Below are 144,179 nucleotides of genomic sequence, written 5' to 3' on the forward strand. Positions count from 1 at the left end.
GAGGAAAGGAGGGGGGGGGAGGGAAACAAACATCAAAATGAGAGAGACACATCAATTGGTTGCCTCCCGCACAACCCTGACCAGGGTCAGGGATTGAACCCACAACTCAGGTGCGTGCCCTTGACCAGGAATCGAACCTGAGACCTTTTGGTCCACAGGTCAAGCTCACATCAGTGCCCAAGGCTGTAATTGGTGGTACTCTTGACATGCAAATTATGTCTCCCTCCCTTACTCCCTTCTCCCCTCTCTTCCTTCCAACTCATTCTTTTTTGTCTTTTCTCTGTAATTTTGAGCCTTATAAAGGTGGCATCCCTTGTGCTGGAGCTAAAGAGGTTGCTCACTCTGGCAGAAGGTGGGCCCAATCCAGCATTTGTTTAGAAATTGAGTATCCCAGAGTTGCTTCATAGCAGTAGAACAAGTTAATGGTAAAATAATTCATATATTATTCTAGTTAGCTTGTAGAGCACATGGAAACCGTTTTAGATAGCCTTTATAAAATTTGACTTTTACCTGTTCTTTTAAGTACTCATATCTGTAGCTCTAAAATCCTTTGAAACATCTCATTTTTATTTTATTTTATTTTATTTTATTTTTTCTTTATTGATTTTTAGAAAGAGAGGAAGGGAGAGAGAGAAAAAGAGAAACATCGATGAGAAAACATCAGTTGGCCACCTCCTGCATGCCCTCTACTGGGGATGGGACCCACAACCTGGGCTTGTGCCCTGACCGGGAATCAAACCTGCAACCTCTTGGTGCATGGGTCGATGCTCAGACCCTGAGCCACACCAGCCAGGCGACACATCTCATTTTTAAAAGAATATTTTACATTTTTGAGGGACTAATGAGCAAACATGTTGACATTTTTAGAACCCTAAATATTCTTTAGTTTCTCACTACATCTCTGTCTATACAAAAAAAAAAAAAAAAAAGCACAGTAAATAGTATTTAATGGTTTCCAGTCTGATTTTTCCTTCCCCCTTATTCACTTAGGTGTGGTATGTTGGAGCTAACTCATACAGGCTGACTGATTATTAAATTTTCAAGAATTTTGCAAACTGGTTGTTAAGCACAGCCGTTATTAAAAATTAGAAGACACGTACTCACAATTAAATAAGTTATGTTAAAAACAAAAGTAATATTCAAAAATACATTTTACTATTTCCTGTGCTCTTAAGTCTATTGCATCTGTTGCTGTCTCTGTGGCAGACATACTGTATAATATTGTGCTATTTACATCTCTTCTGAACTCAGAAATTCAGTACTTTTTTTTGGTACATGCCCCTACCAGGAACTGAATCCAGGACTCTCTGGTCTGCAGGCTGATGCTCCAACCACTGAGCCAAACCAGCCAAGGCAGTTCAGTACTTCTAGTAGGTAATTTGAAATTGTCCATGGTGGGAGTATTTATACCAAGGAAATTAGCAAATTTTACAAATCAGGGTTCCCCCCTCTAGGTTACTGGATTATAAACATTCATCAGCAATGTATACAACTTATATTCATATGTTTTGGTTACCATGATGCCAAAGGGAAAAACATTTCTCTTCAGTGTCTTCCAGTCCTATCACTTTATAGTTGTTGCAGATAGAGTTAAGTATTGAGTCACTCGCTTGCCCCTCCAAGTGAGGCTTTTTCCTTTCTTTTTTCTTTCACACTCTTTTTTACCTTCACGTCTAAGAAATCTTGGATTCTACAGTGTTATCTGCAGCCCCAAGGTACTGTAGACTAGGGACGAAAGCAGTTTCTGACAAACCCTGGCAGAAAGCAAGGAAAAAACATCAGAATTGGATAGTGACTGTGCTACAGTTGTTGATAGTATTAAAGCAAGGTAATGGAGTATTATCAAAATTTAGACTGTTTTAGCTTATAAAATAGTTGGGTCACATATAATAGAGTCTATGAAATCAAATATTTATTACTAATCATTTTATCTTAGTATTACCTATGTTTTAAAAGTAGCCCGAAAGGTGACATTTTCATGAATATTTACACATTAAGGATAACTATTAGAGGATAAACTTATATTTGGGAGCCTGTAAATCATTTAATTGGCCAGGACTTCATCTCTCCATCTGCCCACTGTGCACAAGGAGTTCTTTGATGATCATGAGTGTGATGAATCCCTGACCTTTCATCATCGTGGTGCATAATGTATATAAAATATTTTTATATGTATGCATTTTGCCAAATATTATGTTGAGATATTTGGCAACATCTGGACAACTGACTGAAGGGAGATGATCTCTCCCCAGACCACTTCCTTCCCTCTTTAGACTTGCACAGACCCACGTTAAGTGCAGAATCACTCGCCTGGACCTGCAGGCTCATATCACAACGTGGCTCCTAAAAGATGACTTTTAGACAAATTTTGGAAGTCTGGAGATCACATCATTAGTCCAGCACTCCATCTCCCCGGCTTACAGAAGTGTGTAATGGAAGCTGTTTCATTGTCATCGGCATGCTTAATTCCCTTCCTTTCGTCTTGGTAGGGCCTAATGTAAATAAATGTGTGTGTGCATGTGTGTATCGCCAAATACCTGAACATCTAAGTAGTATTTGGCTACATCTGGACCACTGATTGAAGGGGATGCTCTCTTCCCAGCTTCCATGTTCCTTGCCCTTTTTAAAGTTGCCGCAGGCCCAGGTTAGAGTAAAATCACTCCCTGCAGTTTGCATTTTAGGTCACCAACCTCCAAATTTCACAGCATGTGTGGACAGTAACTTTAGGGAATAAATATTAGAAACCTCGAAATCATTTCATTGTTTCGGCACCAAATCTTTCCACGTGCCTAAAGTGTATAATTAGAAGCTATTTCATCCTCATCACACGATTCAGCCCCTTCCTTCCATCTGTGTAGGGTATACTATATATAAATATTTGTACCTAAAGATCACTGAATACTGTAAGGCTGAAGCCGGACAGCTCTTTGGCTAAAGCTGCACAGCTGATTGAAGGGAGATGCCATCTCCCAGCCTCCCTTCCCTTTCCCTCTCAGAGTTGCTGCAGGCCTAGGTTAGCCAGAGAATGACTAACCTGGAGAGCACACAGTTCATCGTACAACAAAAGCCCATCTCCATTTCAAAATTCAAAAATCCCAAATGCCTATACTCCTCAAAACAATTTCCCTAAGGGAAGCCTGGCGCACCCAATCAAAACGACAGCAGCGTCTCCTCCAGACAGAAGCGTGGCTCTGGCAGGGCAGCGTTAGGGAGAACAGGTGCTCTGAGTAACTGCCGTGAGATCCGCTCAGACACTCAAACTTGAAACCGGCAACCGGCGTTAAGCATCAGCAGGCTTTACCTGTAAGCTAGCCCTTTAAATTCACAGACGAGTTTGCAAATATTTCCTTTTTCATGGATATGATGTACTTAGCCCTTTCGTAGGCACCGTGAAGGAGACAGGGAGTACAAGAACTCTGGATTGATAAACTTGATATGTGTTTCTTGAGTTTTGAGGGTAGAGTACCTTTTTGCAAAGTGCGGGTATTTATGGCATCAGCAAAAATGGGCAGGGACAGCAAGTTGTGAATGCTGGGTTCTGCGGTACGTTACCTGTACTCCGTGGAGCTGATTCTGGAATCAGGTTTTAAGTTATGATCCTGAAGCTTCCTTCTTCACGTACAGTAATGATGCAGTAATAGCTACTTTCATTTTAATGAGCAGAGCACTGAGATGAAATGTTTTAGCTCTGTCTTCCAGTAGCAGTTTTTCCTTATTACTCCCCATTTCAAATCTCCCACCACATACCGTGCCATCCTCAAAGCTAAAGGATTGAGACACATGCAAAGAAAAGGTGTGAGGATAATTGGAAGCGTCAGGCTGAGCCCTCGGGATGAAAAATCACATGATCAGCACCTTCTTACCCCCAATAAGCTAGAAAGAAGAAAGTGCCCAGAACCCAGGATGGATTCATTGTTTTCTTGCTACCAACCCTGGATTAGATTGGATTTTGTTTTGTGGTTCAGGTTTAGTAGAGTGGAGAGGCTGAGTGAGGTGGAGAAGGAAGATGGAAATTAAAGGTTTCGATTTGTGTAATGGCAGAAGTAAGCTCTGCTCAGCTTACCTCTTTCCCATCTGCCCATAACATCAATGATTGAACATTCAGTAGATGGATGGCGCCGGAGTTCCACGGTTTAAATTTGGAACCTACCTTTGGTACTGTTCTAGAAAGACCATACCAGAGGATATCCCATTTTTGTGATGCATCATTGATTTGGGGGAGGGTGAAGGAGACTAGACATTTCTCTGATATCTTCCATGGTACATTCTGAGCACATCAGCTTTGCTTGTTGGTATGGTGGAAGGGCACCATATTGACAAATTTAGAGATGGATTCCTAATCCCATCACCAACACTTAGCAGGTGTATGATCATGGGCAATTCATTTCATTGCCTGCCAATTGTAGACTATCTAGGGGGGAGAGCAATGGATTTGGAGTCAAGAACCCTGGACACTTGGCTCCACACTTTCTTAGCCGGGTCACTTTGGGGCAAGCCACTTAGTCTCTCAAGCCTAAGGTTCCTCAGCTATATTATAATGGGAACAATATCTTCACTAACTACCTCACAGAGTTGTGATGAGAATATAATCAGATAGCGAGATGAAAATTCTATACCAGAAAGGACTGTACCGAAGTGGGAGATTATTTTTATTGTCTATTCACTGATGTTTTCCACTGCCTCTTGAATCTGTTGTATTTTCTTCTGACCAGCAATTACATCTTCCACATCTTTATGAGTATGGAAACTGGAATTACTTTATTTTCCACGTAGACGTGGGAGAGGTGGTGGGCGGGGCGGTGGGTGTTATATGCCAGTGATGTGTGTGGTGGGGAGTTTTCCGGAGTCGCTTTGACAGTTCCTTGGGACCTGGTCACGACCCTTGCAGAGAGCCTAAGGCTGGACACAAGAGGGAAGCAAGCAGTGGTGAGGGTCTGGGGCACTGCTGCCCCCTGCCAGCTCTGTCACCACCTGGGGGTGGGGCAGGCTAGGGCCTGAGGTGTGACTCGATGTCTAGGAGAAAAGACTGTCCTTGGGGCTCCAGCAGCTGTGTAACGGGCTAAGCTCTGATAGTGAAGGGGAGAAAGTATCACTTGTGAGATCAGCTCTCCTGGGCAGCAGCTGCCTTGTTATCACCAGCAACCTTAGCCCTGGCCAGTATTATTTTCTGCTAAGAAAGATCTTGAAACACGGCCTTCCAGGATTCTCATACGCCCTTGGAGGCAGGGACTGTCTCATCAACCTTTGTACCTTTAGCAGCATCTAGTAAGGTGCCTTGTACGAAATAGGTGCTTAATAAATGTTGCTTGAATTATCCTCCAGCTCCAAAAAATATGCTCCATTTGCCACCATGTGGTATTTTTGGAAAACAGATATTTGGATAACAGCTGTGTTTGACGTTGGGCAAGACTTCCCATCTATCTTGTCTTCGTTTCATCTGGAAAATGAAGTGAGCATATTAGATGCTCTCTGAGGTCCCTTCCAGCTCCTGAATGTCACGATCTGGAGAGTCTGACTTGTTCCCATTGCAGTTTCATCTCTCTTCACAGGCTTTGTTCAGAGGAAGAGGTCTGAACTTGCCACCAACAGACACAGTTGTCTGTTCCTCCTCAGCAGCTCTTATGTATTCAGAATAGTTCTTGAGGCACGGCCTTTTCTGAAAGGATATTTTAAAATATAGGATATTTTCTCCTCAAAATTGGGGGAGGGAAAGGGAAATGCAAAGAAGAAAAGTGAGCACAGTAAACAGCACGTTTTTTGTAGGCTTTTATTTAAAGTGTATGAGCATGCATGCGTGCGTGTGTGTGTGTGTGTGTATATGTGTATGTGTGTCTGAGCACATGTTGACTGGATAACAGAAAAGCTGATCAGAAGTACATTGTGCAATTGAGAGAAGCTGGCCCAGGACTGAAAATTTCCCATGGATAATCTAAATGAAGGTAGATAGGAATTGGCCATATGGTGAAATGAGATGGATAGAATAATGTGCATTTTAAGACATTTTATTTTAGTAGCAAATGTTGCCAGTGACAATCTTTAGTTAAGAAATAAATTGTTCTGACCTAAAATTTTTATCTCTGCCACTTTGTTATGTTTTTTAAATACAGTTCCACATGGAATAATATTTATAATTTAATTAAACTTTTATCTTAATTCTGGTTCATCTATTCAAGGGGAAAAAATAAGCATTTTTCATTGCACTTAAAAATGTAAAATACTTGCATGCCACCAATCTGTAATATTTTACCAGTTTAGATGCGTATAATGTGTGAGCTTATGTGTACCTGTATTGTTTTAAAGCGAACAAAGGAAAGAATACTTTGTAATCTGTTTAAATTTATATTGGCAACATATATTTGGCTAAGCAGTTATTGGAAAATCTACATTGTTTCTTTTTTCATTCTGAAACTTTTTAATCAAAGGTAGACATTTGATATATTTATTAAGGAATTAATGACTAATTTGCTTTTTAAATGTGAAATTGAACATTGTGAGGGAATTAAATGTGTGATAAAGCAAAATGTATAAAGCGTCAAATACTTTTACCCTGATCCCAATTTGCACAAGTAGATGCCATGTTTGACCCTTTGAAATTCGCCAGCAAGACTTAATGCTAAAGTAAATGTATACTGTTTTAGTTAATCAAAATCTTTTTGCTTTGAAATATATAATCTATTCATTTGTGTCTGAAATGAAATTTCCAAGTGAAAATGTGTACAGACATTAGAAGTGAATAAATTTTCCTTTAAAAATGAAAGTAAAGACATTTAATCTGATTAATTTTTACACACATTGTCTCTGTAAAAATAAATGATTGGCACCATGTTAGATGAATCCACTTGCAGAAAAAACTATGAAGTGCCCTTATTATGAAGATAAGGAGTAGACAGACAATCAAAAGTAGCCAGAGGGAGAAATGAGAACTCATTGTAACAAAAATGCACATATTCAGCTAAACAGTTAAAATTTATAAGAAAAAAATAGAGCAAGAACACAGATACCCAGATGGGTTCAGTGTTTCACCTTGAATTTTTAATATTAATTTTGGATTTAACTTTTTAAAGCTATGCTGGGATAAAAAACCATAAAGATATATTGTAAAGGTTTGCCCTGGAAAAACAAGAAAACACTCTTCCTGCCCTCCTGCTGAACTCTGCTTAACTCTGTGTCACTTAAACTGATGACAAGGTCCAAGAAGGAGCATGTAAGACTATTCTAATTTCTGTTTGCTGTTTGACACCTTATCATGGACAAGGAAGTATAGTAATTATTTTATTTAAAGTATTCTCTTTCAGCCCTGGCCAGTTTGGCTCAGCAGCTGGAGTATCAGTCCTCGGACTGAAGGGTCTCAGGTTTGATTTTTGATCAAGGGCATGTGCCTGGGTTGCAGGTTTGATCCCCAGCCCCAGTCGGGTCATGCAGGGTTATGCAACCGATTGATTTGTCTCTCTTCTCCTTCCTCCCTTCCACTCTATCTAAAATTCCTCATGTGAGTATGGAAAAGTATCCTTAGGTGAGGATTAACAACAACAACAACAAAAAGGGTTTTCTTTCAGTTTATGGAGCTGTAATGAATAGGAATTATAAGTATGAACTTTGGGGTCATGCTTGCCTAGTTCCATTCTCACTTCTGTTAGTTGTGTGAATTTCTGCAAATTACCTAGCCTTGGTTTCTTCATCTGTAAAATGGGAATCATGATCATACTTCACGGTGGTACTGTATGAGGATGAATGTATAAAACACTTAGAACAGTGCTTGGTGTACAGAAGGCACTTAGGTATTACTATCTTAAATTCTAACCTAAATAAGTATCCATGGATCTTAATGCCAACAAAGTTCTCCATTTTATGCTGACAATGTTCGGAATTTAAGCAGGACTGAAGCTTACTCGTTTTTGTGTTTCCTTCTGGCAGACAGGCCCTCCCCTGTGACTCCAAGAATTGAATATAAACAATACAGGCTGACTCAGGAGTTACTCCTGACCCACCCTCTCTTTCACCTCTGCTCCTCATGGCTTCCCCCATGTTTCCACGTGTTTGTACTTGCTCTGCTTCTGGGTGCCTTCCTTTGGATTTGGCAGTCTGGGTTGGATCTGCTGTGGGTTAGACTTGACTCTGCTATGGACCACCCCCTCTCAGTTTGATCATTCAGCCTTTCTCTATGCTATATGAAATGGTGCCCCAGCTGCTAACCCATTTCCCTGGCTTACTGCTCAAGGAGCATGGTCTGATGGTCACAACCTCTAGCAAGTGTCCCACACGTCACAGGACCTCAGCAGGAACTAGATGTATGCGTGCTCGAATGAGGTTGGACTATGCTTTGGGCCCAACCAACCTAAGGAGGGAGATGATATACGAAAATCAGGCAGATGCATGGCTCAAAAGGTGTGTGTCTTAAAGAGTGTTTTTAGATCCTAGACCACTGAATTAAACAATCCTGAGCAAAATTTTAGAAAAGCATATTACCCACTTCAGTGGTTATAAGCACTTAGAAGTGAAGCAGTGATCCCTAAGAGGCAGCACAGATTAACTTAGAATAAGTGATAAGAAATCATGAGAGTTTGGTCAAAACATACTGTATTTGGATTTTAGCAAGATATTTGACAAAGTCTCAAAGCACCCTTGAGACATGTGGGCTGCACAGCAGTGCAGCTAAACAGTAAAATGGCTGATTTACACAGTCTTTTTTGACTCTTGATTATAAGTAAATGAACAGACGAATTTCAACCAGAAGGGCTTAGTAACCACTGCAGGGCTCTTTCTAGGGTGTGTTTTGATTAGCAGTTTACCAGTAATTTGGATGTGATAGTGATAAAATATCTACGAGGTCTCTAGCTGATGGGCACTGCGAGGCCAAAGTATAAGCCTGTATCTACTCAGATAAATTCAATACAAGTAACAATACAGTTGTCTACTTTTAATCCAAAAACTCAACTACTGTGCCCTGGCCAGGTAGTTCAGTTGGTTAGAGTGTTGTTCCCATACACCAAGGTTGTGGGTTTGATCACCAGTCAGAGCACATACAAGAGTCAACCAATGAATGCATAAATAAGTGGAACAACACATCGATGTTTCTCTCTCTCTCTCTTAAAAAAAAATCAACTACAAAAATAGAATGGGAAAAATATGATGTAACTGCCATCTGTATGGATGAGGACTTTGATGTTAACTGAAAGCTAACCGTGAATAAGCAGTAGAATGTGCCTGACTAAAAGCTAAAGTCTTTCTTTCTTTCTTTCTTTCTCTCTCTCTCTTTCTTTCTTTCTTTCTTTCTTTCTTTCTTTCTTTCTTTCTTTCTTTCTTCTTTCTTTCTTTGGCATGGTTAAGTGTAAAGATTATTCTTTAATCAGTAACAGTAAAAGTATGTTATTTAGATTTGTTGTTATTATACAAACATTCATATTCAGATACAGGCAGGCATTCTAGATGTAACCTGAGTGAAAAATCTGATTTATTTGTTGAAATTCTATCAAAGTATAAATGTAATTGGATTAGTAATCATTGTTAATTGTTAAAGATTTATTTTATGTTCAAAATAATTAAAAATTATTAAGAACTTTTAGGTAGATAAATAGGGAAATAAGTTGACAGTTACTGCAAATATAGAGAATGTATTAGCTAGATAACTTAGGAAGAGCATTTTATATATATATATATTAGTTAATAAATATTTATAAAAATTTAAGTAATACAAAGAATAAGCAGAGATTACATCATAACTCTGTTCTTTGTAGAAACCTCTAGTGTACCTAGCATTTACAATTTAAAACCAGAATTTAGCCCGGCCAGTGTGGCTCAGTGGTTGAGTGTCAACCCATGCACCAAGAGGTCACCGGTTCAATTCCTAGTCAGAGTACATGCCCAGGTTGTGGGCCCAATCCCCAGTGAGGGGCATGCAGGAGGCGGCCAGTCGATGTTCTCTCTCATCAATGTTTCTATCTCTCTCTTCCTCTCTCTTCCTCTCTCTCTAAAATCAATAAAAGAAAAAAAAAAGTAATAAAACCCGAATTTAATTCTTATTTAACTCCAAGAACATAGATCTTGTCCATCAACTCATCTCAGTTAAAATTTGACTCTCTATGGTGACTATAGGAGAGCCTAACAGCTGACAGTGTTAGGAAATTATTGTTTGTATACTTGTCCATATTGTAAATATACAATGTTAAACTTTATAATCTTAGCACTAATATTTTAAATAAGGATGTTAAAATAATAATTTAAATTTCGGCATAATACTTTAGATTTATTTGTGGATCCTAGAAGTTTATTTGATAGTGACACTTGTCAGCAACTTCGACATTTGGCGGAAATGTGTATTTAGTGCACCTCCAGTGGAGGCATAATAGGGTATGAAAATATGAGGCATGTCCACATTAATTTCACCTGATGGCATTAGGGAAGTTTGAGTGAGAAACAGGCATTTGAGATGGACAATGAAACATGAGGCTACTAACAGACACAGGTGAGGTGATAGGGAAGGATATTTCAAGCCAGTTTACTCGAATTCTTTTGTATAAAATTGTATGCCCCAGCCACGGTGTTTATCTTCTGATTCCTCCCTCACACGGCTTTTACTAACTTCAATCTTCCAGAATGAAATCCTTACCCTTTCAAGTTTATGTCTTTAGCTTCAGTTTTCTCAGCTCTCCTAATAAAATACATTTTTTAAAAGTACGTAAGTATATCAAGGAAACTATTTCCTAAAGGAAACCTTTGATAACAAGAAAGTTGCTGCTGGCATTAGTTTGCATATGATGAGTTGGTATGACATTGTTTTATGAGTCCCGCTGGCTGTATGTTTAAAGATAACACTAATTAGGGCTTGTAATACATTAAGTAGTTGTTTTATCAATCACTTTCTAACTCAACTCTGAACACTAACAGAGGTGTATTCTGTCCCTTACTCAAATGTTTACCTAATAGTCTCAGATTTGTTCTCTTTGGTATGCTGAATTTAAACTTTTCCATTACTTGAAGTGGGATTAAATGCGTGGGGGAGTGGTGCCATACTGCTTCTATTTCAAAGGATCACCTTTCACTGAATAGGCAATGCAGTATTCAGCTTTTGCTAGGTCAGTCTATAGTCAAAACAAACCTAAATCTCAGTTTACTTCTTGCTCACATTACATGTCAGCACCTGTGTTTGGCTGAGCTCTGATCCATGTGACTTCTCACTCTGGGACCCAAGAGGAAGGTCCAGCCTCTATTTGGGACATGCCCTTCTCTTGGTGAAGGAAGAGAGTAAGCACACAAGTGAGAAACACAATGACTCTGAAAAGCTCCTACTCACGGCTGACATATTGTCACTTACACTCACATTTCATTGGCCTAAGCAAAATTCATGTTTAGTCTTGTGATTACAATATGACAACATTTGTGTGAAGAAAGGACAACCCTGTTACCAGATTATAGCCAAGCCCAAAAATGTCTGCTGGGAGGCACTACAGGTCACATGGCAGTGGGAAGGGCTGTCTTTTCCTTTAGAATTTAGTTAATTTACCTTTTCACTTATTTATGTAAATAGAATGTTCAGGTTTTTCCTTTTATTTTCCTCTTCAAGAATTGTGATTTTCTAACTATAAGCTATTAATGGCGACTCATAAAGTAGAATCCTTTTAAAAGAGAACCATCTCCTCCCAGTCGGTGTGGCTCAGTGGTTGAGCATTGACCCATGCACCAAGAGGTCACCGGTTTGATTCCCAGTCAGGGCACATGCCCAGGTTGTGGGCCCAATCCCCAGTGGGGAACATGCAGGAGGCAGCCAATCGATGTTCTTTCTCATCAATGTTTCTGTCTGTCTCCCTCTCACTTCCTCTCTCTCTAAAATCAATAAAGGAAAAAAAATTTTTTTTAAACAAAAACAAAAAACAACACAAAGTCCTTTTTGAGCTTATGCTAAGTACATAAGCAAGATGATGTTAGATAGTGACAAATGCTAGGAAGCCCAAAAAGTAAGGAAAAGGGAGAAGAATTGGGTAAAGTGATCAGAGAAGGCCTTTCAAAAGTGACATTTGAGCCCTGGCCGGTTTGGCTCAGCGGTTAGAGCGTCCACCTGCGGTCCGGAGAGACCTGGGTTCGGTTCCCACTAAGGGCACGTACCTCGGTTGCAGTTTGTCCCCGGCCCTGATTGGCTGTGCGGGTGGCAGCCACTCGATGTGTCCCTTTCACATCGATGTTTCCTCTCTCTCTCTTCCTATCTCTCCCTCCCACTCTATCTGTACAAAAAATGGAAAAACGTCCTCGGGTGAGGATAAAAAAAAATTTTTTAAAAAGTGACATTTGAGCAGAATCTTCATTAAAATGAGGGCGTGAACCATGAGTATGTGCAAAGAAAGGCATTCTCCTGTGTAGTGCAAAAACCTTGAGGTAGAATACATTGGGCAGGATCGACACACCTCAGGAGCCCAGTGTGGCTGGAGCAGAGTGAGAGAGTGAGGTAGGAAATAAAATAGTCATGTAAGGACTTGTAGGGGTGGTAACTGGGAATTTTATTTGAAATATGATGGGAAGATATGAGTGGTTTGGAGTAGGAGGGTGACATGATCTGATTTGTTTTTATAAGATCATTTTGGCTGCTGGTATAGGGAATAGATTGTAGCAATAGTGAAAGCACCGAGAAAAGTTCTATTTTTTTTTTTTTTACAGTTTTATCAGATACTAGGATATGATTAACACCTCTGGTCCCATATGTGGTATTGAAAGTACATGGGTGTTGGAGATTCATGTTTGTAAGCCTTGTGATTACAGTATGATAACATTTGTGTGAAGAAGGGGGGAAGCACCAAACAACATTATTTTAGAAAAAGGAAATAAAATAAAATTCAAACATTTCTTAAGAAAAACTTAGTATGAATAACTAAAGAAGAATATATATTTAATGTATGCCTTAACCCCATATTGGAAGATTGGGAAGGAAATGTGCAGATTAATTCAATCAGCTACTGACTTGAAAGCCAATTCTGTCTAAAATGCAAAGCAAAAGGAGCCATATTGCAGAGGAAAGTCCTTCTTAAAACAAACCATATCTGGACTCCGGTCAAGATCGCGGTGTAGGTCAACGTGGTATCACCTCCTTCCACAACCACATCAAAATTACAACTAAACTACAGAACAACCATTATTAAGAACCGCCTGAAATCAAGCTGAACTACAACTACGAAATTAAAGAAGCAGCCACATCACTACTGGGAGGAGGGGCGGAGGCTCAGACAGGCTGGTCCCACACCCACGTGTGGCAGATAAAAATCAGGAGGGTACCTCAGCTGTGAAAGTCCTCCATCAGGAGTGAGGGGTTCCTGTCCCACACCAGGCTCCCAGCTCAGGGTTCCAGTACCAGGAAGAGAAGTCCCCATCACTTCTGGCTGTAAAACCAGCGGCTGAGGGAGGCTGAGGCTGTTGGAACCCCAGGCAGTTCCTCTTAAAGGGCCTGTGCATGGACTTACTCGGACTTGCTCCTTCTGGGCTCCAGAATTGGGGAGGTAGCTTGAAAGGCACCAGAGACATGGGGAAGAACTGAATTGTTTGGCACTGGGGTGAGGGCTGGAGGGGCAGCTTTCTCCTGGATAGACTTGCTGTGGAAAGCCATTGTTCCTTTGGTGAGCCCTTCCCTGGGGGAGCAGATGGCCACCATATCTGGGACTCCAGCAACCTGACTCACCCTGGTGATTCCCTGAGGCCCTGCCCCACCCAACCTTGGGGCCCACCCAAGCTTTTTCCAATGTCTTTACCATAGGATTGGCCTGTATTGGATCCTGCTGCAGATTTTCCTAAAATCTCTCAAACAAGCAGCATCTGGTCTCAGTGAGCCCTATACCTCTTGTTAAGTGGCCCCAGGCCTGGCACTAGAAGCAGCCAGCCTTGGTTCACAACTTGGCTTTTCCTGGGCACCTCCAAGCCCAGCACAAGAAGCAGCCACCAGCAGATCACTTTGTAGCTTATGCTAGGTGGCCCTGGGTAGAACACAGGCAGTGGCTAACCTTGCCCCAGAGCCAGCACACCCAGTGGACAACTTCAGACCACATCAAAGCCCCACCACCCAACCACCTCCACAAGTGACACACTCTATGAGTGAATTCAGTGGGTACCAAAGTCCTGCTGAAGTAAATATTGCTCTGTGTGTTGGGCCCCTATACTCCAAGGGAGTCAGAGGCCAGTGGTCAGTTAGCACAGCCAGTCCTTATAGCTGATCAGCCTGAGTAAATCCCTCCCATTGAGGTGCCAACAGCAATCAAGACTCAATTACAACAGAAGGGTGTACAGTCCACACTAGGGGTATACCTTGAGAGCCCAGCTGGGGTGATCAGGGAGGCTGTGCCACTGGACCCTACAGGACACCTACAACAATAGGCCTCCCTACGAAGCCTAGGAGACATAGCAATTCTACCTAATACAAAGAAACACCCACAGGGAAGCAGCCAAAATGAGGAGACAAAGAAATATGTCCCAAGTAAAAGAAGAGAACAAAATTCCAGAAAAAGAACTAAAAACAAAAAAGGAGATAAGCAATCAATCAGATGCAGAGTTCAAAACACTGGTTACAAGGATGCTCAAGGAACTTAGTGAGACCTTCAGGGAACTCAAGGAGAACTCCAAGGAACTTAGTGAGAACATCAACAACATAAAAAAGGACCAGTCATAAATTAAGGATGCACTAACTGAAATAAAGAATAATTTACAGGGAATCAATAGTAGAGTATGTGAAGACATGAAGCAAACCATCGATTTGGAATATAAAGAAGCAAAAAATATCCAATCAGAACAGCAAAAAGAAAAAAGAATCCAAAACAATGAGGACAGAGTAAGGAGCCTCTGGGACAACTTCAAGCATGCCAACATTCACATCATAGGGGTGCCAGAAGGAGAGAAGCGAGAGCAAGAAATTGAAAACCTATTTGAAAAAATGATAGAAAAGTTCCCTAACTTGGTGAAGGAAACAGACATACAAGTCCAGGAAGCACAGAGTCCCAGACAAGATGAACCCAAAGAGCTCCACACCAAGACACATCATCATCAAAATGTCAAAGACAAAGAGAGAATCTTAAAAGCAGCAAGAGAAAAGCGGTAACCTTTTTTACCTACAATGGAGCTCCCATAAGGCTGTCAGCTGATCTCTCAAAAGAAACTTAGCAGGCCAGAAGGGAGTGGCAAGAAATATTTAAAGTGATGAAAAGCAAGGACCTACAACCAAGATTATTCTATCCTACAAAGCTATCTTTGACAATCAATGGACACATAAAGAGTTTCCCAGACAAGAAAAAGCTAAAGGAGTTCATCGCCACCAAACCATTATTATATGAAATGTTGAGGGATCTTCTTAAAGGAGAACAAAAATATGAATAATAAAATGGCAATAAATACATATCTATCAGCCATTGAATCGACAAACAAAATGAGCAAGCAGAACAGAAACAGACTCATGGATATAGAGAACTTTTTGTTGCTTGCCAAATGGGAAAAGGTTGGGGGGATAGGTGAAAAAGATGAAGGAATTAAGAAGAACAAATTGGTTGTTAGACTGATGAACCTCAAAGGGAAGGGGGGAGGGCGGGTGGGAAGAGATAAACCAAAGAACTTCTATGCACATATACATAACCAATGGACACAAACAATAGTGTGGGGAAGGCAGGAGGGGGCAGCATTGGGAAGGAGGGGGTCAATGAGGAGGGACATCTGTAATACATTTAACAATAAAGAGAAGTTTAAAAAAAAAAAGCGAACAAAGCATATATGATGACCATGGTCCCCTGTTTTGCTTGTTCAGGAACTTTATTTTGTCAGTTTCCCTTAGAGTGATGGCCCAGATGTAGCAAGAATTCACAGGAAACTTGCTGGTAAGCCAGAGTACCTATATGTTAAGTTATAAGGCAAAATAGAACTATGAGTCTGGCCAGTGTGTCTCAGTTGGTTGAGTGGCTTCCCACCAGGTCACCCATTGGATTCCAGATCAGGGCACATGCCCAGGTTGTAGGCTCAATCTCCAGTAGGGGGTTGCAGGAGGCAGTCCGTCAGTGTTTCTGTCTCTCCCTCTCCCTTCCTCTCTCTGAAATCAATAAAAACATATGGGGGTGGGTAATTATCAAATGAACGCAGATATTAATTTAATCCAGTCAGAGTACCATCTCCCTGAGCTGCATTAGATAATTTTTTTTCATGTATTTTGGACATGGTCACAGATTATTTTACTTCAAATAATTTGATGAGGTTTAGAAGACACTTGAATCTAATTAACAGTTGAAAGCATACTAGAATTTGAGTCAGGATACCTGTGTTGTATTTCTAGATCTCCAATTACTGGCTGTGTGATCTTGTACAAATTACTTAATTTGCCTGGGTCTTTCTCATCTGTAGACATGGAAGACACTAATACATTTTTTAGGGTTATTTTGAGGATTGGATAGATATTATAAGTGAAGTGCTGGCACACTGGCTGGTGTGGATTAAGTACGCAATAAATATTTGTTGAACCTGAACTCTGTAGGAAGTTGCTCTCAGAAATCTGTTATTTGAGAATAATTCACACTAAGATGCAATGGAAAATAAGACGCAATCGCCACACAACTTAATGGTGATGGTCTTCTAAGAGTATTTGCAATTTAGGAGATTGTTTTTTTTGTTTGTTTTTTGTTTTGCCTTTAAAACTCCAAATCATCAGTTATTTTTGTTGGTAAGATTAGTGAGCACCAGTTGCATGGAATTCCAGGGTGTTTACTTTACTTAGGATACTCCCTGCTCTGAGTGGACGAAGTAGATGCCAGAAGAGGTTTAGCCATTAGTCGTCTCCCACACTGGGTGTAGCTGGAATGTACATCACGAAGGCATTTCAGTTCTCTTCCTGGCTACAATTTTGAAAGAGGCCTGTCAAAGCATTATTCCTAGGAATGGTTTACTCCCGAAGAGCAGGCCAGAAAAATTCCAAGTGAGTGAGAAAATGAATGAATGGAAGTCATCGCTGTTCTCTCGCCTCAGAGCCATGCACAAAAGGCAGCCATGGACGGTCCTCTGAAATATTCCCACTCTCTTCGTCCTCCCCTCCAGACTACCCATCAGGTCCCAGGCCCCTCTTTTGAGCAGCGCCCTCCCACGTTAGCCCAGCTCCACCTCCTGGTGTAGAGCATGAAGCTGTGATGCCAGGAAGGGATGGGGCCGAAACTGCAGGGGAATATAGGTGCCATCGCTGAGACATCATCCCTGGTTTCAGGCCTAAAGAAATCACTAGGGTCATTACACCCTTGAGAGGACATCCTCCTGACTTATGCCTCTCTTGTGCCTTAGCTTTTGTTTACCTATCAGTTTTTCATAACATGTTCAAAGGACTTGATGTCATGTCCTCGCATTAGCTTGTGTGTACTCAAAGGGTACATACAAGTCCTGCCATGAGTGCCTGTTTAGTAAAAGTCAAAGTAAAGACAAAATCTCTACCAAAGAACCTCTAGCTGCTGCTTAGGCCTGGTATCCGCAGCTGCTGCCAATGTCTTGCGGACTGTAAAGACCAGGGTCCTGCGCTAAGTTTCTCCCTCTTCGCTCGGACTACTATTCCCAGCGTGCCCTGCGACCTGGGAGTGCGCAGGCGCGTGGGTGACGGAATGGGAACCAGCCGCACAGACAGCGCGGTCGAGTTGGGGGTGCTGCTGGCGTGCGGATCCGGCAACTCCCTGGGAGGCAGACGTAGGCAGACCAGCGGGTGCTAGGAACCGAGCTGCAGGCAGTCCCCGCGGGTCCGTGAAAGAGTCGGTGGCCTCGGCGGGCGCCGGTCAGGTAAGTCCAGTCTGGTGCTTTCCAGGAAGTCCGTCTGTGGGCGCGGGCAGGGAGTCGCACCGGCCATGGTGGCTGAAGAGGGAGAGGTTGCTGCCTTCCAGCCGCCAGCTCGGGTCTCGTTCCCTATGGGTCCTTTTCAGGGAGCGGGGACGCTGAGGGCTGCTTCGGGGCGACAGGGCCTGGGTGGGGGCCGTGGGGCGCGCTGGGCGTCGCCTGGGGTGGAGGCGCGCGAACCTTAAGTTGATGAATCACTTGGGGGCCCGGCCTCCCCGGGTTTGGGACCGGCCCCCTCCCCTCCGCCGCAGCCCGCGCCCGCTGCGAGCTCGCGGTGTCCCCCGCCTCTTCCACCCCAGCCAGGCGTGTCTCGGGGGACGATCGTCTTAAAAGGGTTTTCTCACCAATACTTCTTCAAAGGCTTTTCTGCTTGTTGCAAGTCGGAAGGAAAAAAAAAAACCCTTAGGGCACACCCTTTCTTTTTTTTTTTTTAATTGAAATCTGGCTTGTCTTGCATTCGCCGTTTTGATCTATCTGCTCTGTCTTAGAATAAATTCCTAGCTCCCGTGCAGCACAGCCGGATACAGCTGTGAAGTTTGTGCATCGGTTTCTTTTGAGTACGTGACTGGATCGTTATATTTTTGCCTCCGGAGGTTGGTTGGTATGTTTCCTCTGCAAGCCTGCATTCTGATTAGAAACAAATGAGAAACAGCCGCAGGTTTTTTGGGTTTTGTTGTTGTTTTATGTTTAGTTAAGACTCGAGTTTCCAACTTGCCCTTGGCTTGTCTTAAAACCAAAAGTCATCTGGTAATGAACACTGCTGTAAAACTTATCGCAGGAGGTCATACTTGAACAGGAAATAAGCCTGTGGAGATTTAAATTAGTTATGTGCAGTCTCCCTTGGTTTGTAACATTTTCATGCAGCTCATGTTTCTTTTTCTGAGAATCCTTTAGATTCTTTTTTTGGCAGATTAAACTGATTAATTAATTGGTTTGTCAAAAAAAAAAAAAAAAAAAAGCTTAGAAAAATAGTTTTGTCCAGCTCATTTACTTGTGCTAGTCTCTTCCTAGTCCCAGGCACGTTTTACCGTATCACTTCTTTGAGAGTCCTCTGTCGTTTTATTATAATACTTAGAATCCCCTTTCTAACACATTCCTACAAAAGGAACAAAAAGGGAATTAAAATGTCAGATCCAATATATTCTGACTCTTTCAGCTTGCTTACTTTTGAACCTCTCAGGATTTCTAGCATGCTCATCTTTAAAATGAGGTTGTTGGACCAGCTCTAAACATTTGATTTTGTAAAAAATATGTCTTTATTGATTTTTTTTTTTTAGAGAGAGAGGAAGGGTGAGAGATATAGAAACATCAATGTGAGAGAGAAACATTGATCAGCTGCTTCTTGCACACCCCCCACTGAAGATTGAGCTTGAAAACGGGCAAATTCCCTGACCCGGAATCCAGCCGGGACCTCGAAGTCCATGGGACGATGCTCAAGCCACTGAGCCACACCAGCTGGGCAAACACACCTCCGATTTTTAAAAATTCTTTATTCATCCAGGAAACATTGGCCACATGTGTCATTGTAACTCCATGCTAGGCATGAAGGAACAAAAATGAGTTCTGGAGGCTGTTACTAACCTGCTCGATTTCTTTTAATCGTATTTTTATGACTAATTCCAAAATTTTGTTACAAACCCTTCAGGCCAAATCACTCTGTAATTAGCTTCACCTGAAGTTAAATATATAAGGGTCAAATCCCATTAAATGATCAGTTTCACTCTAATCAGATTTTTCAAGTCTCAGCTACAGGTTCATTTAAATAAAACAAAGGTTCTGTACAACAGAAAGGACTTGAATGGTGTACGAAGGTGCTTCTCAAACTTTAACATGCACAAATCACCCAGAATCTTGAAGGTTTGAAGTGGGGCCCTAGAACCTGCATGTCAGATAGGGAATGCCATAGTTGCTATCATAGACCACACTGAGGACCAAGTGTTGGGAGATGCTTTAAGGTGTTTATAATGATAGTTTAAAGATAGGTGCTGATAGCTGTGATAATAGATGCATGGTGATGGCTTTTTCCAAGTCTCATTTCAAAAATAATCCTGTTAACTCTAACAAAAATAACTGCTTTCACAAGTTTTTTTGTTTTTGTTTGTTTTTCCCTACTCTTTCTCCTTCCCTTTTTTCTCTGTGCTGAATCCTTTTAGTGTTTTCTCCTCTCTTCCACCCTCAACTGTTTTCATTTACATTAATTGAATAGTTCATTGATTCAACTTGTGTTTTGACTCATCCTGTACAAGGCACTGTCTTAGGCTCATGGTAAATACAGACATTAAGACACAGTTTTTGTCTGGGAACTTACTCTCTTTGAGATTAGGCATGTGTACTTGTTTATAGGTCAGAGCACTGTAAGAGCCATCTGTGGGGAATAAAAACATGCAGTTCATAGAGAGAGATCTTTTACAGTTGTGGGGATGGGAAACAAATGAAGTCATCTTTTTTCCACTCACTGGTCATCTCTGTCTTCCCAGGCTATACTGTGCTGTTTCAGTGTATATGCCATATCTATAATAGAATACAGTACAATTTTGTAAACTTACTTATTTGGAACCTGGGGTGAGATGGGTATATGAGAATTGATTAGATCTGAACAATATCATAGGGAGGGTGAGAGGTGGTAGGGATAAAAAATATATACCTGGATAGAGACCAACAGAGGGAGGGGAAAGATGAAGACGAAGAAAGAGGAGGACCCAGTAAAATAGGAGGAAAGGGCTCAGTAGGTTTTCAGGTGTGGGTCTGATGTACATTGCTCGTTATTTAGGCTGTGTTATCAACTTTTAAAGATCAAATTAACTGGCAGACTTTCTTCATGCTTTTCAGGTCCCCTTAAATTTAAAAATTATGGGCTCGCCCTGGCTGGTTTTGCTCAGTGGTTGGAGTGTTGGCCTGCGGACCAGAGAGTCCTGGGTTCGGTTCCCGCTAGGGGCACGTACCAAAAAAAAAAAAAAAAATTATGGGCTCCCTTAATTAAAATAATTGAGGAGGGCATTGTTCTCTAGGTTATTATAGTGGCTTTCTGTCATAGACCTTTCTTGCTGACATTTGATTTACATGCCTTATTATCATTCAGTTTTATCTCAAACCTCTAAAATCACAACTATAAAATTGTATAGAAAAACAGTAAATTCTACTGGACCTGTAACAGTCCATTGGGTACATATATTGAAATCCTAAAGAATCAGCCCTGGCCGGTTTTCTCAGTGGTTAGAGCGCTGTCCTGTGGACCAGAGAATCCTGGGTTCTGTTCCCGCTAAGGGCACGTACCTTGGTTGCAGTTTGTCCCCAGCCCCGGCTGGGGTTATGTGAGTGGCGACCAGTCGATGTGTCTCTCTCACATTGATATTTCTCTCTCTCTCCATCCCTCTCTCCCTCCCACTCAATCTGAAGATAAATGCAAAAAAAAATGTCCTCAGGTGAGGATAAAAATAAATAAATAAAAGAAAAATCAAACATGGACACATACTTATATCTATCTACTCATATGTGTGTGTAATCCATTACGTAGTTTCTTTGTAATAATGAAGGAATAGAGACGAGAATAATAAAAAATGGCAAAAAATTGAAAATGTATGTGTAGCAATGTAGATTGCATTTGAAACAAAATCATTAACCTATGCCTTGAAGCAGAGTCCAACTTGTATTTTTTATGAGGTGTAATTAACATTCAGTAAAATGCACATATCTTGAGTGTCTAGTTCAAGGAGTTCTGATAATTGTATTCAATGTAACCTACCAAAACAAGCTAGAAAACATTTTTATCACCATAGAAAGTTCCCTCATGTCCCTTTCCAGCCATGTCCCTCACCCACCCTCCTCCAAAGACAACCACTTTGACTCAGTATTTCTGACACCATAGATTTGTTTTGCCTAGTCGTGGACTTCATTCACTTAAGTGGAATCATATAGTAGTTTGTGCTTTTTTGTGTCTGGCTTCTTTCATGTAACATTGTTTTTGAGATTTATATGTGTTTTATGTATCAGTGGTATTTTTTTGTTTGTTTGTTTTGTTAATCCTTATCTAAGGATATTTTTGCCTTGATTTTTTAGATAGAGTATAAGGTGGGGGTGGAGAGAAACATCATGTGAGATATATCAATTGGTTGCCTCCCAAATGACCCTGCCTGGGGACTGAGGCCAGGAATCAAACCTGCAACCCAAGTACATGCCCTTGAGCGGGAATCAAACCCTTGATCCTTCCATCATTGGTCCAATGCTTTAACACTGAGCCAAACCAGCCAGGGCTTGGTTTTTTGGGTTTTTTTTTAATCACTGAATAATACTCTGTTGTATGAATATACTCCAATTTATCTATTTCCTTCTTGACTGATACTTGGGTTATTTCCAAGTTGGGCTCTTATGAATAAGGTTGTTATGAACATTCTCTTACAAGTCTCTTATGGATATATGTTTTCATTTTGTTTGATAAATATCTAGAAGTGGGATTACTGAGTCTTCAGGTAGATGTATGTTTAACTTTATTTAAAAACTGCCAAAGTGGCCTGGCCGGTGTGCCTCAGTGGTTGAGTGTTGACCCATGCACCAAGGGGATCACTGGCTCGATTCCCGGTCAAGGCACATGCCTGGGTTGTGGGCCAAATCCCCTTGAGGGGGCATGTAGGAGGCGGCCAGTCAATGTTCTCTCATCAATGTTTCGATCTCTCCCTCTCCCTTTCCTCTCTCTCTAAAATCAATAAAGAAAAAATATTAAAAAACAAAAACAAAAGCCAGAGTGGCTTATATATGAGTTCCAGTTGCTCCACATTGTTTTTGTGTTTTGTTTTTGTTATTGTTGTTGTTTTTCTCACTTGAGGATATGTTTCCATTGGTTTTAGAGAGGAAGGGAGAGAAAGAAACATCTATTGATTGCCAATTGTATGTGCCACGGCCTGGGATTGAACCTGAAACTTTAGTATGTGCCCTGACTGGGAGTTGAACCTGAAAGAAACCTTTTGGTGTACAGGGCAACGCTTCAACGAACTGAACCACCTGGCCAGGGCTTTTTTTTGCTCCACATTTTTAATGTCACCAGTTTTTAGTGTTGTCAGACATTTTTATTGTAGCCACAATAGAAGATGTAAAATGGTACCTTATTACAGTTTTAATTTGCCTATTCTAGACATTTTATATAAATGAAATCATACAATATGTAGCTTTTTGTGACTGTCTTCTTACGCCCTTATACACTTAACAAAGTTCATTTGAGAATCACTGAAATGCAAGCAAAATTCCTTCACAGGTGTGTACACTTTTTTACCTGTAAAGATACATACTCCCTCGGTACATACACTCAAACACCTACACATACTTACTAAAGAAAGAACACAAACACACCAAGACAAACTTACAAACTAAGGTAACTGATGCACAGAGATAACAGTTTCATATCTGGGTAAATCTAAACACTGCTGTCAGTACATACAAGTGAACACAGTTCCTGAATTGTGTGGGAGAAAATGAGGGATAGGTGGACAAGAGTGAATGAGGGCATGATCGCAAGTTGAAGTTATTTAAAGTGTTTTCTGGTGTTTAAGGCAGTTCATTCCTAGAACTTTTAGTTAACTTTTTTTAACCAGTAGCAGTTGTCTAATAGGTATACATTTAATATGTATATAGACTTTATATATATATATATATATATATATATATATATATATATATATATATAGACTTATAGGTAGTCTTTTAGCCTATTGCATAGAGCAAGCCCTTTGAACAGGATATTATTATTTATTATTATTTTTTATCCTCACCCGAGGACATTTTTGCATTTATCTTCAGATAGAGCGGGAGGGAGAGAGAGAGAAACATCGATATGAGAGAGACACAGCGAGTGGTTGCCACCCACATGCCTTCAACTGGGGCCAGGGCAAACTGCAACCGAGGTATGTGCCCTTAGCTTAGCGGGAACCGAACCCAGGACTCTCCAGTCCGTGGGCCGACACTCTAACCGTTGAGCCAAACTGGCCAGGGCTGAACAGGATATTATTAATCATAATTATAAAGTAAGATATTTTGGAAATTATCACCAAAACATATTTTCTCTCCCTGGGTTATCATTTTAATGAGGAATTGTTAAAGACTATTTACTTGAGCCCTGGCCAGTTTGGCTCAGTGGTTGGAGTGTCCGCCTGAGGGCCGAAGGGTCTTGGGTTGGATTCCTGGTAAAGGGCACATACCTGGGTTGCAGATTCGATCCCCACCCCCTGGTTGGGGTCATGCGGGAGGATATCTCTCTCTCACATCTATATTTCTCTTTTTCTCCCCCTCTCTTCCACTCTATCTAAAAATCAATGGAAAAATATCCTTGGGTGAAGATTAACATCAGCAATAAAAAGAATATTTACTTGATATGCATACCAGTGAAAAGAAGGGAGGCCCCTCAAATGTATACATTTGAGCCTGACATCTGTTCCAGCACCCCTTACCCTGGGGCAAACATGGCAAGATTTGATTAACACTAAGATTTATTTTTGTCCATGGTGGATTCAAGTTAGTATTCTTAAATACTGCCCTTTTTTTCCTCTCTCTTTAATATGGTCACTGGGGTGCTATGGCAGGAAAGTGGGAGTGGGTGGGATGGGTTGGGGATATGAGTAAGGAAGTTTGATTCGATTGGGAAATATCAATAATAATGTGATTGTTTGAAAGTCAAGGCTCTCTACCCAATCCTACCTCCTATTTTTCTGCTGTTTGTCTCTAAGATTTACTATTTCTTAGAGAAAATCACAGAAATATGCACAGAAATGGACCACAACAGATTTGCATATTTTTACCTCTGCAAGGCAGTTGGTGCAGGTTGGCCCTTTTTTTTAGTCATCAACACACCTTCTACACCTGCCTCTAGTTTCTTGAGCCCCCATTGTTACTCCTCCTTATCAAATCATGTCACAACCTACTCTCCTAAGACATAGGAAAGCATCCCAAGTGAACTCCTGGGTATAGTTTGCTCTCCACCAGAGAATAGCACTTGTCCCTGCTTTCAGCCCCTTAGCCTTCCCTCCTGCTAGGGCTCTTCTTTTTCCATGGCCACAACCTTACTTCTAGCCTATCCCTTCTTTTGAGTAGGACACCTCTTCATAGAAATGTTTGAACTTGTCACTGAAAGATTTGAACATGCCGGAGGCAGAAAAGCATGGAGCTGTATTTACGTCCTTGGCTATAATACCAGGTGTGCGAGAATCGCTCCTTCCCCTTCACTTTTCATCTTCTTTCCCTGGCTCCTTTCCCATGTACTTTGATCTGTTTGCTTAGTATATGCTTCTTCCCAACTCTTTCTAGCTAAATGTTTCCTTCCCTGACCACCCACATTGATCTCTGAACTTTTTTTTTTTTTCAATTTTTATTAATTTATTTTTGTTACAGATGTTTCTCCCCACACACACACCCTCCTCCCCATCCTGCCCCTGCAGCATTGTTGTTTATGTCCATTGGTTATGCATACATGCATATGATTTCTGAACTTCTGTAGCACTAATTTCAGTACCATTTAAAAAATATATATGTTCTTATTGATTTTTTATTTTTATTTATTTATTTTTTGTGGTATGTGCCCCTAGCAGGAACCAAACCCGGGACTCTTTGGTCTGCAGGCCAACGCTCAACCGCTGAGCCAAACTGGCTGGGGCTCTTATTGACTTTTTAGAGAGAGAGAAACATTGACGTGAGAAAGAAACATCCATCGGGTACCTCCAGCATGCCCCCTACTTGGGGATCAAGCCCAAAACCCAGGCATGTGCCCTGATGGGGAATCGAACCAAGACCTCTCAGTCCATAGGATGATGCTCAGTCCACTGAACCACACCAGCTGGGCTTTAGTACCATTTTTGTCAGTTAATTATATATTGCCTTGATTTTATTTTTCTTTAAGTTTTATGTGCCTGTCTCATTTTCCCAGATAGAGTGTTTGTCAAGATTCTTAGCTCTCGGAACACAAACCCACTTAGGCTGGCCTGCTGGAAGGGATGGTGCCAGGGCTGGCAGGCACTGGGAAAGTCCCTGTTCTCCTTCCTCCGTCTTTGTCCTGCATGCACTCTCTTCAGCTTCTTTCTGTGCTTCTCTGCTGCCTTGTAGAACATTAATTTGATTATCTTGATTACTGAGTTTTTGTTGCGTTCTCTAATCTTGCACTTGAGACAAGTGCCTCCCTCCCTCATCCCCCCTCCCCCTCCCCCTCGCCCTACTCCTTTCTCTTCTTTACAGACTGGCTTTCTCATGGCTTCTGCTTTCCCCCTTAGCTTCAGCTTAAATGTGACTTTGGCTTGCTGTTATGCTGCCTCCAGACTGGATGATATATGATGTCTCAACTGAGGTTTTGCTTCCCAGCTGTCTAGATTCCTGGAGAATTGAATTTTATCTATCTTGCTTGGGTTGGGGGTAACCCTGTACCAGACATTGTGAGGGAGGGGTCATTATCATTGTGTGGTTGCTTAGGCTGTATACTTCACAGGGCTTGTGGTAAGGGTGGTCTCAGACAAGGGGATTTAGGGTTGGTCATCCCCAAACATGCTTGCTTTGGTACCGGAGGTCGGGTATTGTTTTTGTATCTGCACTGCATCTAGCAGATTAACAGCTAAAAAGTAGGTGTGTGTTCCTTATTTAGTATCTGTTTATTGCTGTGACTCTCTGACCATTTGACCATTAGAATGAACTTTTGGGCATAATAGGCAAGTCAGAGCCATATATATGTGTGTGTGTGTGTGTGTGTATATATATAGTTATTTTATTTTTTTTAATCAGTCCTCACCAGAGGACATGCCCTTCATTTATTTTAAGAGAGACAGAGAAACAGCAATGTGAGAAACATTGATCACCTGCCCCCTGCACACACCCCAACCAGGGATCAAACCTGCTATACTTTGGTGTACAGGAATATGCTGCAACTATGTGAGCCACCCGACCAGGGCAACAATATTTTTAATATTTAAAATAAATTATTAAAATTTGTTTTATCATAATTTGAAAGACTTAAAATTTTAAAGTAAATTAAATATATTTTAAACATATTTTCTAGTTCAGCAAGAAGGGAAGGGTAGCCTGGCTGGTGTGGCTCAGTGGATTGAGCATCGTCCCATGCCGGTTCCATTCCTGGTCAGGGTACATGCCCAGGTTTTGGGCTTGATCCCCAGTGTGGGGTGTGCAGGAGGCAGCTGATCAGTGCTTCTCTCTCATTGATATTTCTGTCTCTTTCTCCTCTCCTTTCCTCTCTATCTAAAAAAATCAATAGTCCAGCCAGTGTGGCTCAGTGGTTGAGCGTCGACCCATGCACCAAGAGGTCGCCGGTTTGATTCCTGGTCAGGGCACATGCCCAGGTTGTGGGCCCAGTCTCCAGTGGGGGGCCAGTTGATGTTCTGTTTCATCGATGTTTCTGTCTCTCTCTCCCTCTCCCTTCCTCTCTCTCTAAAAATCAATAAAGAAAAAAAAATTTTTTTTAATATATTAAAAAAAAAGAATGGGAGTGTAGAATATTAATAATCGATTAAACAAAGAATGATAATAGGTCTTTCCTGATTCTGCCCTTAGTCCAATTAAGATATAGGAAAACCAAGTACTCCCAATATTGATTTCAAACCTTATTAATCCACCCACCCTTGTTATTTTATTATACATTTATTTAGTATCTACTATGTTGCAGGAACTATGTTGGGCTGACAATTTAAAAATAAATGCTTGCTACCTGGCTGGTGTGGTTCAGTGGTTGAACTTCAACCCATACAACAAGAGGTCGCCAGTTCGATTCCTGGTTGGGGCAAATCCCCAGTGTGGAGCATGCAGGAGGCAGCCAGTCGATGTTCTCTCTCATTGATGTTTCTGTCTCTCTCTTCCTCTCCTTTCCTCTCTCTCTAAAATCAATAAAGAAAAAATTTTTTTTTTTTTTTTAGTAAGTGCTTGCCCTCAAAGTCCTCACAACTATGGAGAAGATAGATATTTGCACAATTGATTATACTATGGTGAGATAAATGTTCACGAAGGTATGGGCAAAGTGATTTAACACCTCTTCTATTGTTTTATGTACATTCACCTCTCACTTTTTTGCATTCTCCTTTTTAGTCTTATCTCTCAATCTCTGCCATTAATTGTCTACTATATGAATCACCATATAGTAATATCTCATTTACGTTGCATGAACTAAGGTAGTATTCCTTAAAAATGAACTTTGAAGATAATTAATAATTTATTAGCTAACATTTGTTGAACATTTGCTCTGTGTCAAGAACTGTTCTAAGGGCCCTGGCTGGTTTTGCTCAATGGTTAGAGCATCAGCCCACAGACCAAAGAGTCACGGGTTCAATTTTGGCCAAAGGCATGTACCTCGGTTGTGGTTTGTCCCTGGCCCTGGTCAGGGTTGTGAGGGAGACAATGTGTCTCCCCTCCCCCATTATATTGAAATATAGCATATGGTCTCAGGTTAATGAAAGATACATGTTTCTAAGATGTAACTAAGATATAGACAGTTTTATTCTGTCACATAAAAGTAATACTTTAGCCCTGTCCAGTGTGTCCCCCACCCCCTTTCACTCTCTAAAAATCAATGGAAAAAATATCCCAGGTTGGGATTAACCAAGATAAATAAGAAATAATTATAGTTTACAGTTGGTGTCATAACTGTTAATTTTAGAACTATTATCCTGAACTCCTGTTTTGGGTCAGTATATTATGCTCTCAGCAAACTCCTTTCCTCTGCATTATAATAAGTTGTCTTACTTCTCTGTGGTTCCCTGATTTCCCTTGTTTGCTATTAAAAGAAAAATGCCCTTTAGCCTTTTTGAAAAGAACCTGTGCCAATGCAGATCTTATGACTCTGGTGGTGGTAAACCAAGCTTCTTGGCCAATAGCAACGATTTCTCAGACTTCCCTTCTTTCATTAGTTCTGCTTTTACAGCTGTCACATCTTAAATACTGTTTTTCTTTCTACCTCCAACTCTTCCATTTCTTTTTTTTTTCCCGAAACTATCACCACAAGCTGTATGGTTCTCGTTATTTCAGTAGTTTTATGTATTTGGATTTTATTTATGTGTATATATATTTTGGTAGTTTTTATTATCATTTATAATGAACTCTTATCTTATTATGGAAATTTTCAGTTTTTGTGCCAGAGATTTTGTGCCTTCTATCTTGAAACTCCAATAAAAACCTGTGATACCCTCTCCTTACTGGACTGTTTTGGATGCTTCACCACATGCAAATACTCCAGCTCAAATCACCAAAGTTTTTTGTTTTTTTAACAATTTCCTTAAGGTATAATTTGCATATATAAAATTCATCCATTTTAAGTATACAATTTAGTAATACCAAATAAATTTTCTTACCAAAAACTTACAGTGTTGCCCTGGCCGGTTTGGCTCAGCAGTTAGAGCGTCTGCCGGCATACCAGAGAGCTCCAGGTTCGGTTCCCACTAAGGGCACGTACCTCGGTTGCAGTTTGTCCCCAGCCCCGGTTGGGGTCATGTGGGTGGCAGCCACTCGATGTGTCTGTCTCTCTCTCTCTCTCTTCCTCCCTCTCTCTTTCTCGCTCTATCTGAAGATAAAAATGAAAAAAAACAAAAAACCTTACAGTGTTTTCTTTAGTCTGTAAGGGGTTAGTCATCTTGCCCTTTTCCTTTTGTTTCCAAGATCACTAATGGTGGGTTGTGTGTATGTTGCTCCTGGCTACCACATGGCTGTTTACAAGTACCCCAGCTGTTGGTTATTGCTTCAATAATTCATTCTGGATATGATAGTACCTCATTATGAATGAGGTTCTCTATGGTTGGGACACAGGGTCAAGGTGCTGGGACAGTGCCATTTTTCTGAAGAATGGCATCCCTTTGCCGGATTGACTGAGGGAACTCATTCTCTTTCCGTAGGTTTTCTCTACATGATGAAAATTTATATCGAAACTCCAGGGCATACCAGGTTTCTTTGATTGGTTCTGTATTCCCCATATCCCATGTGAGACATCAAGGCACATTATGCAGATTGTAGACAGTTGCCACTTCAAACATAACTGCTTCTCCATATTAGTCAGAAAATAAATTTAATTGCCAAAACAAAGCTTGGTATGCCCATAGATCCCTGAGATTGTTGAGAGTGAAACCAGTGGTAACCCTAAAAGTCAAAGTGTACTGTTTCTCTGAAGGTGTGCGAAATGCCTTCACTATGTAGGAGTTAGGCATGGTCCATTGAGGAGCATGCAGTCATACCAGTTAGGGCACCAGACACCCGAATCAAGTATTGGGACAAAATGGTGTGGTGCACCCTGAGCATTATTAACCTTCAGAGTAGAAAAGAGAGTAATTAATTAGGGTGGGAGGAACTAGGAAAGGCGGAAAGGCTTTGGAGAGAATGGATTTGAGCTAGTCTGTGAAGGATGTAGAGTTTGGATAGGATAGAGAGGTGGAATTTGGGAATGGAGTAGGGAGGATTGTTGAAGAGAAGTGCACACCATGTTGGGGGGAAAATGAAGCCAAGGCTGAAACTGAACTGAGGATATTTGAGACCCTGAGGAAGTCAGGCTGATTGGAGCAGAAGATTCCTAGTAATTATACTGAAAGTAGGAAGTAGGAGTTTTATTAGGATCACCTGAGAAAATGTCAAACTACAAAAACACCTAACAAATAAGAAAAATGTCTTAAACAAAGGAATGAAATTAAAAGCACTGTTTTAGGAATCATAGTGAGGTGACTATGGTCAAGATCTTTAGAGCAGGAAAACACGAGCTTAGAGTCAGGCCAGGGAGTCTATCCCTTGGGGGAGAGAGCTTGGTAAAGCATTGTTTTTACTTCCTCTCTTTATGAGGCTCCAGAAATTTTAATAGGTATTGGCACCCTTCTGGGGAAGAGGTGGGAGTCCAGAGACACAAGGCTTTGAAGGCCTTCTCAGAACATCAGAAAAATTAGTTATTTCTCTTGATGTCTTCATAGGAAAAAGGAAAAAAACACCCTAAAACTGGCCCCAGTCCCAGTTGCAGTTTCTATTTACTCTTCCCCCAACCAGGAAAAAAACAGTCAACTCAAGTACAAGGGTCCAATATTTAACAAAGTGCAAAGAGGGCCAGAGTTTCAATTATATATGGACTTTGGTCCCAAGCTGTAGAATTTGGGAGAATATATAATCACATATCACTTTAAATGATTTTTGCTATTTGTCTCATAGATTGTTAGTCATTTTTCTTAATGTTCTGAAATTTTTTAAATAGGACTCTTTGATGGCTAATGCTTTTTGTTCTTTTTTATCCTTATCCGAGGTCATTTTTTTTTATTTTTTATTTTTTGCATTTATCTTCAGACAGTGGGAAGGAGAGTGGGAGGGAAAGAGAGAGAGAAACATTGATGTGAGAGAGACACATCGAGTGGTTGCCACCCACACGACCCCAACCAGGGCCGGGGACAAACTGCAACCAAAGTACGTGCCCTTAGCAGGAACTGAACCAGGACTCTCTGGTCCACGGGCCAACTCTAACCACTGATCCAAACCAGCCAGGGTGGCTAATGCTTTTTGTTTTGCTTTTCCTCTAAAGCACTTTTTGCTATTGCTTGCATTTGGCATGCATAATTCAAAAGTCAGAGACAATATTTGTTACTGTTTTTTTCATACCCAGCATCAAAATACAACAAATGATTGAGTTCTTTAAATTAAAAATAAAATAAATGCACATGATACCAACTTCAAAAGGGACCAGTGGATATATAGTGAACACGAGTGAACACTCTCCCTTTATCTCCAGCTCTCCTTTTTGTTTGCAGAATGGGGACCTGGCCCAGTGGGTCTGTCTAGAGCCTGCTAGTAATAGGTGGGTTCTTCCCTGTGGTCTACGGGCCAACGCTCTAACCGCTGAGCCAAGCCGGCCAGGGCCATAGGTGGGTTCCTGACTTGATGCAGAAAAAGTCTGGGTGGGTTTTAGAGGACGTTTATTAAAGCTGGGGACAATGAAACAAGGAAGGGCCTAGGATAACAGGAGGGAGACTAGGTGGGGAAATGAGCCAAGGCTGGACTACTTAGCTCACTAAAGATGTCAGAGAAGCCCAGCCAGTGTGGCTCAGTGGTTGAGCATCGACCCATGCACCAAGAGGTCGCCGGTTCGATTCCTGGTCAGGGTACGTGCCCAGGTTGTGGTCCAAATCCCCACATGCAGGATGCAGCCAGTGGATGTTCTTTGTCATCGATGTTTCTCTCTCTCTCTCCCTCTCCCTCTCCTTAAAATCAATAAAGAAAAAATAATAATAAAAAGTGGATATCTTTAAAAAAAATAAGTCAGAGAAAAGGGAGCCTTGGGGACAGGTTCAGGGGGTTTGTCCGGGATGAAGATGAACTGCCAACTGCTGCTGCTGCTCATAGCTACCCTGGTTGCAAGCCTCGTGGGGTTCCTAGAGTCTAAGAGATGCATGCCTGTGGGGGAAGAAGGGGGCAGAGAAAGGTAGGGGCGTGCTACCAGGAGGGAGAGCTGGGACCTCTGTTTTGACGGGGGTTTTTTTTTTATCCTCACCTGAGGACATTTTTTTGCATTTATCTTCAGATAGAACAGGAGAGAAACAGGGAGGAAGAGAGAGAGAGAAACATTAATGTGAGAGAGACACATCGAGTGGTTGCCACCCACACGACCCCATCCGGGGCTGGGGACAAACTGCAACCGAGATACATGCCCTTAGCGGGAACCAAACCTGGGACTCTGGTTCGCGGGCTGACGCTGTAACTGCTGAGCCAAACTGGCCAGGGCTTGAGGGTTTTAAAGGCTGAGAGTTTAGGGGTGGTCTTAAGGGGAGGATCTCAATAGTATTCATCAGTTTTATGCTGATATGCCAAAATGAGATTTATTCTTTTAACTTCATCTGTCTTTTGGTGTGGTTGGCAAATGGCACTAATTAGATTTATGCTATGTCTCCCTGAGTGGGGTGATTTAAGCCATTTACCCTCTGGTTGAGGAGAAGTGCAAACCATTTACTCTTGAGCATCCTTGGTTTAGGGAATAGGGTTTACTAGGTGGCTGCAAATGGTTTAGCTGTTTCAGTTGTCCTATTCCACTTGTCCTGGCTTACTAGCCTGTCTCACTTTCAGAGTTAGTCCCAAGGCACTTTTTAAAAGTTGAGTGATCTTAGCCTTTTAGATTTGGAAGGATCTTAGGAGTCATTTCTTTAACATTACATTTCTTGTTATAACAGAGAAAAATGGGTCAGATTTGAGGAGTGGATTTGGATGAATAATGGGTTTGAGTGGTCCCTCTAAAATTCTTTAGAATATCAATGTCTGAAACTAAAGCCTTAATGAAACCTATTTCCCAAAGACCTTATTCTGAATTCCAAATATATTTTCCTTATTCTAAAGTTTGTTTTTTCTATCTCCCAATACTGTCCTACTCTTGAGTGTCTTGATTTTCAGATTTAATTAAAATAAAGACAATAATTGGATACCTTTAAACTTATTTTAAAATAAAGAGCAAGCAGAAATAAAGGTGCTACCTTAGTATTTTTACTGTACTAGTAAAACTTAATAATTTTTGTGATTAAACTTTTTTTTGCATTCACTCCTATGATTTATGATGTATTGAGAATTTGTGTTTTCATAAAAACATTTCTAATTTTATTATGGGAAAATAAGAAATAATCTATAGAAATTTGCTTTATTCAGTGACCTTTCAGGAAAGCGTTTATTGATATGGTCATTCCACTTTAACCTTTTTTTTTTCTTTAGGACTTAACAACATTGGCCCATGTTTGACTTCATTGTTTACTCTGTTTAATCTTTCTCTTCTGGTTTTTCAAGTCACTTTCCTGAGTCACTTCATTGTGTTTGTGTTTTTCTAGCATGATTCAGCATTTATATTTTTATTTTCTACTTAAACATTGTTTATCTTGGCAGTGATAAGGATAAGTTACTTTTTCCCCCCAAGGTTGGGTTAAATATCGTTTCCTTAAGATCTTAGACTGTTAGAGATAGAAGAAACCTGAGTCCATTGATCCCAGGGCTAAAATGAAGAGGCTCCATACCTGTGCCACTTCTCTCTGTTAGGTAGCACCCACTGGGGAAAAGGCTGTTTGATTCGCCATCTGTCGTGGACTTGTAGGAGGAGTCCATTGTGGGAACCAGGGCTGTACTTGAGTTGTTCTTGTAGCCTAGGAAGCTGAGAAGTGAAGAGACTTGCTTAAAGTCAGAGACCTTAACTCCATAGATCTACTGATCCGCCACTGTGCTAGGTGCTAAGTTCTGGGCTTTTTTCTCCCAAAGAATTCTGGTGTTCCTTCTGGATTTTGTCTTTTTCCTTTCCAGTGAGAACTGAATTCTGTCAGGTACTTACGTTTGTCCCTGTTTGTTCGGGAAAGACTCAGAAGTATTCATCAGGCAGTCTAAAGATAGAGAGGAAAGAGAGATTGCTGGTTTATAAGAAATGGCCTGGAAGAATTAACACTAGTATAATGACACAGTTAGGGAGATACTTTAAGGATTTTTTATTATCTTTTCTTTTTTTAATCCTCACCTGAGGATATTTTTCTGTTTATCTTCAGATAGAGTGAGAGGAGGGAGAGAGGAAGGGAGAGAGGGAAAAAGAGAAAGAAACATCAATGTGAGAGGGACACATGACTGGTAGCCTCCCTCATGGCCCCTATCAAGGCCGATGACAAACCTCAACCAAGGTACATGCCCCTGACTGGAATCAAACCCGTGACCCATCGGTCTGTGGGCTGACATTCCAACCGCTGAGCCAAATAGGCCAGGGCAAGGACTTTTTATTTTCAACAGTTACCTGCTGTACTGTTTGACATTTTGGCCAAGATAGTGCAGTATTTTGCAGTTACAAAAATAACAATACACACAAAGTGACAATAGTTGCTATATATTGTTTGTATATTACTATTTATTTTATAATCATTGATTTGGTAAATTTTCATATTAAAACTATCTTCTTGGACATTTTCCATAAATGTGGGCTCGTTTTGGTGGTTTAGATTAGTTCTTATAATCCCTTAGAGCACTTTCTTCCATGCTTTACCTTTTTAAAGTCTCTAGAATGCTAGGACAGTTTTCATACAAAATATTTGATGCATTATTAACTGTTAATAATAGGATCTGCAAGTATGGCTAACTTCAATCATGTACATTGTCATCTAGGCACATTTTGTTTAGTTGATTTCTTCCAGGACAGTTTCCTCATTTGGAGGTATATATTTTCTTCTTCTTTTTTTTTTTTTTTTTTTTGTTACTCCTCACCTGAGGATATTTTTCCTATTGCTTTTTTTTTTTAGAGAGAGTGGAAGGGAGGGAGGGAGAGACAGAGAGAGAAACATCGATGCAAGAGAGACACATCGACTTATTGCCTCCCTCATGTGTCCCACGTAGGGCTAGGGATGGAACCTGCAACCCAGGTACGTGCCCTTGACTGGGAATCAAACCCATGACCCTTTGGTCCGAGGGCCAACACTTGAACTGCTGAGCCACACTGGCCAGGGCTGGAGGTAATTTTTTCTAAACAAACACATTTTCATTGTGTTTATAAAACTTTTTTTTAAAAACACACATTTTCAGTTGAATAATGATGCACTTCTTAATCTTTTTTTTTTCTTTCTTCCCTTTATTTTAGAGAGAGGAAGGGAGAGGGAGAGAGAGATAGAAACATCAATGAGAGAGAACATCGACTGGCCGCCTCCTGCATGTCCCCCACTAGGGATTGGGCCCACAACCTGGGCATGTGCCCTGACCGGGAATCAAACCACACCGGCCGGACGCACTTCTTAATCTTATTGTGGTACAAATGTTGATCCGTAGATTTGCTAGAGGATAGGGTTCTGCACACCTGTGGATGGATGAAAGTGGAGAAAGAGAAGCGACGTCACAGTGATGGATTCTTTTCAGTGCACCACTCGGGCTGTGCTCTAATGATGGAAGGGGACAGGAGAGGGTCTGAGGGAGAGTAGATTTATTTTCACTATGTGCCCAACTTTTCTGGTCACCATTTTTGTAAATTGGGAGAGAAAGTGTTTCAAAAAAAAATAAAAAAGCATTGTTTGTTCTTACATTTCACATTAAATCTACAATTGATTATTACAGTCTCTGTGCCTTGTTTGTGCCATATCTTTGATCTTGCGATCTCTTAAATTCCACTTTGAGAGGCATTTGTAGAGGAATCTGTTCTATGCAACCCTGGCTGGGTAATTCATTTGGTTAGAGCATCATCCCCATAGCAAGGTTTCAAGTTGGATCCCCAGTCAGGGCACATTTAAGAATGAACCAGTGAATACATAAATAGATAGAGCAACAAACCAATCTCAATCTGAATCTTTTTGTCTCTCTCTTTCTTCCCATCTCCCTCTCTTTCCCTCCTCCCTTTCCTCTCTAAAAAAAAATCAATCAAAAATGTTTTATAAAGAATCTATTTTATGCATTTTCCTCAAGTTATTTTCCTCTCCTCATGTCCTACTCCAGAACAGTACATTAAATGAAAGTGGCACTTAATAAAGTTACACATCCCAGCTGGTATGGCTCAATCAATGGTTGAGCATCGACTCATGCACCAAGAGGTCACTGGTTTGATTCCTGGTCAGGGCACATGCCCAGGTTTTGGGCCTGGTCCCTAGTGAGGACCAATGCAGTAGGCGGCCATAATCAGTGTTCTTGCTCATCGATATTCCTCTCTCTCTCTCTCCCTCTCCCTTTCTCTCTCTTTAAAATCAATAAAGAAAAAAAAATTTTTTTAAGCTATACAAATACATATATTGATTTGAAGGTGGGGAAATTGGTACAATTGAAAAAGGAGAATTTTTCAGAATTAAGGGAAAGAAAAGCTCTGGTCTAAACCCTAGGAAATTCACAAGGTTTGAAACTGAGGAAAGATGTTAGCGTTTTACCTTTTGTTCACTGCATAGAATTCATAGAATTCAACTTGCTCTTAGCATGGTTTCTTTTAGACCTACCCTAGTTTATTTTAGGATTTTGTATACATTCCAATGCTTACTAACTTGGTGGATTAAGAAAATTCTTGCAAGAGGAAGAATAAGTCATAGTGATACTTCCCTTTGGGAGAGAAAGAGAAAGAAAACCCTTAGATTAGTCTCTCCATTATATACTTGGAATGGATTCAGCATTTTGATTGATAGCTGAGCATTGATAAGCTTTTCTTGCAAGCCACCTCATATCATGTTTGGTTTTGTCCACAGCATGACTGGTAGAAGGCTCTTCTAGGTTAACCAGCAGAGATCAAGAGTTCTGTAAGCTTATTACCCTGAGAGACTCATTGGTATGATGTCATTTCTATTTTAAGACTTTTGTTTGTAACAGCTTTTAGAAAAGCTTCAGCATTTTTTAATCCACCCAATCTATTAAATACCTCCCACCCACCCCACCCCAAAATGAAGAAGAAAAGGAGACTGAAAATGTCTTCACTATAAAAGTAGTAATATATATTATATATTATATAGAACTAAAATAAAATTTTTCACTTTTTAGACATTAAATACTGTATAGATAGTGCTTTGGATGTGGTGGATACAAAGTACATTTTTTTTTGTTATAATTAGTGTTATCTAGAATAATAACCTTATAAAAAGGAAATGAGCCTGGATGGTGTGGCTCAGTGGATTGAGAAACTGGGTAAGTTAAGGGTGTGGCCCTTGCAGCATTAGTCTTTGGTATGCAAAGACTGGGTTCCCCTCTGACCTTGCCTTGTGTCTCTGATGCTGCAACTCCACCAACAGGAATAAAAAGAGAAGTGGGCTGGGACTAGGAGCTGCTTTGAGGCAGAAAAGAAAGTGGGGTACTCACATGGGCACCACAGAGTCTCTCAGTAGGGTCTTGTTGAAAGTGTTTTTGAACTGGTTATGAATAATGTGTTAACTATTTTCTTGTAATAGTCACAGAAGTGATCTGCTTTCTATTTAAAGGTTTCCCTCAGTAACCTGCTTCCAATTAAATCTCTTTTTGTTTTAGCCCTAACAAGTTTTTCTGGGCTGCCCTCAGACTTCAGACTTTATTTTCTTACCTTATGCTTTGGGGATCTGTAGATACCATTTTTTAAAAATTCAAGATGGTGTCAGCAATGGCAGGAAAGACAAGACTACTTAGCTAATCTTATATTTGGGTTGGTTAGTTTCCATGAAACTTTTACACAGACCACCATTTTCCCAAATTTCTGTGTTCAAAGCAACTAGCTTCCTCAGATGTGCCCACATTTGGGTCAACCATAGTATCCCAAGAACTCAACAAAAATTATTTAATGTACTGTCATTTAGGCTTTTTTGTTGTTGTTAATCCTCATCCAAGGAGATATATATATATATATATATATATATATATATATTTTTTTTTTTTTTTTTTTTTAGGGAGAGTGGGAGGGAGGGAGGGAGAGAGAGAGAGATTTGACCAGATATAGAACTGAGGCTCTAACTACTGAGCAACATCGGCCAGGGCTCTTTTAGGCTTCATTGTACAGACGAGTCAGTGAACGAAACAAAAGGATAGATTTAGCATCCAATTTATTTCCTTTAAAAAATGTCTTTACTATAAAAGTAATAATATACATTATATACAACTAAAATAAAATGTTTTTCACTTTTTAGAAGTTAAATACTGTGTACATAGTGCTGTGGATATGATAGACACAAAGTACATTTTTTGGTTATAATTAGTGTTACCTGGCCCTGGCCAGTTTGGTTCCGTGGACCAGAGAGTCCCGGGTTCAGTTCCTGCTAAGGGCATGTACCTCGGTCGCAGTTTGTCCCTGGCCCCGGTTGGGGCCGTGTGAGTGGCAGCCAGTCGATGGGTCTCTCTCACATCAATGTCTCTTTTTCTTCCTCCCTCTCTCCGTCTCGCTCTATCTGAAGATAAATGCAAATGTCCTCGGGTGAGGATAAAAAAATAAATAATTAGTGTTACTTAGAATCATAACCTTTTAAAATGAAAATGAGTCCTAGCCGGTTTGGTTCAGTGGTTGGAGCATAGGCCTGCAGTCCAGAGAGACCCGGGTTCAGTTCCCGCTAAGGGCACGTACCTCAGTTGCAGTTTGAACCCGGCCCTGGTTGGTCGTACGGGTGGCAGCCACTCTATGTGTCCCTTCACGTCGATGTTTCTCTCTCTCTCTTCCTGTCTCTCCCTCCCACTCTGTCTGAACAAAATATGGAAAAATGTCCTTGGGTGAGGATAAAAAATTAAAAAAATAAAATAAAATGAAATGACAGTGAACCCAGATGGTGCGGCTCAGTGGATTGAGTGATGTCCCATGGACTGAGAGGTCCCGGTTGATTTCCAGTTGGAGCACATACCTGGGTTGTGGGCTCGGTCCCCAGTCTGGGGTGTGCAGGAGGTAGCCAATCAGTATTCCTCTTTCACATCGATGTTTCTATCTCTCTCTCTCTTCCTCTCTCTAAAAATTCAATGAAAACGTTTTTTTTTTTAAAGGAAATGACCTTATGACACTTAAAACTCCCTTGCACTTGAGGCATCTGTTACATACTATAACTGACAGATATTCATACTGGGCCTCTGGTTTTAACAGTGCCAGAAATGAACAGATGACTTTCTTGACTTCAGCCTGCTCCATCGAAGAATGTTCCTCGGACCAGCAGAGATGAAATTCAAGCCTAACATTAAGGAACAGAGCATTTAGTTGCTTTAAATGTGAAAATCCCCAGGCAGAGATCACTTATTTTAAAATTGTTTCCAGATTAATTCTGAAGCCAGGTCTAAATAAAACAGAAAAAGGAATGTTGATTTGAAATTTTTAACCAAAGCAAATTGAAACATATACTTGTGAAGTTTTTGAATGTTAAACCATATCCAGTTCAAAAGATTGCATTGATATTTATCTAGAGGGACTATTTTGAGCCTAACTACTATTATCTAATATATATCAACATTGAAATACTTTTATTTAAAAATAAACTTATGGCCCTGGCCAGTTTGGCTCAGCGGTTAAAGCATCAGCCTGTGGACCAATGACTCTCAGGTTCGAGTCCAGTCAGGGGCATGTACCTCAGTTGTGGTGTGTCCTTGGCCCTGGTCAGGGTCGTGCAGGAGGCAACCAGTCAATGTGTCCCTCTCACATTGATGTTTTTTTCTTTCTCCTTCTCTCCCCCTCTCCTTCCCTCCCTCCCACTGTATCTGAAGATAAATAGAAAATATCCTCCGGTGAGGGTTAAAAAAATAAATAAATACACTTTTGTAATCACTAAAAGTTTTCTTTGCCATGAAAGGATAATGAGACTACCAGTCAATAGTCAATATCTGAAACAAAATAACAAAGCTGAATTTAGTACTTACTATAATAAGGGAGAGCTATGTTGGTTAGGCACAGTCTTGGTGAGCACAGATGACCAATTTTTATTGTACAGGGTTTTTGGGAAGTGTGGAAATCTCCGACTGGCCAACTTTTCAAAGCCATAGTGACACCATCTGTAGAAGCATGATTATTTGGGTGAGTCTGTTGATTGGTTGGCTGGCACTTAGAGGAGTGTTTACTGGAGTGAATCTGTTCCTAATTGGCTGACCTTCGGAAGTGAGAGCCTGAAGGTGATTGATTGGCTTGCAAGGGCAAATTAACTTTTTTTTATGACTTCTTGTTAAAATGGCTACAGAAAAATCATTCTTTTCTGTTTGTGGGAACTTTAATTCTCAACATTAAATACATGTAGTTAGTTACACGATGCAAGCATATATAGCAGGTCCTTGAACAATGTTTTGTTCAACATCATTTTCCTTACAACATTGAGAAGATGCTATAGGAACTTAACTCTATGTCAGTTATCGTATTGGTAAAAATGGTTTCATTATATGTAGTTTCGCTTAAATTTGCAGAACTTATTGATGACGTTAGGTGAGGACTTGCTGTATTTAATTTTTTTTTTTTTTTTTTTTTGAGGTATACTTGAGAATAAAGGGAGAAAATCTTGTGGACAGCTTAGTAAGTTTTTTACATATGTATGTACTTTTGTTTCACTACTATCTGGTTTAAGATACAGCACATTTTCATCACCCCAGAATGTTCTCTGATGTCCCTATCTTATCAATACCTCCTAATAGCTATTTCCATTCCCATGAATTAGCTTTGCCTGTTCTTGAGTTTTATAGACGTGAAAGCATGAATGCATTCTTTTATGTCTAGCCTCCCCCCCCCAAATATGTTTTTATTGATTTTTCAGAGAGAGAGAAAGAGGAAGGGAGAGAGAGATAGAAACATCAATGCGAGAAAGAAACATCAGCTGCCTCCTGCATGGCCCCTACTGGGGATCGAGCTCACAACCCAGGCATGTGCCCTGACTGGGAATCGAACCGGGACCTCTCCCATGGGATGACACTTAATCTACTGAGCCACACAGGCTGGGCTATGTCTAGCTTTTTATATCCCTTTCAACAAATTGCATGTGAGATTCATTCATGTTTTGCATGTCAGTAGTTGCTCTTTTTCACTAGGTAGTAGTTTATTTTATGACTGTTCCACAATTAATTTGTGTATTTTCCTGATAACGGACATTGGGTCATTTGCAGTTTAGGGATATTATGAATAAAGTTGCAATGAACATTTTTTACATCTTATTGCGTTAACATAAGCATTTCTCTTGGGTATATAGCTGGAGTGAAATTGATGTGTCATTATGGTGCGAGTTGTTTAGTTTAGTACATATTGCCAAATAGTTTTCCAAAGTGTTTGAATCTACTTGAACTCCACCAGCAATTTACGAGTTTCAGTTGCTTCATATCCTTGTCAACACTTCAGCCAGGCCTTGAAGAATGGGTAGGGGTTTGATTGAGGACAGAGGTAGATGAGAAAGAATGCCTTCATTCTAGAAAGAGGGAACAAAAATAAGCAAAGGCATAAAAACCTAAAGATTTTTTTGGCATGTTTGGGGTATAGGCTGTGTGATGGGGAACAGCTGGAGATGATATTGGAACGCTAACTAGGACCAGGTTGTGAATTTAGGATTTTATGCTAAGGAATTTGGATTTTTATCTTGTAGGTCAGGGGTTCACAAACTTTTTCTGTAAAGGGCCAGATAGCGAATAGATTAGGTTTTGCAGACCATCTGGTCTCAGTTGCTTTTATTTATCTTTTCCATTGTAACAAAAAGCAGCCACGAACAATACATAAATGACCAGTATGTGACTGTTACAATAAAACATTATTTACAAATACAAGTAGCAGGCAACATTTGACCCACTGACACTACAGTTTGCCTAACCCAATTGTAGGTAATACGAGTCTATATAAGGTTTTTGAAACAAAGAACATGGTCACATGTAATCATTATCGAGAGAACAGAGAAGAGTCAAGACTCTGAGCCTGCCCTGTTGAAGTAGTGATGAAATGGAGGTAACACCTTATATATTGAGAGAATATATCTGAATCATGTAATTCCATTTGTTGTTTTTTAGTACAGTGTGAAGACCTTACTCTCTCTAAAAAATAGTAAAGTGGAAGAAAATAAGTAGAGATCCAAAAGATCTAGGATATGGCTTTAACTTTCAAAAATTACTTAAATATACGCTAAAATTTTAAATGTCTCAGTGAAGTGAGATTGTTGAGACTCCATCTGAAAATTAGCGGAGTCGTACAAGTCTAGTGTGAAAAATAGGGAGGACTCGAGAGATAATCAATATATGAAAAGGGAGAGGTTTGTTAATAGGTTTTGGCCCAGAATATTCCAGGAGTTTCTGATGTTCCTGAGGATTGCCCCCACTGACTGAAGCAGTGGTAGAGTGAAAGGCAGCATACGGTGGCAACAGCCCTATAGACATTGTGAGACCTAGTTATCGGAGTTGGCATGACGGGAGCTTTCTAGAGCAGTGGATCGCCAAGTGTAGTTCCCAACCGAGTCCACTGGAAGTATGTTAGACACGCAGGCCCTCGGTGCTACTGCAGACCAGGAAACTGAGGGTGAGGCCCAGAATCTGTGTCTTAAGCCTCCCCAGGGATTTCTAAAACTTGAAAACTGTTAATCCAAAAAGTGAGTTAAGGAGGAAGAATTAAACAGTCTGAACATACCAGAATTTCACATTTCAAATTTTTCTACTTCCTCACTTATCTGGCAGAAGTAACTTTTGCTTATATATAAACTTCCTGCATATATATATATATATATATATATATATATATATGTTAAATAACTGTAAGAATATAATGTTTAAAAAAACTATTCCTGTGCTGTGTAAATGATCTTTGTTATTTATGAGTTGTAGTTTGCATTAGCTTAGGGATTTAAAAAGTTCCTGTAGACAGAGGATAGATTTAAAATACTTTTCTGGCACATTGGATTCCCCTCTTCATCACTCAGAATTTGTTCCCCTTCCAGTAGAGAGATGTCAGACCACAAGCAAGCAAGTACAGGTTCTCACTGTTTTCTGAGCTTCTCCTAACACTTGGAACATTTCCAGTATGTATACATTCCTCAATAGAGGAGGAGAACGGAAAGGAAAGGTGTAACCAAATCAGAGGATATGCACACCTGACGAAAGAACGCTACTGATAAGTTTTGAGTGACAAAATGGATGAGCACTGGTTGTTTGCTTTTTATTGGAGCTTCTGGGAAATTTTAATATATTACCTGGAATTTTTTGCCTCTTGGCAAGTTTCATTATATGAATCTGAAGCAAATGGCTTTCTATTGCTTTGTAAAGGAAAAGACAAGCCAAAGAAGACAATCCTTAAAAAATTAAATAAAAAGCACGTAAAAACACTTTCCCCTAGAAAATACCATAATAATAAACTAAGTAAGAGTTAAAAGAAAATTGAAAATATTTTTTACATATAACTGATAAAGACTAGTACCCAGATATATTAAGAGCACCTATTATTTTTAAGTTAACACAATAAATAAAATGAGCAACAGATTCTTCACAGAATGAGGAACACCATTAGCTAATGAATGAATGTATGAAAAAATGCTAAACCTTACCATTCATAGTTCAGCAAAGTGAAAATTAAACCCACAGTGAAATTCAATTTCACATTCACCAGAATGGCCAAGAAAACAAAAATTCTGCTAATACCAACAATTAGCAAGGATGAAAAACATGAATCATCATGTAGTAAAGCTTCTAGGACTGTAAGTTGATATAACCACTCCAAAAAGTTTGACATTACCTAGTAAAGTTGAGTATAAGCATACCTTTCCCCAGTAATTCCACTTTTAGGTTTGAACAACTTCAAGAAACTCTTGCACATGTATACCAGGAAATAGGTAACATGATTGTCTATAGCAGAAAAATAGAAGGGGGGAGATTACAAAAAACTCAAATATTCATTTATACAATTGAATATTCGATTCCAGCCAAGGGCACGTACCTCAGTTGTGGTTCATCCCCGGCCCTGGTTGGAGTCCTGTGGGTGGCAACCAATCAGTGTTTCTCTCTCTCTCTCTCCCTCTCTTTCTCTCTCTCTTACCCCCTCCCCCTCCCCCTCCCTCCCACTCTGTCTGAAGATAAATGTAAAAATATCCTCAGGTGAGGATTAAAAAAGTAAATAAACCATGGCCGGTTTGGCTCAGCAGTTAGAGCGTCAGCCTGTGGACCAGAGAATCCCAGGTTCAGTTCCCACTAAGGGCATGTACCTCGGTTGCAATTTGTCCGTGGCCCCGGTTGGAGTCATGTGGGTGGCAGCCACTCTCACATCGATGTTTCTCTCTCCCGCTTCCCCCCTCTCTCTCCCTCCCGCTCTATCTGAAGATAAATGCAAAAATGTCTTCCTGGGAGGATAAAAAAAAGTAAAAAAATAAAGTGCAAAAAAAAAAGGACAAAACAAACTAAGGTAAAAATGTAGAAGAAAACCAAAGAATAAGTAAGTCATAATTCAATACAATGGCTGCTTCTTTTGGGAAGGGAGATGCCACTGGCAAGGGAAACATGAGGGTACTAGTAATGTTCTCTTTCTGAAGATAGGCATTCATTTTATTATTTTTTAAGCAGTAGTATATAAAGATGCTTTGTATGACAGATTTTTCTTTGGGATAAAGAGTAAGCTATTGGAGTAAACTATTGTAGTCACTGCAAGGAATGTCGTGTTTCCCACATATAGAACCGGGGTTGATACATATTACCTTTGTTCCTAATGTCTCATTTCTATCATATTGTCTATTACAATGCCTTCTTATTTGGATGACCATTTAATTTATGGCCCAGGCTGAGATACTTTTGAGAGTAAAGAGAAAAGATACTCAAAATAATTAATAAGTATTTTTTGAAATATGTATTGACTAAGAAATTAACTTTATTGCATACAGTTATGTGCTATTTAACAATGGAGATAAGTTCTGAGAAGTGCATCGTTGGGCAATTTCATCATTGTGTGAACATCATAGAGTGTACTTACACAAACCTAGATGGTACAGCCTACTCCGTACCTAGGCTATGTGACTTAGCCTTGCTTTTAGGCCACAAGCCTGTATAGCATGTCACTGTAAAAACAACACAAGATTAAATCAAACATGAGAAAATTATTCAATCAAGAGATGCAACAAACACAAGATGGATGAGGCATTGCACTGCATACTGTTTTACAGCAAATTTTTTTTCTGAGTAGAAAGAATACACTTTAAAATAATATAGTATAGCCTGACCAGTGTGGCTTAGTGGTTGAGTATTGACCCATGCACCAAGAGTTCACTGGTTCGATTCCTGGTCAGGGCACATGCCCAGGTTGTGGGCCCAATCCCCAGTGGGGGCATGCAGGAGGCAGCCAATCAATGTTCTTTCTCATCGATGTTTCTATCTATCTCTCTTCCCTCTCTCTCTAAAATCAATAAAGAAAAAAAAAAGGTTAAAAAATAAAATAATATAGTAAACACATAAACCAGGAACATAGTCATTTATTATCATTATCATTTATTATCAATACATTTATTATCACTATTATGCACTACATGCAATTGTATGTTCTGTGCTTTTATACCATTGGCAGCGCAGTAGGTTTAGGTTTGTTTACACCAGCATCAACGGAAACACACGAGTAATGTGTTAGACTACACATTACAAGGACTACAATGTCACTAGGTGATAGGAATTTTTTCGTCCCATTATAATCTTATGGGAACCACCCTTGTATATTCAGTTCATTTTGATGGCACATGATTATACTATAAATTTTAAGAAATTATATCAAACCACATTAGAAACTTATTTTTATATTGATTTTCCGAACATTAAAAAATTAGCATAGCCCTGGCCGGTTGCTCAGTGGTTAGACCGTTGGCCTGCAGACCAATGAGTCACGGGTTCCATTCCGGCAGGGCAGGTTCACGTACCTTGGTTGCAACTTGTCCCTTGCCCTGGTCGGGGTTGTGTAGGAGACAGCCAGTCGATGTGTCCCTCTCATGTGGATGTTTCTCTCTCTCTCCCTCTCTCTCCTTCCCTCTCCCTTTCTCACTCTCTCCTACTCTATCTGAAGAGAAATAGAAAAATACCCTCAGGCAAGGATTAAAAAATAGCATAAAGTAAATAATTGCTCTCAGTACATATCCTTTTTTTTTCTTTAATCCTCACCTGAGGACATTTTTTCATTTTTTGTTCAAATAGAGTGGGAGGGAGGGAGGGAGGAAGAGAGAGAAACATCCACATGAAAGGGACACATCAAGTGGCTGCCACCCGCATGACCAACCATGGCCGGGGACAAACTGCAACTGAGGTACGCGCCCTTAGTGGGAACTGAACCCGGGTCTCTCCGTACCGCAGGCCAACACTCCAACCGCTGAGCCAAACCGGCCAGGGCTTTTTTTGTTTTTTTTTCAATCCTCACCCACAGATATTTTTTCATTTATCTTTAAATAGAGAGGGAGGAAGGGAATCATATGTGTCTCTTGGGCTGGTTGCCTCCTGGGTGACCCCAACCAGGGCCCGGGACCAAACTGCAACGAAAGTACATGGAAATCGAACCCACTGCTCTTTGGTCTTCGGGTCCAGCGCTCCAATCACTGAGCCAAACCGGCCGGGGTGGTACATATTCTTATACTTTTATCAGTTTCTTATCCAACTTTGTCTCAAATATGTCTGTTTATGAAGGGAGTGTTGTTTTCAGTGTAGTCTAATTTTTACATTTTTCCCCCCTAAAATTGCATGCCACCTTCTTTAAAACTGTACTTTATGGTTAATATATTTGAAAGTGCTGATACTTTCCATTGACTTTTCTCTGCAGATTGTATTATTTTTAATTGAGAAAATACACTCAGGATACTTGGTAAGCTTGCTATCTTAAAGTTGGAAGTACAAAGTGGAGGTTTACCAAACTTAGTAAGCACAATAATAATTTTTTTTTTTAATGGAAAAATCCAAGATAACTGCTAAACCTTTGAGGTTCCAGTAGAAAAGGTATACGTCAACCTGTCTTGGACAGTTATACAAAGTGGCTGCAATTTAACATCTGCATAAGCACACTTCTGTTAATTTGCTTTTTACTGGACCCAGGTGGTTGCTAGTCAAGTCATTAGCTGACAGGCTCTGTAGTGAACCTTCCTTTCTTCTTAGGAGATGAAAACACATAAAAGGACCTATAAAATGTTACTGAATTGAGGAGGAAAATATATTAGTTAAAATATTAAGTTGGAGAAAGTAGATAGTAGAGGAAATATATCCAAACTTTGAAGCACTGGGCATTTTGCAGCCAAGAAAAATTTTACCAAATCTTTCAGTCTAAACATTATTTTTTATTCACATAGGAACATTTTATGAGATAAATGATCCACATATGTGCTAGAATGTATAGAAATACTTAATTTTTGCTTCACACTTTTTGTGGGACTTACTTTGAGTGTCCTTGCCTATAGAACAGTCCTGTGGTAACTGGAAAGATGCTGCTTATTGAGTCACCTCATAGCTATTTGGGAGAGATCCACACAGTAGGGAAATGGTGATGGTCCTTTTCTGTAATTAGATTCTCTTGACCAACCCTGCCAGTTAGTGGATGACATATCTCAGCATGGTTTTGAGTATTTTACTGAAACAGTTTCAGAATGATTTATTTTTTCCTTTAAAAGTACCTTTAAATTTTTTTAAGACACTTTTAAGAAAATGTTTTTTCCCTCCAACGGCAAGAGGCCATTTCCTTCCATGGAGAGTGTACCAGTATCCCCCCTATATTAATATTGAGTCAGAAAATAATGTTCTTCTAAGCAATTTACAGTAAAACAACTGTACCTTAAACCTGTGCTTAAGCAAAGTACCCTGGTAGCAATCATTTGAAAGCCATTGATGGAAAAAATTGTACTTTGGCACAAATTATAATTTTTTCCCCCCCTGAAACTCAGTTATCAGACAAATCTAAATTCTGTCAAGTAGATATTTTAATAGATTTGAATTTTATCCCCCCGCCCCCCGTTTATTTTTGTTGTTAACAAAAGACAAAAGGTAAAGGCATTGAATGATCCGTAGAAAAGAGTGGTGACTCTTAAGCAGCATCTTTCCAGTTACCACAGGACTGTTCTATAAGCAAGGACACTCAAAGTAAGTCCCACAAAAAGTGTGAAGCAAAAATTAAGTATTTCTATACATTCTAGCACATATGTGGATCGTTTATCTCATAAAATGTTCCTATGTGAATAAAAAATAATGTTTAGACTGAAAGATTTGGCAAAATTTTTCTTGGCTGCAAAATGCCCAGTGCTTCAAAGTTTGGATGTATTTCCTTTACTATCTACTTTCTCCACGTCACACACTACTTATCTTTCATTTAACCGAATAATATGTCTTAGTAGGTGGAGATGATGTTTTAAATGTTTTTGTTTCTTGTCTCCATAGATTTAAGAAAAACTAGAAATCAATTCTGGCTACGTTGAATAGCAAAAGCAAGTGACACTGCAAACCATGGCACTACCATTCCGGAAGGACTTAGAAAAGTACAAGGACCTGGATGAAGATGAGCTTCTTGGGAATCTATCAGAAATAGAACTGAAACAACTGGAAACTGTTCTGGATGATCTTGACCCCGAGGTAGGTGCTAGCTAGTGAAGAAAAATGAAGTACTTTTTCAAACCTTTGGAAACTGTAAGTAGCTGCCTTTGAGCAGTTATAGCTTTTTCAGGACTTTTCATTGGCACCTTTTTTTTTTTCTATGCACATGTATTCCTTTTATTATTTCTTTTATTGAATTTATTGGGGGTGACATTGGTTAATAAAATTGTATAGGTTTCAGGGGTACAGTTCTATAATACATCATCTGTAATATTGTATTGTGTGTTTGCCACCCCAAACCAAGTCTCCTTTACTGATACCTCTTTGTCCAAATGAACTTTCTGCCTCTTCTCCAGATCCCCATTTCTACCTCCATATTTTTATTGACGCGACTGTTCTAAACTGCTTTCTTCAACATCCTTATTTTCAAACATCTCCTAAAATTATCTCTGTTGTAAGAAATTGTTTCTGTCTGGGCAGGGGGTAATGTTTTTGGTAAAATACAGCAGATGATTAACTCTTTGATGTGTGCTGATCTCTGTGCCTCTTCAGAATTTATCTATACTGGATGGCTACAGTGTAGAGTGTCTCTGGAAGGTTCTTTATGACTTTGACTCTAATTGTTACCTTTCTGGAAGATGCTAACCAAATTGAATAAGTTTCTAGTCATTGGTAGAGTAGATCTAAGTAGACTCTGCAGTCCATGTGAGCAGACCTGAGCATATGTATACATGTTTTAATTTGCAAAGCGGATGTTGTTTATCTTATAAATTACACAGGCTAAGGTAGAGACCCTTAACTCTTTAATTGTTATTCCCTGGAATGTACTGGGGGAGAGGAGAGGCAGTGAGGGAAAAACTTTAAGGTTATGGCTACTTAACCTGAAGGTAATGATTGCTAGGTTTGTTTTCTTTACTAAGTTTCTTTATGCCAAGACATTGATTTTTAGTGCCTTTTAGGATTGAGGTAGAGTTTGTTTTATACAATTGTGCTTGTTACTACCACATAATTCATTTCTTGCTGGGATGTTTTTGAATATTTATTGAGAATACACTCCTACTCTCAGTATTACTTTAGCACTTGGATAAGATATCAGTACCATAGACCAAGTCCCTTAACCATAATTGTTATTATAAAGAAGAGTTTCCAGTACACCTAAATCTAGGGAAAAACTTAGATTAATGGTGCTCTTTTGATCATGTCTCAGCAATATCCTCTACACGCAGCTCAACCTGCTAGACTTATTTGAATCAAATGGTAGGAACCCCAAAGAGTTCATCTAGTCCAGGATTTCTCAGCCTTAGCACTATTGACATTTGGGACTGGATAACCGTTATTGTGGGGGCTGTCCAGTACAGTGTAGGATGTTTAGCAGTATCCCTGGCCTCTACTCACTGCAAGCCAGTAGCATACCCCCTCTGTTTTAAAATATACCTGGGGCCTGGCCAGTGTGGCTCAGTGGTTGAGCATCCACCCATGTACCAAGAGGTGGCCGGTTCGATTCCCAGTCAGGGCACATGCCCAAGTTGTGGGCTCAATCCCTAGGGGGCGGGGGGGAAGCGTGTAGGAAGCAGCCGATCAATGTTTCTCTCATCAGTGTTTCTGTCTCTCCCTTCCTCTCCCTTCTTCTTTCTCTAAAAATCAATAAATACATATTTGTAAAAAAATGAACCTGGGATTTTGTTTTAATCAGGTATATAGTAAAATGGCAGACAAGGCAATAACTGCCTTAACATGTTAACCAGGGAATTCCCTTTTCACTGTATGCAACGTTTGACGTATTTATACGTCCCGCTCGGTTAACAGGTTAAAGAAGAGCTTATTACTTACAGTTCCCAACAGCAGGAGGCACACCAAGCCACACAGGACCACCTGGGGAAGCACTGGGTTGATCAGGAGGCAGAAGGAACTAGGGACAGGCATGACCTGGAATATTTATTGTGGTTTGTAAGGAAAGGAATAGATGGAACAGGCAGGATAGGCAAATTTGAACAAGTTTAGGATTGGGTAGTTTGAATAAATTCAGTGGGCTTGGGCTACAGGAGTGGCCTTTAATTGTCCAGGACCTGGCCCTGGGTGATTTAGGACAGGGTAATATTGACTTGGTGTGTGAGAAGTAAAGGAGGTAGTTGGGAGTATGGGCTCTGGATGGGTTGGTTTTCATATGAAAGGCACACTTGTGGCAGAGAAGTTGTTTGCTACCCTTAGGAATTTGGTAGCTTTGGAGGGACAGCATTTTTCAAGATTAGCAAGGCTCCCAAGATGTCAAAGCATCATAAAATAAAAAAACATAATCATGTTGTGATAACCAAAACTGTTTCCAGACATTGCCAGTTGTCCACTGGGGGACAAACACCACTGGTTGAGAAACATTGATCTGGAACTTGCCTTCTGTTTACATATGGAAAACAAAGTTAAGTGACTTGCCTAGTTATTACAGTTAGGGAAAGAACTGAGATTAGATCCCTCACTGCCTGATAGATCCCTAGCAGAGTCTAGTGGTCTTTCTGTTAAACTACAATGAGCCCCCTTTAACTCGTGCCCTGTGCTATGTGTCTAAAAGCTGATGGTTTAGATTTTATTTGCAAATTCATGGCCTACTTTTTTGTATGGGGAGGCTTGAGTTCTAATCAGTGGGTATAATTTGCAAATTTCCCAACCCTAGTTGCAACTCCTCCAACCTCAGATACTGTTAGTTGAAACTAGAAGAACAATTGATGCTTATTGACAACATGCCACTTGTTGGTTGAGGTGTTTGGAAAGAGTTCCATGGAGGACCAGGTAAGAAAAGAAGACAAAGGTAGTAGCAGTTACTTCCACCAGAGAAACACACTGTAACTTACAGAGTCTCAGAAGGAAGATAAGAGTAGGAGAAGGTTGGTTATGGTGCCTTGTTATATTTTGGAAAGCTATGTAATGTTTACTGGCAGTCATTTTAATGCTACTTTTATCTGCTTAAGTAATTAATTAAGGTATACTTTTGATAAAGCTTTTCATGGATTTATACCCTTGAAAGCCAGTTAACTGTCATTTATTTTATGATCTAAGATTGTATTTGAAGAGCTAGGATTCCAGGTAACATTATTTAGAACTTGTATGTTTCACTTGAGCTTGAGCAGGCGGGTGGAATAAAGCCACTCTGTCACGTTCTGTATCTGAACGCCTTTTTGATGGCTAAGGGAAGTAACTTTTACTAATTTGTCTTAATGAACATTTTTCTTTAAAAGTATTTTCAAATCTTCAGTAATTATGGGGTGGGGGTGTACAACCTGTAGATGTTAAGTACTACTCTAGGCCTGGTGTACAAGAGTGAGCAAAACAAATGTGATCTTTGTCCTCCTGATGCAGGCTGGTAGGAGTGGGGGGAGTTAGATTTTAATCAAATAATCATGCCATAGTAACATACAAGCATATAATGGGAAGTCAGAAAAAGCTTCCTTTGTGGGGAATGGAACTGCAGTCTGAAAAATGAGTAGCAAAAAAGGGTGGACAGGGCATTCTGGGGAAGGCCTTGTGGTAGAAGGAAGTATATAGGAAGTACAAGGGAGGAACAAGGTCTGGTGTGGCAGTTTTGGAGAGGGTGTGAGATAAGGCCAGGATTGACCTTGTGGGGGAGGATCAGGAACCGATTCTGGGAGACCATTTGGGAGGCTAATGTGATATAGTCCATGTCAGCTTGGATCATAATTTCGACCAAAGTAATAGTGTTGGTGATGGAGAAAATTAAACAGACTAATGAGTATTTTTAGGAAGTGAAGGAATAGCACTTGATAGTTGATTGGGAATTTATTCTTCATGTGTAGTTCTTATCTTGATTTCAAAATCTGAGAGTAGAAATCTTGTGTTTCTTTTGTATGTTCCCGTAAACAGTTTTATGTTACAAAAACATTCCTGGTATGCGGTTAGGAATAGACCTTGGTTTTTCATCTTTATAGGTGAGCTTTCTGTGCAACGCATACCATTGTAGGAGGAGAACACAAAGGTGAATTTTAGTAAAATTACTATGGATCTCAGTAAATGGTCAAAGTTGAAGTGCTATATTTTCTAGCTATAAAATGAATATTTGTTATTATCATTATCCATATAAGATCACCCTTTATAACAGTCATAAAATACAGCATCAACCCTGGTAGGCTTGGCTCAGTTGTTAGAGCATCAGCTGGTGGACTGGAGGGTTGCAGATTCAATTTCAGTCAAGTTTACGTACATGGGTTGTAGGTTCAATCTCTGGCCCTGGTGGGGTCATGCGGGAGGCAGCCAATCTATGTGTCTCTCTCTCATCAAGTCCCCCCCCCCCGCCGTGTGTGTGTGTGTGTGTGTGTGTGTGTGTGTGTGTGTGTGTCTTCCCCTTCTACTATATCTAAAATCAAGGGAAAAGTATATCCTCAGGTGAGGATTAACAACAACAACAAAAAGATAAAGTATCATTGCCACAGCATCATTGCCTGTGTTGGGAGGTGTTGCAAAAGAGGCTTGGTTGGCTTTTTCGTGTGACTTCTCTGGCTGCCTCCCATTTTCAAAGCAAAGGAATATCCAGGAACAGTGAGACAACACCTCTTTGGCTTTTCACAGGCAAAAGGATGGAGCTCACATTGTCTTGTCACCACTTGCTATTCCTGGGCTTAGTGAAAATTCAGAGTAGCAACTACTTCAATCCATCGCCTCCCCTCTCCCCCACACTCAGTCACTTCATGCTGTAGCCATGTGGAAACCCAGAAACAACTCTTGCTATGAATGTCTCAGGGCGCCTTGGTGCATGAGTAGCAATGACAGTGGTTGCTGCAGATACATCCTAGTGGTGATGTATATGTACATACGTACACATAGAAGTTGAACCTTTCCTGTTGTGTTTAAACACAAACTTTTATCTCCTGATACCCTACTGTGTGATATACATGTTTTTATTATGAGAAAGTCTCAATGAAATAAAGGTAATTATGAAGGATTACGATATATATAGTCATTAGCATTCTTTTTAATGGAATTATTTTCTGTATATACATATATGCTAAGCTGTTATTAAGCATTAAAACACTATTTTTATAACTGTCTCAGGACATTTTATTTTTTCTTTATTGTTTAGAGAGAGAGGAAAAGAGAGAGAGAGAGAGAGAGATGAAAACATCAATGAGAGAGAACATCGATTGGCCACCTCCTGAATGCCCCCCACTGGGGATTGGGCCCACAACCTGGGCATGTGCCCTGACTGGGAATCGAACCGGCGACCTCTTGGTGCATAGGTCGACACTCAACCACTGAGCCACACCAGCTGGGCTGTCCCAGGACATTTTAAAAGTGAAGGGTATTTCCTGCTAGTAGAAGATACTTTCTGAGGAAAATGTGTTTGTGCCTATTTTAATAGTAATGTGTGAGTACTACCTAATTTAAAAAAAAAACAAAAAAACATAAAAACACCTTTGTAACACTTTACATTGTATCCCTAAAATGCTATAATAAAGTGTTTAATGTCTACATCACATTCCAGTCTATAATCTGTGCAAGCATATAGCATTGGCATTCTTGGTGGTCACAATGGTTGATTTATTCTCTTTGGCAGAATGCCCTTCTGCCTGCAGGTTTCCGGCAGAAGAACCAGACTTCAAAGTCTGCCACGGGGCCGTTTGACAGAGAACACCTCCTGTCATATCTGGAGAAGGAAGCTTTGGAGCAGAAGGACCGGGAAGACTATGTGCCCTACACTGGAGAAAAAAAAGGTCAACACAGATTTTGAAGTCATTATCTAACAGCACTTGATTTTTCTTTTTATAGTTAGGTCTAAAGAAAATAATATTTTTAGAGGTACATCATTGATAGCCTTAAAAATATGATCGTCTTGACTTAAAAATTGTTAGATAATTTGGGCATTTTATTTATATTTTTCATCAATTTAGCCAATAAGTTCCTTCTTAATGATTTGTTAGTGAGGTTTTATTAAACAGTAATTTTATATAATACTCTTTAGTTCTCTGCTGTAACAAATACTGAAAGTGTACTGAGGTAAAACTTTTATTTATTTATTTATTTTTTTAATCCTCACCCGAGGACATTTTTTTGTTTTTTTGTTCAGGTAGAGTGGGAGGGAGAGAGAGGAAGAGAGAGAGAGGGAAACATCGATGTGAAAGGGACACATCGAGTGGCTGCCACCCGCACGACCGACCAGGGCCGGAGACAAACTGCAACCGAGGTACGCGCCCTTAGCGGGAACCGAACCCAGGTCTCTCAGGACCGCAGGCCGACGCTCTAACCGCTGAGCCAAACCGGCCAGGGCCTGAGGTAAAACTTTTAAGTCAGTAGTGTATTACAGAATGGAAATGATGTCAAAGTGCTGCTCTTTTAACTCTTGTCTTTACGGTGGAATGCCATACAGTAATTTAGGCCACATTTTTGAAGATGCTTTTTAAAGGATATTTATACCCTTCCTTAGTAATACATAGTTATAATTGTCAATACTTTGTAATCAACATTTTCAGGAAATGTTTCTAGTCCAAGTCCTTCCCATTGCAGATTTCAACTTTAGGTAGTTTTAGTGGAGCAACACTTAACATGATGACATGGGTTAAGTTTTTCAGCTATCGGTACAGGTTGGCCAAAGCAGCCAGATTCTCCTTGCATTCTTATTTAGGATACTGGCATGAACGCTGGGGAATGGTGAAGATCAGCTCTTTCAGGCACTGTTTTTACACCCGAATCCTTAGTGAGCTGGGCAGGAAGAATGTTTAGAGCATAGTGCTTTGTCCTAGTGAGGCGCTAGCCTTTTGTTTGTGAAGGATGCCCTTCTCAAGAATTTGGCCACAACACTGTCACATGTAAGAGAAGCTGAAAATTTTATTTTAGCATTTCAGCCTCTGTAATAGAGGAAGACTAGTAAATGACTTTTGGTATGTATTCCATAAGATCTGCATCAGGCATTTTAAAAATGATCATCTCCAACCCCTCTGCTCTTTCTCTGGATCCCATCTCACCCCCATCATTTCTAGTTGAGAATCACTACCTTTGCTGCATGTATTAGTCATGATTCTCCAGAGAAACAAAACCAAAAAGGTGTGTATGTATGTGGAGAAGGAGAGAGAAATGGACTCACGTGATTGTGGAGGCTCAGTGAGCCTAAAATCTGTAGAATACGCCTGGAGGCTGGAGACCCAGGGAAGAGTAGTGGCAGTTTGAGTCCAAAGGCTGTCTGCTGGCAGAATTCCTTCTTGCTCAGAGGAGATGAGTGTTTATTCTGTTAAGGACTTTAGCTGATTGGATGAGGCCCACCACATTATGGCTTTACTCCAAGTTCACTTAAATGTTAAGCTCATCCAAAAACCATCATAAAAACAAACAATATTTGACCATATATCTGGGCACTATGCTCAGCCATATTAGCACATAAAATTAACCATGTGGTAGAACTGTTAATATCATGTTCCTCAGGTGTTTGGGGCCAGAAAAAGATTTGAAAATCAGTGCATAGTTTCAAGTGTGAAGAAGTTGTACAGAAATATCGGTTCCTTTGTATGTGTCATAGCAAAGACAGCTGGCTGAATCTTCCTCTCACAGCCATACCTGTAACATGATCGCTTCCATTCTGATTGTATCGAACATGATTTTATGAGACTAAATATTAGTTGATTACCTTTTACTATTAGGTGTGTTCCAGATAGATTTTGGGGGTATAATTAGGAAGAAGAACAGAAGTAGAAACAGAAGGAGAGATGTGAGAAGAGATGGCAGGAAAAAGCATGGAACTTGAGGACAGGAAGAGAAAGGAAGAGCTGCGTTTGTCCCAAGCTGGCCCAGGAAGCTCCCCAGTGTGCTCTTGTTTCATATTCCCAGTTACCCAGGAAAGGATCTCGGAGGACTAGAGGACGTAGGGAGAAAGGTAAAGAATTGTGGAAAATAAGAAAATGTCAGAGTTGAGAAATCATAGAGGTGAAGAATATGGATGACAACAAGGAAAAAATGCTATATTCTTAAATGTAGAGTGATAATTTTTTCTTGTTTTTTTTCTTTATTGATTTCATTTATTTATTTATTTTTCATCCTCACCCAAGGACATTTTTCCACTTTTATTCAGATAGAGTGGAAGGAAGAGAGAGAAACATGGACGTGAAAGGGACACATCGAGGGGCTGCTTCCCACACTACAGGGCTAGGGACAAATTGCAACTGAGGTGCGTGCCCCTGACCAGAATTGAACATACGACTCATTGGTCCACAGGCTGATGCTCTAACCACTGAGCAACCGCCCAGTGCTCTTTATTGATTTTAGACAGAGGGGAAGGGAGAGGGAGAGAGAGAGATAGAAACATTGATGACAGAGAACACTGATAGGCCGCCTTCTGCATGCCCCCCACTGGGCACCGGCCCACAACCTGGGCACGTGCCCTGAGTAGGAATCGAACCAGCGACCTCTTGGTGTATGGGTCAGCGCTCAACCACTGAGCCACACCAGCCGAGCAAGGACCTACCTCTGTTAAGAAACAAAAGCATTTTACTTTTTCGGTGCACTTAAACTAAAATTTGTAAAATGTGCCATTGGTCTCTAAATCATTTTCATACTAAGGTGACTGTTCTCAGAGGTCAGTATTTTTTTTTTTTTATCCTCACCCGAGGACATTTTTCCATTTTTTTGTTCAGGTAGAGTGGGAGGGAGAGAGAGGAACAGAGAGAGAGAAACATCGACGTGAAAGGAACACATCGAGTGGCTGCCACCCTCACGACCAACCAGGGCCGGGGACAAACTGCAACCGAGGTACGCGCCCTTAGCGGGAACCGAACCCGGGTCTCTCAGGACCGCAGGCCGACGCTCTAACCGCTGAGCCAAACCGGCTAGGGCAGAGGTCAGTATTTAATGGCAGCATCAGCTCCCCGTGCAGGAAATGTTATAGCGATGTCACTCAGTCCTTGAACTTCTTCCACATTACATGCCAAAATCACATAGTGATCCTGTGAATTACTTTTAAAGATCAATTAGATGATACTCAATTTTAGGGGGAGGGTACGTGCCCCTAGCAGGAACCGAACCCGGGATTCTCTAGTCCACAGGCCGACCCTCCAATCGCTGAGCCAAACTGGCCAGGGCGATACTCCGTTTTTTTACAGCAAAAAATTGGGAACCATTGAAAGGAATAGTTATCCAATTATTACAATCAACTACTTTCTCATATTCTGAGACCAATGAAATGACAATTATATTTGTTATTCTTTCAGTTTAAGGTATACCCTCTTTCTGGAGTTAAAATTACCTAGAACTGGCATAAGAGAAGGAATCTCCATAACACTGAAAATTGGATATTTCAGGATTTTTCCTTTTGACCACGAACAAAAACTAATATACTCATGCAAAATTTTCTCTCTCTAGATCATCAAAATGTTTAAAAAAGGCCCTAGCCGGTTTGGCTCAGCGGTTAGAGCGTCGGCCTGCGGTCCAGAGAGACCCGGGTTTGGATTCCGCTAAGGGCACGTACCTCGGTTGCAGTTTGTCCCCTGCCCTGGGTGGGTCGTGCTAGAGGCAGCCACTCGATGTGTCCCTTTCATGCCGATGTTTCTCTCTCTCTCTCCTCCCCTCATCCCCCCACTCTATCTGAACAAAAAAATGGAAAAAAAGTCAGAGAAGGACAAGTACCATATGATTTCACTCATGTGTAATTTAATGAACAAACTGAACTTCCAAGCAAAATAGAGACAGACTCATAGATAGAGAGCAGGCAGACAGCCCAAGGGGTGGAGGTGTTGGGGATAGTGATGGAGGGATTGAGCAAAACAGGGGGAAAAAAAGAGAACCCTTGGACATGGACAATAGTGTGGTGATTGTGGCGGGATGGGGTGGGTGGGGGTAGAAGAGAGCATAGAGAAGATCAATGGTGATGGAAAAAATTAAATTTTAAAAAAAGAAAAAAATAAAAGTGTATGTCAACATCTGAGAAGGAGGAAAAGTAATTCTAATTACGTGAAGTTCAGGCATTATGTCTCCAGTGCATTTGGGGGAATATTTTGTCCCACACGAGTAAATGTTCTACTTTCAATAGTGTAGTTTTATTCAGCAAAAAAAAAAAAAAAAAAGGTATTAGGCAGCTAGTAAGTCACAGCTTACAAAATATGTATTAAGGATGTTTTTAAGTGAAATAGTTATAGGAGAATTCACCGTATACATCTGTTCATCTAATCTAACAAGCTTATGGAAGGAATGGTATCATAGTATCAAGTAATCTTGGCAAAAATTGAAGGAAGCCCTGGCTGATTTGGCTCAGTGGTTAGAGCGTTGACCTGCGGTCCAGAGAGACCTGGGTTCTGTTCCTGCTAAGGGTATGTACCGCTGTTGCAGTTTGTCCCCGGCCCTGGTTGGGTCATGTGGGTGGCAGCCACTCGATGTGTACCTTTCACGTTGATGTTTCTTTCTCTCTCTCTCTCTCCCCCCCCTCCCTCCCTCCCACTCTATCTGAACCAAAAATGGAAAAATGTCCTCGGGTGAGGATAAAAATAAAAATTTTAAGGAAAAGTTTTTTCTATAAGTCTACTATCTTCGAAGAAACCAAAAGGTTGGAAAATTAAAACAGTACCATAATTCCAGTATACATTTCTTTTACTTGAAGATACGATATTAAAATGTTGGGAAGCGCCCAAATGGTGTGGCTCAGTGGATTGAGCACCTTCCCATGGACTGAGAGTTCCAGTTCTAATGTAATCAGGGCACATGCTCGGGTTGTGGGCTTTTGATCCCCAGTAGGGGATGTGCAGGAGGCAGCCAATTGATGTTTCTCTCTCACATCCATGTTTCTATCTCTTGCTCTTCCTCTCTCTAAAAAATCAATAAAAATATATTTAAATAAATAAGAAAAATGTTGGGAAGCTTTTCACCTCCTTCTCCTTGAAATTTTGCAAAAATGTAACTGAGGCATTGAGCAAGACAAGGGCGAGGGAGAGTGTGCTTCCAGCTTTTTTCTCATTCCCGAGAATGGTGAAGATGCAGAGCGCTACTGTAGCTGGTGACTACTTCCCATCACATTATTACATATCTTGAGTATCTTGTCTCCAAGATGAGTAAGACATTAAGAGCCTTCCATAATTTAGACACTTGGAAAAATAATTTGCCCTAGTCTTCACTATTTTTTCCTCTCGTTTTGCTTTGCTTTGCCAGGAGTCTTCCTGCCCATTTCTGAAATCACACTTCACCCTAACTTAGACTAAGATTTTTTTTCCTGGGTGTCCCTTAGTTCATGGGCAGACCATGCTGCACCTTGTACACTACACTCAGGTGTACCAGTGAATTCCATTTGAGCTTCTGACCCACCCAGACTGGGCTACTCTCTTCCTTGCAGAGCACAAATGCTCTCCCTGTTGGCCTATGGGGTAGAGCCATCTATGCTTTTTGTGGGTTTTCCTCCCCCTCCCTGAGAAAAGAATGCCCTTGGGTTTCTTTCCCACAAATCTCATGTGCCCCACCCTGCTTACTAAAGGTGAATTTAACCGGATTGCCTTCAACTAAGGATTTCTCATATACTTTTTAAGTTATTTATTTACAATTGCCTTAGCTTTCCAGAAAACTTACTGTAGTCACTCTTTTCTAAAAGAGGTTTTCCTCACCTTGCTGAGTACATGATTTCTGTGGAGGAAAGACAGACCTGATCTCTTAGTAAACCAGAAATGTGGTGGTTATAATCTTTCTAAATCAACAAGATAATGTAACTGCCAATGAGCAATGGTTTCCCACTAAGTTCAAGATAAAGACCGGCTCTTATTTTGTACTTAAATCTTAGGAGTTCTGTATGTCCCTTGTATACCTCTAAACAGTTGTCTTCCCAGATGCTGAGGCTATTTAAAATGAGCTACTTAAATTAGTCATGCAGATGCTGACATTTCCTTTTCAGACTGGTCATTGTATCTTGAATGATTCACTCATTTCTCTTTTGGGATAAGGAGTTAGCCAGATGGATTGTTTATCGCTCATGTTAAGACCTTGTTTTATGGGAAACTCTCTGGATAGCCTTACCCATGCTGGATATTCCTTTCCCTCCAACATGCCTGCATATAATTTACATACCATAGAATGTGGCCTTTAATTGTTCCAAAATCATATACTGTAAGGCTCTGTTTTTATTTTATTAACTTAGGATTGTTATGCCCTCTTGATGAATTGTCCATTTTGTTATTATGATATGACCTTCTGTATCTCTGGTAGAAATTTTTTCTATGAAATCTGTATTATCTGATATCAATATAGCCAACCAACCTTGCTTTCTTTTGATTAGTGTTAGCATGGTATATCTTCTCTGTTTGTCCCATCAGTTCTTTGTTCCTTTCCTCTTTTTAATATCTTCCATGTCTCTACTTTTTGAATTTATGAAATATAATTATGATAACTTTTAATACCCTTACCAGCTCATTTTATCATCTGTCATTGCAAAGTCAGTTTTGATAAATTGATGTTTGTTGTCTTTTTTATCCTCACCTGAGGACATTTTTACATTTATCTTCAGATAGAGCCGGAGGGAGATAGGGAGGAAGAGAGAGAGAAACATCGATGTGAGAGAGACACGTTGACTGGCTGCCACCCACATGACCCCAACTGGGGCCAGGGACAAACTGAAACCGAGGTACGTGCCCTTAGTGAGATCCGAACCTGGTCTCTGGTCTGCGGGCTGATGCTGTAACCGCTGAGCCAAACCAGCCAGGGCTGATTTTTTTTTTTTATAGATTGAATTTTCCTGCTTCTTTGCATGCTGATAAATTTTATTGGATAACTGACATTATGAATTTTAACTTGTTGGTGCTAGATATTTTGGTTTCCCTGTAAATGTTCTTGAGCTTCATTGTGGGAAACAGTTTGACCCTTTAGGGTCTTATTTTTAAGATTCAGTAGATGGAATTGGAGCAGTGTTCAGTCTAGGGCTAATTATTTCTCTGCTATTGAGGCAAGACCCTTCTTAGTTTTCTACCCAGTGCCCTGTGAATTATGAGGTTTTCCAGTTGGCTGGTGGGAATAGGTTTTACTCCCAGCCCTGCTTGAGCCAGGCACTATTATCTCTAATATTTTCGGATGTTTTTTCCTTGTCCCCAGGTAGTTTCATTACATGCATGTGCAGATCATACTCTGCTGTGTACTAAGAGGTGGCCCTCTGCAGATCTCCAGATCTGGCTCACTCTGTGTAACTGTTCCTGCTCTGCTACTCCGTCCTACAGATGCTAGCTGCCTCGATCTTTCTGGACCCCAGCTCAGAGAGTTCCCCAGACTGCCTGGGTCCCTGTTCCCTGTGCTGCAGCCTGGACACTTCTCCAGGCAGTGAGCAGGGCAACTACAGGGCTCCCTTTATTTCTCATCTCTCAGGGATCGCTGTCCTTTGTTGCCTGGTGATCATTATCTTGATCATGGTCACATATTTTGTCCATTTTCAGGTTGTTTTAAATATATGGGTAAATTCTGTCATTTCTGCCAGAAGTAGAAGCCTCCAGAATCATATGCTGTAGATAGCCTATTTCCCTAGCTAGATATAAGCTCTCCAAAGAATCTTTTGTTTCATTTTCCTTAAGATGTTTTTCTAGTTCATCATCTAGTATACACTAACTTTCTAAATATTTGCTGAATATTTATTGATGATCATATTTATTGATGATAAACCTATTGAGTAGGTTTCTTGTGTGTCATTGGGTCAAAAAGCACCTTTTCAGGATCTGCCCCCTTATCCTTCAGTTTGGTTGATTTGAGGTTTGGGTGCTTCCTGTTAAAAGGTCTATCCAAAGTCCCCTGTGGAGATTATAGTGGCCTACTTGCCTTAAACCTTTTCTGGAACGAGCTAGCTTATAAACACATAACTAGGTTAGAGCCTTTCACCTCTATAAGAATGAAATAACTAAGAACATCTGTGTTTCTGGTTATTATACTTTTTATATGCTCAGCAAGGATGGGAGCTAAGACTAAGATACTGTTAACATTGTGATAGCTGTAACTGGGTATCAGAGCAAAAGAGATAACTAGTGAAGAAAGGTCCTGGCAATAAAATTAACACGGTTCATAATCTCTCTTAACTGATTTTGGAACGGTGACTAGGATCTTGGCAAGATATCCCTCCCCCTTTTCCTCTTGGTACAAACACGTCTTTGGATAAATGCCATGCATTTAAGTTACTATAATATGAATTCTTATCTTGCTTTCGCTTCTGTTTCCTTAGCTCCCATTTTATAATTGCTGAAACATTACTGAACTATTGTAACATTTTTAGCAACCAAAAGTCATCCCTGTTTTTGTTTGTTTTGTTTCATGAGTGGTGTGGGGGGAACACATGTCATTTCATACTTGTCTGATCTAGTCATTGTTTATTTTTCATATTTTGCTGCAATGTAAAGAACTAATTTCAGTTTTAAAAATCTAGTGTTGGGCCCTGGGCAGTTTGGCTCAGTGGTAGAGTGTCGACCCATGGACCAATGAGTCATAGGTTTGATTCCAGCCAAGGGCACACACCTCGGTTGCAGTTCATCCCCAGCCCTGGTTGGGGTCGTGGGGAGGCAACCAGTCAATGTGTCCCTCTCATGTCAATGGTTTTCTCTCTCTCTCTCTCTCTCTTTTTCTCTCTCTCTCTCTCTCTTTCCATTTCTCTCCCTCTCACTCTATCTGAAGATAAATAGAAAAATATCCTCGGGTGAAGATTAAAATAAAAAAGCAGTGTTAGCCCTGGCCGGTTTGGCTCAGCGGTTAGAGCTTCGGCCTGCGGTCCTGAGAGACCCGGGTTCGGTTCCCGCTAAGGGCACGTACCTCGGTTGCAGTTTGTCCCCGGCCCTGGTCGGTCGTGCGGGTGGCAGCCACTCGATGTGTCCCTTCACATCGATGTTTCTCTCTCTCTCTCTCTGTTCCTCTCTCTCCCTCCTACTCTACCTGAACAAAAAAAAAAAAAAAAAGGCAGTGTTAGATTTCACTATGTTAAATAAGGAAATTAAAGTCATTTAGATAGAATGCTGTCTGCTGAAGAATGAAAGTGAATAACTATTTTTTCAGATATTATGTTATTTTCAAATAATAATAGTTATAAGTCAGGGCTTTTGACCATATTGCAAGGAGAGGAAAAGTAAAATTAGATTAAAACAGGATAACTCATCCTGTTTTCAGAGCTATTATACAGATCAGTGCTTATTAACTTGAGTAGGTAAGAATTAAACCTTGTAGAGAGCTTTTTCCAAAACTAGGCATGTCTAGCCAACCCTCACTTCCTGAGTTTAAAAACCACTGATATAGATACTTGGTCATATCTGGTTTTTAGTCCTCCTGAGTTGCTAGTTTGTTTTGGATCTCGATATCTCTCTCTCTCTCTCTCTCTCTCACACACACACACACACACACACACACACACACGAAATTCCAGGAGAAATAACAAAGAATTAACACGTGTCTATTATGTATATTATGTACTAGTTCCTTTATTTTTTTTATTTTTATTTTTTTTCTTATTGATTTGAAAGAGAGAGGAAGGGAGAGGGAGAGAGAGATAGAAACATCGATGAGAGAGAACATTGATTGGCCACCCCCTGCGTGCCCCCCACTGGGGATTTGGCCCACAACCTCGGCATGTGCCTTGACCAGGAATCCAACCGGTGACCTCGGTGCGTGCATCAATGCTGAACCACTGAGCCACACCGGCCGGGCTCTACTTGTTCCTTTATATATGTTAAATCATTTTATCAGAATGAGGTTGAGATTTCTGTAAAGAGTAATCCATAATTTGACAAAACACATCAGTGGTAGAGCGTTGACCCATGCACCAAGAAGTCGCTGGTTCAATTCCCAGTCAGGGCATATGACCAGGTTGTGGGCCCAATCCCCAGTAAGGGGCATGCAGAAGGTGGCCATTGATGTTCTTTCTCATCAAAGTTTCCATCTCTCTATTCCTCTCTAAAATCAATAAAGGGGAAAAAAATTAAAAATTAACACATCAGAAGCAACATGATCATAATAAATGGAATTCTAATAAGTGTGTTAATAGATAGTTTTGGATAAAAACGGTATCAAATTTGTGCATTTTCCTACCCTCTGCAAAAACACACCCAACCTATGTAATACCTTACATCTAATGAAAGCCTAACATTTCACTCATCCTGCAAGATATTGAGAGCATAAATCAAATTAACCATTAGAAAGGAGATCTGTTTTTCAGCATTTCATAGTAATTAAGATTTTTACTTAAATCTAATTGATATAAGACTAATCTAAATTAACACATGTTTGAAAAGCGTTTTCTGTTATATGAAATCGGTCCAGCAGTTTGCTAGTTATGTATTTCTCACAAATCAGCTGATTTTGACTAAGAAACACACACACACAGTCTCGCTAATGTGTTTGAAATATTTTTTTTTTCCTCTTTGCATTTTAGGGCGCCAAATATAAATTTTCTTAGGAAAACCAAAAAACTCATGTTTAATACATTGGCCCCTTGGTGTGTTTTTAACATCTTTATTAAAAAGCAATCCACATCATAAAATGTATCTACTTAAAGTGTACAATTCAGTGTTTTAGAGTTGTGCAACTATCACCACAGTCTTAAATTTAGAACGTTTTTATCATTCCCCAAAAATACCTTGTACCCATTAGCAGTTAATCTCCATTCCTCTAATCTCTAGCTCTAGAAAATCACTAATCTACTTTTTATCTCTAAATTTGCCTACTCTGGACATTTCATAGAGATGGAATCACACAATATGTATTTATGACTGGCTTCTTTCACTTAGCATGTTTTGGATTTTCATCCATGTTACAGCATGTATCAATGCTTCATACCTTCTTATTGACAATCCATATTTCTTTGTATACCACATTCTATTTATCTTTTCATCAGTGAAGGACATTTAGATTGTCTACACTTTTTTACTATTATTAATAATGCTACTATGAACATTGTGTATAAGACATGTTCTTATTTCTCTTGGGTATATATCTACAAGTAGAATTGCTGGGTCACATGGTAATTATGTTTAACAATTTGAAGAACTGCCTATCTGTTTTCCATAGTGGCTGCACCATTTTATATTCCCACCAGTAGTGTATTAGGGTTCCAGTTATTCCACATCCACACCAACACTTGTCTTTCTTTTTGATTACAGCTATGAAGTGATAGTGCATTGTGGTTTTGATTTTCATTTCCCTGAGGACTAATGATAGTGAGCATTTTTTTATGTGCTGTTAGACAGCTAACTCTTCTTTGGATAAATGTCTCTTTGACTTTTTTCCTTATTTTAAAATTTGTATTTTAATTATGATTTGCATCAATCAAGCAATATTTGATTTATTATCAATACATTTTTTATACTACATGTGACTTATGAGATATATGATTTGAAAAAATTTTCTCCCATTCTATAGGTTGTTTCTTCACTTGTTTTTTAAAATATGTTTTTATTGATTTTTTTTTTTTTAGAGAGGAAGGGAGAGAGAGATAGAACATCTATGTGAGAGAGAAACGTCCATCCGCTGCCTCCTGCATGCCCCTATTGGGGATCGAGCCCACAACCTGGCCATGTGCTCTGACGGGGAATTGAACCAGGACCTCTCAGTCCATGGGACAACGCTCAGTCCACCGAACCACACCGGCTGGGCATGTTTCTTCACTTTCTTGATGGCATCATTTGTTCCACAAAAGTTTTTCATTTTAATATAGTCCAGTTTATCTATTTTTTGTTGTTGTTGTGCTTTTGTTGTTATATCTAAAAAAAAAAAAATCATTGCCTAACTCAAGATTATGGGGATTTATTCTCTCGTTTTTTTCCTAAGAGTGTTACAGTTAAACTTTGACATTAAAGTCTGTAATCTATGTTGAAAGAACAATTCTTTATCAATTGAATTGTCTTGGTACCCTTATAGAAATACATTTGATCATAAATATGAGTTTATTTCTGAACTCCCAATTCTGTTTTATTGTTCTATATGTCTTTCCTTATGCACCATACACTGGCTTGATCACAGGAGCTTTATTAAGTGTTAAAATTGAGAAGTGTGAGTTCTTCAACTTGGTCCTTCTTTTTCAAGATTGTTTGGCTCTTCCACATGAATTTTAAACCTTGTCACTTTATGCAAATAGTAAGCTAAGACTTGTTAAGGATTTGTTCCACTCTATCAGTCAATTTGGGGAGAGCCCCTTAGATTTTGTCCTTCTTGGTACTAAACTTAAGTTCTGCCTATTATATCCTTTCTCACAAAAGTAATTTTATTTTCATGTTCTAGGTACACATTAAAAGATAATTCTTACACTGTATTAGTGTTAAACTAACCATGAAGATCCCTGGCCCATTTGGCTCAGCAGTTAGAGCACTGACCTGTGGACCAAAGTGGGTTGCAGGTTCGATTTCCAGCCCAGGTTGGGGTCATGTGGGAGGCAGCCAGTTCATCTCTCTCTCTCTCTCTCTCCCCCCTCCCCCTCCATCCCCCCATCCCTCCCTCCTTTCCACTCTATCTTTAAAAAATCAATGGAAAAATATCCTCAGGTGAGGATTAACAAAAAATTATATAAAAAATAAAAACTAAACATGAAGAAATGTGTAATAATTATTTTTTGTATTGTTAAAAATACAATATTGTATAGGCTAACTCCTTCCACAACAAAAATCTATATGTACAGAGAAATGATCATAAAAAGGAAAACCAAGAGAGCTCTTTTAGAGCTGTGTGTGTGTGTGTGTGTGTGTATATGTACATATATACATGTATATATGCATACATATATATGTATGTGTGTAAATATATTTATTGTTATTGTTGTTAAATAGCAAAATTCTAGCCCTGGCCAGTTTGGTTCAGAGGCAGACCATCGGCCCACGGACCAGTGAGTTGTGGGTTTGATTCCAACCAAGGGCATGTACCTCGGTTACGGTTCGTCACCGGCCCTGGTTGGGGTCATGCAGGAGGCAACCAGTCAATGTGTCCCTCTCACATCGATGTTTCTCTCTTCATTTCTCTCCCGCTCCCTCCCACTCTATCTGAAGATAAATAGAAAAATATCCTCGGGTAAGGATTAAAAAATAAAAATAAAAAATAGCAAAATTCTGTATCACAGAAGAATTTCCATAAGCCCTTTCATTTTGTTACTTTTTCTGAAGAGATTTACTTTGTATTTATAAGTATTAGCAAAGGTTCATGTATGAGGAAAAATTAGATAATAACACCTCTATGGAATGTGGATGAGGATTACAAAAATAAACATTTTAGATTTTTATAATGCTTTAAATTCCATTGGTGCCTAGAGTAAGACATAGGCAGCTATTTGATAGTTTATGTGGTTTTGTTTAGTAAGTAAATGCCATAATTTTGCGGTTCTTGACTTTGGCTGCTATGTATTTGAATCCCTAGAGAGCTTTTGAAAATCCAGATGTCCCTTATAGCACACCAGACCAATTAAGTCGAATTTCTGGGGTGGGACTTGGACATGACTTTTTAGAGTTTCTTGGGAGAATCTAACGTGCAGCCAATATTAGAACCACTGCCAAAGACAGTCCAAAATGCAGATGAGATCGAGCTCAGGAAAATGTAATTATTCTGAAATGGCAATGACAGGTAAACCATCTGAATTGTATGCCACTTTACTTATAATATCAACAACTATGAAAAGTATTATGGAATTATTGGGACATAATGATTTGAATTTTTGCCTTTATTTGTGAACCAATAATAAAATATTAATAATTACCAGAACTCCAAAATTTGGTACTAAGAAGATAATTATACATACCACCATATAAGCCCTGGCCAGTTTGGCTCAGCGGTTGCAGCATCGGCCTGCGGACCAGAGAGTCCCGGGTTCAGTTCCTGCTAGGTGCACGTATCCCCCCCCCAAAAAAATTAATATATTCATACCACCATATAGATAGCCATTTGTTTGAGGAGAAAAGTCCACTTGCTAAACAAAATTAAGTTTGAAAGCCACCAGTGTATTGGAAGAAGCACCGGGTTGAGAGTTTGGGAATCTGTTCTAGCTCTGCGGTGTAACTTTGAACCAGGGTAATTAAATTATACTTTATATAGGAGTTGAACTGGAGGATGTAGGGATGAACAGAACATTGAAAAGCTCACAGAAGATAGACATGCAGAATATATAAGTGTAGCTGTAGTGAAATGTTCAGGGAATTAAGAGAGCACAGAACTGTATTTCATCTGGTTCAATACTGAGACAGATGCATTCATGCACAAACCCCTTCTTCCCTACTGGTAGAACCCATCTCTGAAATACACTGAAAATACCAGGTGCTTACTTTCCTAGCCACCCTTACAGCTGAGGCATAGTTGTGTGACCCAGAGCTGGTCAGTAAGATTAGAGGAGAAATCTACTGGACAGTTTTCCTTACAAAAGTTGACAATTAAGACAATGCCCTTTCTTCCTTCCTGTCCTGATCTTGTTGGATGAAGACATGATACTTAGCCTATCAGTCTCAAAGTGACCTTTGTAATACTAAGAACAAAGGCCTCCATGCTGGTTACAGTCAAAGAGGAAAATGAAAAAAGCCTAGATCTTTGGTGTCAAGGTTGAGCTGCTGAACAGCCACATACCTGTGGACTTATTAAGTGAGATCAAAATACTTATGGTTTGAATCCTTGGTCCTTTAATAGTGGTCTGTGGATCAGCAGTATCAGCATCAGCTGGGGCGGTTAAGAAATGCAGAATCTCAGAGCTCACATCAAACAGACCTCCTGCATCAGAATCTGTATTTTAATGAGATCACTAAGTGAGTGAGATACACATTAAAGCTTGAGAATCACCATTTAAACCACCTTTAATTGGTTAAAAACATCCTTATAGCCCCGGCCGGTTTAGCTCAGCTGTTGGAGCATCAACCCGAGCATGGCAATAAAATACTGATTTTCACATTATAGGTAACCTTGTTAGTATCCATTGAGCCTTAAAAGCACAGTAATCAAATGTTTCAGACTACCACTCAGGACATATAGGAATTTCTTTGCAATTAGAACTTGAATTTCTGGAATAATTGCTTCTGCCATTCCCAAGGGACTATAACAGTTTGTTGCATAAGAATAAGAAAGTGAAATTTCTTTTAATCTTTTTAAAGTTTTATAGATTTTTGTGTTTATTCCTTTATTTTTTGATTCAGTAATTGTAGAGTAACTCATAATTACTCCAAAAAAGAGCCTGTTTATATTTTCACAAATGTGAAAATTTCTCAATTTTTTTATTCCAACTTTTATGATCACTGGAAACTTACAAATGCATATTGAAGATGAAGTGAAATTATTATATGTCAATCTTGACTTTTTATTTTAACTTCATTTGCACATACTTTTAATACTTTTTGTTAGAGCAAAATGGTAACAAGTTAATAGCAGTAATCAATTAACAAACCACTTTATTTTACAGGGAAAATATTTATCCCTAAACAGAAACCCATACAGACTTTCACAGAAGAAAAAATCTCTCTTGATCCAGAATTAGAAGAAGCTTTGACAAGTGCTTCTGATACAGAATTGTGTGACCTCGCAGGTATGTCCTAAATACACATGAACGTGTGAATGGGTGTGCAGGGGAGGGAGTGCTAGCACACACTTCTGTGCATTATGCAAATGCTTCCTTTGCCTTGAAAAGTGCTGTTGAGTCGGTGACCACACAGTTGGCTTTACTTATTAGACTAAATCTTACACAAAGGATTTCCTTTTTTAATCTCTCAATGGTGGAATTTTTATTAACATAAATTTTTATGTTAATGGAATTTATTGTATCATTTGACTTCTTTTCCCACATTGCCCATTTTGAAAGTCTTTATAAAAATGTTTCATCAGCTAGTGCTCAGCTAGAAGCTGTCCCATCTGAGCACTGAAAAAGTGTCGCCAGGGTCAACTGCTGTCCATTTTATCAGAAAGATCCCAAGGTGGGTAACTGGAAGCAGACGACAGTTAGCCCTGAGCTGTATTCACTACTTTCCCAACCTCTCTGACCACTCTAGACCTCCCTGTTATTTTCATCACTGCCAGTTCCTTATAAGCACCAGTAGCTACCCCCACCTACTCCCACACACACCCATTTTCCTAGATAGAAAACATGACATGTGCGGAGATCTTAGTCCCAAATAATTCCAGGAACTAACGTGTTTGAAAGAATCAGTGATGATTCTTTGGGAAGGACCCAGGAAAAGGACAGTCAAGGTGTGCGACAGCCAGAGCAGGTGTCTTATTTCTAGGGGTGGTGAGGATTGATGGATTTATAAATTCATCAGAGTGGAACGGGCCAGGGGCACACTGTAGCTTCTGCTTCATGTATGCAAAAGGGCATCAAAAACCAAATTTATTCTTCCTAAGTGTCATTTTTGGGAGATGCTACTTTAATCTTAAATATGAGAATTCAGCAGTACTTTCAGTATTCTACTCTTAGCTAAAATACGAATATAAATTAATATGAGAGTTAACCAATGTAAAATAGCGAAGGTTAAGTTGAAAATCTGCCTTCTATCGCATTATGTTGCTAGAAACCTTGTGAGAAGGATGAACAGCAAAATAAATCATTTCAATTATTTTCTTAGCCACGTGATGGAGCTAAGCATAGATTTGCTAAATTTAAGGTTAGGCTGGCTCCAGCCATGTGTCTGAATTCAGAACAGTGGGGAGATGAGAAGGAGAGTGTAGGTGATTTTTAATCACGTTATCTCCCCTTATTTGGTTGCAAAATCTGCATTTAATTGAGTAGGAAATGTTCAGAGAATGTTAAAATCATTGATAGAAATTTTTGGTTGTAAAACTAATTATTTATGTTTAGAACTGATGGAAATAAAAATAACTTTCTTTTCTATCTCTATAGCTATTCTTGGGATGCACAATTTGATAACGAATACACAGTTCTGTAATATAGTGGGAAGTAGTAATGGTGTCGATCAAGAACATTTTTCAAGTAAGTATTTACAGTACTTTGTGAATTTCAATCTTTTGTTGAATATATTTTGTTTTCTCCCTGTATCAGCTTCAGTTGTATACATACCAAATGTTATGTATATATACTGTAAACCTGAGATTCTAGTTAGATGATATTGATATAGAAAACCATTAAAAATGGAATATTAAGTATTTTATGCTTAATGTGTCAGCAAATGTAATAGGAACTACTCTCACCTCATTAATAATACTAATGTTAAACATTGTAAATGCTAATCAAACTTGGCCTTTATTAACCTTTTTTTAATTGATTTTAGAGAGAGAGGAAGAGAAACATCAGTTTGTTCTCCCACTTATTTATGCGTTCATTGGTTGCTTCTTGTATGTGCCCTGACCATGAAGACCTGTAACCTTGGCATATCAGGACAACACTCTAACCAAGTCAGCTACCCGGCCAGGACTCTTTTTTCAATGTTACTGATTTTTTGAGAATTCTACAACAATGCTGACAAACTACATTATAAAATCTGATTTCAGGAGAAACCATGCAACTATTCAACTATCCAACCAATTCAAACCTTTTATTCTGATGTAAAGTATTAATAGCCGAAAGCAGAGCTTTTTAAAAAATTCATGTATAGGAGCCCTGACAGGGTTGCTCAGTTGGTTGAAGTGCCGTCTCATACACCAAAAGGTCTCAGGTTTGATTTCCAGTCAGGGCACATGCCTAGGTTGTAGATTTAGTCCCCTGGGGCACTTACAGGAGGCAACTGATTGATGTTTCCCCCTCACATCAATGCCCGCCCCCCCCATCTAAAATCAATTAAAAAAAAAAAACATATCCTTGCCTTCTTCGGTTTGGCTCAGCGGTTAGAGCGTTGGCCTGCAGTCCAGAGAGACCTGGATTCGGTTTCCGCTATGGGCACGCAACTCGGTTGCAGTTTGTCCCTGGTCCTGGTTGGTGGTGCGGGTGGCAGCCACTTGATGTGTCCCTTCACATCGATGTTTCTCTCTCTCTCTCTTCCTCTCTCTCCCTCCCACTCTACCTGAACAAAAAATGGAAAAATGTCCTCGGGTGAGGAAAAAAATAAATAAAGAAATTATGTTAGAAAAAAACACAAAAAACATATCCTTGGGTGAGGACTAAAAAAACAACTCACGTATAAGATGTTTTAAAATTACCAAAGTAGAGGATTCCAAAATGGCGGCAGAGTGAATGGAAGCTACACAGACTGTCTCCCAGGACCAAACTGGAATTACAACTAAAACACAGACAAATCGACGGGAAAACGCAACAGAAAAGCAGCTTGCAAGGACCATACAACCAGGGACACTGACTCGATCCTGGTAGGATTGCGAAGGTGTGAGACGGGGGCTGGGAGCCCACGGTTGGCAGCTCAGCAGCAGCCTTAGCTGGTAGCAGCGCCCTCGGGTTACACTCCCAAGCAGCTCCACAGCGCAGAGCCGGGACAGAGGCTAAAACAGCCACAGCAACTCACTGTGGGCTCCGGCAGAGGGAGGGCAGACTGCATGGAAACTCTGTGGGGACGCTTGGGATTTGGAGGGCACTCAGACCTTTTGCTGAGTTGCAGCCATGCAGGATGGTGGCCATATTGATCCTTCCCAGGGCTCTGGGGAGAGGCAGCAGCCCCTCCCTCGGAGATACAACCCCACCCTGTGGGCCATTGAAATGCAAATTGAGGCTCATTAACAACCGGCATCTGCCCTACCCTCGGGAAATCCCCTTACACTGAGCACCTGAGGGAGTTTTTCAATCAACTAACAACACAAAACTCTTCAAGTAACCTGAACTGCTAGCCTCCAGGCAAAAAGCTAGAGGATAACAGTACCATTCCTGGGCTAGCAATTCTAACCAGGAAAGTAAGACTTGACAGTGGTGTTTAACGTGGGTCCTCCCTCGCTCATCTAAACACAGGAGAGGGAGCCACAAACAGTAGAACACCAATACCCACAGGGAAAAGTTGGCAGGCTCCAAAGCCCACTGTGATAGCTAAAATGGTGAAACACAGAAATAAAAGCCAAATGAAAGAACAAGACACCTCCACTGAAGATGATATCTGTTAGGCAAGTTAACAGAGCTAGAATTTAGAGCCATGATCTTGAGGAAGCTCAACAGCATGAGTAAGGACATAGATATGCTGAAAATAAACCAATTGGAAATTAAAAACCACCAAGAAGAGATCAAGAGTGACATATCAGAAATAAAGAACACATTGGAAGGTCTAAAGAGCAGAGAAGAGGAAGCTGAGGACCGGATCAGTGAATTAGAAGACAGGGTAGAAAAAAAGCCAATCAGAAAACCAAAAGGTAAAAATGATTAAAAAACAGAAAGAAAACCAAAAGGTAAAAATGATTAAAAAACAGAAAGACAGCTTAAGAGAACTGTGGGACATAATAATATTCGCATCATAGGAGTCCCCGAAGAAGAAGAAGAAAATGAGCAGGGGTTAGAGAATATATTCAAAGAAATAGTGAGAGAAAACTTCCCTAATTTGGTGAAGGAAGAAGGCATTCAAGTCCAAGAAGCACAGAGAGCCCCAAGTAAGAAGAACCCAAACATGCTCACACCAAGACACATAGTAATTAAAATGCCAAAAATTAAAGACAAAGAATCCTAAAAGCAAGAAATAAGTAACAGGTTATCTACAAAGGAAACCCCATAAGGATCTCAGCTGACTTCTCACAAGAAACACTACAGGCCAGAAGGGAATGGCATGAAGTAATCAAGGTCATGAAAAACAAAGATCTGAATCCAAGACTGCTCTACCCAGTAAGGCTGTCATTCAAAATGGAAGGTCAAATAGAGCTTCCCAGGCAAAAAAAAAGGCTAAGGAAATACATTAACACCAGACAAGCACTGCAAGAAATGTTAAAAGGACTGCTCTAATTAGCAGTAGAAATGGGAAGAAAAATAGAACCACACTAAACAAAAAAGGCAATAAATAAGTACATATCAATAATCACCATAAATGTAAATGGACTGAATACTCCGATAAAAAGACGCAGAGTATCTGATTGGATTAGAAAGCATGGCTCATCTGTATATTATTTACAAGAGGCCCACCTCACAACAAAAGACTCACATAGATTGAAAGTGAAGGGATGGTAAAAAATCTTACAAGCAAACGGAAAAGGAAAAAAAGCTGGGGTAGCAATACTCATATCTGATGAAATAGATTTCAAAATGAAGACCATAACTAGAGACAAAGAAGGCCACTACATAATATTAAAAGGATCTATCCAACAGGAAGATAAAACCTTGATAAACATATATGCACCCAATATAGGAGCACCAAAATATATTAAAAATCTGGCTGGAGGACTTCCAAGGAGAAATTGACAGCAATTCAATCATAGCAGGGGACTTCAACACCCCATTGACATCACTGGATAGATCCTCTAGACAAAAAATTAGCAAGGAAATAGAGACTCTAAATGAAGCACTAGACCAAATGGATTTAATAGATATCTACAGAGAATCACACGCCAAAACTACAGAATTCACATTCTTCTCAAGTGCACATGGGACATTCTCAAAGATAGACCACATGATAGAACACAAACTAAATCTCTACAAGTTCAAGAAGATTGAAATCATATCAAGCATCTTCTCAGATCACAATGGCATGAAACTAGAAATCAATTGCAACAAGAACATGCAAAGACATTTCAACACATGGAGGCTAAATAGCATGTTATTAAACAATGAATGGGTCACCGAGGAGATCAAGGAAGAAATTAAAAACTCCTGGAAACCAATGAAAATGAACACACAGCAACACAAAATCTGTGGGATGCAGCGAAAGCAGTTCTGAGGGGGAAGTTCATAGCACTACAGGTCTACCTCAAGAAACAAGAAAAAATTCTAATTGACTGTCTAACCTTACAACTTAAAGAACTAGAGAGCAAACAAAAAGAAAACCCCAGAGCAAGTAGAAGGAAGGAAATAGTAAAGATCAGAGCAGAAATAAATGACATAGAGACCAAAAAACAATTCAAAGGATCAATGAAACAAAGAGCTGGTTTTTCGAAAAGATAAACAAGATTGATGGACCCTTAGCTTCACTCACCAAGAAACAGAGAGAGAACCCAAATACACAAAATCAGAAATGAAAGAGGAGAAGTAACAACTGACACCACAGAAATACAAAAGATCGTTAACAGCTACTATGAACAATTATATGGCAACAAATTCGACACTCTAAGCGAAATGGACAAATTTCTAGAAATACTCAGTCTCCCAAAACTGGACCAGGAAGAGATAGAAAACTTGAACAGACCAATAACAACTAAGGAAATTGAAGAGGCAATCAAGACTTTCCCAGCAAACAAGAGCCCAGGCCCAGATAGCTTCACGGGGGAGTTTTACCAAACATTCAAAAAAGAACTAACACCCATTCTCCTTAAACTATTTCAAAAAATTCAAGAAGAAGGAAGACTTTCAAACTCATTTTATGAGGCCAGCATAATTCTAATTTCAAAACCAGAAAAAGACACTACAAAGAAAACTAACTACAGGCTAATATCCCTGATGAACATAGATGCCAAAATCCTGAACAAAATACTAGCAAATCGGATCCAGCAACACATCAGAAAAATTATTCACCATTACCAAGTGGGATTCATCCCAGGGATGCAAGGCTGGTACAATATTCACAAATCAATAAATGTTATACACCACATAAACAAAATGAAGACTAAAAACCACATGATCATATCAATAGACTCTGAAAAAGCATTCAACAAAATCCAGCATCCATTTCTGATAAAAACGCTCAGCAATTTCTGAATAGAGGGATCATATCTCGACATAATAAAGGCCATATATGAAAGACCTACAGCCAACATCATACTCATTGGGCAGAAACTAAAAACATTTCCCTTAAGAACAGGAACAAGACAGGGATGTCCACTTTCGCCACTCTTATTTAACACTGTACTTTACGTCTTAGCCACAACAATCAGACATGAAGAAAAAATAAAAGGGATTTAAATTGGAAAGGAGGAAGTGAAACTCATTATTTGTAGATGACATGACATTATACATGGAAAACCCTAAAGACTCCATGAAAAATCTAGACTTAATAAGTGAATTTGGCAAAGTAGCAGGATACAAAATTAACGTCAAGAAATCAACGGCATTCTTATACACCAATGATGAACTCACAAAAAGAGAAACTGAAAAAACAATCCCATTTGCCATCGCAGCAAAAAAATTAAGATACCTAGGAATAAACTTAACCAAAGAAGTAAAGGACCTATTTGCAGAAAACTACAGGACATTGAAAAAAGAAATAGAGGAAGATATAAAAAAGTGGAAGCACATACCTTGTTCACGGATTGGAAGAATCAAAATCATTAAAATGTCCATACTACCCAAAGCAATCTATAGATTCAATGCAATCCCCATCAAAATACCAATGTCATGTTTCACAGAACTAGAACAAATACTTCAAAAGTTCATATGGAACCTAAAAAAACCCTGAATAGCCACAGCAATTTGAAAAAGAAAGACAAAGTAGGTGGGATCACAATACCAGATATCAGGTTATACTGCAAAGCCACTGTAATCAAAACGGCCTGGTACTGGCACAAGAACAGGCATATAGACCAGTGGAACAGAATAGAGAACCCAGAAATGGACCCAAGGCATTATGCTCAATTAATATTTGACAAAGGTGGCAAGAGCATACAGTGGAGTAAAGACAGCCTCTTTAATAAATGGTGTTGGGAAAATTGGACAGGTACTTGCAAAAAAATGAAACTAGACCATCAACTTACACCATACACAAAAATAAACTCAAAATGGATAAAAGACTTAAATGTGACCTGTGAATCTATAAAAATCCTAGAGGAGAATGTAGGCAACAAAATTTCAGACATCATACACAGCAGAATTTTCACTGATACATCACGTAAGGCAACAGAAACAAAGGAAAAAATGAACTCATGGGACTACATCAAATTCAAAAGCTTCTGCACAGCAAAAGAAACAACCATCAAAATTGAAAGGCAACCCACTGTATGGGAGAACATCATTGCCAATGATACATCAGATAAGGGGTTAATTTCCAAAATATATTGAGTACAACTCAACAAAAGGAAGACAAAGAACCCAATTAAAAAATGGGCAGAGGAGCTGAATAGACACCTCTCCAAACAGGACATACAAATGGCCAAGAAACACAGAAGAAATGCTCAACATCACTCATCACCAGAGAGATGCAAATTAAAACAACAATGAGGTATCACCTCACACCTGTCAGAATGGCCGCCATCAACAAATCATCAAACAAGTGTCGGCGAGGGTGTGGAGAAAAGGGGACTCTAGTGCACTGCTGGTGGGAATGCAGACTGGTGTAGCCACTATGGAAAACAGTATGGTGTTTCCTCAAAAAATTAAAAATTGAACTTCCATTTGACCCAGTGATCCCACTTCTAGGAATATACCCTAAGAAGCATGAAACACCAATTAGGAATAATATAGGTACCTTCAAGTTCATAACAGCACTATTTACAATAGCTAAGATCTGGAAACAGCCGAAGTGTCCATTAGTAGACGAATGGCTAAAAAAGCTTTGGTACATATACACAATGGAGTACTATGCAGCTGTAAGAAAGAAAGATCTCGCCCTGGCTGGTTTGGCTCAGCGGTTAGAGCATCGGCCTGTGGTCCAGAGAGACCCAGGTTCTGTTCCCGCTAAGGGCATGTACCTCGGTTGCAGTTTGTCCCCGGCCCTGGTTGGTCGTGCGGGTGGCAGCCACTCGATGTGTCCCTTTCACGTCGATGTTTCTCTCTCTCTCTCTCTCTTCCTCTCTCTCCCTCCCACTCTATCTGTGCAAAAAATGGAAAAAAATGTCCTCGGGTGAGGATAAAGAAAGATAGATCTCTTATTCTTTGAGACGACATGGAGGGACCTGGAAAGTATTATCCTAAGTGAAACAAGCCAAGCAGAAAAAGACAAATACCACCTGATCTCACTCATGTATGGAATATAATGAATATAACAGTCTGAGGAATAGGGTAGACCCAGAAACACGGAAGTAGAGTACAGACTGACAACCCTCAGAAGTGGTGGGGGGTGGGAAGAGATAAACCACAGAACTTGTATGCATGTATGCATAACCAATGGACATGGACAACAAAGCCCGGGATGGGGCGGGGGGGGACGGGGAGGAGGGTGTCAATGGGGTAAAAAAGGAGAAACATCTGTAACAAAAATAAAATTTAAAAAAATAAAAATAAATAAATAAATAAAATTATCAAAGTAATATATAGTTTTGTGCCACAGTTAAACAATACCTGACCTTGACAGTGTGGTTCAGTTGGTTGGAGTGTTGTCCTGTGCACCAAAGGGTGGTGTGTTTGATTCTTGGTCAGGACACATACCCAGGTTGTGGGTTCAGTCTCCAGTTCAAGGCATGTGTTTTTTTTTCCTCTCTTTCTCCCTTCCTTTCTCTCTAATTAAAAGTAATAAATAAATGAATGAACAAGAACTAAGTGTATAAGGTAAGAAGTAAAAGCACCTATTCATAGCCATTATGCCTTCTACTCCCAGACCCCAATCCTGTTAACAATTTGGTGTATACTCTTCAAGACTTTGTACTATGTTTAGATAAACTTACATATATGCATAGTCTGTTTACAAAAATGGCATCATACTTTGGATAATTTTTGTAACTTAATTTTTCTTTTTTATTGAATTTATTGGGGTGACATTGGTTAATAAAAGAACTCAGTTTTTCAAAAATAATACAGTTGGCTGATTTTTTGAATGCTGACTGTGGGCCATGTTCTGTGCACGGCTCTTGAATATGAATTGTTGTTATTTAATCCTTACAACAGTTCTATGAAATAGGTATTATTATTTATTACCCTTTATTTACGTGTAAGGCAGCTGAGATTTTAGAATGATTAAGTAGCTAACTTGAATGTCACAGAAGTCAGTGGTGAGGATTTTAACCCATGCTGTAGTATATAGTATATATCACTTAGTAACATACCATGTTTCCTGGTTAGTACATATAGAGAGAGCTACCACTTTCAGACATCTATTTGTGAATGTTCTGTGATTTGGCCATTCCCCTTATCTTCTAACTGTTCATTGTAGAAATGTTCGAGTATACATAATAGAAGAGAGAATAATATCTTCATTACCCAGCTTCAGCAGTTTTTAACATTTTGCGAACCTTGAATTATTCATCTTCTATCTCTGCCCACCCCTTCTACTTTGTTTTATCCTGGAATATTTCTAAGCAAATTCTCTTCATTTGTATTACTTTACCTATAAATATTTCCATATGTATCTCTCCCAAATAGAGACTTTTCTTTTATTAGAAAAATGTGTATTGATTTTTAGAGAGAGGAAGGGAGGGAAGGAGAAACATCAATGTGAGAGAGAAGCATCTGTCAGTTGCCTTCCTCAGGCACCCCTGCTGGATTATCAAGCCTGAAACCCAGGCATGTGGGTTTCAGGAATCGAACCAGCAACCTTTCGGTGCACAAGATGATGCTCAACCAACTGAGCCACACCACCCTTTTAACATGTCATTATCAAACTTAAAAATTAACAGTAATTCCTTACCATCTAATATCCAGTCCATGTTCAGATTTCCCCTGTTCGCTCAAAAACATCACTTCACAGTTGGTTTGTTCAAATCAGGATCCAAATAAGGATCACACAAATTGCATTTGGTTTCAGTTTTTCTTAATAATAGTTCCCCTCCTCAACCTCTTTCCCCCTTCATGCCATTTTTAAGAACCTGGGCTGTTGGTTATGTAAAATTTTCCACATTCTGGATTTGGCTGATGGCAGCCTTGTGGTATCATTGTGCAGGTTTCAGGTTTCTCTATCTCCTGTGTCTCTGTAAACTGTTATTTATTGTCTAGAGGCTTGATCAGATTCAGGTGCAGTTTTTTGGAAAGAATGCTTCGTAAGTGGTGATTGAATCACATTAGGAAGCATATCATGTCTGGTCATATCTCTTTGGGGAATGTCTTAAGAGTGATCAGTGTGTTAAAATTTTGGCAGCCTGATCCATCCATTTAAAGTGCCAGTGAACCTTTCATAACGGTTTCAGCAACCTGTAGACTGGATCCGTTATTTCATTAGGGAGCGGGGCTCTTGAGGTACATACATTCTGTGGAGTGGGGAAGGGAATCATTTGGCTTTTAGGAAATTTAAAATTGAGGAAGAACTCGTTCAGCTCTGCATTCAGTGAGGTAGCTCTTCTCCAGCCCCTTGATCTGCCATCTTGAAGAAGACTGCCCTGCCCTGGCCAGTTTGCTCAGCGGTTAGAGCGTTGGCCTACGGTTAGGAGAAGGAGACTGCCCTGCCGCACTTACGTGAGCGGGAGCCCTCTCTGTCCTGCAGCAGAGCTCTGTCAGGAAGGTCTTTGTATTGAACCAAATGCTGCCTCCTGCCAGTCTACACATGTTCCAACCCAGCCTTTCAGAACAACCTGAAATTTCTCTCTTCTACAAGATAAATCTGAAGGCAATGAGCATACTTAAAAAAAATTTTTTTTTCTTTATTGATTTTTCAGAGAGAGAGGAAGGGAGAGGGAGAGAGATAGAAACATCAATGAGAGAGAACATCAACTAGCCACTTCCTGCATGCTCTACACTGGGGATCGGGCCCACAACCTGGGCATGTGCCCTGACCGGGAATCCAACCGGTGACCTCTTGGTGACCACTGAGCCACACCGGCCGGACGAACATACTTTCTTTTACTGTATACTTTCAGGCTAAATAGATTTAGATCTCTCAACTGTTCTCAGGAAAATAATTTTCAGACCTTCATCTAAGTTGATCTGCTGCATGTGCGTGTGTGTGTTTGAAAAGAACAAGGTATTTTTAGAGGAATTTGTTGGATACCTTGTCTTAAGATGAGTTTTGCTCCTAAAAGATAGAGGAGGGCAGCCCTGGCCGGTTTGGCTCAGCGGTTAGAGCGTCGGCCTGTGGTCCGGAGAGACCCGGGTTCAGTTCCCTCTAAGGGCACGTACCTCAGTTGCAATTTGTCCCCGGCCCTGGTTGGTTGTGCGGGTGGCGACCACTCGATGTGTCCCTTTCACATCGATGTTTTCTCTCTCTCTCTTCCTCCCACTCTACCTAAACAAAAAATGGAAAAATGTGAGGATGATAAAAAAAAAAAATAGAGGAGGGCAGATGGGAAGACCCTGCCATTCTTTTCCATGTCAGTTGTTCTTAACATTTGTGGTCATCTGACTCTCTGAGAATCTGATGCTATAGGTGTTTTCCCCAGAAAATTTATCCATAAAAGTTTTCCTGTTATAGGTGTTCATAGACCTCCACACACACACCTCAAAGCAGATGTATCTCATTAGAGGGTTTAAGACTTCTAGGTCCTCTTTCAACTTTGCATAGTTGCGTCCTGCTCATGTGTGAGTGTAGTATACATGGTGAAGGATTGGGGATAGGAGTGAAGGAAAGAAGTAGTTGTTGGAGTTTCTGCCTCAGTAGCTCCTCTGTGTACTGTTACCTCTCTGTGTCTCCCCATTTCTTACTCCTGCTTGTCTTCCGAATAGAGAGTCCTCCCCCTTTCCTATTGTGTAGTATTCCCTGTCACCTTGTTCTTCTCATCGAGGCTGTTTCTTCAAGTCTGTGATTCACTGCCTTTTCAGTAATTACTAGCAGATCTCAGAGAAATCATGCAAGATAATAGATTTGATCATATTTGAACTTTATCTTCAACATTGCTAAAAATAAATGGGATCATTGGCCTGTGTTATCAAATGTATTTTAGTGGTAAAGATATCTTGTAATACACCAAGAGGCAGTAAAAATACTTGTTTTTGAAGGCTGCATATTGTAAATAAAATGTTGAATTGTCTTTGGTATATATTCAATAAAATTTTATTCGAGCACTTTATGTGTTAACACACAGAGGGTATTTTAGAAATTGTGGGTAAGAAACTTTAAAATAGTCCTACTGAGTGTGTGTGTGCGTGCATGTGGGCACACATGTGCTCGTGGTCTGTGTGTTACCAGGTTGATATATGCATCCACTGTAATAGTATCAACCACTGAGGCCCTTGCTCTTCTCACTGGTTACTGCAGATGTGGTAAAAGGTGAAAAGATCCTCCCAGTATTTGATGAGCCACCAAATCCAACCAACGTTGAAGAGAGTTTAAAGAGAATTAAAGAAAACGATGTTCGTCTTATTGAAGTTAATTTGAATAATATAAAGGTAGGTGTGCTAGGCAAAGTTTTGAATTGCTGGGTCAGGTAAATCCAGGATAGAGCTGGGCAGTTTTGATATAGTATAATTCTTTCTACTTGAAGGTAAAATTTTTGCTCCACGGATTCCTTCATATTTTAAAAATTAATGTGGCATTTTTCTGACTTGCTTTATAAAGACTATCACACAAAAATGTAAATCCTAAAAAAATAAATAAAAATGTAAATCCTACTGGACTGTCAGTGTAACTCTCTGGTTTTTAAAGTACTGCCTACTTTTAAGAGCATTTAGTCTTTTGGGTTTTGTTTTTTTAATCGGGTTTCTTGAGGTATAATTATATAAAGGAAAATTCTCCCTTGTGAGTTTTGACAAACCCATACAGTTGTACAACCACTAGCACAATCAGATGTAGAACACGGCACACCCCTTTGTCGTCATTCTCTGTCCCCAGCTCTGGCCTGACAATCACTGCTGTTTTCTTTCCCTGTCGTTTTGCCTTTTCCAGAATGTCGTATAAATGGAACCATGTAGTATGTTGCCTTTTGCATCTGGCGTTTTTCTGTTAGCATAATGCATTTGAGATTTATCCATGTTGTTGCTTATATCATAGTTGTTCCTTTGTATTGTTGAGTAGTATTCTGTTGTTTGGATATAGTGCAATTTGGTTTCCCATTCATCAGTTGATAGATGTATGGGTTGCTTCCATTTTGGGATGATTATAAATAAAGCCACTGTACACATTCACATGCAGTCATATGTTTTGCGAGAACATGTTTTCATTTCTCTTGAGTATTAAGTCTTGATTTATCTGAACTGAGGATAGAGGAAACATCTGGAAATTATAAGAACCTCGGGGAAAGACCTCTGCACTCCTTCAGTGGGTGTTCCTTCCTGTGAGTGGAAGAAAGCCTTGGAAAAAGCTAATATCCCTAGCTGATTATTAATTTTATTCATTTATTAAAAATTATTTTCATAAGTCTCTGTAAATCAGCAGTAATGATCTGAAAATAACCAGGCTGCAGGGAATTAAAGTCTTGGGACTGAAAGGGAAAATTAGTGCCTTCTAGAACTATTTCTTTTGGGAAAAAATTTTTTTAATCCTCACCTGAGGATATTTTTCTCCATTTTCAGATAGAGTGGGGATGGGGGGGGGGAGAGACAGAGAGAGAGAAACATCGATGTGAGAGAGACACATCAACTGGCTGCCTCCCATGCGACACCAATCAGGGCCAGGGACCGAACCACAACTGAGGTACATGCCCTTGACTGGAATCGAAGCCATGACTCTTTGGTCCACAGGCCAATGCTCTAACTGCTGAGCCAAACTGGCCAGGGCTATCTTTCCACATTTTAAGTAGTGTAGAGTTAATCTATCTTAGTACCTTGTAGTTTAAACTAAGGGACTAAGACCAGTATGTCATCTTCCTCATGAATCATACTCACTAGAGGTGGACTGCACATCTTTCTCTTTGTAGAAAATGGATCCACTTTGGATACTCCGGTGTTGACTTCTTATAATTTGAATAATTAAATGTAGAATAGCAAGAGCTTCTTTAATCTAAATACTAGAGAAATGGTGATATGTCCTCTGCTCTGGTCAGTAGTTTGTACAGATGAACCATGTTAGAGAAGTCAAATAGATATGGATATAGATATTTTCATTTGTAGACTGTTGTGTGTTTATATAATTTCTGAGAACATTTTCGTGAGAAAGGGTAAATACAAATATTTATTCTATTAATGGACTGAATGCCCTAAAACCAAATGTAATGTTTCACATTACTGTCTTTCAAGAATATTCCGATTCCAACCCTAAAAGATTTTGCGAAGGCTTTGGAAACCAACACACATGTGAAATGTTTAAGTCTTGCAGCCACACGGAGCAATGATCCTGTTGCAATTGTAAGTAAGCTACTTTAAAAAAAAAAATGATTCAATTACAGTTGACATTCAATATTATATTAGTTTCAAGTGTACAGCATAGTGATTAGACATTTATATAACTTATAAAGGGATCCCCCCAGGAAGTCTAAGGGGGGCTATTTTATTTTTTATCCTCACCCGAGGACATTCTTCCATTTTTTTGTTCAGATAGAGTGGGAAGGAAAGAGGAAGAGAGAGAGAGAAACATCGATGTGAAAGGGACACATCGAGTGGCTGCCTCCCACAGGGCCCAACCAGGGCCAGGGACAAACTGCAACTGAAGTACGTGCCCTTAGCGGGAACCGAACCTGGGTCTCTCTGGACTACAGGCCGACACGCTAACCACTGAGCAAAACTAGCCAGGGCTAAGGGGGCCTGTTTTTTGTTTTTGTTTTTGTTAATCCTCACCCAAGGATATTTTTTCATTGATTTTTTTTTTTAGATAGAGTGGGGTTGGGGGGCAGGGAGGGAGCAGGAGAGAGAGAGAAACATCGATTGGTTGCCTCCCATATGACCCAGACTGGAGCCAGGGATCGAACCTGCAACCCAGGTACATGTCCTTGACTGGAATACAACCAGCGACCCTTCAGTCTGCAGGTCGACACTCCAACCACTGAGCCAAACCAGCCAGGGCCTAAGGGGTTATTTTATATAAACTTACTATGTCCTGTGAGAAAGGAATGGCACCATAGATAGGTATTACAATATTATTGACTATATTTTCTATACTGTACTTTATATCTCCATGACTATTTTGTAGCTACCAGTCTGTACTTGTTAATCTCTTCATTTTTTTCACCTGCACCTCCAATCCCCCTCCCCTCTGGCACTCATCAGTTCATTCTCTGTAAGTTGCTGTTGATAATATTGAAATTATAACTACGTACCAGAGTTACAGAGATGGCTAAACTGATTTTATGAGCAAGATTTACTCTTTTTTTTTCAATTGATGTTTAGCTCTGTGTTAAGTAGTACATGATTTATTGCTCTTTATGTTTATTTTTTCTTATATTTCCTTTCTGTAATTTTTAAAAACATAAATGGAGTCATGCAATATATGCTGTTCTGCAGTCTTTTTATTCTGCAATATGTCTTAGAGATCTTTTCATGTCAGTACATAAAGTTCCATAGCAATTTACCATCTGCAGAAGATTCTGTTTATGGATCTGTAATGTTGGGTCTTATCAGATGCTTTTTCTGTGTCTATTGAGATGATCATGTTTTTGTCCTTTATTCCATTAATGTGGTATATTACATTGATTAAATTTTGTATATTAAATCAACCTTGCATTTCTGGGGTAAATTCTCCCTTGATCATGGTGTGAATCTTTTTCTTCATTTGGCCTTGAGGACATCACTCCCTTTGATTCTGCTCCTGCCTCTTCTGGAAATTCCTTCCTTGTCCCTGTGCTGGTCCCTCCTCTGCTCTCCGAGCTCTGAGCATTGGAACAGCTCGGCTCGGTCGTAGGCCCTCTTCTCTGTCTGCGTTCATTTTCTGGGTGATCTCATTCTGTTTCATTGCTGTATATTATCTATGTATGCTGATGATTATCAGTGTTATTACCCAGTTCATACCTCTCCCCTGAACTCCATATTCTTGTCCAGCTACTTACTTAATGGCTTTAGTTGGGTGTCTAGTGAGTATCTCAGATGTAAATCCCAGTCCAGACTCCTAACTTGCATCTCATCCCTGCTTCTCTCACACTTTTTCCTTTCTCTATAAATGGCAACTTCATTCTTTCATTTGCTCAAGACAAAAAGAAATGGAGTCACCCTTGATTTTCCTTTCTCAGAGCCGTAAGTGTATATCCATCCCTGGCTTCAAAACATTTCTAGAATCCAACCACTTCTCACCATTTTCACAACTCCTGTCCTGGTGTAGCCGCTGCTTCCTCTTCTCTGGATTATTGCTTCCCCACCCAAAGCCAACTCTTCACACACATCAAAAGTGATCCTTTTAAAACTTAATTATCTCATTTCTATACTCAGAACATTCCAGAAGCTCCCTATGTCAGTTCAAGTAAAAATCAAAATCTTCAAATGGCCTTACAAGGTCTACATGAGCAGACCTCCTCTCCTCGCCCTCTCGTTCTGCTCCCGCCGTACAGCCTCTTGCTCTTGGACATGCCATGTGTGATCCCAGCTCAGGGCCTTTTCACTTGCTCCTCTTGCCTGGAACTTTGTCCCTGAAGATATTCCACATAATTTCACTTCATCGCTTGGAGTCTGCTGAGACGTCACCTTTTAGCTGAGGCCTTTCCTGACCACAGTATCTAAAATAGCAACCCCAGCCCTGCCTCTGTACCTCCCATTTACCCTGCTTTCCCTTTCTGTCTTCCCCGTGGCCTTGCTACCTCTAACATTGCATCTTGCTCACTCATGATCTGGGCTGCCCACTGGAATGCAAGTTCCATCAGGCATGTTTTATTTCTGGATCTACACAGAAGCACTTACCAAATAATAAGCCATCGGTAATATTTGAGTAAATGTATGTACAGAGGATGACTAAGGAATTGGTTCCAGGTCACATAGCTAGTTGTCGCTAATGGAAAGTACAAGTGTGTAGATAATCTGTTCTAAGTTCTTTTTCGTATTTCTTTCCCCCCGTTGCCTTTCTTTATGTTGACTTTAACTTGAAGCTGGATCTTCCACATATTTTCTGGAGTTTGACCTTGTGTTTTCTGGAGTTTGACCCCTGTAAGGGGCTATTTTATATAAACTCACTCATATGCTGACTTCCCCCTCTCTCTCTCCCTCCCTCTCCTTTTCCTCTTCTTCTCACTTACAGGTTTCTGTTAGTGAATAAATTAATATGGTGTGTATGCCTGGCACTACCATATCCTGTAAGATAGGAACGGAAGCAGACTAAACACAGAGCATTCCTTGAGGAACGGAATATATCGTCAGCGTCCTCTTCTCCATACTCTCTGTGCTCTTGCAGGTCTAGTTATCTGTGTTCCTTTTCTGATCTTCTGCCTCGGGCATACCTTTTGGTCTCTGCCTTGGAAATTAGTCCTTAGTTGACCCCCATTTGGCTCCACAGTAATCCAGCTGCACCAAGACCCGAATAAGAAAAGATGTTCCAAAGAGACATTGATGAAGTTAGTCCTACCCAGAAACTGACAGAAAGGATGAGGACAGGAGAAAGAAACATGACAAAGGGTGCGAATGAACATAATGTAAATAGCAGTGGAAAATGTTACCAACAGAGAATTACACGTGGCAAAAAAATCTAAAGAGTGTGACAGGGCACATGTGCAGAATGGGTCCTGGGAGGTAGGTGTGCAGTTAAAACAATCTAATGAGAAACGTGAAGGCAGTTATGCTAATTAGTATATTTGTCTATGGCATGTACAGTGTGTAATAGGTGCTGTCAAATTTTAATCTCCAGATATTTTCTTTTACTTCTAGGCTTTTGCAGATATGCTGAGAGTGAACAAAAATTTGAAGAGCTTAAATATGGAGTCCAACTTTATTACAGGAGCTGGGGTTCTGGCACTGATTGATGCTTTAAGAGATAATGAGACCCTGACAGAGCTCAAGATCGACAATCAGGTCAGTGTTCCGCAGCAGCAACTTGGAGGAAGCTACACCCTGCACTGCTGTGTGGGGCTTGGGGACTCAGGAGGCTTGTGGAAGGCTGGTGGCCTGAAAGGGGATGGGAGGACATTGGTGGTATCCAGAATATTAATTTAATATTTTTAGCATAGGTCTTTAGTATATTCATAGAGTTGTGCAGCCATCACCACTGTCTAATTCCAGAACGTTCTTATCATCTCAAAAAGAAGCTCCATACCCATCAGCCGTCGCTCCCTATTCCCCATTCCCACCAGCCCCTGGCAACCGCTAATCTACTTTCTATCCCTATGTGTTTGTCTGTTGTGAACAGTTCATATAAATGGAATTGTATAATATGTAGTCTTTTGTGTCTGCCTTCTTTTCCTTAGCAAAATGTTTTGGGGGTTTATCCATGTTATAGCATATGTGAGTACTTTTTTTTATGGCTAAATTATATTGTTACATTTGGGTTGTTTCTGCTTTTTTAATATTAGGAATAAAGCTGCTGTGAACGTTCATCAAGGTTTTTTTAATCGTCACCTGAGGACATTTTTTACATTTATCTTCAGATAGAGCGGGAGGGAAAGAAGGAGGAAGAGACAGAGAAACATCGATGTGAGAGAGACACATCGACTGGTTGCCTCCTGTACAACCCCAACTGGGGCCGGGGACTGAACCTGAGACTCTCTGGTCTGCGTGCCCACGCTCTAACTGCTGAGCCAAACTGGCCAGGGCCATCAAGGTTCTTGTATGAATATGTGTTTTCATTTTTGTGGGTATGTACCCAGAAGTGGCATTGCTAGGTCATGTGGTAACTCTAGGTTTAACTTTTTAAGGAATGCCAAGTTGTTTTCCACACCAACTGGACCATTTGACATTCCTACCAGCATTTCTGAGGGTCCCACTTTTAACACATTCTTGCCAACCCTTATTATTTTCTGGTTTCTTTTTTTTTTTTTTTTTAATCATAGTCATCCTGTGGGTATGAAGGGTATCTCTTATGGTAATCCACAATTTTTTTATGTCTGTATGGTTTATACTGAAATTTAAAATTTTGTTTCTCTCATGTATGTTAATAAGAATTGGGAAAAATTTAAACGATCAACAGAATCAGCATATACCTCAATGTCTCAGTCTTGACTTACTTTGAAAGTATTTTGATCTAATTTATTACAACTATTCTTTATTTCTAATTATTCCAGAGGCAGCAGTTGGGGACGGCTGTAGAATTGGAAATGGCCAAGATGCTTGAGGAAAATACAAATATCCTTAAGTTTGGATATCAGTTTACACAGCAGGGACCCCGAACCAGGGCAGCTAATGCTATAACGAAAAACAATGACTTAGGTAAGGCATGCAGGATTGAATCAAATTTCTGAATTGTGCCATTAAGCTTATATATTGGAGAAGCTTTTTTATACTTTTAAAATAAATTTTAACAGTGAGATTACTTGGCCTGTGTTTCTTAAATGCATGGTCCTTTTTATACTGATTGGATCAGCATTCATTTTAAGTGAGGTTATGGGGTTGGTTAGTGGGTAAAATCTACCTCCTCTGACAATCATGTTTCACAGCTTTGAGTGGATGGTTTTCTACAACAAACAGTTATACTTCCTATAATAAATGTTTTCTTCTCAGCTATAAGTCAATCCTTGGAGCTGTTACAAAAAAAAAGATTTCAACATTACAGTAACATTTTTGCCCTTTTTATCAAACAAACTCAACTTTATATGATAAAATATAGAATAATTATAGTTCTAACCCGAGTTTTACAGGCGATTTATTAACGTTTGCTGTACTTAGGTCTCCCTAACACAGCTGTCACGGGCACTTGCCTTCTCACTGCCCACATCTGGGCCCGTGTCTCCACTGTTTCATGGTTCCTGTTGAACTGCTGCGGCCGTGGCTGCTGCTTGAACTAAGATTTCCAGCCAAGGCTGAATTAAAGAATGTGATGCTCACAATTTTGTTTCTACATATTTCCAAATATCAACTCTTCTTTTAAGTTTGATGTTTGTCATTGAAATATTTTAAAAGATGCATTTAGACAATTGAAACTTCCTAAAGGGAGTAACATTGCAAAACAACGCAGTTCTTTCAAGCTTCAGCCATATTTGAATTTGTATTTTTTTCTGGTTAATTTTTTTATCTTTATTGTTGGAAGTATCACAGATGTCCCTCCTTTTTTCCCCATTGACATCCTCCTCTTCGTGCACCCCCGCCCCCACCTTCACCACACTGATGTCTGTGTCCGTTGGTTATGCATATATGCATCTAAGTTCTTTAGTTTATCTCTTCCCACCCCGCACCTCCACCCCCACTCGCCATCCCCCCACTGAGGTTTGTCAGTCTGTTCTCTACTTCCATGCCTCTGGATCTGTTGTTCATCAGCTTATTTTGTTCATTATATTCCACAAATAAGTGAGATCGTGTGGTATTTGTCTTTCTCTGATTGACTTGTTTCACTTAGTATAATATTCTCCAGGTCTCTCCATGTCATCTCAAAGGATAAAAGATCTTTCTTTCTTACAGCTGCATAGTACTCCATTGTGTATATGTACCACTGCTTTTTTATCCACTTATCTACTGATGGATACTTGGGCTGTTTCCAGATCTTTGCTATTGTAAATAGTGCTGCCATGAACATAGGGGTACATATATTCTTTCTGATTGGTGTTTCAGGCTTCTTAGGATATGTTCCTAGAAGTGGGATCACTGGTTCAATTTTTAATTTTTTGAGGAAACACCATATTGTTTTCCATAGTGGCTGCACCAGTCTGCATTCCCACCAGCAGTGGACTAGAGTCCCCTTTTCTCCACATCCTCGCCAGCACTTTTTTGAATGTGTATTCTTTAAAAGTTTCTAGAGCAGAAGAAATATGCTTGCATTCCATTAATCCCGATCACTGTGAAAAGTATTAGTTCAAACTCTCTCTGTTCTTTGCTGACTGTAGTTTCCTATAGGAGATTTTTGCCTCTTGCTCTTTAAAAGGTGAAATTGATGTATTTTTTATTGCAGATGTAGTTTGCAAAGCCATGCTAATTGGTTTTGATATTTTCCTTCAGGTGTTTAATTTTGCTTTTTAGAGTTGTGTTTCTCAAGTCTGACTGAAGTACACAAATAATTGGAGAGTTTCAAGAACATGTAGATTATTGGCTCTAAAAAGTTTTTACTTAGTAATTTAGTTATACTTTATTGTAATTATTTTCAAAGACTAAGCTTTTTGAGAGCTAGAGCAATGTCTCTGTTGAATCCACAGCTCTCTGACAATAGTAGGTACTTAATACAGATTTATTGAGTAAAGTAAGTGATAGAATTTGAACCCTGCTTAAAGTATAATTTTCTGGTAACTAAATAGCCATAAACAAGCCAAAGCAACCTCTGAAACTACCTTAGTTATCCAAGAATCCCCCCAAAAAAATTTGTAGCCCCAACCATCTGTCACCAGTGTGTCCAGCAGACAGGTGGTCCCAGCCGCTGTTGGACAGGAGGGCAGCACAGTGAGCGCCCATGTCCACGCCAGGACCCAGCCTGGGCGAGGCCTCCGCAGCTGTGCTCTTCCGCCCAGCACTTCGCCCAGGTTTCTATAAGAAGTGAGTGAGGGGACTTCTGGCAGATGGAAGGTGAGGAAACAGATAAAAATGATTTCCTAGGCTGCTCTGTGTTGACACGGAGCAGCTGAGTAGCTGTCCTTGGCCATATGTGACAGAATTCATGTTAAAGTTGTGGTCGGACACGAAGCAGAACTGAGAGAAAGCAAACGGCCCTGTGCTGTGGCCTCCCCGCCTTCCCCCAGGGCTGTTTCACTCTTACCTAGACTAGATTCTCCGGCTTGAAGTGAGAACACGGACGTTCCTGGCGTGGGGCATTGCGTGGAGAGCAGCTCAGATTTGGGAGCAGGCAGGTTATTTGTATGCTGAGGAGAGCCTGCAGATTTTGAGAACTGGCTGTCATGGCAGGATGCTGCCTCCAGAATAAACTTTCCTAAGTACGCGCTGCTTGATGCTAACAGTGAAAAAGGAATGTCAGCAGATTCAGAAGGAACTGCAGGAAGAGGGCACTAAGATCACACGGTAAACAACTTAGATTTCTTTGATTCTGTATGGGACGCGTTTGTGAGCCATCATAGGCAACTGAACGCATGAGCATGATCCAAATGACAGTTCCAGAGCAATTCTTACTACTTTTGGTGATAGAGAGGATATGAGGTTAAGGAGAACTTTGTGCAATCAGCTGATCATGAAATGTTGAGAAGTTATATTAGTGGAGTGGGTTTTGGACAAAAATTGCCAAAGAATTGATAACGGGGCCAAATTTCTAAACCTCTCACCTGGAGGCTGAACCGAGGAGTTGCTGGAAGGTGACAGTGGCACCGAGTGACAGCGAGGAGGCCGAGCGGCCCTTTGCTCCATCTCTGCTGTGTTGTGCTCCAGCACCCTTGGCTTGGTCTTTCTCAGCCCTCCACTTCGATCTCTGCCTGTGGGCCAGGGTGGAAGCCTGAAGACATGTTTTTTTACATGCAGTGTAATGTGTAGTCTCTGGAGAGAGAGATCAAAGAACAAGACTCAGAACTTGTACAGAATCTCTTGGTCATATCATTTTTCTTCGCCTTGCAAATGGGAGTATATCAGATCTTTGTTGTCTGATTTGGATAACGTCTTTCCCTCTTCCACTTTTTCTTAGTTTCTACTGTTCCTTGAAATAATCCTACCTACTCACCATCTCTCCAGCTAAGACAGTTAAAACAGCACAGTCATTGGCAATATTCTGTTGAACTTTGAGTCTTATATTCCTATCTTTACACCAGCTAACTTCATAATTTCCTACAGTTTTTATTTGCTCCACTCTCCTGTAAGTCTTGTTTATAATACATGTTTAGTTTTCTTTTATAACATAGATTTTGACATCTGAGACGATCTACCAGTAACATCAAAATCCAGCCACACAATTCACTATTTTCTTGGAAATGGTCAACCTTAAACAATTATCTGGTCTGCCTCTCAGATATTTCTATACTTTTCAGTGATCTATATACATGAAGTAGGTTTGATTTTGAGGACTAAAGTCTCCATTTATTTATTTTTCCCCCTTAGTATTTCAGCAAACACAGGAAACTTGTGCTTTTTCGACAGGGACTGAGATTAGGGTCGGGAGTATTTAAGTCGATAAGTATAAAAATGTTCATGGGGCCTTCATATGTTTGTCCTTCTGGTTTTTATTTTCTAGCTAGCACTCAGCCAATGGCTGGACAAGCTTTTATGCACATTATTTGAGTCTGGTCTCATCTATTGAAGGCCAGGAGCAGAAGCTAGCAGTGAGAACAGTGTGAGGGCAGAGCTCCCGTAGCCTGGCCAGGTGGCCAGGTGCACCTGGTGTGGCTTTTCATTCCTCTGTTCAAGCTGAACAAGGGCGGTTTGCCTGCCTCCGTAGACAGAAGAGAGTATAAAATTCATAGACCAAAAATCTCACATAACCAGAGAACTTGCTGGTAAGGGTATCAAAATCAATAATGCATAATATAACTCCTCTAATTATAAAAGCTAAATTGGCTTTCCTCACCCCAAAAAGATGGCTTACCAGAGCCTCGGGACCATCCTGTGACCCCACTGCCGTGGGCGGGGAAGTGAGGACTCTTCATCGAGCACTTACATGTTCTCGGTACGCTAAGTAGCTCGTCGTGCCTCTAAATGCACAGCCACGGGGTACAGATCTCATTCTTCTGTTATGGAGGATGAGTTGCGACTCAGAGAGGTTAACTTTCTTGGGGAAAAACACACTACAAAAAAGCGACATAGAGCCATGATTCACATTTGTTTGTTGCTGACTCCGGAACCTGTGCTTTTCGTCCTCTCTGAATTGGGTTTGGCCACTATGCGGAGGAGCCCTGGCCCGATGGCTCTTGGGACATGCACTCTGGTGGCTGATAGGTAACAGCGAAGGTAGCAAGGTCCTGAAGCTGAAGACCGTGCCCTGCTACCAGTGAGCACAGCCTCGTGGTTTAGGGTCACCAGTCCATGAAGAGGCTGGGGGAGGGAGTCCTCAAATACATTCACTGTTCTCTAATTTTTTTATGTTTTTATTGATTTTTAGAGAGAGAGAGAGAAACATTGATGTGAAAAACATCGATCAGCTGCCTCCTACATGCCCCCTGCTAGGGATCAAGCTGAAATCCAGGCATGTGCCCTGACTGGGAGTCAAACTGGGACCTCTCGGTCCATGGAACGCTGCTCAGTCCATGAGCCTCACTGGCGGGGCTCAGGTGCACCTTTCTTTACTCCGTCAGCTGAACTAGTTGAGTGACCTCTGGCAGCCAAAGTTTGTGGTAGCCAGCTATGACCTGACCACATTACCAGGGTCTAAGATTTTCATTACTCTGCATTTGTTGTTTTGTCAGAGCCCTGAACCAGTTCATTTTGTAGGAGAAAAGAGAAGGAAAATTTGGAGAGCAGTAGCAAGTCAATTTTAAAAATGAATGACAAAGCCGTTTCTGCTATGTTCTTTCAACAGGCTAAGGAAATAAATCATAGTGCCCAATCAGAAGAACATGGCGAATGCTTTTAATACTTTCTAATCCCAGCTGCCTGAGTGGCCTTTCAAAATTTAACACAGTAATGTATTAAACATTTTTAATGGAGATATAAATTTTTATTTATTTATTTTTAATTGATTTGAGAGAGAAGGAGGGAGTGGGAGAGAGAGAAGCATCAATTAGAGAGAAACATTGATTGGCTGCCTCTTGCACCCCTCTTACTGGGGCTCGAGCCTGCAACTTGGGCATGTGCCCTGACTAGGAATTGAACCTGCTACCTCAACCAGCCTAGCCACAGCAGCAGGGCTATAAACTTTTTTAATGAACAGATGAGACAGGCACAGTGCACGAAGATGATGGCTAACGTGTGCTCAGTAAGCACAGGGGAGCTTAGGGCATGTGCTTCTCATTTTGAAGCCCTCACTTCTCCACAGGTGAATGACCAGGAAGAAGGGTGTGAATTTTTTACTGTAATGACCATGTGAACTGGAAACAGACCTTTCATTTTTGTACAACTATAGCTGGATTATATAGAAACTTGTTCATAACAAGCAAGTTAAATTTATACAAAGAAACAGGGATTTCTAACATCCTTTATTTTTTTCACAGTTCGCAAGAGACGAGTTGAAGGAGACCACCAGTAAGTCCACCAAGGTACAACCTTTGGAAGACTTCGAAAGGTCAAGGACTCATGTTGGCGATATCAGATATAAAATTTTCCTGGGTAGGAGGGAAAAGACTGGAAATCTTTCTTTGTTTTTTTTTTTTTTAAATATATATTTTTTCTAGTTTAAGTTACCAGTTTCAAATTGTAAAATCAATAGTAGGTAATATTTTATATTTTAAAACATTATTTCTGCTTTCTGTTAAAATCAGTTTTAATTTAGCTTAATTGAGGGGTTTATGATGAGTCTTGGTTTTTAAAAAAAACCACAATTACAAGAAAGTTTAGGAATTCACTTATGTAGAATAATATGAACATTTTAAGGACCAATCTCTTTTTTAGATCAAAAAGGGACGTTGCTGATCAGGAGTGCACCTTGTCGGTACAAGGCACTTCGAAGCTTCCGATTGCAGGATGCGAAAAGTTTGTCGTGTTTTAGAGCACATGAACTTGGCAAGAGTGTGCTTTTTGCTTCTGTCAAGAAAGCACAATGCCAGAATTTTAAAACAGGTGACTCAAAACCTAGTCCTGTTTAGAAGTAGAAGCAGATCTCTAGGAGGAAGAAATGCAGTCCAGGTTACTGCATTACTTGTCTGGTGTGTCTCAGCAACATGTCAAGTTTTAAAAGAATATTATGTCTAAACTTATTACAGTTTTTCATTTTAATAAGGTGGACATTATTAAAGTTTTGTGAAAGCCCCATAGTAAAAAGCATCTGAGTAGGAAAGCTATTTTCTTTCTTGTAAAAGGCATATAAGCAACTCTAGGTTATTTAGGGTAAAAGAAAAAAGAAAGCTATTGTTTACAGTAAACATGATGGAGGTGAAGTCTGAGGATCATGCAAAACGGTCATTCATACTGATGGTTACTGTAAAGGAAATTGGAAACGGCTTGCCTGTGAATCCAGTGTTGCACAGCACAGTGAGAAATTCCATAACGGTATTTAATCATCACTCACTACGCATTTTCCAACCAGTAAGGAAAGCTCTTCTTCATAAATCCAGTGTTTATCCTTTCATCTTGTATATTTTTATCCATATTGTGTAAAAGTAATTTCTCATAACAAAAGTTGTTTTCCTGTTACTCAGAGGATCAGAGCAAACAATTAAACAGTGCACTGTGGTGGGAAAAATGACGCAGACTGCCAGGGCGACAGAGGGCTTAGACTGTCCCTGCCCTGCTTCAGGGCAGCCTCCGAGCGGGAGACCACAGGCGGCACAGCTCCGAAGGCAGGGTCAGAGCCGGCCGAGCAGCCCCGGCCGAGCAGCCCCGGCCTCGGAAGTTCTGGCCTGGCTCAGTCATATACAGGGAGATTTTTCTCAAGGGAAGAATCTCATTTCAGAGGAGCAGAGAGGTCTGTTGTTATTTTTTTAATTGAATTACAAAATATCTCCTCCTTTGGCTTAGGGTGGACAGTTTATCCAGTGAGCTAGGCAGCTTCTTGTGTACTGTGGTAATAAGCCTTCTTAACAGGGTGTTTGTTTCTTTAACTCAGTATCCAATATTTTAAAGGGGCCGAAGATTGACTTTGCACTATTTCCTTTCAGTTATAGGCTCTGATTTTTTTTTTTAATCTCTCTCCTTCTCATATACAACTGTGGAAATGTACTTGATTTTAAAGACTGCGCGGCTCCAGCAGGGCGGGCAGCCAGCCTGGAGCAGGTGAATAAGGCTGCCGTTACCTCGCAGCAGCCTGTAGGTCAGTGCATTGAAAAGCATGTTCTGTTTAACATGGGTAGGCGAGACCGTACCTGAAATTGTATATTGTACTTATGGGTAATATCTTGAGTATGAAGAAGTTGGGTGTTTGGCTTATACCATTCTAGTCTTGAGCTACAATAATTCATTATATAATTGAAGAAAAGAGTTCTTCATAAATAACTTTAAAGGTAACATTCATCTGATTGAATACAGAAAAATCTTTCAAGAATTGTAATCACAGGGGAGAAAACTGCTGTTTACTTTGATCTTTAAAAATCTGGCACCCCAGCCCGGCCGGTGTGGCTCAGTGAATTGAGTGTCGTCCCATGGACTGAGAGGTCCCTGTTTGATTCCCAGTCGTGGCATGTGCTCAGGATTTCGGGTTTGGTCCCCCGTAGGGGGTGGACAGGAGGCAGCCCATCAACGTTTCTCTCTCACTTTGATGCTTCCTTCCTCTCTCTCAAAAAAAAAAATCAATAAAAACATTTTTTTTTAATCTGGCACCTCTTATCCTTTTATTAACTTTTGGAATTTCTACATTGCTCCAAAATTTTGTACTAGATTAGGCTTGTGAAGTAATCTTGATTTTTAAACCAAAGATGTTATAAGACCTTAAGTTTTGCAGTCTAACCAACTGAAACGTATTTGGTTATCTAATCAAAGAATATTCTTTGCAGTTTTAAATTGCTGTTTTTTAAAAGCTTTAACTCCCCATTTTATAAAATTTTATATTCGTATTTGTCCAAAGTTCTAATTTTTCTAGTATGTTTACATGAAATTGTATTTTTAAAATATTAATTACTAATGTTGATTTTATTAAAATGGATTTTGGTGCTATGTACTTGTAGCTAGTAGAAGTCTAAAGTATAGGAGAAGTGCATTTTCTAAGAATGCCTGTCATTTAAAGGACCAAATAAACACTTTGTGTTTTAAAAAATTGGCAGATTATTAGATTTCAAGGAGAAATAGCTCGATCATTAAATTGCAATTGAATGAAATAACCCACATATTTGCTTTGTGCAGTAGGTGCACTCTGAAAAAGTTACATGTAAACAACTTTGTAAATTGTTTTTCTATTTACAATATCTGATGTGTTTTCATTAAAAAGGGGGAGTCCGTGGTATTAAAAAAATTATAAAAGAAAAATGTTTAGATAAAATGTTAGTCATGTTCTATTACTCATTATATTTAACTCTTGCTATCATTAAAATAAGATGAAAAGATTCATGAGGTTTCAGAAAACTTGATCATTTTGGCTCTGTTCCCAGGGCTGCCTCACTTACTCCTTGTCAGACAGGAACCACCTACCCTCCAGCAGCAGGGGGAGGGTGCGTCCCGAGCCGCAGCAACCCCGCCTCTGCCAGCTCCGTGCTGCCACCTTGCTCCTTCTAGCAAGACCGCTCCACTTTTTAAAATAACATTCCCAGTTTCAGTAAGATATAGTTGACATAGAACATTGTGTTAAAGTTATACAACATAATGATTTAGTATATGAATATAGTAAGACATGATCACCACAATGTTTGGTTAACACCCATCACTTCACATAGTTAAAAAGCATTTTTTCTTTGTGATGAGAAATTTTAAGATGTACTCTTTTAGCAACTTTCAAATATATGATACAGTATTGTTAACTGTAGTCACCATGTTGTCCATTGCATCCCAGGACTCAGTCATGTTATAACTGAAGTGTGACCTTCACCCATTTCCTTCATGCTCACCCCTGCCTCTGACAACCACCAGTCTGTTCTTTGTTTCTGTGAGTTCAGGGTTTTTTTGATCCTCACATAAGTGAGATCATACAGTATTTGTCTTTCTCTGTCTGACTGACTACTTAGCACACACACTGCCCTCAAGGCCACTTCACTTCTGAATAGTATGAACCGAAGACGTGGCCCCCACGAACACTCAACACGGCTGTGCCGAGCAGCTCCCGTCGCTGCCTCGGACACGGGGCCCTTTTAGATTTGTCTGCTTAAAAATGTTTTAAAAAAAAATTGGCGCATATGCTTGAACACACACATTGAATAAAAATCTTTGTAATTTTAAATAATGCCCACTTTATATATTTAGTCTTTTGGATGAATTGTATTTGGTTTTAGTTATGTGTAAAAGCTTGAAAAGTACCTTGTTACAATGCATCATTTTTTGTCACATCAAATAGGTATTTAAACACATTTTTAATGCTAAAATATCCGAAATGCTGTAGATGTTTTATTTTTTCAATTTTTATAAATATAGACATGTTAAATTTTTTATAATACGGATGTCTAAATATTATGAAACATTATCAACCTGGTTCATAATGGCACAGTGAAGTTTCATTTGAAGAATATGTACTATAGGCATTTAGAACTTACCACTTCATACTGGAATAAATAATTTCAATAAAGTTTATCAAATATCCTATATACTTTGACTTTTTAAAAATCATTGAACTGCCTGAGTTTTCTTGTATGTCGTTGAGTTTCTTCATAATCGCAAGTCTTGAATTCTGTCATTTAAATCGCCATCTTCCATGACTTTGAATTTGGTTTCTGGAGACTTCGCTCCCAAGTTACCTTGGTGGTTCATGGTATTCAGTGCATTCTTTCTCTGCCTGCACATATTAGGTTGTAAACCTTGACCATTTTTCTCTCAACATTCAGCAGGTTGATAGGTAGGGCATTTTCTTTACCAAGCTCTGCCAAGGTGTGTGGGGCAGAGAGGGCAGGTTCTGAACATTTTTTTTTTTAATTCCTCACCTGAGGATATTTTTCTATTTATTATCAGATAGAAGGGGGGGGGAGGGGCATTGATGTGATAGAGCCACATCAACTGGTTGCCTCCACACGACCTGACCAGGGCCAGGGACGAACCGCAGCCGAGATACGTGCCCTTGACTGGAATTGAACCTGCAACTCATTGGTCCATGGGCCGACGCTCTAACCCCTGAGAAAACCAGCCAGGGCAAGTTCTGAACATTTTTTATTCACAACTAGGATTATGCAAAAGCAACTCAATTCATCAAACAAAACATTTCATTATCATTTTAAAACAAACTGTTGAAATTGGTTGTTAGACTGATGAACCTCAAAGGGGGAGGGAAGAGATAAACCAAAGAAAGACCTTATATACATGTATGTGTAAGCAATGGACACAGACAATAGTGTGGGGAAGGCAGGAGGAGGTCAATAGGGGAAGTGGGGGGCATTTGTAATACATTCAACAATAAAGATAAGTTTAAAAGAAAATAAAACAAATTGTTGAAAACAATACATACAATGAGCACACGTTTTATGCTTCTGTCATCATCTTTCTCTTCACCCCCTGCTCTCCTGTTTCTGGAGGGTTCACCTGAAAAAATGAGAGGTAAGAGGTAAAATTCAGTATCAAACATTTCTTGAAATTTGTTGCAAGTGGTTTGGAGCTGACAGGAGAGCCAGCCTTCACATTAGAACTCAACCCCCACTGGCCCTGTGCGCAGGCGCTGCGTCCGGCAGGTGGGGTGACGGGGACCGTGCTTCCGGGGGAGGCAGGCGGGGCTGGAGGGACACCTCCACTCTGCTGACGAGGATTTCTATCGCGTTACACTCGAGACACGTTCCTCTGCTTCCTTAGTACTCTGTCTGAAAGTCAGTATTTTAAAGGTTGGTTTTTTAAAAGGACTGCTGTTACTCTGTGTGCTTTTAAAGTTTTAAATATATATTTTACACGAATGAGTGAAAATGAATGCCTCGCTTATACAAGTGACCAGTGTGCACATGAACATCCCTGTTACTGCGATGTCTGCTTCTGTCTCCAGAGCCCAGAGTGGAGCCTGCTCAGTGTTCAGGAAACACAAGGAATTAGTGTGGTGCAGGTGGTAACACAGTGATTCACTTGTATAGTTGAGATGTAAAATGTCTTTGCACTTGTGATCTTATACGTGGAAAAGGAAATAATTAAAGGAAAATATTTTGATAACATGGAAATGGAATAGCCCTCCACTTCCATTATACCCAAGTAATCAAGACGCCCAGTTACCACGGTGAACATGGTGGGCCCCTTGCTCTCCCACGCTGCACTATTCCTGGTTGTCCAGAGAAGACTTGATGTCCAAGGCCCCGAGCCCTTCTCACAGGCCCTGCCCTCTCCCTGGCTGCTGTCTCCTACAGGCGAACACTCCTCCCCAGCCAGCAGAGGTCACCTCTGACTGCCCTCCCACACCCACCGTGCACAGGGCCAGGGCCGCCCCCAGTGCTGCCACTGCGCCCATCTCGCTGAGGCTCGATGAGGTGTGGACACCTGCTGTGCCCCTGGGTTGAGTCCCCTTTAGAAGCTGGCTCCTGGGCACAGGGCAAACCCTTCAGAATTGAATAAATGTGCTCTTACCTCATCACTGGTGAGCTGCTTTGCTCGGTAATCCTTGAGACTTTTCTTCTGATCCTTCATCACTGTCTGATGAATAGATTCTGTCCTGTTCCTCTGAAAGCCAAGGAACTAAAACATGAGACTGACCCTTTTTGTTTGTTTGTTTGTTTGGTATGTACCCCTAGTGGGAACCGAACCCGGGACTCTCGGTCTGTAGGCCGAAGCTCCAACCGCTGAGCCAAACCAGCTAGGGCGAGACTGACCTTTCAAGAGGAACCCTTTTATCCCTGAATTATTCTTTTGCATACTGTTACTTCCACTGCATATTTTCCCTTCAGGAGCCAACAGGTTTTTTAAAGTCTTGACAAGAAGGCACATACAGTCCAGCCGCTGTGGCTCTGTGGTTGAGCGTCGACCCATGCACCAAGAGGTTAACGGTTTGATTCCCGGTCAGGGCACATGCCCAGGTGTGGGCCCGATCCCTGGTGGGGGCATGCAGGAGGCAGCCAATTGATGTTCTCTCTCGTCAATGTTTCCCTCTCCCTCTCCCTTCCTCTCTCTCTCTAAAATCAATAAAGAAAAAAAAATTAAAAAGAAGGCACATACAGAGGGAGGCACAGGTAGGTAAGGACTCTGCCCAAGTGTGCTTGAGTATAGCAAGTAGACTACAGAATGTATAAATGATGAGGGCCGGCAATTTGTGCTCTTATGAGATTGGACCTAATGGCACTGTGCTATGACATTCTTTTGAGTTAATAAAGCTATTGTGATAACCATAACCTGCATGTCTTTTTCCATACAAACGCCTGTAAACCTACCTTTGCCCACCACTGTATAACTTCCAGACATGCTGAAGTGACTTTGATCCTAGGGGCTGACAATCAAAAGATTGTGAGATCATTTTTAAATACCCAAGAGACTTTAAGCACACATTTTTAAAAAACTACCAAGTTTAAATATTGGGTCCTTAATTATATGAGCAGATAAACTGCCTATTACACATTTTCCTCCATATGGAAAGAATTATTTCATTGGTTTTCTTTATTTTGCCTTATTTTCCCAGCTTAGCTTTTCTGTGGGAAAGTAGCCAAAACAAAAACAGCCCAGCTGCTGTGGCTCAGTGGTTGAGCGTTGACCCATGCACCAAGAGGTCGCTGGTTTGATTCCCAGTCAGGGCACATGCCCAGGTTGTGGGCCTGATCCCCAGTGAGGGGTGTGCAGGAGGCGGCCAATTGATGTTCTCTCTCATCAATGTTTCTATCTCTCTCCTCCCTTCCTCTCTCTCTAAAATCAATAAAGAAAAAATATTTTTTTTTAAAAAAGACTTCTGATCTGTTGTCCTGAGGAAGTAACAGCAGGTCAGGGAATGAGCCCACCAGAGCAGAAGCAGGCGCAGCGGCCCAGAGATGAAACGTCACCTCCACACCCGACTCACCTCCCCGTCCCCTTGATACTGGTTTTCCCTGACTTCCTCACCTTCCTCCTCGCTGTCACTACTGGACTCCTGGTAGGGGGCACTCGGCCTCTGCTGGTTCTGCTTCTCCCGGAGATGGACTGTCCCCTGGTGAGCAGAAGCCCTCAAACGTTCTTCTTCTTTCTGTAAAGAAGCAAAAAATCATTTAACTTAAAGATGAACGACTTTTGTGTCCACTTGAACCTATTTTACTTTGTCCCCTCTGTCTTCAAACTAGAGATGTCTCCAAGCCACACCTGTCACCACACACAGTGACGGCCGTGTTCAGGTCTAAGGCGCGAAGGCCACGCAGGGGGAGAGGCAGAAGGCTCCTCACACTCGCCATCTGATCAGGACGGGCACAGGCACAGTCTCGGGAGCTGCACCGGCCCCTGTGCTGCCAGTCAGAGCCCAGAGAGCAGCCACCAGCCTGAGCAATGCCATCCAGTGAGCAATGCCAGCGCCAGAGGGAGGCTGTTTCTGTTCACCCAACACAGACACCTGACTTGCCCGGGCTCCACCAAACCACCACAGCGCCCAGATATTCCTGTCTGGGCCCCTCGGCTCCTGACGCCAGGATGGGAAGGTGCAGGCAGGGGAGGGCCCCTTCCATCTGCCTGGCGTTCCACAGGTTGGGGTTCACAAGGCAGAGCCAGTGTCGAATAAGTCACGCATGTCCTTTTGAACTTCCTATACCACTTCTTACCTGGCTAACACAATTTTATGATATCTGTCAAAGACTACACTATTTTTTTAAATGATCCACTGTCGTGTGAAATCTCAGACTGGAGAGAGAGCACCGAGTGTCCGGTTTGCTGTACCTCCCCTGTGGCTGTTGCCGTCACTGTGGTTCGCTACACGTTTAGAAGGGTGAGCTGGCCCCCCGTTACTACAGGAGACAGGCTGGCTGTGGCGGTGAGAAACGGTGGATTCACACTCTGGAAAGCACAGCTCTGAACACCAGACACCCCGGATGAACTCAGCCCACAAACCTTAATCTTCTCCGTGCGCTGGCATTCGGGATCGCGGCCAGCCATCGGCAGGATTCTAATCTTCTGGGTCCCTGCGCATCTGTCCGCAAGCGGCAGGGTCATCTTTTTATGAGTGGCGTAGTCGGTAGAGTGAGGTCTGCCGGAAATGAACAAAAATGGCTGTTTACGAAGAGCATCTGAGGCCACCACAGCGCGCGAACAGCTGTGGGCAGTGGCCACCTGCCCGCAGCCGCGCAGGAGGCAGGGCCCCAGATCCTGGTGCTCCTGAACCCCTCGTCCTCTGGCTCCCCGGAAGCCCCACCGTCCACCCCACCCCTGAAGAACGTGAAGGGTGAGGTGGGAGGGGATGGAAGGATTGGCCCGGGCAGGTCCAGGGCGTTTACTGAGAAAGCCCCCGACTACAGTCAGAAGCGGAGGGGTAGGAATCTGCTCCACAAGGGAGGCGCGGAGGCCGGAAGGCGCGGAGGCCGGAAGGCGCGGAGGCCGGGGGGCGGGAGGCCGGGGGGCGCGGAGGCCGGGGGCGCGGAGGCCGGGGGGCGCGGAGGCCGGGGGGCGCGGAGGCCGGGGGGCGCGGAGGCCGGGGGGCGCGGAGGCCGGGGGGCGGGAGGCCGGAAGGCGCGGAGGCCCGGGGGCGCGGAGGCCGGGGGGCGCGGAGGCCGGGGGGCGCGGAGGCCGGGGGGCGGGAGGCCGGAAGGCGCGGAGGCCCGGGGGCGCGGAGGCCGGGGGGCGCGGAGGCCGGGGGGCGCGGAGGCCGGGGGGCGCGGAGGCCGGGGGGCGCGGAGGCCGGAAGGCGCGGAGGCCGCGGTGTAGGAACTGACGACGGAGGCATCGCAGAGGAGGGGACCTCTTGACAGCCCAGGGACCACCCGGGAAAGGAGGCCGTGCGGAATGCACCGCCGTCCGGGCTGGGGAGAGGGGACGGTCCTGAGGAGGGTGCCCGCAAGGAGAGCGTGGCTGTGCGATGGGACGGAAGGAATGGAGGGTATGGACGGGGAAGCGTCTCCCCAGGCGGAGCGCGGGGCGGCGAGAACAGCACACCCAGCCCCTTGTCCGAGGACGCGGTTCCGGAAGAGACCCCGGGAGCGGGACTGGCGACAGCGGGGCGCCGGTCTCGCCGTGTGAAGCGTGACTGCTCTCTGACAGCGGGTTCCACATCCCCGTGACGCAGGCGTTTCCACCTCACAGATGAGGAAACCACATTCACCGGGCGAGACCCGCGAGGCACGAGCCCGGGCCACCATGACAGCCTTTAGCCCAGAGCAGCAGATGTCTCGACCATCATTTACACGCCATGAAATTCACCCATTTTCATATACAATTAAACAAGCATTTTAATTCACAAAGTTTCACAACCACTCCTGCAATCCGATCTCAGAACTTGCCCATGCCCGCTGAGAGGCCTCACCGCTGCTGTCTTGAAAGCGTCCCCTCAGGGGGAGGGGCGGGGAGGAGGCGCCGAAGCACCGACGCCACAGCCCCGACCTGCGTGGGGCCAGGCAGCTGCCGGCCACGCGGCCCACAGCTTCCCTTTCCGCGCCTGCGCACACACCCTCCTCCGCGTGAGCAGCTGGCTGCCCGGACAGTGTCAGCAAAGGGAAGGGACACGCTGACCCGCAGAGGGGCACGGACAGGCCTTCAGCCGCCTCCGCGTGCACTGATCCAAGCGCGTCAATACACCGGTCGCCCGGTTTACACAGGGTCTCGTGGGCCGTGGGCCGAGGGCCCGAACGGCTCCCTGAGAAACCACCTCGCGGCAAAGGTGAAAAGTAGTCCGGGAACCAGCCCATGGCCCTGGGTGAACTGCACCTCCAAGCAGGTCGTCAGGGCCAAGAGCCTTTTTGCACAACCTCTCTCCCACGTGGCCCTCTAACTGCAGATAACACTGCATCAGTATGAACAGTTACCTAAAGGTGAGCTTGGATTTAAAGATGGCTTGTCCCTGCAGCCCGGAATCCTCTCTGACGAACAGGTGGCTCTGGTTGCCCTGCAGGGGGGCTTTGTAGACATCGAACACTTCACTGCCTAAGTGCAGGGACATGCTGCAAACGAGAAGCAGGCCAGTTACTAGGGTGGCTGGTTAACCCATGCTCCAGCGGCCATGTACCGTTACTGTCCCTTAAAACGCTGTGGAGCCCTGGCCGGTGTGGGCTCCGTGTCTGGAGCATCAGCCGGCGCACTGAAGGGTCTCGGGTTCACTGCTCCGTCAAGGGCACACACCTGGGTTGCAGGTTGATCCCTGGCCCTGGTCAGGGCATGTACGGGAGGCAACCAATCAATGTGCCTCCCTCACATTGATGTTTCTCTCTCTCTCTCCTCTCCCACACCCCCTTCCACTCTTTAAAAATCAATGGAAAAAATATCCTTGGGTGAGGATTAACAACAACAAAAATGTTGTGGAGCTTGACCGGTGTGGCTCAGTGGTTGAGCGTTGACCCATGCACCAAGAGGTCACGGGTTCGATTCCCTGTCAGGGCACATGCCCAGGTTGTGGGCCCGATCCCCAGTGAGGGGCATGCAGGAGGCGGCCAATCGATGTTCTCTCTCGTCGATGTTTCCATCTCTCTCCTCCTTTCCTCTCTCTCCAAAATCAATAAAGAAAAAAAATTTTTTAAATGCTGTGGAGCTGCAGGGCCCTCTCATCCTGCATCCTAAGAAAAGATACCGTAAATAACTAACCTGTCTCCCTCCAAAGCAAAAGGTGCTAAAAATCCATCCTCCTTTCAGCTTGAACTATGGTTGTTTGCTCATTTCCCCATCTCTACCTCTTCAATAGTGGAACAAACAGGTTCTCAGAGCACATGTCTGACAGCTCACACGGGAGCTGACATCGGGCCTCCGCTCGGCAGGGAGGCCCCACGAATTCCATCACATCGTGTCTGTTCTAACGCCTCGCGTCCGCGCAGCACTGGGATCGCAACCCGTTTACTTCTCTCCACTTTCCCAGGGAAGCCAGAGGCCCAGTTTGTTCAGTTTAATTAAAGATGACCTCAGAATAAAGTCCTGCCCAGAAAACTTCACACACACCGCAGGCCTCCCTCTGGGGACCTCAGCCCTCCTCAGGCAGGCGCCGTGCTCACCTTCCATCTGACCACTTGACTATCCGAGTGTTGCTTTCTTTCACTTCATTTCCTCCTTCGTCCCTGCGTACCCGCCATCGAATAGTATTTTCCACCTGGCTCAAAACATAAAGGCATTAGCCACCCAGGGCGACGGGCTCCATGTTCTTTCTCCCCAAGTGACTTATGACCATGAGCCAAAGGTGCATAGGTAGTGACAGAGTAAGGTTCCAAACGTAGCTGATGGGGCCACACTGAAACCCTCCTGCTGCAAATACCTAGAGACTGGTTAAACTGAGCACACATGTTGTTTAAATCTTTTCTGAGCCCCAGCTCATAGCACTGGAAGCAGAAGCTAAACACGATGCAGGACGGAGCTAGTATCCGCACATCGAGCGCTTCAAGGGACAGAGGATGAGGCTTTGGGTCCACCTGCAGTAGGCAGTTAAAACCGAGACCACCCTGGCCTGTGTTGCTCAGTGGTTAGAGCGTCGGCCTACAAACCAAAGGGTCACGGGTTCAATTCCCAATCAAGGGCACGTACCTGGGTTGCAAGTTCGATCCCCAACCCTGGTCAGGGCACGTGCTGAAGGCAGCCAATCAATACATCTCTCTCACATAGATGTTTTTGTCTCTCTCTCTCCCCCTCCCTCCCTTCCACACTCTCTAAAAATCAATGGAAAAAGATCCTTGCTTGAGGATATAAAAAAAAAAAAAAAAGACCTCCGCCTATTGCTGGGCCACTCGAAGGGCTTCGAATCTGATGAAAGAAGGACTCAAAAAGTGCCATTCGCCTAGTAAGATAAGAAAGCTCTGGGCGCCCTGGCTGGTTTGGCTCAGCGGTTAGAGCATCGACCTGCGGTCCGGAGAGACCCGGGTTCGGTTCCCGCTAAGGGCATGGACCTCGGTTGCAGTTTGTCCCCGGCCCTGGTTGGGTCGTGCGGGTGGCAGCCACTCGATGTGTCCCTTTCACATCGATGTTTCTCTCTCTCTCTGTTCCTCTCTCTCCCTCCCACTCTACCTGAACAAAAAATGGAAAAATGTCCTCGGGTGAGGATGATAAAAAAAAAAAAAAGCAAGAACTGAGCATTATATCAAATAACACTTTATAAGAATAAACTATTAAGTAATTAACAACAAATTAAAACTTGAGACTTGTGCTTTGTCCTGTTTTTTAGTTCAAGTTTTCCCCTACCCATGTGGTAGGAAACTCAGTCACCCAAGTAGCATAGAAGTGGGTCCTGCCCACGGCGCCCAAGAGGCCCAGCAGAAGCGCACGCGAACCCGTGGAAGCCACGCAGTGCGCGGCCACCCCGCCCCTCGGGGGCACAGTCTGGTTCTCGGAGAGGGCCTGAGGCAGTCCTGCCCCTCGCTGCGTGCGGAGCATTTGTCCCAAAAGAAGTGGCCGAGTTTCAAAAATTTTTATCTTTACTTCTGTCAAAAAATTACAACTACAAATAAAAGATTAGAAAGGTGACAATTCTACAGGAATTAAAAAAAGATGATGTACCTTCTCTCCTAAAAATATTCTTAAAAGGCACTTAATTCCTTGTTTGAAACTGTTACTTATTGATTGAACAGTACACATAAAAGATATTTCATAAGCTCAAGTCTCAAGTTATTATCTCTGCATTTTACTTTATAAAAGAAAAAATGTACAAAAACACCAAACAAACAGGGTTACAGTGAACCGGTACCTTTAACTTTAATCTGGTGCTATCCTCCTCGTCAAGCACCTTCTCCTCTGCAAATTCGTCTTCATAATACTGAGGATCAAAGGGTCTAAAAATTGTTTTTTAATGTCATATCAGCCATGTTTAGTAATGAATCTGATTAATACTACAAATTATAATCTTTACAACAAGCACCAATATGTTTTTCAAAAATCACAGTAGACAAATCACTTCATGTTAAGAACAACAGAGAATTATGAAAATGACTCTACTTTCTTGAAATTTGATTTAAAAACATATTACATGAAATAAAATCTGAAGGTGACTAGTAATTTAGTCCTTCCTTGCTTGATAAAGCACATCTTCTAAAACACAGGTGATACGTGACCTGTCTCCATATTTGTAAAGTGTTGTGTTGCCCTGGCCAGTTAGGCTCAGCAGTTATAGCGTCGGCCCGCAGAACAGAGAGACCCGGGTTCGGTGTCCGTTAAGGGCATGTACCTCGGTTGGGGTTCGTCCCTGGCCCGGCTGGGGTTGTGAGGGTGGCAACCAGTCGATGTGTCTCTCTCACATCGATATTTCTCTCTCTCTTCCTCCTTTTCTTCCTCCCACTCTGTCTGAAGATAAATGCAAAAGTGTCCCTGGGTGAGGATAAAAAAAAGTATTGTATTTAATTGCTTGCTCACGCACCTTTGTGAGTAAAACCAATTAACATACCATGTCCAAAATCACTGTCTTTTCTAGACTTGCGTAGGCTTCCACGCTGAGCATTTGCAATTTCCCTAGCAAACTTCCTCACTCATTTTCTGATTTTTAAGCTTTATGCGAAACACCTTCATCGGTTGTGATGTCTGTTTATTTATAAGAAAAGTGCCAAAACGCTGGAAGAATTATTAGCACTAAAACTCTCTCACACCAATAATCCATCATTTTTCTACCACAGACCATCCTAAACTTATTTTTTCAGTTACATGAGAAATCTCCCATCTTTGTGATTAGCCAACTCATGATAAATAAGGGGGAAAACATTTACATTCTACATATTTTTATCCAATATTTTGAGAAAGCCCAGCCAGTATGACTCAGTGGTTGAGTGTCAATCCATGCACCGAGAGGTTGGTGGTTCGATTGCCAGTTAGGGCACATGCCCAGGTTGTGGGGGGCATGCAGGAGGCGGCCAATCGATGTTCTCATCAATGTTTGTATCTCTCTCTCCCTCTCCTTTCCTCTCTCTCTCAAATCAATAAAGAAAAAAAATAAAATAAAAATACATACTTTGAGAAAAAGAAAAATTGAATCACTACTCTTACCTGGGTTCTATGCTGAGAAATTTGGGTAGCTTAACAAAGTACAATTCATTTCCTAAGTCAGAGCTGAAGCGGGGAATCTCTACTTCTGCTCTGGCTTCAGCAGCTGGCTCCTCCTGCTGCTGGTCAGGAGGCGGTCCACTCGCACCCTGGGGAAGAATCGGGATGTGAGCCCTGCCATGACATCCAACCCCTGTGGCTCTCCTCCCACTAGGCAGCTGCAGGTTTGGCCGCAAGTAACTTTAGATGCTGGTTTAGGGATAAAGCCATCAGCGACCCCTCCAGGCATTTCCCTAAAATGTCATCCTCTCCCCCTCTTCCCTGTTTCCCAGTCCCCCTCCCCCCCCCACGAGTGCACCAGGCCCACCAGCCTCAGGAAATAAATGTCTTACCCTTGAGCAGGGGACCGGTTGGGGGGGAGTGATGGTACTTACAATGGGCTGTCCGGGCATAGGCGGCTGCTTGTCATCATCACTCTCTGAAGAAATGTCATCTATGTCTCCAAACAGATCCATGGTTCCACCATAAGCTTCAGTGCTGGGGGGAAATGCACAGTATTAATTTCTCTGAAAAAGTCTTCACACAGTTCTTAGCCTATCACATCAACATATTCCCAAGATTCAGAAACCAAATCTTGACAAACCTAACCTCAGCCGGACTCCCAGCACATGGCCCTCAGAAGCCGGAGGAGAGTATCTACGGAGGACGAAGCTGACAAATTCGACTGGTGGAAGGCAAAGCTGCTGCGACAGACAGACAGCTTTCCAGATGGTTCCCAATCCCTGCCTTTGGTGCCCTTGGCCTGGTGTGGTCCCTCCAACACTGCGCCCTGGTCTGTGTGATCCACTGAGTACAACCTCACTTCCCAGGCGAGGCCATGAACTTGTGGCTTTGCCTCTTTCTCTCTTGGGTCACATACGGATCGATGTCTCTCTCTCACATCAATCTCTCTCTCTCTCCCTTCCTTTCTCTAAGCATGTTGTTAGGTGAGGATTAAAAAAATAAATAGCCCTGGCCAGTTTGGCTCAGTAGTTAGAGCATCAGCCCGCGGTTCGGTTCCCTCTAAGGGCACGTACCTCGGTTGCAGTTTGTCCCCGGCCCTGGTTGGTCATGTGGGTGGCAGCCACTCGATGTGTCTCTCTCACATCGATATTTCTCTCTCTTCCTCTCTCCCTCCTGCTCTATCTGAAGATAAATGTAAAAATGTCCTCGGGTGAGGATAAAAAAAAATGCCCAGCTGGTGTGGCTCTACGGTTGAGCATTGTCCCATGAACTGAAAGGTCCCGGTTTGATTCCCAGTCAGGGCACATGCCCAGGTTTCGGGCTCGATCCCCAGTGGGTAGTGTAGGAGGCAAACATCTCTCACATCAATGTTTCTGTCTCCCCCTTCCTCTCTCTCTAAAAAATCGATAAAAACATTTTTAAAAATAATAAATAAAAATTTAAAAGACCTAAGCTTGTGATTTTGTTTCTGTAAGCGCTCTGGGACGCGCAGAAGTATCCATCCCACACAGAAATCCTTAGTCATCACTGCAGAGCAAGGGAGCAGCCACGAGAGCCCTCCACAGGGGGTAACCATTGCCAGCACCCTGCTTTCCCTCTGGTGAGGAGCCTAGACCTGCGCTCAAACCCAAACCATCTCCAAATCGCATCTTTCAGGATGTTTTTCCTCAGATCCTGGTTGGGCAACAGAAAACATACCAGTTGTCTATACAACTAGAATTTAAAAATTATAATTAAGTTTAAAGTTGTTAAGTTACAAAAAGTATAAAAAGAGAAGTCAAAGGAGCAAATGCTGACAGCAACTCCCACCCCTCAAGACGAGGGAACAGAGAGCTGGAGTTACTCGACTTAACTTACAGGAAGGGCCCCTTGGGACGCAGACCTGTACCTGAGGCGAGGCAGGGGACCGATGTCTCCCAGGGGAGTACAATACAGCTAAATGTCGGCAAAACTGCAGACTGGACGGACCTGCTGTGGGAAGAAGCTGCCCCTGCTGGGGTGAGGAAGCGCCGGCCGAAAACTGCAGGGTGACAGGAAGCCCCCAGAAAGGACCATACACAAACAGGAAGGAGCACTCTTCTCTTTGCTATCCAGCCTTCCAGGCTTTCTGTGGCGCCCCCTAACAGGGGGCCGCTGGCAAAGCGGAATGTGCTTGGCCCCAGCATCGCTAAGCTGGGTATTAGGGTGGGTTCGGAGACAAGAGACAGGACCTTAATAACTGACACCCAAGTGTCTACTGGTTAAAACAAAAAAGGAAGAAAAAGAAAACTAGGTTCTATGTCGCTTCTTGGGAAGACAGTCCGTCTAGAACAATGGCAGCCGGTGCCTCAGTTCACAGATCAGGAATGAGAGCCATCCATAAAAATGGTGTCTTCCAACAGTGAGGGTTCGAGAAAGGACAGATGGGAGAGAGCCACCTTAGAACTGCTCAATAAAGGTAGCCAGCAATTCTAACTAATGTCAATGATGAAATGTTCTTTCCGGAAACAAAGCTTCTGTTGCTCTAATTTTACACTTGCTGCAATTACAGTTGAATGCTGTTTAAATAATATATGTGCAATATCCAAATTAGCACATTATGATTTATCTTTAAATTAATGTTGTATATACATCAAAGTTACTTTGGGGAACTCTTGTTATACAATCAATCTCCCAACACCAGGGGTTCAGTCACGTGTGTTTATTTAAAGAGTAGTTTTGCGCCAGTTTGGGATAATTCAAGCTCATTTAGGTGGTTTGTTTTTTTCAACTCATGAAGGTCTATGCATTGCTGTGTTTAAACAGTCAATAGCACAATTATAAAGGTTAAGAAATAGAACTTGACTTCACTTCTGCCATTCTATGTGAGGAGAGTTTTTGTTTTATTTTTTCCACTGCAGAGACATTTGAAAACTGCTAGAATTAATCCAGGGGAGAAGGGGAGAGTTGAAATTTCTGGCATTTATTGTGAAACGAGATTTTATGAATCTCTGTCAACGTATCCTTATGTGTAACTTTTCCTAATAATAAGTATCTGATGCTTTATGAGAATTTTTGAAATTAAAATTAATGAAGTGCTCTTTGATAAACTGTAAGTAAAAACTGACAAACATACCTATTTGAAAATAAATATGCATTTAAAATGAAACTGTCACAAAATCATTGACAAATTTGTAAAAAATAAGTCTTGAGCCCTGGCCGGTTTGGCTCAGCGGTTAGAGCGTCGGCCTGCGGTCCGGAGAGTCCCGGGTTCGGTTCCCGCTAAGGGCACGTACTTCGGTTGCAATTTGTCCCCGGCCCTGGTTGGTCGTGCGGGTGGCAGCCACTCGATGTGTCCCTTTCACGTTGATGTTTCTCACTCTCTCTCTCTTCCTCTCTCTCCCTCCCACTCTATCTGTACAAAAAATGGAAAAATATCCTCGGGTGAGGATAAAAAAATAAATAAATAAGTCTTGAAACAGTCTAATTTTACTATATACTACTGTGACAAACTATTGTATAGGTACAAATTTTTCTCCATTAAAAAATCATTATTGTAGCCCTGGCTGGTTTGGCTTAGCACTTAGAGCATCAGCCCATGGACCAAAGAGTCTTGGGTTCGATTCTGGTAACGGGCACGTACCTCAGTTGCAGTTCAGTCCTCGGCCCTGGTAGGGGTCATGCAGGAGGCAAGTCGATGCGTCTCTCTCACATCAGTGTTTCCCTCCCTCCCTCCTACTCTATCTGAAGATAAATGAAAAAATATCCTTGGGCCCGGTTGGTGTGGCTCAGTGGTTGAGTGTTGACCCATGCACCAAGAGGTTGACGGTTCGTTTCCCAGTCAGGGCACATGCCCAGGTTGTGGGCCTGATCCCCAGTGGGAGGAGGCAGCCAATTGTTCTCTCTCATTGATGTTTCCATCTCTCTTCCTCTCCCTTCCTCTCTCTCTAAAATCAATAAAGAAAAAAATTTAAAAAAAAAAACCTTCGGGAGATGATTTAAAAAAAGGTTTAAAAAAATCATTAGTATAATTAAAAATATTAAAACACTAATTTTTTTCCTTTAAAAAACAAACAACAACAACAAAAAAAACGATGTTGCCTTGGAAGGGAAAGTCAGAATGAAGGCTCTTAGCAGCCAGGAAAGGAGTTCCAACTTGGTAACCCAAGAAATGGCAAAGGGACTGACAGTTTGTCAGGAAAGTGACATGATGGTGACTCAGAATCCTCTTCTCGATGTCGCTTTTCTCTGTCCCTGGACAGGCTTCCCGCAGCCAGCACTGCCAGACTGTACTAACAGCACTGGGAAGGAAGTGGGCACAGTCCAATCAGAAGGCACCACAGAAAAGACAGTGTGGGGGTGGATTTAAACATATCTGCAAATTCTCTGTCGTTCCTACCATCAAGAGGCGTCCAACTTCCCACCCTTTGAACGTGAGCTCGCAATACTGACTCACTTCTAATGAACAGAACGTGACTTTCAGTGCTAGTTATAATAAGAAACACCGAGAAAAGGAAATCGGCTTTCACCTGGCTCACTCTGTGGGACTCCCCTTTGGGCTCAGCCACCATGTTGTGAGAAAGCAGGGCCAGGACCAGGATGTGAGGAGATACTCACCTTGGGTGGAAAATACAAGGGATGCCAAAATCTCAGCGATCGAAACAAATACTATTGCAGTATCTCTTAAACACTCTGCAAAAAACAAACAAAAAACCCCATGAACTACCAATTTTAAAGAGAGAACCCAGCCAGCTCTGCACTGTGAAGTTCTCACTTGCATTACCCTAGCCCAGCCCTGTCACCTACTGTCTTTATTTAAAGGCCTCACATGTTTATTACTGAATCAACCTACTACAGCAGGAATACATTAACACAGAGAAAAATCATTCTTTCAATAATGTCCCAGTAAAACACGTTCAACCGTCCAGACAGCAGTGATCTCTCCGGTGATGTGTTAAATTGTGAGCAATCTGGACACAGCATATTCCTTATCTGCTCTTCCTCACACACCCAGCTTGGTTCTTCTCCAGTGTCTCCTTTTGGAGTTGTACCTGACTTTATTACCAGCTTTCATCCAAATCCACTGGGGAATGAGCTGATTCTGTTTGTTTCTTGACCAGGAACCGCTCGATCCTGAAAGTCTTGTGAGAAGACATGGCGAGAGCAGCCGCACACTCGGCAGGGAGAGAGCAGATCCTGTCTTTATGTAAAATGTTGACACTTCACTCATCATGAGGTTTTTTGACATTAATTTTTTAAATGTTGCATTATTGATCTTGATTACTGGGAATCCCCCCAAATTCATATCCACCCAGAACCTCAGAATGGACTTTATTTGGCAATAGAGTCTTAGAGAGATGTAATTGGTTAAGATGAGGTCACCTTGGGTTAAGGTTGACACTAAACTCACTGATTGGTGTTGGTCTGGGAGAGGTAGATCTGGAGAGACACAGAGACAGAGCAGACGCAGGGAATAAGTCCTGTGCAGACAGAGGCAGAGACTGCAGTCCCGATACCACAAGCCAAGGAGAGCTGGGAGTCCCCAGGAGCCAACCCAAGGAAGGAAGGGTTCTCCTCCAGCACCTTCAGAGGGCATGGCCCTGCTGACAACCTGATTTGGGACTTCCGGGCTCCAGAACTGTGAAGAATACATTTCTGTGGTTGGAAGCCACCCAGTTTGTGGTGCTCTGTTACAGCAGCCCTAGCTAACTAATACAGTTACGAACTGTGACCCTTTGGCATCCGTGCCCCAGGAGAAGGCCTCACTGGCCTCGCCTGGCCATGCCCGGGGCTTCGTGGAGATGGAAGGGGAGGCATCAGAGCAGCAGGAATTCACTAAAACCTAAGACTCAGTAAATGAATAAATAAAAATAATAAAACCTAAGATTGTTAACAAAATCAATTGCTTTGGGAAAAATCAGTTCTTGAATACAGACTTAATTTTAAAAAAATTTATTACAATTAAAATTACAGAAAAGCAAATCAGTTCATTTCGATCAAAATAACTCATGTTTACATTATATTTATAAAACAAACTGTACAATATATAAAATGTTTTCACATTTTGTACTTCAGTCATCATCTTCTTCCTCTTCATCACTGATCACGTACTTCTTATGCTTTTTATTTGCTTTATCATCATCTTCTGCTTTTCTCTTTCCAGAAGGTTCACCTTCCTAAACAGATAAAAAATTTTAAATCTAAATGTCAATAGACAGAATTTCTAGAACAGTTTATCCAAAGTAGTTCTGAGATGAATGACTCCATGAAAACTAAAAATAAAATAACCATTTAAATAAGAACATTCACCAGATGAATAAAAACAGTGGTCAAGGTCATGGCCAGTTTTTAAATCTGCAAGTGCTAGAAGGCATTTCAAACTGACCACTATACAGAGCAATTACAAGCAAACCATAAAGACACAGACAGCTGAGGACAGGCCGTGGTCCCTTTCCGTCCCCTTGTTTTCGGGTTTCCTCATGGGTCTTCCTTTTCCCATAGCATCTCCTCCTACCCATCTGTCTACCTCTGAAGTAATTTAGGTTTTCTAAAGTTTTTACCGCTTACAAAAATAAGGGAAGATAAGAAGCTCTATTTTTCTCCTCTTTCGTAACTTAGAGCCTGTTGGGGACAGGAAACTAGCATTCTCTGCTCAGCTACGACACGTCACTGCCTACTTTATCCGATGTTGACTGTAACACAACACTTTACAGGAAGCAAGCATGGATCCCACTGCGCAGATGAGGAACCAGACTGACATGTGACATGACTTGCTCCAGGCCATGTCAGTGGTGAAGGGTTGCCCCAAGATCCAATAATCCAGTTCATTCTAACCTATACTCATGCCCTTTGTCCCATATATCAAGGGATGCGCTGACGGGTGATATGGTGGTTCTCTGGTATGGGAAATTAGGGTCTGAAAACTCCCCGTATCTCACAGGCATACCCAGGCTCATGGTAATTAGTTGGGTTTTCAGGTGCAAATATTGGAGAGGGACCTAGAACAGGTATGACCTTTTTCTTCTCTCCCATTGTAACCCATGGCCAGGACTTGAACTGAAGTAACAGGAGACAGGGGCAGGAGTTGGGAGGTCCAGGCAGAAGTAAAACCTTGTTGTCAGGAAAGAGGAAGGGAAGGGTGCAGGAGGCCCTAACGGAGTGCCTGGGTGACTAGCCAGGAGGCATTCAGAGAGGCATCTGTGAAGAAGGCTACTGGATGGCCCACATGTTAGACCTCCTCTCTGAGGATACGAGGAATAAAGAGAAATCCCATGGCACTCTGTTTTCATTCAGTCTCTGCTTGCCAAGAACTAAAACAGCATCTGCTGAGATGAGGATTCCCAATGCCAACGGTTCGACACACTGTAAACGCATCACTGAGATGTTTCCTATGCAATTTAAAACAAATATGCTGCAGAATGATTTAACAATTCCTGTCTACTTATCTTCCCTAGCATGCCACTTCCAACAATGACTGAGAAATATTTAATGTTGTGATTAACAAATAATGCAAGAACGAAATTCTGCTTCACGTGAGAAAAGAGCTACAGAAGCTGTTCACAGAAGCCAAAAATGATTAAAATATATTAAAATCAAGGATAACAGGAACATATATCTATTTCCTAGATGACAGAACACAATCTTTTTAAATAACCCTCTCACTGAAAATAAGTAACAGTGATGGGAAAATATGAACAAATCAATGTGATGGCAAGAAAACAAAGTACAATCAGAGGCCAAAAATGAAGGAACCCACAGAGATAAGCAGAGCGCCAACACAGGCTCTCTCCTCCAAGACATTTACCGGACTCTGCGAACTGAGCTTTGGTTTTGATGCCTTGCAGGGCGCTAAGCACAAGAGTCAAAGGCCATGTGGAGCAGATTAATAGAAGGCCCCAAAGTACTACAGTCAAACCTCGGTTCTCAAATATCTCTCATCTCAAACAATTCGGTTCTCCACCAAGCTGCTCACAGAAAAAATGTCTGGGTTGTTGAACAAGCTTGGGTTTTTGATTTTGACCTGACAACCCTTTCTTGCTGATACATCAGCATGACAAAATGTGTCTCTCAGGCCACAAACTAATGAGAGAATGCGCCAGTATAAGTCAGTTTACCGCTAACATCTCAGGAAATTGTGCTGTAAATATTTTTATGGGGCTTTTTTTTTTTTTTTTTCCAAAATGAACGATTAGCATAATTTAAAAACATAAAGAGGCCATCAAGAGTGCTAATGTTGCTAAGGGAGTAAAAGAAACAATGATCACATGCAACGGAAGAGGGTGACAAGCCGTCGCTGACTTGGACTAAGGTAACGCAGGAGGTGGCAGTGACAGCATTTTGGAGGTAGTGACAGTGAAAAAGTGAAGACGCTGCACACTGACCTCCTGAAAGACACCCCTGGTCAGAGTGCTGAAAGGGATTCGGTTAAGGCGAGTAGGGGCTGGTTCGATAAATTTAAGAAAAGAAGTGTTTGTTTATAGGTTAAACAGTACATTAACTAGGTACTGTATATAAGAAAGGTTAAAACAGGGAATCACTTGGGGGTCTAGAACAAATTAATTCCATGTAGATAATTTCTAATGGGAAAATGATTCCGTTTTTGAACAAACTGCTTCTCGAACAACCTTCCGGAATGAATTAAGTTCGAGAACTGAGGCTTCACTGTGCATCTTTAGTGTAATGGTGAACCAGAAACAAGCTGGGCCCATTTCTTTCAGGCAGGGGTCAGCAAATTTTTGGTAAGGGACCAAATAAGAAAGGTCTTAGCCATTGCAAAACATACGGTTTCTGTTGCAACCACTCAACTCTGCCACTGCAGCAGGAAAACATCTACAGACAATACATAAACAAACATGAGTGGGTTACAATCAAACAAGCCAGATTTAATGACTGAAAGAATAATTTCTAATCTCAAACATCAAAACTAATTAGCAGGGGACTAAAAACAATTCTAGAAAAATTCAAAACCATAAGTCAGAAATCATACTTCCAAGTAATCTAAAAAGATCTTAGTCCCAGAATATAATTTAAAGTGGGCCCAGGCAGCTGCTATCCAAGGCACATGGCAAAGGGAAACAGAAATCAATTTTGGAGGAATCCATCAATCTGGGCCTCAAAATTTCCATTCATCTGAGCTAAGTAAATCATTTAATCACAGAACACATAGAGAAGTAAGTCATCAAAAAATAGAGCCAAAAAAAAAAAGAGCCAGCAGAACTACATTAAGTCCTCACTTAATGTCAATAGAATTCTGCAACTTTACTTGAAAGGATGTACAGTGAAACCAATTTTAACACAGGCTATCTGACACAAACAAGAATCAAGTTCTTATGTACACATATCGATATTATAATAAAACGATGTTGAACATTATTTGAGGACCTGTTGTAACAGGCAGTAAAACCACACATTTTTTAAAGATTTCAGACACTGGAAACAGCAGACATAAAAGATCATATAAATAAGTTAAAAATATTTAAAGACATAAAAAGGAGAAACGGAAAATATGAGTTAGGAGCATGAGTTTTAAAAATGACAAATTTGCCCAGCCAGTGTGACTCAGTGGTTGAGCATCGTCCCATGGACTGAGAGGTCCGGGTTCGATTCCTGATCAGGGCACATGCCCAAGTTATGGGATCGATCCCCAGCAGGGAGCATGCAGGAGGCAGCCGATAGATAGAAACACTGATGCGAGAGAGAACCATCTCTCCCTCTCCCTGCCTCTCTATCTAAAAATCAATAAAAATATATTTAAAATAAATAAAATAAAAATAACAACTTTGAAAAGAAAAAACTAAATCTCTAGCAATGAAAATGAAAACAAAGTAAAAACTCAATGAAAGTTATTAATGCCCTGGCCAGTATGGCTCAGCGGTTGGAGCATCAGCCTGCGGATCAGAGAGTCCCGGGTTCGGTTCCCGCTAGGGGCATGTACCAAAAAAAAAAAGGAGTTCTTAACAACGTACAAGACACGGCTGAAGAAAGAAGCAGTGAATTAGAAGCAGGATCTGAAGAAACATCCTAGAACACAGAGACAAAGATATAAAATATGAAAGACAGTATGAGAGTTATGGAGGGTAAAGAAGGAATAACATGCATCTAATCAGTTTTATAAAAGAGAGAAAAAATGGTAAAAAATTAGTATCTGAAAAATTTTCCAAAATGATGAAAAGACACCAATCTACAGATACAGAAGTCTAATGAATCCCAATCACAAAAATAAAAAGAAACACAAAATAGATATCACAGTATAATTCAAGAACACCAGATACTTTAAAAACCTAAAAAGACTTGAATAACATACATAAGTCCTGGAGATGTAATGGGCAGCATGGTGACCACAGTTAACGATCTGTATTACATATCTGAAAGCTGCTAAGACAGAACCAAGAATAAAAGTTCTCATCCCGCCCTGGCCGGTTTGGCTCAGCGGTTAGAGCGTCGGCCTGCGGTCCGGAGAGACCCGGGTTCGGTTCCCGCTAAGGGCACGTACTTCGGTTGCAGTTTGTCCCCGGCCCTGGTTGGTCGTGCGGGTGGCAGCCACTCGATGTGTCCCTTCACGTCGAAGTTTCTCTCTCTCTCTCCCTTCCTCTCTCTCCCCACTCTATCTGTACAAAAAATATCCTCGAGTGAGGATAAAAAAAAAAAAAGTTCTCATCCCAAGAAAAAAAATTTACAACTATGTGTGGTGATAGATATTGACCAGATTTACTGCAGTGATCATTTCACGATACATATATCAATCAATCATTATGTCGTATATCTGAAATTGATATTTATATGTCCAATTATATCTCAAAAAAGATATAAAATTTTTTAGTATCTCTACTCTTATCATTTGAAAAGGATACTGTTAAGAATATAAGTTAAAATTACTTTGAGCCCTGGCCAGTTTGGCTCAGTGGTTGGAGTGTCAGCCTGTGGACCAAGAGTCCCAGGTTCGGTTCCCGCTAGGGGCATGTACCAAAAAAAATTACTTTGGAATTTTTTTTTCAATAATAAAAGTAAATTTATCTTAATTTCTTGAATTACTCCATATTATTTCAAATACTATTTCATCTAAATTTAAAAATTAGTTCTTTTCTTCCATCAGAATTATTTCCATGACTTAAAAATTATGAAAATAGCCCTGGTTGGTCTTGCTCAGTGGTTAGAGCATCGACCCATGGACCGAAGAATCTCAGGTTCAATTCCCAGTCAAGGGCACATACCTGGGTTGCACGTTCGATCCCTGGCCCCAGTCAGGGTCATGCAGGAGGCAACCAATCGTTGCATCTCTCTCACATCGATGTTTCTCCCTCTCTCTCCCCCTCCCTCCCTTTCAATCTATCTAAAAATCAATGGAAAAATATCTTCGAGGATTAACAACAACTACGTGTGTGTGTGTGTGTGTGTGTGTGTGTGTGTGTGTATGAAAAAAGAGAGAGAGAGAGACACAGCTTCTGAATTACCACACTGAATGGCTTCTAGTTCTCCAGCCGAGCCTTGGTATGCCATGGCCATGGGTTTTTTTTCTCACAGGCCTTTGCATCCACCTGGCATGCCCACCCTGACCGCCATGCCCTGCAAGCTAACGCTCTTTCCTCAACACCCAGTGAAAGGTGTCCTTCTCTGAGCAGCCTTCCAACACCCACCCACACAGGTGCCAGCCCCCCACCCCGGCCACTCCTAGTCCTGTCACTGCCCTTGTCTCACTGAAGCTCAGTGAAGCGCGTAGACATCTGCGGCGCTCCCGGGCTATGAGCTTGTTTTCATTCCCGGAGCTGACATGTGGGGATAGAGTAATTCCTTAGAATAAATTTGGTTTTACCTCATCACTGTTGAGTTTCTTTGCTTTGAGTAATCTTTGAGCCTTATCTTCTTCGGACCCCTCATCACTGTCTGACGAATAGATTCTGGCTCGTTCTTCTGGAAGCAGAGAAGAGAAATGTGAGTGACTTTCCAAGACAGCCATCTGTTCGTTCCTGGGCCTGCCTATGATGAAACCTTTAGTTCCTTCCATACATTTCCAGAGAAAGCAAATAATTTAAAATGTTTTGATTTGAAGATAGATGTAAGTTCAGATATGTTGCAATGAAGCACTTACCCTCTCAAAATACACGAATGGTTCACATGACCACTGTCAATACTGAAACGGCTGTCTGCAAGGTGACTAAAGAAACAGACGCCACTACTCTTCTACAATAAGCTATTAAAGCCCAAGTCGTTCTTTCATGGGGGATAAAGTTAATCCCAAAATAAGCTTTGAAGATAAAAGAAGAGGTGGTTTCCTGGTCCTGTAAAGACCTTTTGTTGCCAGGTAGACATTTCAAAAGGAGATGCAGACGAGGGGTCATTTCTGACGCCCCAGCCCAGGCGAATCTTGGGTGGAGGAACTGCCGCCTGCTGCAGACCAGCCCTCCTGCCTCCGAACCAAAGCTTCCCTTCTCCCCGCTCCCTGCCTCTCTGACTACTGGAGAGGACTGAACGCTGATGAACTTGTCTGTAAGGTTTTAAATCTCTGGTGAATTAAATATATCTTTCTTCCTTAAAGGATCCTCAATATTTTGTTTTTATGTGGTTATTTCCACATTTAATCTTTTCTGTGGGAAATTAGCACTAACAACAATAAAAGCTCTCTACTATAGTTCAGAACTAAATCATAGGTAGGAAGGAAGGAAGGAGCAAAGTGCACCAGAGCAAACGCAGTCTCTGAGGAAAAGGAGGGGTTTCACAGGACAGTCACAGAGAGGAGAGCTAAACGTTCTTAAAATGTATCATTCAATGCCCGGCTGGTGTGGCTCAGTAGTCGAGCGTCGACCCATGCACCAAGAGGTCGCCGCTTCAATTCCCAGTCAGGGCACATGCCCAGGTTGTGGGCCCGATTCCCACTCGGGGGGCATGCAGGAGGCGGCCAATCGATCTTCTCTCTCATCAATGTTTCTATCTTTCTTCCTCTTCCTCCCTCTCTCTCTAAAATCAATAAAGAATTTTTTTTTTAAATGATTCACACCCAGGCCAGTTTGGCTCAGTGGTAGAGCCTCAGCTTGCAGATGGAGTTGCAGGTTCAATTCCGGCCAAGAGCATGTACCTCAGTTGCGGTTCATCCCCAGCCCTGGTTGGGGTCATACGGGAGGCAACAGGTCGATGTGTCCCTCTCACGTCGATGTTTCTCTCTCTCCCTTTCTCTCCCTTCCACTCTATCTGAAGATAAACAAAAAAATATCCTCAGGTGAGGATTAAAAAAAAAGTATCACTCAACAGGGGCAAACTAGGATGCATGGTCATCCACAGTTTACCTTACACTGTACGGTAGTTCCCAAAGCTCCACCAGACAGAATTTGGAGAGAACTAAAGCCTCATTTTACAGATGCGAACACAATATCCAGAGATGTGAAGTCACTTGCCTAAAGCTGAGGGGTGGTACAAACAATAACAGCAGTTTCAGGTAACATTTACCTAGTACTTCTTACGTGCCAGACACTGGTGAATTACTTTATATGTACTATATCCTTCAATTTTTAAAACAACCTCGTGGTGTAGGTACTGTTATAGGTTGTTTTTCACGATTAGGTAACAGAAGGGAAGTACTGCAACTCCCCAAAAGTGATCCAAGTAAGAAGTGGCAGAACTGAGACTGGAGCAACAGGACCGGAGTCCAGCCAAGGCTCCCACCTTCCGCTTCAGTCTGCTTTTCCGCAGGCCATCTCGCTGCCAGCTGCGGGACCCCAGTACCGTTACCGAGGTACTCGCCTCCGAAGTCAGCTGGCCTTGGTTCAAGAACTGTCCACTTACAACTATGTGTCTTTAGGGCAAATTTACTCAACCTCCCAAAGTCTCTGTTTCCTCGGTAAAAACAAGACAAAAATGGACCTTGAGGGCATTATGCTGAGTGAAATAAGTCAAAGGAAGACAATATAGTATGATCTCACTTATCTGTGGAATATAAAACAAACAAACAAACAAAACACACCAAGCTCACAGACACAGAGAACAGATGGTAGTTCCAGAGGCAAAATGGGTGACGGGAGTAAAAAGCTACAAACTTCCTGTTGAAAAGTAAGTGATGGAGCCCTGGCTGGTCTGGCTCAGCGGATCAGCCTGTAGACCAGAGTCACAGGTTCAATTCCGGTGACGGGCACCTCAGTTGTGGTGTGATCCCTAGTCCTGGTCAGGAACGTGCAGGAGGCAACCAATCAATATATCTCTCACATGGATGTTTCTATCTCTTCTCTCCCTTCCTCTCTCACTAAAAAAGCAATAAAAACATATTTAAAAAATTTTTTTAAAAATCAATGGAAAAATATCCTCGGGTATTAACAAAATAAATAAATAAAAATAAAATGTCCAGTGAGTGGGCATTCAGAGCATGCCCAGTGCAAAAATAAATTCTTAAATCCTGAAATGAAATTCCTGCACAAACTCACCTCGAATGCCCCCTTTGTATCGATTCTTAATGGCAGCTAAGCTGATGGACTCCTCGCCTTCCTCCTCCTCATCATATCGATCAGGTTCGAGGTAACTAGCACTCAGCCCCCGCTGGTGCTGTTTCTCTCTCATTCGGCGCTGCTGAGATTCCCTACGAATAGAAGCCCTCAAACGTTCTTCTTCTTTCTGTAGAGAAGCAAATAAACCACTGAACTTAACAAAATGAGTTCATTTAGTGCCCACTTGAAACTACCTCTATATAAAGAATGTAATGCCTAGCCCAAGATTACACCTATTTCCTATGTCTTCAGAGTAGTCATCTCCAAGCCACACCTGTCACCACACATACACAGTGACGGCCGTGTTCAGGTCTAAGGCGCGAAGGCCACGCAGGGGGAGAGGCAGAAGGCTCCTCACACTCGCCATCCGATCAGGACGGGCACAGGCACAGTCTCGGGAGCTGCACCGGCCCCTGTGCTGCCAGTCAGAGCCCAGAGAGCAGCCACCAGCCTGAGCAATGCCATCCAGTGAGCAATGCCAGCGCCGGAGGGAGGCTGTTTCTGTTCACCCAACACAGACACCTGACTTGCCCGGGCTCCACCAAACCACCACAGCGCCCAGATATTCCTGTCTGGGCCCCTCGGCTCCTGACGCCAGGATGGGAAGGTGCAGGTAGGGGAGGGTCCCTGAGGCCCAAAGTAGAGCCCTCACCCCCTTCCATCTGCCTGGTGTTCCACAAGTTGGGGTTCACAAGGCACAGACAGGATATGAGAGGTCAGGGATATTCTGGCATTTCTCTGAAGTCCTCATTTAATTGTTCTGTATTACTCCATATAACTCTAATTCTGTTGCTAGACATTCTATGCAGCAAGTTGTTTCATTACCCAGAATGTGGTTGTACTGAGTGTAGAGTAAAAATCACTGTAGCAGGACAGGGATTAAGAACAAACTAGCTGATTCCTTGTGCATTTCCATGGAAGCTGGGGGAAGTGAAGGAGGACTTGGGGGATTTCTCAAGGTGTCCAGAAGGGTCTTCCAATGAATGCTAAGACTGGAGTCTACAGGTCCCTCCAGCTCCCTGGTGGAGAAAAGCCAATACCCCTGCTCACCACTGGGTTAGGCACTGCTACTGACGCTGGTTTAGTTAACCTGCCTCCATGAGCAAAAAATAAAAGGAGTAAAAACACAAGTAGTTTGGTTCAGGGCCAAACCTACAGCAGAGTCTGACAGTGAGATTACTAAGAAAGACCTGGAGGCAACCAGAGCGTCTTAGCCTCAGTGTGCCCTGCTGCACCAAGGAACGAAATCTCATGAAGCAGGCAGGGCAAAGGCCAGCATCTAGCAGGGATCACAGAAGATGAACAGGAGAAAGTGAGGCTGTACCACTGCCTTTAGCTACTAAAGCAAGTGCTGCACAATCGGCCAATAGTGTCAATACGAACATACACTCCATCATTTAGGGACAATGCTTCACGGTTGAATTTGTGCCTGACAGTTGTCTTAGTTTGACAACCTACCAGGTAGAATGTCACAAACTGCCCTTAAAAACCACATCCATGCCCTGGCCGGTTTGGCTCAGTGGTTAACGAGCGTCATCCTGCGGTACAGAGACCCAGGTTCGGTTCCCGCTAAGGGCATATACCTGGGTTGCAGTTTGTCCCCGACCCTGGTTGGGTCATGCAGGTGGCAGCCACTTCATGTGTCCCTTTCACGTCGATATTTCTCTCCCTCTCTCTCTCCCTTCCACTCTATCTGAACAAAAAATAGAAAAATGTCCTCAGGTGAGGATAAAAGAAAAAACCACATCCATGCCTGGCAGGTGTGGCTCAGTGGTTGAGTGTCGACCCATGCACCAAGAGGTCGCCAGTTTAATTCCAGTCAGGGCACATGCCCAGGTTGTGGGCCTGATCCCCAGTAAGGGGTATGCAGGAGGCAGCCAATTGATATTCTCTCTCATTGATGTTTCTATCTCTCTCTCCCTCTCCCTTCCTCTCTCTAAAATCAATAAAGAGAAAAAATTTTTTTTTAAAAACCACATCCATCCACTCTTTGCCCGATTCTCCTTCAGGCACTCTCCCGTTCCATCTTCTGTCCTATTCTCATTCTCTTTTAGACACAGTCACTAGCATTTCCACTGATTTTTGCCATGAATTCTAAACCAGACATAAAGGATTTAATCATATTTGCAAGTATCTGTGGAAGTTCAGATTATCTCAGTCACAGGTCTGGTTTATAACCACATTTCACCCATCGTTTGGCAAACTCACGTCTGGACATGAATCCAGCTGCCTGTTCGTGTCAGCAGAAGGGACAGAGGTGAGTCGCTGAGAGATGATTAACAAATATTTTGGGAAATGCTATTCTCAATATACCAAAAATCCCAGGATAAGCGTGGCCAACATACCTTAATCATCTCCGTGCGCTGGCATTCGGGATCACGACCAGCCATCGGCAAGATTCTAATCTTCTGTGTCTTTGAACATCGATCTGCAAGTGACAGGGTCATCTTTCTATGTGTGGCACTGTCTGTAGAGTGAGGTCTGCAGGACATAAACAAAAACGTCTCACTATTTACCATATACATTTGTGAGACAATCACATCAACATCACAGAAACAAAAGGCCAGTGACCATTTCGGTCTCTAGGTAAAAAAGGCAGGGACACTAAACTGAATAGACTAGGTGGGAGATTTTGAACTTCCTTCATTCCGTGGCTCACTGAAGCAGTCTTATCTTACGGGTAAAGTAAGACACGGAAAGCTGGAATAAAAAAGGCTTCACAAAGAACGATCACCATGTAAAGCAGTATGTGGCCAGGCTCAGCATTTACCGAATACTACGTGGCAGGCATAGTGCTTGTGTTTTATATCTTATCTGAATTCACTGTCGCAGCTACTCTATGAGATCATTATTACATTTTACATATTAGAAAACCGAGGCAAAGAGAGGTTGAGAAAGTTGCACAGTCACATATGTGGAAACAGGACTCAAATATAAGTTTATCTGACTCCAAAGCCTATACTTTACAGCCGTTTTCAACCTGTGGGTCGTAAGCCCTTTGGGGGTCAAATGACCCTTTCACAGGGATCGCCTAAGACATAACAGTAGCAAAATTACAGTTGTGAAGTAGCAATGAAAATAGTTTTATGGTTTGGGGTTGCCACAACATGAGGAACTATATTAAAGGTTTGAGGCATTAGGAAGGTTGAGAACAACGGCTAGACCATTACAGTTCTCAAAAAGCTAAGTCAGAACCAAGATTACTGTGCCCTTTAAACATAAGCATTACCCAAGGGGGATGAACTGCTTAGAATCAAGGAAAGAAACACACGAATATTTCAGTGTAGTGTCTCCATTGTCTGGAGAAGGGGAAAGCTCTCACCAGCTGACCCGAGTGTCCTGGGCTGCTCAGGGGATACGTCCCTGGAGTGGCACTGGAGGAAGCTGCCTAAGGACCAGGATGACCCCAGCCTTCACACCTGCCACTCATCGCTTTTCCTCTGACTGCAAGCACACTAACAACCTCTAGTTATCAGCCTCCCAATCCACCTTACTAAGAAGAAAAGACGTGCCCCGCCGGTGTGGCTCAGTGGTTGAGCATCAACCCATGCACCAAGAGGTAGCATTTTCGATTCCCGGTCAGGGCACATGCCCAGGCTGTGGGCCTGATCCCCAGTGGGGGGCATGCAGGAGGTGGCCAATTGATGTTCTCTTTCATCGATGTTTCTATCTCTCTCTAAAATCAATAAAGAGAAAAAATAAATAAAAAGAAAAGACACCCTAACTAGCAAGTGTTCTAGGCCTCTTGGCAGGTATAGTAACCATCTGAATTAGAAGCTGGCATTCTGGTTTACATAACAGTCTCCTCTAAGTTTGGTTAGCATGACCTGGCTCCTTGTGAAACAGCAACTTTTAGTGCACTAGACAAAACAGCCTTTGAACCTCGAGAGCTGAGAGCCAGATCTTGGTCTTTGGCAAACTATGCTGTGAGATCATGTCAATCAAGAGTCAGGCATTTTGGACAACATCTATATTTTACTGCTTTACTGTAACAAATAGTACACTGATAAGAGCAGTTACCTGAACGTGAGCTTGGTTTTAAAGACAGCCTGTCCCTGTAGACCAGTACCTTGTCTTATAAAAAGATGGTTGTGATCGCCTTGCAGTGGAGCTTTGTAAACATCAAACACTTCATTGCCCAGATGCAGAGACATGCTGAAAAGGAACACTTCACACATTAAAAGCCATAATGTACCATTTTAATTGACTTAAAATATTCTGCTCCCTCTCCTTACAGAGAACCCAAAAGAAAAGAGTAAAGAAGACATGATGTGAAAAGCAACTACTTCAGAGTAAAACGTGCTGTGATGTTTACTCAGCCTCTACCACCTTCCCAGAGAAAAGTCGTTTTTCTAAAATGCTTACAGTGAGCAGGGAGCTATGGGGAGGGGAGCTGGTGCCACTTTTCAAAATTACTATGCTGTAGCCAACGAGGATGATCACATTTTTGGCCACCACCCTACATGACCCTCAACTACCTACTTAATTCTCTCAGATTCTCTATTCATGCCAGGGACTAAGCAATGAAAATTATTGAATAAGAGGTGGCCCACAAATAAGGTCTTATTCCAAAGCGTGACCCTTCTAGCCACAGTCTGGGGACCTCAGCCCTCCTCAGGCAGGCATCGTGCTCACCTTCCATCTGACCACTTGACTATCCGAGCGTTGCTTTCTTTAATTTCATTTCCTTCTTCGTCCCTTCGTATTCTCCATCGTATAGTATTTTCTACCTGTTTTAAAGCATAAATGCCTTAGAACACTGTATTTTCTGCTGTTTTCCTCAAGAAACACATAATTTAGAATAAGCATGCATAGGAGGTGACAGGAAAACATAAAACATTGAAGCTCTCTTTTTTAAATAACCTACAGATGCTGAATAATTGAACAACAATAAAAATATGCTTAAGTGAATTTCTGAGCTCCTAGTGCTGGAGTCACAGAGGGAACTGAGCGCCAGAGCATCGGAGCAGATGCTCTATCTGCAGTAGCCCTGGGATGTTCTAAGACACAGTACAAGCTACCAGAACAGGAGATAAGGCCTGAAGCTACGTGAGGTAGCAATTTAGAATTGCAACTCCCTACATAAAGCGGGTTCTCTTACAGGGCGAAAAACCCTGTGAATACAGGACCAAAACACTATGCCCACTGGCCTAAGGAGATAAGGAAAAAGAAATACCCTATGAAAATTAAAACCCCAGGTTTGGGCAGATTTGAAGTCTAACTTTACTTTCACCACATGGAAGGGAAATACCAGGCAGATCTGAAAAACATTCAAGAGCTTCCTAAAATGAAAACCACTGTTACTGCAATATAAATCAGTGGGACTTCTGGGAAAATACAGTATACTAAATGCATGTAGTTGATCACTGCTGCACCCGAGAAACCCACTAACATAATGGTGAAGAATTAGAAATGGGTACACTCCAGGATAAAGAGTGTGTGAATTAAGACAGCAGCAAGGAGAAGCCAACACTCTGAAAACTGACAGCTCTAAACCCATCCTTCCCTAGGCCTAGGCCTGTTCCCTTCCATCAACCCTAAAAGCAGCTGCTCCCATTTCCACTGAGAATTTCGGGATCTCCATTATGTTAGATGCAACTGTCTTTGCAACTGGCTTCTAATTGTTCCCTTCCAGATTTCCACCTTACCTTCTTTATTCCTCACTAAAAAAATAAACGTGAGGCTGGCTAATTAAAGAACTCAGCAATAGCCTGACCAATGTGGCTCAGTGGATTGAGAATCGTCCCATGGACTGAGAGGTCCCGGTTCGATTCCTAGTCAGGGCACGTGCCCGGGTTATAAGCTCGATCTCCAGTAGTGGGCGTGCAGGAGGCAGCTGATGGATGTAATCCCTCTCACATGGATGTTTTTAGCTCTCTCTCCCTTCTTCTCTCTCTATAAAATCAATAAAAACATATTTTAGCGCAATCGGTATGGCCCAGTGTTTAAGCGTTGACCCATGCACCAAGAGGTTGTTGGTTCCATTCCCAGCCAGGGCACATGCCCAGGTTGTGGGCCAAATCCTCAGAGGGAGGGCATGCAGGAGGCGGCCAACTGATGTTCTCTCATCAATGTTTCTCTCTCTCTCTCTTCCTCTCTAAAATCAATAAAGAAAAAAAAAATTTTTTTTTAAAGAGAGAGGAGTGATGAAATTTCACGGAAAAGCTTTGGAAGCCCATGCATTTCGGACAGAAACTATCTTATCTCAAGGTTGTTTAGGTAGTTGTGGATCTATCAGACTTGAAGGGAAAGAACTGTTCTAAAAATTCAAACTCCTAGTCTAAGATTGCCACTACCTAACATTCCAACACCATGTACAATACCCACTAAAAAAGAAAGTATTTACAGGAAATCCTTCAGATTTAAGAATTGAAATTGCACGGCTCCAGTTTTAGCATAGTGAGTGCAACTGCTTCTTGTACTCTGGCACAACTCAGCTCTAAAGTATCTGCTTAGTCTACATCCACCTTGATTAAAAGATTAGAGGCTCTCTTTGGATAGAGGTAACAAGACAGTACAAGGTGTCAAAAAGAAGCATTAATAGGAATTTAGTACAATAAAACTGCCTCCTAAGAGTCAACAAGAGCAATCAGAAGGCTACAAAGAAGGCCACAATGGGAAGTGTTGGGTATGAGTAACACATTCTCCTTTTGTATATAATTTGTTTATCCATAGATCAAAGAACCTGAAAAATTTCCTCTTGCAGAAAACTGTTACAACTTAACCACAGTACATATGAAGATAGTTGTTCTAAAATACCAAACCACAGTACTCTTTATTCTGAAGGAAGTAGCTAATAATTTTTTAAAGCATCAAAAAACTGTAACAGCAAGCCCTGGCTGGTTTGGCTCAGCAGTTAGAGTGTCAGCCTGCGGTCCAGAGAGACCCGGGTTTGGTTCCCACCCGGCGCGTGTACCTTGGTTGCAGTTTGTCCCCGGCCCTGGTTGGTCGTGCGGGTGGCAGCCACTCGATGTGGCTCTTTCACATCGATGTCTCTCTGTCTCTGTCTCTGTCTGTCTGTCTCTCTCTCTCTGTTCCTCTCTCTCCCTCCCACTCTACCTGAACAAAAAATGGAAAAATTTCCTCGGGTGAGGATAAAAAAAAAAAAGTATAACAGCAAGAAAAGTGTTAGAAAAGTGACACATTTACAGAGCAAAACCTATATATTTTCTTCCTAAACAAAATCTGAAAAGGAATACAATTCATTTGCTGATAAAACAGGAAACATAAAAAATCATTTTCAAAGCTCAAGTTTTACTTTATTAAAGAAAACAAGAAAGGAGTAAAGCATGGAATGGTACCTTTAATTTTAACCTGGTTCGACCTTCTTCATCCAGCATTTCCTCATCTTCAAATTCATCTTCATAATATTGAGGATCAAAAGGTCTACAAATTGTTTTTTAAATAAACAATGAATCATATTTTGTAGAGATTATCACTGCTATATAACATATCTATTAATATACACCACTATACAAAAAAAAAATAATATAATTAAAGTTCAAAGTGGTCAAATATCTTCACATTCAACTTCAAGGAAGTATTCAAATTATTGCACTTTCTTGACATGTGGCATTGATACATGTTGCTGGAAATAAAGTGCAAGAAAGGCTAAATATTCAAAATATTCTTTATTCTTTATTATGAATCTTCAAGGAATAGGCCATGCATGCTCTAATTTTCCACATCATTTTGCTTGGGGAGAAAAGTTTAAATCACACAAGAATTTGCATAATATTAGTGAATAATACCCACAAACACTATTTAACTATCCAAAAACATTATAGCTTTTCTAGATCTGCAACGGCTACTACAATGGACATTTGCCATTTCCCTAACAAATTTCACTACTCTCAATTTCAGCATTTTCAGGGAAGTACTAGTCAAAAACACCCAAAGCTTATGATATCTGTTAATTACTAAGTATCAAACTGCTAAAAATAATCACGAGCATTAAAAGTCTCCTTTATCAATATAATAGTCTATACTTTTTCTATCACAGAATATGCTTGATTTATTTCTTCAGAGATACATGACCAATGTTCCATTTTGTGATTAGTCAACTCATGTAAAATAAAAAAAAAATCAACATTCCACATATTTCTATCCAACATCTAGAAACTTTTAAGTGATCGCCTTACCTGGGCTCTACACTGAGAAAGTTGGGCAGTTTGACAAAATACAAGTCATTTCCTAAGTCAGTGTTTACTTTGGGTATTTCTACTTCTATTCTGGTCTCAGGAATTGGTTCCTCCTCCTGTTGATCCTGAGGCAATCCATTTTCATCCTAGTAAAAAAAAAAAAATCGTAAAATTTTAGCGCTTTAACGGATCTTAGAAATGGTCTAGCTCAGTTTCTACACTTCAATTACTTAGGTAGGCAAGAAGCCTACTGAGACATCACTTTGGGGCTAAAGCAGCCCTCAATCCCCATTCCTATGCACCCAGCCCCCAAAAACCTCACGGGAAACAAGATCAGTTTAGAAGTATCAATGTAAGAAAATCTCTTCTGTAATAAATCTATGTTCCACATACTCACCAACAGAAGTGTGAAATTAATCAACACTTCAATATGAAGTCACTCTATTAAGAACAAAAATTATCAACACAGCACACATACACATCTTGGCATGAACAAGAAAAACATTTAAATCAATGGTTCTCAAATCACAGATCCTTGAAGTCTAATCTCTTAAAATATGCCACCAACCTCATGCTGGGCAGTTTTTTTTTTGTTTTTGTTTTTTTATCTTTATTGTTGAAAGTATTACAGATGTTCCTCCTTTTTCCCCCATTGATACCCCCCACCCACCACCTTTTCCCACACTGTTTTCTGTGTCCATTGGTTATGTATATATGCATTTAAGTTCTTTGGTTTATTTCTTCCCACCCCCCCTTCCCTTTGAGGTTCCTCAGTCTAGCAACCAATTTCTACTTCTTAATCCCTTCACCTTTTTCACCCATTCCCCCATGCCCCCTCCCATCTGGCAACCAACAAAATGTTCTCTGTATCTATGAGAATGTTTCTGTTCTGTTTGTTCATTTTGTTTGTAGATTCAATTGTTGATAGCTATGTATTCATTGCCATTTTGTTTGTTCATATATTTTATCTTTTTCTTCAAAAAGACCCTTCAACATTTCATATAATAATGGTTTGGTGGTGATGAACTCCTTTAGCTCTTCCTTGTCTGGGAAACTCTTTATATGGCCATCGATTCTAAATGACAGCTTTGCAGGATAGAGTAATCTTGGTTGTAGGTTCTTGCTTTTCATCACTCTGAATATTTCTTGCCACTGCCTTCTATCCTGCAAAGTTTCTTTTGAGAAATCAGCTGACAATCTTATGGGAACTCCCTTGTAGGTAACTAGCTGCCTTTCTCTTGCTGCTTTTAAGATTCTCTCTTTGTCTTGAACCTTTTGCATTTTGATGATGATGTATCTTGGTGTGGGCCTCTTGGGGTTCATCTTGTTTGGGATTCTCTATGCTTCCTGGACGTGTATGTCTGTTTCATTCACCAAGTTAGGGAAGTTTTCTGCCATTATTGTTTCAAAAAGGTTTTCGATTTCTTGTTCTCTCTCTTCTCCTTCTGACACCCCCAAGATGCGAATGTTGGCACGCTTGAAGTTGTCCCAGAGGCTCCTTACACTTTCCTCATTTCTTTGGATTCTTTTTTCTTTTTGCTGTTCTGATTGTGTTTTTTTCTTCCTTATATTCCAAATCGATGGTTTGCTTCTTGGCTTTACCTACTATACTATTGAATCTGTGTAAATTGTTCTTTATTTCAGTTAGTGCCTCCTTCATTTCTGACTGTGCATCCTTCATTTCTGATTGCTCCTTTTTCATGCTCTTGGGGCCCTCACTAAGTTCACTGAGGTTCTCACTAAGCTCACTGAGCATCCTTATAAGCAGTATTTTGAACTCAGCATCTGTTAGGTTACTTATCTCCATTTCACTTAGTTCTTTTCCTGGGGTTTTGTTCTGTTCTTTCATTTGGGACCTGTTTGTCTCCTCATTTTGGCTGCCTCCCTGTGTTTGTTTCTATGTATTACTTAACAAGAGGTATGGGGCTCGCTGAGACCAAATGCTGCTTGTTTGAAAGAATTTAGGAAAACCTGAAGCAGGATCCAAGACAGGCCAATCCTATAGTTAACCAACTGGCAACAGCTTGGGTGGGCCTGAAAATTGGGTGGGGCGGGGCCTCAGGGAGTCACCAGGGTGGGGCTACCAGTGTGAGCCAGGTTGCTGGAGTCCCAGATATGGCGGCTGTCTGCCGTCCCAAGGAAGGGCTCACCAAAGGAACAAAGGCCTCTGACAGCATGTCTGTCCCAGAGAAAGCTCCCTCTCCAGCCCTCACTCCAATGCCAAACAGCTCAGTTCTTCCCTGTATGTCTCTGGTGCCCCTCGAGCTGCCTCCCCTCCAAGCTTAGAGGGAGAGAGTTCAGTAAGTCAGTGCGCGGGCCCTTTAAGAGGAGCTGCCTCGGGCTCCAGCCGCCTCAGCCTCCCTGAGCCTCAGTTCCCGCTAGTTTTTCTAGCCAGAAGTTATGAGGACTTCTCCTCCTGGCACTAGAACCCTGAGCGGGGCACCTGGTGTGGGACGGGGACCCCTCAATCCTCAGGGAGGACCTTCCCAGGTGAGGTATCCTCCAAATTCTTTTTTTTTATCCTCACCCGAGGACTTTTTTTTTTTTGATATTTTGTTCAGATAGAGTGGGAGGGAGGGAGGGAGGGAGAGAGAGAGAGAGAGAGAGAAACATCGATGTGAAAGGGACACATCGAGTGGTTGCCACCCACACGACCAAACTGCAACCGAGGTACATGCCCTTAGCGGGAACCGAACCCGGGTCTCTCTGAACCACAGGCTGATGCTTTAACCACTGAGCCAAACCGGCCAGGGCTCCTCCAAATTCTTATCTGCCACACGTGGGTGTGGGACCAGCCCATCTGCCTCTGCTCCTCCTACCAGTCTCGATGCAGCTGCTTCTTTAATTCTGTAGTTGTAGGACTTCCATTCAGCTTGATTTTAGGTGGTTTTGAATGATGATTGTTCTATAGCTTATTTATTTTTTTATTTTTTTGTTTGAGAGATTTTTTTTTTCTTTCTTATTTTATTTTTGTTACATATGTTTCTCCTTTTTTACCCCATTGACACCCTCTTTCCCATCCCCCCCCCAACCCCATCCCTGGCTTTGTTGTCCATGTCCATTGGTTATGCATACATGCATGTAAGTTCTGTGGTTTATCTCTTCCCGCCCCTCACCACCCCCTCTTCTGAGAGTTGTCAGTCTGTACCCTACGTCCACGTCTCTGGGTCTACCCAATTCCTCAGACTGTTATGTTTATTATATTCCACAAATAAATGAGATCATGTGGTATTTGTCCTTTTCTGCTTGGCTTATTTCACTTAGAATAATACTTTCCAGGTCCCTCCATGTTGTCTCAAAGGATAAGAGATCTTTCTTTCTTACAGCTGCATAGAACTCCATTTTTTTTTCTTTATGTTATATTTTTTAGCCAGTTTCCCCTAATAGTAACATCTTGCAAAACTACAGTACAATGTCACAATCAAGAGTCAGGTAAAGCCCTGGCCGGTTTGGCTCAGCGGTTAGAGAGTCAGCCCGCGGTCCAGAGAGACCCAGGTTCGGTTCCCGCTAAGGGCACGTACCTCGGTTGCAATTTGTCCCCAACCCCGGCTGGGTTGTGCAGGTGGCAACCATTCGATGTGTCCCTTTCATGTCAATGTTTCTCTCTTTCTCTCCCTCCCGCTCTATCTGAACAAAAAATGGAAAAAAAAAGTTAAAAAAAAAAAAAAAAAGAGTCAGGTAAAGAACATTTCCACACCACAAAGACTCACGTTGCCTTTTTACAGCCACACCCACTTCACTGTTGCCCTCGCCCCTCCTTAATCTCAAACAACCATTCATTTCTTCTCCATTTCTTTTGTTTTTATCCTCACCCGTGGACATTCTTGCATTCATCTTTAGATAGAGCAGGAGGGAGAGAGAGAGAAACATCGACGTGAAAGGGACACATCAAGTGGTTGCCACCCACACGACCCTAACCAGGGCCAGGGACAAACTGCAACTGAGGTACTTGCCCTTAGCGGGAACCGAACCCAAGACTCTCTGGTCTGCAAGCTGACACTCTAACCACTGAACCAAACCGGCCAGGGCTCTTCTCCATTTCTAATTTTTGTCATTTCAAGAATGTTACATGAGTGGAATCATATAGTGTGTTAACTTTTGGGATTGGCTTTTTTTCACTCAGCATTATTTTCCTGGAACTTCACCCAAGCTGTTGCATGTGTCAGTTCAGTCTTTTTATTGGTGAGTAGTATTCCACGGTATGGATGTGCCAGGGCAGTTATTTCCCCTCCCCCTGAGGCCAAGAGTCCCTACATAACTGAGAAAGTCATCTGTTCAGTTATCAACTTCCTCTTCTGGGTGTAAGAGAGACCCTTAGTCTCAGAAACTTTTTTCTTAGCCTTGAATAAGTGCCCAGTGCACATTGATAATTTTACTTACAACAGGCTGTCCTGGAGTAGGTGGTTTCTCCTCTCCATCACTCCCTGAAGATATATCATCTGCACCTCCAAAGAGATCCATGGTTCCACTATTATCTTCAGTATAGGAGGGAAAATGCTCAGTATTAGTATCTATAACAAAGGTTCTTCAAAGCTATCACTTCAATGTATTCCCAAGGTCTGGGCCACACCAGGAAACATTCAAACACCACTCTGAGCCCGGCTCTCAAAGATCTGACTAGTGTCTGTGGAGAGGCAATGGGGCAAACCCAGTGAAAGGCAGCAATGCAGAGAAGGTGCTTCTTTCTCCCTTCATTACTGCATCCTTGTTCTTCTTTCCTTTAACCCCAGGAGCCCAAATGTCCTCCTACCCTGTGTATACTCAAATGTGGGGCTTAAACAGTCCATACCGGCCTATTCTCTGCATAGTCCCTCAAGTTTTAAAATTACAGATCCATGTCTACCCAGGCCCTCCTCCTTACAAGCAGAACTTCAACCAGGTATAGGCAAAACAACAACAATAATCTGTAATAACCCAATAAATCAAGGTGGGATTGTAGAGGGGCTGAAGAGAAAGACCTGGAGGGTGGTCAGAAAGTGACTGCTTGAAACTGAGGTCATAAGAATTGTTACAATTATTCATAATGACATAGTCTAGGATAAAACTGTGAGTTACTGAGACAAAGTGGAGGACAGATCACTGAAAAAGAAGAGGCAACCTATCAGAATGGCCAAAGTCCAGCACAATGACAACAAATGCTGGCAAAAATATGAAGCAACAGGAACTCTCATTCTTTACTGGTAGGAATGCAAAATGATGCAGCCACTGTGGAAGAGAGTCTGGCTGTTTCTAACAGAACTAAATGTACTCTTACCAAATGCTCCAACAACTGTGCTCTATCTTTACCCAAAGATGCTACAAACTTATGTCCACACAAAAATCTGCACAAACATACTTATAGCAGCTTTATTCATAATTGCCAAAACTGGGAAGCAACCAAGATGTCCTTCAGTAGGTGAATGGATAAACTGGTACTTCCAGACAATGGAATAGGATTCAGCGCTAAAAAGAAATGAGCTATCAAGACGTGAAAAGATGTGGAGGAAATTTAATGTTTATCACTAAGTAAAACACATCAATCTGAAAATGCTATATACTATGTGATTCCCACTATATATTCTGGAAAAGGCAAAACTATGGAGACAGTAGAAGATGACTGCCAGGGGTTAGCAGGGAGAAAGGATGAATATGCAGAGCAAATAGCACTTGTAGGCCAGTAAAATCACTTTGTGTGATACTCTAATGATGAATACATGTTATTATACATTTGTCCAAAACCATAAAATATACAACACCATGAGTGAACGCTAATGTAAACTGTAAACTTTGGGTGATTATAATGTGTCAATATAGGTTCATCAATGTTAACAAATGTACCCTCTGGTGAGGAATGTTGATAATGGGGAAAGCTATACATGTATGGGGGCAGTGGGTATATGAGCAATTTCTACTCATCTCCCTCTACTATAAACCTTACACTGGTCTAAAGATATTAAGTCTTAATAATAATAATTAAAAAAAAGAAGAGGAGGAGGAGACAAGAAAGGTTAGGGTACTAAAAAGTTCATCTGTATCAGTGGTTCTCAACCTTCCTAATGCCGCGACCCTTTAATACAGTTCCTCATGTTGTATGTGGGCGTATCTGCATGTGGGCGGACCGCCTAGAAACGGATAGAGGAGCGGTGTCTCAGTTCCTAAGACCATTGGAAGTATGTTTTCCAATGGTCTTAGACGAGGGTCATTTGACTCCCAAAGGGGTCGTGACCCACAGGTTGAGAACCGCTGATCTAATCCATAGCTCGAAGAACCAGGTACTTCATCTGATATTAACCTGTTAAGAACTTAAGAACAAGCTGGAACTGTCATTCAAACTGAAGAATGAACACTGTCGCCTAAACCAGAGCCTCAGCTCCCTAACAACAAATTCACTCTACCTATAAATGAAGAAACGGGTTCTTCAAGTGATATAGCATAAAAAGTTTCTCATACCTGTACAACTGCCCTATGTACACTAAGTGTATCCACATTCTTTCTGCGGGTCTTCCAGTCTGGGGTAAACATCCAGGGGTGGGCAGGTACTACAATTAATTACAGAAAGAGAAATGGAAACAAATATATAAAAAAGAGGTAATGGAAGTACCTTTGGGTACGTCAGTGTCACTATCCGCTTCTGAATCAGATGCGATTGCATTCTTGCGTTTCATTCGCAAAACTTCATCTTCACTATCACTGCCTCTTGCAGATTCTGTAAGAGTAAAATTAGAGGTCCTGCATAATCAGTCATATCATAACTTTGAATGTTGTGCTTTAAAAGCAACATTGAGGATAAACATTGTAAGGGAGCATCCATACAGTGGAAAACTACTCAGTATTGACTATGAAGGAACTATTAATACATGAAACAACTTAGATGAATCTCAAATGCCTTATATGCTAATTGAAAGAAGATTAAGTGAAAGAAAAAAAAGGCTACATTCTATATGATTCCATTTACATGATGACATTCTCAAAAAGACAAACTTTAGTGACTAAATAGTTGTTTTTTGTTTTGTTTTTTGTTTTAATTTATCTTTACTGTTGTTTTAATTTACTGTATTACAGATGTCTTCCCTTTTTTCCCCATTGAACCCCTATGAGGGGGTTTTTTAGGGTGACAAATCTGTTCTGTATCTTGACTGTGGTGGTGATGGTTCACCAATTCTCTAAGTGTGTTAACATTAAAAGGACTGTACAGCCCAGCAGGTGTAGTTCAGTGGTTGAGCACTGACCCATGTACCAAGAGGCCGCCAGCTCAATTCCCCATGGGGGCACATGCCCAGGTTGTGGGCCAAATCCCCAGTGGGGGGCATGCAGGAGGCAGCCAGTAGATGTTCTCTCTCATCGATGTTTCTATCTCTCTCTCCCTCTCCCTTCCTCTCTCTCTAAAATCAATAAAGAAAAAACATTTTAAAGGACTGTACATACATACACAAAAATCACTTACTGTAGTTCATTTAAAAGTAAAGTGAATAAAAATAAACACTGGTTTCTGTAAGCAGAAAGACTTGGTAGAATGAGAAAAGCAGTACTGAAACTCATGATTCAATTTATCTGTAACTCGTTACAGAAAAAAAAAGAGGTAAAAATATTGCAATGGAAGAGACAAATGTATCATTTTTCTGGATGGTACAATTGTTTACCTAATTGTAAACTTTAAGAAAATCAAATGAACCACTGTAGAACTAGTTAATTAAGCAGAATGACCAGCTAGCTACAAGACTCCCTACTATAACCCTAGTCTTAGGTTAGTATGCTAGTATTTTAAAAGTAGGGCATAAGCCTTAACGATTCTCATAATATTAAAAATAACTCTACCCAGGACTAGTTACTGAACACTTACTGTAGTCCTATAGTTTATACAGACCTATACCCATCTCTGGAAAGTTTCTGACCTCTTCTTCCAAAAAATGCCAAAATGTAGTCTTGAGTACTATCCTGTGAGGTATGTATTACAGGAGAAAAAAAACCTTCCCCAAGATTTAAGCTAAAGAAACAGGATTAATATGTAATTATAATCCCTACAGAAATGAAACCATCCAGATATCACTTCTGGAAGGCTTCCAACCCAATCAAGGTGACTTTTATGTAACACAAAAATAAGATCTATACATTTAAAAAAATATTCTACATGAAGCATGTGTGAACTTGAGCAGAACAGTATAAACAACTATTATAAAAGGGGGCCCAGAGCCAAAGGTCGTCTGTATGTTTCCATCATTCTTTAGAGAATGCGTATTCTGACCCAAGCGCTTCTCCCTAGGGTGAGACTGCATGCTTCAAGCTATCACAGCTCACTGAGATCATCCAGCTGTTTTTCCATTTTCTGGATGTTATGTTCCCCAGGCAACCTCCTGATTATTATAAATTGGCATCGAATGTAGATTTTCCCCAAGGGAGGAATACAATGATAAGAAAAATAATTGATCTCCTTGACATGATTTTGCAATTCAATTTTAATAAATTAGTTTCTTGTGAATTTAATTAGTCTGAGTAAACTTGGATCCTGATTATCTCTGGATGATCAAATTTTGGATCTAAAAACCTGAGCTGGAACAAGTTGTTCACACCTCAGTACAGCTACCCTATGGGACGTTTCAATAGTTCTGTTTTTTCCCCCCAAGCAAATCTATTCTTACCTGAGGCTTGCTCTTCAGTTACCCACAGAAATGGAACCACTTCTATTCATTACAACACTCTCGCACCATACATCCTTCTCTAAGACTGTCCTCTTAAATTTTTTTCTTCCCGATCTATCATCAATTAACAAATGGCAGGGGGACAGAAATAATATAAAGATTAGGAAAAATTTTAAAAAGCAAAACGTACTGAGTTAGAAAGGCTGAAACAGAGGGACAGGAAAGAAAAATAATGTACTAAACATGAGACTGCAAAAAGAATAAATGGGATGTATCTGGATCTAGATGCTTCTACTAACCCATTTGATTCTCATAAATGAATTACCTGGCCCTGGCCAGTTTGCCTCAGCGGTAGAGTGTCAGCCCGCAGACCAATGAGTCACGGGTTCGATTCTGGCCAAGGGCACGTACCTCAGTTGGGTTTCGTCCCCAGCCCTGGTCAGGGTCTTGCAGGAGGCAACCAGTCAATGTGTCCCTCTCATGTCGATGTTTCGCTCTCTCTTTCTCTCCCTCTCTCTCCCTCCCACTCTATCTGAAGATAAACAGAAAAAATATCCTTAGGTGAGGATTAAAAAATAAATAAATAAATGAATTACCTGATTTATGGTCCTGTTCTTCTTCATCATCTGAATGCCTGTGTTCTTCATCTGAAGCCTGTGGCCTTTCATCATCAGAATTTTGCATTTTCTCATCATCAGACATCTGTGGCCTTTCATCATCATCAGAATTCTGTTTCTCATCATCATTATCAGAAGCTGCTGGCTGTTCATCATCAGAATTGGCCTTCTCTTCCTCAGACAGTTGTTGTCTCTCATCATCTGAAAGCTGAGGCCTGTCCTCATCATCTGTGTTCTGCATTTTCTCATCATCATCAGAATTCTGCAACTTATCCTCATCAGATCCTTGTGCCCTCTCATCATCATCAGAATTCTGTATCTTTTCATCATCTGACTGGTCGCTTTTATCTTCTCTGCCCCATTTTTCATCATCCGAATGTGCTTTTTCAGAACCTTCTGCTTCTGAGTGACGGCTCCCTCCATCTGATCCATGACCTTCATCTTCGTCATCATTATGGGCTTCTGATCCACTATGTTGATCAATATCTGAAGGGTCATTGTCTTCATGGTCAGAATGCTCAGAAGGTTCTGATCTATTGTCTGATCTCTCAGAGCGATTATCACTCCCACTCTGATGAGAAGCTCCCTCATCCTCACTGTCATCTCCAAACAGTTCCTTATTACTTGGTTTTCCTGAATCACCTCTTTCATCCTGATCACTTTCACTTCCTGAAGCATTACTGCCAGATGCCACATTCTCTTGATCAGAATCCGAGTCTGATCCAGAATCCGAATCTATGGAATCAGATAAACATTGGGTGATATCAGCAAAAAAGGGCAGAATAAGGATCACCAAAACCCCATCCATACATAAAAGCAATAAAAACCTTTGTCAAAAACTGTTAATATTAGTTTTCTTAGTACTCTAGAAATTAACCAATAGTTGCAGCAACCAGGAGAAAGCTTAACAAGAAAAAAGCAATTGAATTTTTAGAAAGAAAACAGAACTTTGTGGTGTTTTACAGAACCCTAGACATACCTTCCACCCACCACCCACTCCCCAGCTCAACGATGCCCTGAAGATAATAGCTTTCACCACTACTGGAGAAAGCAGAAAGGACCTCATTCAAAGAGAATCAAGGTTGCTAGTTTTGATGTCTGGCGGATTACTGAAGGACTGGCTCGAAGGGCTTGACTTTACCTCACCTAAAATGGAACTAGTTCAGTGTTGAGGCAGCTACTTGGGAGTGTTTGTAAAAAACATTTACAGGCAAATTTATTAGTTGCCTCAACCTGGAACAATGGATGGCTGTTGGAGCAAATAATAGACTAACCAAAAAGCTTGGGAGGAAAGGCAGGGAATTACATAATATGGGGAGTAAGGGTTTTTTTAAAGCTCCCATATACTCCTAGAGATCAGAAAGGACACATACTTGCCCAGGGCTGTGCACACACTCAGGAAAGAACTGAGAAAGCCCTAAGTTCTCAATGCTGGATGACCTCAGGCTTCACACAAGCAGCAAATAAAGACAAGGACAGGTTGAAAAATATCTGGTTGAGCCCTGGCCAGTTTGGCTCAGCGGTTAGAGCGTCGGCCTGTGGTCCAGAGAGACCCGGATTCGGTTCCCGCTAAGGGCACGTACCTTGGTTACGTTTGTCCCCAGCCCGGGTTGGGGTTGTGTGGGTGGCAACCAGTTGATATGTCTCTCTCACATCGATGTTTCTCTCTCTCTCTCTCCTCCCTCCTCTCCCTCCCACTCTATCTGAAGATAAATGCAAAAAAAATGTCCTCGGGTAAGGATAAAAAAACTTGAATGGACATTTCTCCAAAGTTATACAAAAGGCCAACAAACACATGAAAAGATGCTCAACATTATTAGTCATCAGGAAATGCCAATCAAAACCAAACTGAGCCCATCAGGCATGGCTAAATTAAAAAATAAATAAATAAAACAAGGATGTGAAGAAATGGAACCCTCAAACATTGTTAGTGGTAGTGTAAAATGGTCCAATAACAGGGGAAAAGGGTTTAGTTCAGCGATTTTCAACATATTTCATCCACAGCACAAATTACTACAATTCTGTGGCACATCAAAAAATACCTTTTTTGTCGATCTGACAAAAAAAAAAGGTATAATTTTGATTGATTTAAAAAAAAGAAACACCTGTAATTACCTATCCTTTTTGCCCCACAGTGACTGTTTTTAAAAATCAAGTGCCGCTCTGGCAGGTGTGGCTCAGTTGATTGAGCGTAGTCCTGTGCATCAAAAGGTCCTATGCATTGAAAGGTCGCTGGTTTGATTCCTGGTCAGGGCATATGCCTGAGTTGCTAGCTCAGTCCCTGGTGGGGTTGTGCAGGAGGCAGCTAAGTTTCACTCTCACATCGATATTTCTCTCTCCCTCTCCCTTCCTCTCGCTCTAAAAATTAATTTAAAAAATAGTTTAAAAATAGATAAATAAAATAATAAATAAATAAAGACGAAGTGCTTATCCATCTACAATATACATAAACCTTGAAAACATTATGGAAAGAAAACAGACACAAAAGGCCCACCTAT

General features: G+C 41.3%; 3 protein-coding genes and 1 pseudogene across 9 annotated transcripts in view; 1 reads left to right on the forward strand and 3 right to left on the reverse strand.

Annotated features, from left to right (window-relative positions):
• Positions 1-17,557: 17,557 nt before the first annotated feature.
• On the forward strand, positions 17,558-99,424 carry TMOD3 (tropomodulin 3). 5 transcript variants are annotated; one of them, XM_036263903.1, is made up of 11 exons: positions 17,592-17,754; positions 27,696-27,785; positions 48,493-48,684; positions 54,203-54,359; positions 69,968-70,090; positions 71,399-71,488; positions 82,572-82,702; positions 84,488-84,595; positions 88,028-88,171; positions 89,377-89,521; positions 95,314-99,424. In XM_036263903.1, exons 3-11 carry the CDS (start codon positions 48,559-48,561, stop codon positions 95,346-95,348), a joined length of 1,059 nt encoding a protein of 352 aa, XP_036119796.1. In that variant the 5' UTR covers positions 17,592-17,754; positions 27,696-27,785; positions 48,493-48,558; the 3' UTR covers positions 95,349-99,424. The 5 variants fall into 5 exon arrangements, with proteins under 5 accessions (XP_036119787.1, XP_036119796.1, XP_036119819.1 ...); XM_036263894.1 differs by lacking the exon at positions 27,696-27,785 and having other exon boundaries at positions 17,558-17,754; XM_036263926.1 differs by lacking the exons at positions 17,592-17,754; positions 27,696-27,785 and adding an exon at positions 18,345-18,365.
• Positions 99,425-100,331: 907 nt separating this feature from the next.
• LOC118631522 (RNA polymerase-associated protein LEO1-like) lies at positions 100,332-114,538 on the reverse strand. Of its 2 annotated transcripts, none has more exons than XM_036263946.1 (10): positions 114,461-114,538; positions 110,317-110,419; positions 109,886-110,031; positions 108,600-108,684; positions 106,924-107,018; positions 105,751-105,885; positions 103,847-103,982; positions 102,878-102,998; positions 101,423-101,515; positions 100,332-100,405 (listed from the first exon to the last, which is right to left on the reverse strand). In XM_036263946.1, the coding sequence occupies exons 2-9, from the start codon at positions 110,395-110,397 to the stop codon at positions 101,427-101,429; spliced, it is 888 nt and encodes a 295-aa protein (XP_036119839.1). In that variant the 5' UTR covers positions 110,398-110,419; positions 114,461-114,538; the 3' UTR covers positions 100,332-100,405; positions 101,423-101,426. The 2 variants fall into 2 exon arrangements, with proteins under 2 accessions (XP_036119839.1, XP_036119830.1); XM_036263937.1 differs by having other exon boundaries at positions 101,423-101,530.
• Positions 114,539-114,724: 186 nt separating this feature from the next.
• LOC118618245 lies at positions 114,725-114,999 on the reverse strand (annotated as a pseudogene).
• Positions 115,000-115,783: 784 nt separating this feature from the next.
• Positions 115,784-144,179, reverse strand: part of LEO1 (LEO1 homolog, Paf1/RNA polymerase II complex component) — a 33,538-nt gene continuing 5,142 nt past the window's right edge. The window contains exons 2-12 of one of the 2 annotated variants that reach the window (XM_036243238.1): positions 141,661-142,416; positions 139,030-139,134; positions 136,830-136,924; positions 132,450-132,595; positions 131,610-131,694; positions 128,944-129,038; positions 128,329-128,463; positions 126,654-126,789; positions 124,249-124,435; positions 121,653-121,750; positions 115,784-116,019 (exon numbers count right to left, since the gene is read on the reverse strand). In XM_036243238.1, coding sequence (XP_036099131.1) covers positions 115,915-116,019; positions 121,653-121,750; positions 124,249-124,435; positions 126,654-126,789; positions 128,329-128,463; positions 128,944-129,038; positions 131,610-131,694; positions 132,450-132,595; positions 136,830-136,924; positions 139,030-139,134; positions 141,661-142,416 — 1,943 coding nt within the window. In that variant the 3' untranslated portion in view covers positions 115,784-115,914. The remainder of the gene's footprint in view (positions 116,020-121,652; positions 121,751-124,248; positions 124,436-126,653; positions 126,790-128,328; positions 128,464-128,943; positions 129,039-131,609; positions 131,695-132,449; positions 132,596-136,829; positions 136,925-139,029; positions 139,135-141,660; positions 142,417-144,179) is intronic. The other variant, XM_036243244.1, reaches the window with a different exon arrangement.

Source organism: Molossus molossus, unplaced genomic scaffold (genome assembly GCF_014108415.1).
Source record: "Molossus molossus isolate mMolMol1 unplaced genomic scaffold, mMolMol1.p scaffold_m16_p_1, whole genome shotgun sequence".
In the NCBI taxonomy this organism is placed as follows: Eukaryota; Metazoa; Chordata; class Mammalia; order Chiroptera; family Molossidae; genus Molossus; species Molossus molossus.

What these genes read in the sequence shown, in the direction of transcription:
- TMOD3 (XM_036263894.1), top strand. Translation starts at nt 48,559, where the DNA reads ATGGCACTACCATTCCGGAAGGACTTAGAAAAGTACAAGGACCTGGAT. An exon ending in TTAATTTGAATAATATAAAG is followed by an intron (nt 82,703 to 84,487) that starts GTAGGTGTGCTA and finishes CTGTCTTTCAAG; the next exon opens with AATATTCCGATTCCAACCCT. An exon ending in AACGAAAAACAATGACTTAG is followed by an intron (nt 89,522 to 95,313) that starts GTAAGGCATGCA and finishes TTTTTTTCACAG; the next exon opens with TTCGCAAGAGACGAGTTGAA.
- LOC118631522 (XM_036263937.1), bottom strand. Translation starts at nt 110,397, where the DNA reads ATGGATCTGTTTGGAGACATAGATGACATTTCTTCAGAGAGTGATGAT. An exon ending in GCACCAGATTAAAGTTAAAG is followed by an intron (nt 107,019 to 108,599) that starts GTACCGGTTCAC and finishes GTTTTGAGCCAG; the next exon opens with GTGGAAAATACTATTCGATG. An exon ending in GTCAAGTGGTCAGATGGAAG is followed by an intron (nt 105,886 to 106,923) that starts GTGAGCACGGCG and finishes TCTCGTTTGCAG; the next exon opens with CATGTCCCTGCACTTAGGCA.